Below are 144,179 nucleotides of genomic sequence, written 5' to 3'. Positions count from 1 at the left end.
AAGGCTGTGATATGTCACAAGTGTGCGCCTTCCCTCAAGGGAAGCCCCAGGCTACCAGGCCATGTGGGGGCACTCCCAGCCTGATGCAAAAATGGCTGAATGGGGCATCTCAACACCCCCCCCTTTTCACACAGCTCCACCTTCCCAGCTCCAGGACACCTAGCTGTGGTTGCACCCAAGGCTGCTGTCCACGGCTGATATTGTGGCATGTGTGGGGTTCTATGGGATACACTCCCCATCAGACTGGGTTTCCTGGCATGGCTCTGGGCTGTGGTTATGGCCCTGGGCAGGAGTGTTGCCAGCACACTGGGAAGCCTGCTGCAAGGGTTGCAGTTTCTTTCTCCTTTTGGCTCTCCCCTCTGTCCTTTTGGCCCTGGGACAATCAGCAGCAGGTGTGGGGAGGGCTATCCTCCACCCCAGACACTGAGGCGTTGGCTACAGCCCACTCCTGCAGTGCTTCACTGCGTGGTTCTCACTGCCGTATCTGCAGCCACTCCCGGGCCCCAAACCACAGTGTGACCATGGGACTTTCAGCCAGCTTACTCACTCATTTCAGAATGCAGACCCCTGGTTTCACCAAGTGCACAGTCCGTGTGGACTTAGCAGATCTTGTCCAGCTGGTGCATTGCTGGAAGTTGTATTCTGGATCTGTTTCTGGTTTTTATCTAGTATTTTTCATGGAGGTGTTTTTTTGCCCTGTCTCACCTAGCCGCCATCTTAGGTTCTCAGACATTGACTCTTAAACTTGATTTCCTTTAACTTAAATACTGCAAAATGAACAATACAGCTTATGTCAGATGATGAAGGGATAAGATAGAGAAGAAAACAAAGATATTTGCTTTATGGACAAATACAAACATAGTCATAACAAAACAAGGAGGAAATATTCATGCCATCATAGTTCTCATTTCTATAACTGGTCACATGGTCATAGCTCATATTTATCACTACCTTCTTCCACCACACATTCCATGTTCCCTTTACCCTCAGCAAGCACTTCAGCTGGCTGTAGTTCTTTGCCTGGTGAAGTGACCCAAACCTGAAATTTCTTGGCCATTGGTAGTCCTGTGTGGATTGGGTTGCTGCAGTTTTTCATTGTACTACCATCATAGGGCATGGTAGTACTGAGATGCCTAGGGAATCACCTGTGTTCCAGGAAAACTCTTCTTTACCTTCATTGTGTAGTTGCAGTGCTATTTCCCATCAATAGTCAGGATCAGTCACCCCAGACAGTACAGTAATCCCCTTCCTTGCCTGTTGATTCAGGGGCATAAGAAGCCCAAAGTGGCCAGGTGGCAGTCTTAACTTCCAGTTCAATGGAATTATTGTTGTGTCTCCTGGTGGAATCACTCCTCCTTTTGGAATTAAGACCTGTAGACAAGCAGAGCTTAAGGTTACAGGGACAGGAAGCAAAAATTTTCCTATTGGATCACTAGGAGTGATAGTGATTCGTCCCACTCCTGTTTCCACCCCTTGATTTCTGGAGCTATGAAGCCTGGCTATGGGAGAAACAGCATAGAGTGGATGCTGATTCAGAGCATACACAGCCTCTGTAGAACACTGCCCCAGTCCTGCAAGGTATTGCCACCTAGTTGGCACTGTAATTGAGTCTTCAAAAGGTCATTCCACCATTCTATCAACCCAGCTGCATCTGGATGATGGGGAACATGGTAAGACCAGAGAATTCCATGAGAATGTACTCATTCCCTCACTTCATTTGTTGTGAAGTGGGTTCCTTGGTCAGAAGCAATGCTGTGTGGAATACCGTGATGGCGGATAAGGCATTTCATAAGTCCACAGATGGTAGTTTTGGCAGAAGCATTGCATGTAGGGAAGGCAAACCCATATCCAGAGTATGTGCTTCTTCCAGTGAGAACAAATGCTGTCCCTTCCATGATGGAAAGGGATGGAATGTGCTGGTTTGGATGTATTATGTCCCCCAAAATGACATGTTCTTTGATGCAATCTTGTGGAGGCAGACATATTAGTGTCGATTGGGTTGGAATCTTTCGAGTGTTTCCATGAAGATGTGACTCAATCAACAGTGGGTGAAATGTTTGATTGAATTATTTCCATGGAGAAATGGACCCCACCTATTCAGGGTGGATCTTGATTTAATCACTGGAGTCCTATAAAAGAGCTCACAAATAGAAGGACCTCAGAGCGGCTAAGAGTGACATTTTGGAGAGCAGCTTAGAGAGACATTTTGGAGAAAGCCTTTGAAAGCAGACTTTTGCTGACACTTTGCTCCAGAGAAGCTAAGAGAGGACAAATGTCCCAAGAGCAACATTTTGAAGAATGCACAGGAGCGGAGAGAGGAGCTAGAACACAACTTGGGAACAGCAGATGCCAGTCACATGCGTTCCCAGCTAACAGAGATTTTCTGGATGCCATTGGCCTTCCTTCCATGAAGGTATACTTATGTTGATATCTCAATTTGGACATTTTCATGGCTGTCAGACTGTAAATTTGTAACCACATAAACCCCCTTTATAAAAACCAATCCATTCCTGGTATTTTGCTTAATGGCAGCATTAGCAAACTGGAACAACCTCCAACTCCAAGTCTCTGTTTTCTGTTGTTGTTTTGGGGTTTTTGTTTGTTTGTTTGTTTGTTTGTTTGTTTTTTGCTGTTTGTTATTAGCCGTGCCTCCTCTCTGCTGACTGATTCTTCCCAGTTCCTTTCATACTTGTTCTGGGTTTATCTGTGTTTGGAGCTTTTATTCAGTAGTCAGAATTTGTTAACTTATTCTGCAATTGGGGCCAGGTTTAGCCCCCTTCCTTGCTCCCAGCACAGACTGTTTCTTTTTCCCTCAGGCAACCAGTTCCAAGACAGTCTGCCAGGCTGGGTTGGGGGGGGGGCTGGAGGGGCACCAGTCCCCGACCAGGAAACTTACAGGCATTTGCTGCGATCTCAGCTGTTTCACCCATTTGAGACTGGTGTATGATGTGTGACCAGTCACAGAAGTTCCTGAAACTCCTGTTCCATGCAGTTCCTGGCTACTTACCAGCTGCCCTAGAGGAGTAACTAAATTCCACACCTCAGCACTCTGCCATCTTGCCCCAACCTCTGGAAAAAGAATTGGATTAAAACTATATAAAGAAATGAATTGAGTTGATGAACCATTTTTCAAAGGAGCTGGTGCACTGCAATCCTCTTTCTCAATCCTCACTGAAAAGCCAAACTTCCTTCTAAAGTTAAAAGAGAGCCATACTAAACATTTATTTGATAGTATTGCCTTTTTCAGAAGAAAAATCTTATGAGAACCTTGGCAAGTAAGGATGCCATTCTATAAAGAATTTGGGGGCAGCTGATTGCAGTGAAGAGAAGGACCTCTAGGGGCTATTTGACACTTTGGAAGTGTTGAATCTTTAAAGGATTCTGTGCTTAGTCTCCACAAAAAATAGAGACTTCAGTTATAAAACAGATGCAGTAATAATGACCTGTGCTTCACGTGCAGTGCTATTTTAGGGGACAACAGATTGAAATAAATATCTTCACAGAAATGCCTACTTATGAGAAAGCAGGTATATAGGGGACTTGTTAAAGAAATATCAAACAATTATGTGAAGGGAAGGTATAGAAGATGAATATGAAACATTTGTCCTACCACCAAACACATTATGATATTTGGAATATGTACTTATTTAGATGGAAAATATTGATAAAAAATGGAGGACTTCACCAATGTAACCTCTTTTTTTTATCAACTGATTCAAAGAGTAGTCTAAAGATGGAACTCAGGAGTGGTGATCATATTAATGATGAGAAGATGAGTGAAAGATTTAGTAATTTGAGACTAATGTTAAGAAATCATCAAAAAGCCTCAAAATGTATATTAATTGCTACTTAAATATGTTACATTGATTAAATAGCCAAGAAAATTGTGGCTTATCTTTTTGACTTTGCAAACAGGAGATGGGAAAAAAAATTCCCTTTAAGCCTTCTTTTCCCCATTCATTAATGATAAACCTAGTGATTCAGTAATATTTCCAAAGATAATGATAGTAGATGACAGATCTAAAGATTGTAATGGGATACCATTACAATGAATGGGAGAGTATCCATCAGCTATCCATTCGTAGTCCAAAAAGAATAATCCAACTCACAGCAGAAAGTTGATTTTGTTGAGGAAACAAGGAATGAAATCTCAACTGAGAACATTCAGAAAGTGATAGTAATAGTTACACAGACAGTTAAAGTGGTTTTCCCCAAAGATAGAAACTCTTATTTGTCTTTGATAACACAGGGCCCACACAAAGGTTTGACACTGAATAATCATTCAAAAAAAAATGGCAATTGAATCTTGTTTTCATTTGTCAGAAAAACTTATATTGGTTAATCTAAGTTGTCTTCTATAACTTTATCTTTATGTCATGCCTTTTGTTTTCCAAGACATTTGAGTTTAATTATGAATGTATTCATGTTCTCCAACATAACTAAGCATGTTATTACACATGATCCACTTGGTTTAAATAAGGGCAATAGACATCTCAGCAAAACGACTATATAAATTACATGTGGATAATGACACTGTGGTAATGACACTGCTGTTTAGTAATTTTCAAACACTGACTTTGCTTGGAGTCTGAGTTCTCACTGGTATAAAACTAAATGAATTATTTATCATCTCAGGAAAGTTGAATTGAGAAAGAGAAAGCATATATAATACTATTAAAATAATGAGAAAACCAGAGTTTGGAGTTGAAAGTGTGGTTCACCCTGTGAAATGTGTGACTTTCAGGCCATTGTATTGAGTTTGGAAATTAGTAAACTATTCAGTTGATTTCAAGAGAAAGGGAAGCATTGGGACTGATTCTTTGGGAGATCTTTGGGTTCAGGTTGAATAATTTTTTTCACACTGAAGTATTACCCTATAATTTAAAGCCCAATATATTCCTATGTTAGGAGCTCCATTTTTACATGAATATAAGCTTGTATTTCTTGAGGAGGAGGAAATTTTTCACAGAAGTGGAATGCTGAGTCTGAAAAATGGACACCATTAAATTTGAGGATATTTAGGGTTCAGCTGTTCAGAGGAACCACTCAAAATATATATATATATATATCTATATATATATTTTTAAGTTTCAAGGTACAAAGCAAGCAGTTGGATTACAACAAGAATCTTACTATTCTAACATTAGTAAAGTGGGCAGGAGATAGAAAAAGGGATGCCTAGTAACCTCATGATTATAATGGGAAAAAGAATTTGGATCCACCCAGAAAATCCATGTCCAAACTCAAATTGAGTGTTTACTTAAATCCACACTCCCTTTCACAAAGGACTGATTTCTCTTCTCATGTATTCAAAAAAATCATTATTTCTGTTTGTCTTTGTAAAAGAATTCCATTTTTGGCAAAGAAATAAACCAGCTCTTTATAAATAATTGTTACATAACTGGAATAATTTTAAATTTTGAGGGTGTCAAATTTGGTACAGCAGAACGAAATTATTTTCATACATATTTCTTAAAATGAATTTAAAATGTAGTTTAGATGAATCAGCTAATGGCCAATAGTATAAACTTTCTTTGAGTTTAACCAGAAGTTTTAGTAAATTGGAGGAAGTTAGTAAATCCACCAAATAATAACCTCTTGATGCTCCTGAAAAACCGATGTTAAGAAATCTGACTGGAATCAGCAGAACTTTGCTGAGATTAATTTTCATTCTGAGGTACTTCTGGTAGTCGAAAACATTTCTTTTCAAAGCAAATGGTCCAGGGGCCCCTTTGTAATAGTAATAAGCAGTTTTCAACAAGGGTAGAAGTGAGATGCGGAAAACTCTAGAAAATAGAACTTAATTAAAAGCTAAATGAAAATGAATAAATTTATTTAGTTTAGCAAAATATAACAAAGGAGAAATATAATATTACTTTTTCCTATAGGAAATACAACTAAGTGGTATAACGGAGACTAAAGCTACCGACAGACCATCCATAGAAACAGCTCTTCCCAATCTTTTCTTTGATGTAAGTCATTTCTCTTTGAAAAATAAACAGAATAAGAATAAAAGATATGAGTGGGCTGTCATTGTCATTATTATTTTAAATATGGGTGGGCAGTGTAATAAATGGCTCGTTGGTCTAGGGGTATGATTCTCGCTTCGGGTGCGAGAGGTCCCGGGTTCAAGTCCCGGACGAGCCCCACTCATTTTCCCAAATATTCGCGCCAAGAAAGAACAGTTTCACTATTAAGGGCCTGCTAAAACCGACTGGTGGAGAGCATTCATGCCTTAGTGGTCTTACTTGGAGCGACGCTTCAGTCCCAGTTCTCTCTTCTCCGCAAACCCCAAGAAGGCCAGAGCCTTGGGCAGCCGGTGTGTGCGGGCTGCCGAGGCCTGGAAGGGAAGTCCTAGCTGTGGTCAACGCTTCCTCTCATAAGGACGAGAATTTTAAGGTTTACCTCGAGCTTCTTTCCCTGACTCGCGGCGCTTACTATTCCCTGGATACTGAAAGTTACATTCGAGTCACCTCAGCTGCTGCTGCTGCTGCCGCCGGGCGCTTTCCCTGTGGCCAATTGTTAGGATGTGAGACTTCTGCCTCTTTCCGTCTCTGCGTTTTGCCACAGACCCGCCTTCCCTGGTTAGAGTTCACGCTGGATGCCAGGGATGCAGCGGTGAACGAGGAAGAAATATGGTTTTGATGGAATTTCATATTACAATTATCATGCGTCCTATGGGGAAATAAAGAATTCTATAGAATCATGTAACTCCAGTCAAGGCTCCAGCACCAGGAACAACTAAGGCTGGAAGTTCAGGGTCTTCCTTCACTCCCCGCCCTGGAAACTTGCCAGTACTTTCCCCTCTGCCCCAGGAATACTCTCACTTCGGAGTTATTAAAAATGTTCACGTGAACTGACTAACGCTGAAATTTGAAAGAGGAAAAAAATAATGGAGAGCAAGGTAGCAATAGAATTACTTTGCTCATGCTAGCTAAATTAAGATATTTCGTCAGAAAAACCTTGCACTTGTTTGCTTTCATGGCCAAGACTGAAAGTGGACAGCCTTCTACTCACCGCAAACACGCACTTTATCTTGGCTCAGTGGTATCACCGAGGCTCAACTTGCCACCTGCTCGTCTTGGTTATTCTGAAAGAGTGTGGGTCTTTTCAACATTTTATCTTCTTATCCTTGTTCTGACCATTTTGGGGAGTTCTTTGAGTCTGAAGATGCAGGTTCTTAATCAGAAGCGGAGTGTAATATGTTGTCTCTTTTTAATACATAAACTCTAAATTTATAATTTATTTATATTTTGAAGTACATAGTGTCACTGAACAAGTTTGAAATTCAAAAAGAACTTCCTCCAAGTCCTCTTGCAATCCAGTTCCAGTTCTAGTTCCGGAGGAAAATAAATGAATAAAGCAAAGCAAAACAAAATAAAATCAATAGTTACTACGTGCTTGTATTTTTTCCACATTTGTCTATGAATATGCCATCAAAAACACACACATGCATTTTTTTTCTATTGATTTTCTCACTTAAGTAACCATACCAGATATAAGATTCTGCACTTTTTTCCCCCGCTTAATATATGGCTAGTAAATCATTCCATGTTAGTCCCTAAAGAGCTATCACATACTTTTTACTCTTCCTTATTATTCTATTGTATGTGTCATAATTTATTTCTTTATACCGTATACTTAAAATGGGTTAATTTTATTGCATATAAATTATATTTCAATCAAACTGATTTTTAAAGAATTGGAAACTTTCTTTTCTTTCTTTTGGAAAAGATTAAATCATATTGAATGATTTCTCCTTTTAAATTTGGTAGAATTGTCTTGGAAAAACATCCAGACTTCATTTCTGGGGGATAATGGTGTTGACATAGTAACTTATGTATTTGTTTATGGTAATTATATACATATCCAGGTAGCTGATTCATTCTATTTTTAATTTTGTTATTAACATAGATTTATTGCAGTGTGATTAGAGAATCTTGAAGGTAGTCTAATTTTTAGAAATTTATTGAGGTTTTCTTAAGAGCTTATTTTATTACGGTTTCTATATTCTTATGTATTTTGTCTTTTTTTTGTAGACTAAAGAAATGAATTAACACCTGGTATTTGTGTGTTTTTGTCTTTTCTTGTATCTTTTAAAATGTCTGCTTTAAGAATGTTGATTTAATGTTATTCATTACATAAATGCTCAAAGCATTATATTGTCAGCATGAACTGCATCCATTTTTATTATAAAGTTCCTTCTTTGTCTTATTTCCCTTGATATTAACCTTGCCTGCTGTTCACATTATTCTAAAACTTGTTTGCATGTATTTATATTTTCAACCTATCTTGTAATTCTTATGATCAGAACAGATTGTTGTTTTGTTTTGTTAACCATTCTACAAGACTTTTTAAGTAAGTGTGTTAGTTTCCTGTTGCTAGTGTTAAAAATTACCACAAATTTAGCTGCTTAAAACAATGCAAATTTATTATCCTAACAGTTCTGTAGGTTAGAAGTCTGACACAGGTTTCACTGTGCTAAAATCAAGATTTCGCAAGCCTGTATTCTCCCTGAGAGGCTCTAGAGAGAATCCACTTCCTTGCCTTTTCCCACTTATAGAGGCCACCTACATTCCTTGGCTCCTACGTCATATTCAAGTCAGTATTCTCAAATCTCTCTCTCTCTGACTCTGACCCCAGCTTCCATCGTCACTTCTCCCTCTCTCTGCTTCCAGGGTCACATTGCCATCACTGACTGACTCTTCAGCCTCCCTCTTACAAGGACTTTTGTGATTACATTGGGCCCACCCAGATAATATAGGATAATGTCCCATCTCAAAATCCTTAACTTCATCATGCTCGCAAAGTCCCTTTTGCCATGTACGATAACATATTCACAGATTCCAGGAATTAGAACATGGACATCTTTGGAAGGTCATTATTCAGCCTGCAATAGTAGCTGACTTTCAGGCCATTTATTAACGCAATAGATATGTGAACCCAGAGATATTATGTAATAGTTTTATGTTCTACTTTTTTGTTAATCTTTTGTGTATGTGCAACTTTTATACCTATAACTTTATATAATACAACCTAATCAGTTTTTATATACTTAGTAGTTATGAGAAATGAAAAAAAATAGTACACTTTCTTTTCCTGGTTTTCCACTCCGTCTCCTCACCAAACAAATTTAGTTTATTGTATTCAGTTGTGCTTTTCTTCTTCATTCTAAAATAATCATATTTCTCTATAAGTTAGTAACTATTTTTCATAGATTTTCTAGTAGTCAACTATGTTTACATATAAGATAATTCCACATGGTCATTTTTTAAAATGTGTGGTGGAATCCTCATGACTAATATTTTCAATGGTATTCATCAGTAGAATCTGTCTCTAAATTTTTTTTTGTACTACCCTTTTGGGGTTGTGGTATCACAATGTCCCAAGCTACCAGAATATTTTTTCATGACAAAGAATGTGAGTTTTTTTAGTTATTATTTTTTATTGGTCAACAGAGATAGGAAGCTCCAGGGTTAATCCACATACAAAGTCTGTTTTCTCATCCTTGACATACAAAAGAGGTGCAAATACAGATAATCTTTCACTTTGAAATTCAGTTTCATCTGTTTTTCTTCTTAAGTCAAAATGAGACTAGGAAAGCTTCAGACAGCATCTCATTGCACAATTCCACTATGGGACAACAGAAGGAATTTGGTTTTACCTCTCGAGGTGTGCCCCTGATGCTGGAGAACAGTGTCTTTTCTTCTGTTTTTGAAGTCAACATCATCTCAGTTTCCTCCTCTAAGTCTCCTCTGTTTTTCTTGGTTGAAGTTTTAGATGTCTCCTAGTTTCTTTCTGATGGAATTTGCATTTGTGTTCCTTGTTATTGTTGTTGATTACAAGTGATTTCCAAGTGGAGAGGGGGAAAATCCAACTTTATATTTACTGTCTTCAAAGAGAAAATAAACTCCTTTCTCTTCTATTTTTTTTTTGATAATTTTATTTCTTCCATTTAATCTAGAATACCATTCTGAGATACCTGTTTTGGATTTTCTGGATTAATCCTCTATATCTCTTCTTTTTTATATTTGACATATCTTTTAATTTTATTCCATTTACTAGATTTGTTAAGTGCTTTTTCTTGGTCCTATTATTTTTTAGTTTACCAATGCTAGTTTTTAAGATAAGACCTTTTTCTGTTATACGTTCCTTTAAAAAAATTACTTAAATTCTTTTTCTATGAATGTAATGTTATTTTCACTATTATTCTAATAATATTAATTATGTAGTTTAAAAAATAAGTATACTTATATTCACTAAATCATGTCAGTTACGTCTGAAAGAGTTTCTGAGTTTTCTCAGACTTTTATTTCTATGCAACTAAATCTCCCAGTGGACTTGGTAGTTCCTATTTGCCTTTAAATTTTGAAGAATGGAGGGAGAACCAGGTAGCATATATGGGTTGCAATGATGTTCTCTTTGTAGGTGTTCTGGGTCTATTTTAGAATATTTCCTATACCATTGATCTACATTTTTATTCTTTCATCAATAACAAACCAGTTTAAATGCTCTTTTTCTTAATCAGCTTTATTGAGATATAAATACCTACATTAAAATTCACCTATGTTAATTGTTCAGTTTGATGACTTTTGACAAATGTGTGCAGTCATATAACCACCACCATAATAAGATACAGAATATTTTTATCACCCCAAAAGTTCCTGCATTTTCCTTTGCAGTCAACCAGTCACTCTATCATAACCCGACAACCACATTCATGTCTTGCTTCTTTCACTTCACATAATGCTTTTTATAATCACCCATGTTGTTACCTACAACTGTAGTCCAATCTTCTTCATTAATTCTCAATCACCATATATGTGAGTGAATGAAGGTTTGGATGATTCTAGCCCTTCAGTGGTCAAGTCACCCCAACCCTGCTAGTCTTACTCTCTGAGGCCCCAGACATTGGAGAACAGAGACAAAGAGTCCTGGAATGCCTGAGCAAAATAAAACCATACTTGTTTTATGTGCATAAGTTTGAGGTGATTTTTTACATGGCAATAGTAGTGAGAATAGATTTCTTCAAATTTTTCAATATTTCTTTACTTCATATAGGTTTTGAATCCACCTGTAATTAATTTTTGTGTATGATGTAAGGTAAATAATTTTATTTTCTTTATGAATGATGATTTGACATAGCTCCACTTATTTAACAGTCCATCCTATCTCTACAACATTGTAACACTAAAACTGTAGAATATTAGGTTTCTGTGTATCATTTAGTATGTTTATGGATTCATCCCATTATATTTCATAAAAATATTCATCCCTATGCACCAACACTACACTCTCAAATTATCATAGCTTTATAACAAGATTTGACCTCTGGTAAAGTGAGTACTTCCAACATGCTCTTCTTTTTAAAAACTGTCTGGACACCTTTGAATCTTTTATCTTCTATATACTTTTTAAACTACTTCTCAAACTCAACAAAAATTCTGATTGTATTTTGTTGACATTGAATTTATAGAATAATTTTTGTAAAATTGACCTTTCTACTGTATTCAATCTTATTTTCAATAAACATGGCACATATCTGCAATCATTTAACTATTATAAATTGCTTATCAATAACATTGTGGTGTTCTTCTTAATATTAGTGCACACTTTTCATTATGTTTATTTCTGTTTAACATAATTTATATTGCTATTACAGTTTATTTTCAAACATTTAATTTCTAATATTTAATTATGTTAATAGGAAATCACTTATTTTATCATGATACATATTCGGCAAGCTTATTGAATACTTTTAAAATATTTTATAAAAATAAAAATTATATATCTCTAGAATTTTCTATGTTGTTATATGTCATCTCTGAATAATGTCAATTTGTTTCTTCCTTTCCAATGCTTAATATTATTTCTTTATAAAAATCTCATTGCAATACCTAGGAACCCCAGTAAACTGTTGCATAAATATGATAGCAGGCATCTTTACCTTGGATCTGATTTTAAAGGAATACCTCTAATATTTCACCATTAAGTATGATGTTTTATCAGTGTTTCATAGAAATTTGAGAGATGTTCTATTCTTAGTTTGCCAGTGGTTTTATCTCTTTATTATGAAGAGGCATTAAATTTTTAGCAAGTGTTTCTACAACAATTATTTAGATGATAATGTAGTTTTAAAAATTCTTGATTAGTGTTGTGAAATGTATTAATAGATATTAAGTACTAAACTGTCTTACATGTTTATGACATACCTAATTCGAAGTTAGCATAGCTGGAACATATTTTCACCTTTTTCCATGAGTGAGATTGGCTTATCATTTTCCTTTCTTGTCCTATAAGTGGGTGTTTGGGTACAAATATTATTCTCATTATTTAAAAATTGGGAAATATTCCCACTTGGTTTTAAACAGGATTTTTAGGAAAGTGGTGTTTTTTTCTTCCTTAAATATTTAATAAGTCTTGCCTTACAACCATCTGTCTTTTTTTATAATTCTTCATTGTTTAACATTTTTAATTGTGAAATATATATACATAAAAGGGATAACTTTCAAAGTATGATTTAACAAGAAGTTATAGAGCAAATTTCAAAGAATGTTATGGGTTACAGTTCCACAATTTCAGTTATTTCCTTATTGTGAAATATAATATATATACAGAAATGTGATAACTTTCAAAGTATGATTTAACAAGTAGCTATAGAGCAAATTTCCAAGAATGTTATGGGTTACAGTTCCACAAGTTCAATTATTTCCTTCTAGCTGTTCTACTACCCTAGAGACTAAAAATATATATATTTATATAAAGATTCAGTATTCCTAATCATTTATTAAATTCTATCTTGTCTATTGCTACTCCTTCCTCTTGTTTGATCACTGCCTCAATCTTCAGGGATATCTGAGCAGTGACCACCCTATCTTGTTCATATTGAAAAGGGGTGTTGACATTTTGGTGAAGGGGGATGCATCTGTTTGATGTTCTTGAAGAGGCTGTTGCCTCTGCGTTTGGGGACTTATCTGGCATAGCTATACTCTGAGAAATAAACTTAGTGAGTGCAACTTTTATAGAGTCTCTGATAGGGACCTGGGTATTCTTTAGGATTTTGGAGACTACTTTTCATTTGGGTTTGGCATACTGTGGCCATTTGGAATATCTAGTTGAAACTTGCACAAGAGTAACCTCCAGGATAGCTTCTCTACTCTATTTGAAATCTCTTAGCCACTGAAACCTTATTTTGTTACAATTTTGTTACATTCTTTTCCCCCTTTTGGTGAAGAAGGCACACTCAATCCTTCAAATGCTTGGGAGCTGTGTTCCACATTGCCAGGGAAACTCACTCCCCTGGGGGTCATGTCTGGGTAATGTATTTATTTGAAGAGTTGGGCTTTGAGAGAGAAAGGCCACATATGAGCAACAAAAGAGGTTCTCTGGAAGTGACTCTTTAAGCAAAATTATAGGTAGGCTTAGCCTCCCCTTTACAACCATAATTTTCACAAGAGCAAGCCTCAAGATCGAGGACCTGACTTATGAAATAGGGGGTTCCTAATTTCACATAGCATATATTCTGTCCAAGATAAACAATCAATATCTCACACCATCTTCACTTAGTTGCACAGTCATAATCCCTTTCAATTTTAAACAATTATTTGATTAGTTAGGGTTCTCTAGGGAAACAGAACCAAAAGAGATATCTGTAAATATAAAATTTTATAGAAGTTTCTCACACAACTGTGGGGATGCATAAGTCCATGTTCCATAGGGCAGGATGCAAGAGTCCTGCCCTACGTAGGGCAGGCAGCAAACTGGCAACTCCAATGAAGGTGTTCAATGAACTCCTCAGGAGACTCTGGCTAGCCAAAGAAGTGAAGGTCCTCTCTCTTTCTCCCTTAAAAGTCTTCAACTGATTGGATTAAGTCCAGCTAATTGAATTCTCTCGTTATGGAAGACACACCCTTCATTGATGTAATCAGTTACAGCTGCATCCAATTGACTGATGATTTAATAAACCAGCCTTCTTGTTTATTAAACAGCCATAAATGTCCTTGTAGTAATGATTAGGCCAGTGCTTGCTTGACGAGACACCTGGGCACCATCACCTGGCCAAGTTGACACATGAACAAAACCATCACAATTATACCCCAAAATACCCCAAAGCTCTTGTCACCCCCTAATTATTTATCCCCAGTATTAGTGTGGTATTAGTAAGGTATTTCTATTAAATATAGTCCATAGTGTGCAATAGGTAGTTTTTCCCATATACCACTCTGTTGTTAACTCTTTGTACCAGTGTCATACCTTAGAAGTAGATCCTGCAAGCATTTATTTTTATTTGCAGTACTAATCTGTGGGATACATACCTTTAAACAACCCTTTCAATCAGGTTCACCTTCAGTATGGTGCTGATACTTATAATCCCATTAATGAACCATCATCACCCCTCTCCTTTCCCATATGCTTAGGTTCAATCTTATTAACAGGTATGTGCATATAATCATTCCCCCTTCTTTAGCGTCTGTCTGTCTCTAGGTCTCCTATATTCTATATTAAAGACACTGATTTTACATTATTCAAGGAGTTCATATTAGTGATAACATACAATATCTCTGTTTTTGTGTTTGACTTATTTCACTCAGCATTATGTCCTCAAGTTTCATCCATATTGTCAGATGTTTCAGGACCTCATTCCTTCTTACCATTGCATAGTATTCCATTGTATGTATATATCATATTTGGTTTATCCACTTGTCTGTTGAAGGACACTTGGATTGTTTCCACCTTTTGGCAATTGTGAACAATGATGCTATGAACATTGGTGTGCAAATGTCTGTTCATGTCACTGCTTTCAGATTTTTTGGGTAAATTCTGAGTAGTGGAATTGCCAGGTTGTAGGGTAACTTGATATCTAGTTTTCTGAGGAACTGCCACACTGTCTCCCACAGTGGTTGTACCATTATACATTCCAACCAGCTGTGGATAAGAGTTCCAATGTTTCCACATTCTCTCCAGCATTTGTAGCTTCCTGTTTGTTTAATAACAGTCATTCTTGTTGGTGTGAGATGATATCTCATTGTGGTTTTGATTTGCATTTCCCTAATAGCTAGTGAAGATGAACATTTTTTCATGTGTTTTTTAGCCATGTGTGTTTCCTCTTTGGAAAAAGATCTTTTTGTATCTTTTGCCCATTTTATAATTGGGCTGTGTGTACTATTGTCATTCAGTTGTTGTAGGATTTCTTTATATATGCTGGATAACAGCCCATTATCAGATATATGGTTTCCAAATATTTTCTCACTTTGAGTTGGCTGCCTCTTCACCTTTTTGACAAAGTCCTTTGAGACACAGAAGCTTTTGATTTTGAGGAGTTCCAATTTATCTATTTTTTCTCTCATTGCTTCTGCTTTGGGTGTAAGGTCTAAGAAGCTACCTCCTAATACTAGGTCTTGAAGATGTTTCCCTATATTATTTTCTAGGAATTTTATGGTACTGTCTATTATATTGAGGTCTTTGATCCACTTTGAGCTGAGTTAATTTTTGTATAGGGTGTGAAGTAGGGGTCTTCTTTCATTCTTTTGGATAGGGATATCCAGTTCTCCCAGCTCCATTTGTTGAAGAGACTGTTATGTCCCAGTTCAGTGTACTTGGGGGCCTTGTAAAAAATCAGTTGACCTTAGATCTGGGAGTCTGTGCCAGTTTGGATATATGATGTCCTCCCGAAAGCCATGTTCTTTAATACATTCTTGTGGGGGCAGAATTATTAGTCTTTTGATTAGGACGGAACATTTTGATTGAGCATTTCCATGGAGATGTGACTCACCCAACTGTGAGTGATAGGTGATACTTTTGATTAGATTAGTTTCATGGAGGTGTGGCCTGCACATTCAGGGTGGGTCTTGATTAGTTCACTGGAGTACTTAAGAGAGTTCAGGGGCTGACACAGACCCAGATGCTTGCTGATGCTTGGAGATGCTTGGAGATGCAGTCAGAAGGATGTTTGGAGATGCTGAGCTAAGAGATGAAGCCCAGAGTTTGCCCCAGAGAAAGTAAGAGAGGACCCCTGTATACTTAGAGAGAAATGTCCGGGGAGAAAGAAGCAAGGATTCACAGGAGCTGAGAGAGAAAAGCAAAGACAAACCCAGAGACATTTTGGAGAACACCATTTTGAAATGCAATCCAGGAGCAAAGGAACAGCAGACACCAGCCATATGCCTTCCCAGCTGACAGAAGTGCTCCAGGTGCCATTTGCCATTCTTCAGTGAAGGTATTCTCTTGTTGATGCCTTAGTATGGACACTTTTATGGCCTTATAACTGTAAATTTGTAACCTAATACATTGCCTTTATAAAAGCCAATCCATTTCTGGTATTTTGCATAATGACAGCATTAGCAATCTGGAACAGGTCTATTTACAAACTCTCAATTTGATTCCATTGATCAATATGTCTATCTTTGTGCCAGTACCCTGATGTTTTGATTACTGTGGCTTTATAGTAGGCTTTAAAGTTAGCAAGTGTAAGCCCTCCCACTTCATTCTTCCTTTTTAGAATGTTTTTTCGGCAATTTGAGGTCTCTTTCCTTCCAAATAAATTTGATAACTAGCTTTTCCAAGTCTGCAAAGTAGGTGGTTGGTATTTTGATTAGAATTGCATTGAAACTGTAGATAAATTTGGGTAGAATTGACATCTTAATGACATTTAGCCTTCCTATCCATGAACACAGAATATCTTTCCACCTATTTAGTCCCTCTTTGATTTCTTTTAGTAAAGATTTTTAATTTTCTGTGTACAGATCTTTCACATCCTTGCTTAAGTTTATTCCTAGATACTTGATTATTTTAGTTGCTATTGTGAATGGAATTTTTTCTTAATTGCCTCATCAGTTAGGTTATTACTAGTGTATAGGAACATTACTAATTTTTGCTCATTAAGCTTTCATCTCACCACTTTGCTGAATTTGTTTATTAGCTCAAGTAACTTTGTCATCAATTTCTCAGGATTTTCCAAATATAGGATCATATCATCTGCAAATAATGACAGTTTTACTTCTTCCTTTCCAATTTTGATGCCATTTATTTCTATTTCTTGCCTAATTGCTCTGGCTAGAATTTCTAGCACATGTTGAATAATAGTAGTGACTGTGGAGGAGGGCCTTTGGTCTCTCACCATTGAGTACCATGCTGGCTGTGGGTTTTTCATATATGCCCTTTATCATATTGAGGAAGTTTCCTTCAATTCCTACCTTTTGAAGTGTTTTTATCAAAAAAGGATGCTGAATTTTGTCAAATGTTTTTTCAGTGTCTATCAAGATGATCATTTGATTTTTCCCTTTCAATTTGTTAATGTGTTGTATTATATTGATTTTCTTATGTTGAAACCACCTTGCATGCCTGGAATGAACTCCACTTGGTCGTGGTGTATAATTCTCTTAATATGCCTTTGGATTTGATTTACAAATTTTTTTTGAGAATTTTTGCATCTATATTAGTTAGGAAGACTGGCCTGTAGTTTTCCTTTCTTATAGCTTCTTTTCCCAGTTTTGGTATTAGAGTGATGTTAGCTACATAAATTTAGTTAAGTAATGTTCCTTTTTCTTCCATTTTGGAAAGAGATTGAGCAGGAATGGTGTCAGTTCTTTTTGGAATGTTTGGTAGAATTACCCTCTGAAGCCATCTGGCCCTGGGCTTTTCTTTTTAGGAAGCTTTTTGATGACTGATTGGATCTCTTTACTTGTAATTGGTTTGTTGAGGTCTTCATTTTTTCTTGGGTCAGTCTAGGTTATTCATTTGCTTCCAGGAAATTCTCCATTTTCTCTAAGTTGTCTAGTTTGTTAACACACAATTGCCCATAGTATCCTCTTATGATTTTTAAAATTTATTTGGGAACCATAGTAATTACCTGCCTCTCCTATCTGATTTTGTTTTGAGGGATCTTCTCTCTTTTTTATTTTTTCAGTCTAGCTAAGGCTTTGCCAATCTTGTTGATTGTCTCAAAGAAACAACTTTTAGTTTTATATATTCTCTTTATTGTTTTTTTGTTGTTGTTCTCCAGATCATTTGCTTATGCTTTAATCTTTGTTATTTCTTTTCTTTTACTTGCTTTGAGTTGGTTTCCTATTCATTCTCCAGTTTCTTCAGTTGTTTAGCTTGGTCTCTGGTTTTAGCTCTTTCTTCCTTTGTAATATATGCATTTAGAGATATACATTTCCTTCTCAGCACTGCCTTCACTGTATCCCATAGGTTTTGATGTGTTGTGTTCTTGTTTTCATTCATTTCTAGATATTTACTGATTTCTCTTGCAATTTTTTGTTTGACCCACTGATTGTTTAGGAAAGTGTTGTTTAACCTCCATATATTTGTGAAATTTCTAGCTCTTTGGTGGTTATTCATTTCCAGCTGCATTCCATTTTGATCAAAGAATATGCTTTGAATAATTTTAATCTTTAAAAAAAATTTTGAGACTTGTTTTGTGCCCCAGCATATGACCTATTCTGGAGAATGTTCCATGAGCACTAGAAAAGAATGTGTATCCAGGTAATTTGGGATGCAATGATCTATATATGTATTTTAAGTCTAGTTCATTTATCCCATTGTTTAGGTTCTCAATTTCCTTATTGGTCCTCTGTCTGGTTGTTCTATCTATAGAAGAGGGTGGTGTATTGAAATGTCCCAATATTATTGTAGAAACATTTATTGCTCCCTTCAGTTTTGCCAATGTTTGTCTCATGTACTTTGGAGCTCCTTAACTGGGTGCATAAACATTTATGATTGGTATTTTCTCTTGGTGGATTGTCCCTTTTATTAATATGTTGTGTCTTTATTTGTCTTTTATGACATCTTTACACTTAAAGTCTGTTTTGTCTGATATTAGTATAGCTTCCCCTGCTTTCTTTTGGCTGTAGCTTACATGGAATATTTTTTTCCATCCTTTCACTTTCAATCTCTTTGTGTCACTGGGTCTAAGATGAGTTTCTTGTAAACAGCGTATAGATGGATAATACTTTTTAATCTATTCTGCCAGTTGGTATCTTTTAACTGGGGAGTTTAATCCATTCACATTCAAAGTTATTACTGTAAAGGCAGTTCTTGAACCAACCATCTCATCCTTTGGTTTTTATTAGTCAGATCTATATTTTCCCCTCTCTCTCTTTTTTCCCTTTAAGTTACCCTTACTAATACTCTTCAGTTCTATGCCCTTCTCCAGACCGCTCTCTCCTTTTATTTTTTCTCAGCCAGTAGAACTCCCTTTAGTATTTCTTGTAGGGCAGGTCTCTTGTTAACAAAGTCTCTCAGCATTTGTTTGTATATGAAAATTTTAAAATCTCCCTCACTTTTGAAGGAGAGCTTTGCTGAATAAAGAATTGTTGGCTTGCAATTTTTCTCTTTCAGGATCTTAAATATATCATAGCACTGCCTTCTTGCCTCCATGGTGCCTATTGTGTAGTCAGTGCTTAGTCTTATGTGGTTTCCTTTGTATGTGGTGAATCACTTCTCTTGTGCTGCTATCAGGATTTTCTCCTACTCTTTAGCATTTGACAATCTGATTAGTATATGTCTCAGATTGGGTCAATTTGTATTTTATTGTATTTGGAGTTTGTTGCGCTCCTCTGATTTGCATATGTATGTCTTTTATAAGGGTTGGGAAGTTTTCCCCAACTATTTCCTTGAATATTCTTCCCAGCCCTTCACTCTTCTCTTCTCCTTCTGGAACACCAATAATTCTTATATTTGTGTGTTTCATGTTGTTCATCATTTCCCTGAGATCCATTTCAAATTTTTCAATTTTTTCCTCCATTTGTTCTTTTGGGCATTTGCATTTTATTGCTTTTCCTCTAGTACATTTATTCTTTCTTCTGCTTCTTCAAGTCTTCTACTGTGTGTCTCTAGTATCTTAAATTTGATCTTCAATCTCATTTCCATGAGCTCTGGTATTTTTCTATTTATTCTTACAAATTCTTCTTTATGCTCTTCTATAGTCTTTTTGATGTCCTTTATGTCTTTTGAAACCCATTGAAGTTGTTTCAGAGAGCTGTATGTACTTCTGTAATTGCGCCAATTTCTGTGTCTCCGCTGGCTTTTTAATTTGGTTGTTTGTCTTGTCCATATCTTCTTGGACCTTCATATTTGTGATTTTCTGTTGACTTCTGAGCATATCTTGATAAGGTTATTTGGGGAAATGCAGGATTATTTGGACCTTTATATAAAATTTAGCAGAACCACAGCTTGCTGGAGTGTAATTTCCCTGTCTTCCCAGCAGATGGCACTCTTGAGCCACCTCTTCCCCTCAAGCCCACTTTTCTCTGGCTTCGGCTTTATGCTGGGAGGGGCCCAAACCAGGTGGAGATACAATGAGTGCAGCAGTTCTCCATATGCACTGGGAACTGCCAGGCTGAGGATGGGGGATGGGCCCTGTACAGTTTGACAAAGAGTCCACTCAAGGGCTCAGTGGGTCTGGTGATTCCCAGGCCTCTGAGTGGACCACCCTCAGGCTGTGGGGTTGCGAGTCTCACTCCTTCCAGCCCTCAGTCAACTCAAACATGACTTGCTTCCTATTTAGCCCCCAAGGTCCCTGCCCACCATGCACCTGTGAGCCTCTGGGGTAGAGGAAGGGCTCCTGGTGCTTCTGAGTGACACCCTCACCTCTTGCCTGTGCAAACCACAAGTCTCCATGGAGGAAGAGTAAATGCACTAAGTTTTCTTTGTGCAGTCAACACAGGTCTGCTGGTTCCTGAGTTCTCTCACAGGCCCTCCGGGCCACGGAGCTGAGAAGGGTTATATTCCCAGCTAATTGCTGAGATGGGTGCAGGGGAGTAGAGAGCTCCTCCCTCCGCTATTGCACTGGTCAGCTTGCAGCTGCCAGTGGCAGCAGTTGTCACAGTTGAACAAACTCACTCAGTCCTTTCAGACATAATTTCTCTGTTCTTTCAACCAAGTCCCCACTAGATATTGTAGACGTCCTTCTCTGGCCATTGGTACCCTGGAACTGCTCTTTCAGTGGTTTTCTGCCTTTTTTCTAGTTATTCCACAGGGGAGAAGTTTGCTCTGCCCCTCCTATTTCACCATCTTCCCCTTCTTCATTTATTTTTTAAAGTACCAATTCAGTTTCTTTAATGGACATAGGTTAATTCAGATGTCTTACTTGCTCTTACTCCTCACATGGAGACATGCACACATGTGATGGAAGGGAAGGAATCAAGCAAAGCAACCAGTTTCCTGCCTGAGGAACTAGGTCAATTGTGGTGTTATTCGTGAGTTTGGAAACTAAAGCAGAAATACCTTTTGGGTGGGTGAAGGGAAAATTAAGTCATTCAGTTTTGTACTTGTGTTAATCAGGGTTCTCCAGAGAAACAGAACTGACAGGATATATTTATATATGATTTATTGTAGGAATAGGCTCTTGTGACTCTGGGGATAGGCAGGTCTGAATTCCATAGGGCAGGCCACAAACTGGAAACTACAATAAAGGTTATTCTGAAATCTGGCATGTCTGAATTCCATACAGCAGTTTGCAAGCTGGAAACTCATGAAGGTGAAGTTGAATGCTCCAGGAGAAGCTGGCTAACTGAAGGAGAGGCAGAAATTCTTTCTGACTTCTGGAATCCTCAGTTCTGGCTTTTAAGACCTCCGTCTGATTAGATAAATAGGTTCACCGTGTTGCTGAGTGTAGATGCAATCAGCCATAGATGCAATCAACTGATAATAGATGCAAATCCATCTATGAAATATCTTCACAGAAATAATCAGTCCAGTGCTTGCTTGACCAAACAATTAGACCCATAAGTTAGCTAGGTTGACACATGAAATTGACCATCACAGTACATATTGTGACATGCCTGGGATATTTAGGCAAAAGTTAAACAAGTTTTAGACATATTGGTGCAACCTTAGTACAGACATCTTTGCTGGAGATACCAAAATAAACACATAACCATGAAACTAGAAAACAATAAGTTGAATGCACCCATTCCTGTTAAAAATGTAAAGTGGAGAGAGAGAATTTGAATGAAAATCTAGTTTGCCTCAACACAAATTAATATGTAAATAAATGAAACCTCCTGATTTCGGTCTTTCTGTTAAGGAACAACATAAACGCTACATTTATTTTGGTCTTGTGTCTCCAAAATGTTTAGTATACCATTTTCTATTATTTCTTAATGTGTTTTATTATGGTTATTTCTAGGTATTTTCAGCAGCTTGGATATCCCCATGAACTTGGAACTTGGAAAGAAGAGTTTCTTCAGGGAGTTAAGATGGGAAACAGCACAAAGTGCACCAAAGCACAGATCTGAAACTTCATCCAGTGGAAATGGAATACCTGCCAAGACCACAAGGTGGCAGTCAGACTCATTTATTAACAAAGACTGTCAATCAGAAGCAGGATTGGTTTTTATATAGTTGAATGAGTCAGGGAGGAAAATTCTCACTACTTAGACAGCACCTTCTCAGAAATACTGCTTAAGTATGTGGGCTTCAAGGATGCCAGTCAAATTAGGTAGAGCAACTAGGTACAGGGAATAGGCTTCAACATTTTCAATGCTGGCTCAGGAGCAGTCCAATTAGACAAAGCCTGCTGCCATTAGATCTCATTTCAGGCTGTCATTTGGTCTCAATGCATATGTTTCCCATAAGACAATAATGTCATGCATTGCCTGATAGTAATTTGTCTTTAAAAATAATCATACTTTTTAATATCTGATTGAAAATATAATGCATAGTCTTTATAGAAATTTTAGAAATATGAGTGTGCATATATGCAGAAAATATATAAAAACAACACTAATATGGCCATTACAGATAAACACTGCATCCACTTTTGTATAAATACAATACTTACAATGTATTCAAGCATACATGTAGAGTTTTTCTAGTTTGATTCATTTTAAACCAGCTGTATATTATTTCCATAAAAATATGCATGCTTAATTTAAAACTTCAAGCAGAATATTATGAAATATAAAATAATTCCATTGCCAAGACATAATCACTCTTATTATTTCACAATTTTAATTCCAGGCAACTTTCTGTGCATACATGCAGAGAGAAGGATAGGCAAATTTCTAGACAGAGAAGCAAAGTGAGAGGCCAACAAAATAAATTTGGAAGATGCTTCCAGAACTTCTGTTTCTATATATTAAATTAATTAATACTTGATAGTTTTTCCTGAACTATAACTCTGGATGTTTAATATTTCCAGCACTTAGTTCCAACTTTAAGTAAGAAAAATGTGATATACGGCTAGGGATTATTCACAACCTTAACTGACCTATAAAAATTTCTAAAATGAGTCCATAATCACTTCTTAGCCGGGGCTTATCAGCAAGTTTAGCTACAATGATTACATTAAACTCAGAATGTCTTAAGAATCTTAATGCCTTTTTAGTCAGTGAGTCCCCAATTAAAATGCAGATTCTTAAGGAAAAACCTTGTTTCTTCAATACTCTCCCCACCCAACCTCAATCCTCCTAACAAATATTCTACTTTTAACATTCAATTTACCATTTAGATCACCCCAAAATTTTCCTTTTCCTCCAAAACTTTTCCCAGTTAGACTTTCAGTCTCTCAGTATTTTTGCTTTTTTATCTATTATATCCTGTATGATTTCCTAGCACAGTTCTTTAAAAGGGGGTCTTTAAAAACTATCTTTAGTCCCCCAGAACCAAGCAACACAATCATGTTTGTATGAGAATGGGGAGATAGTTATTTTTCTCAGGCAATAGGCAAATCTCTTGAAATATGTTGCCTTTTTAGGTTACACGACATTCCTTGATGAAGATATTTGCAGTCTCATTGTGTTGGAGTAAAACCTGAGATTTAAATAAATTAAACAGACTACCCACAGTTATGATTAATAGAGTCAAGGTACAAACCCAGGTGTAACCTGCTATATTCTAAATGCATTTTCTTTTGACAACATGATATTGAGATAATTAACCAACTCTGCCTGCATTCTTCACACATGCTCACCCAACATGGAGAGGCCCAGTAGCTAGTTTGCCGGGGAGTGAATACCAAAAAAAAAAAATAATAATAAAATTAAAAAAAACATGGGATTCAGGGAATTCTCAAGAAACCTATGTAAAAGGAAGAAGAGCAATGACAGACCTGACAGGTTTTTACAATACAACAGATTAAGCATGCCTACATGCCAAAAGGAATGGGACCGAAATAAAGAAAAAGCTAAAATGTAGGCAAAAAATGAGAAAATAATAAGGCAAATCTATAAAGAATCCAGAAGGAAAGAGATTCAAACAAGAGTTGCAAGGACTGCCAATGGTCAAAAAGCAAGATGTTTGCCTGAAAGTAATTTTTTAGAAATGGGAAGGTATGACTCTAGCTCTCTAAAATCCTGAAGGAAAATATTCCCCAGCCTAGCATTCAATACCCATCCAGACATTTTAATCAAGTGTTAGAGAAGCATAAAATATATTCTCCAAGTTTTCAAAAAAGTACTCTCCATTGAACTCTTTCTTAAGAAGCTACTGTATGATATGCTCCACCAAAATGAAAAGATAAATTGAGATTTAAAAAACACCTAGGAAAAGGGAAATGAGGCATCCAACACTGACGGCAGGTGAAGAAAACGTCCAGGATAATTGTAGAGGAAGACACAGGACGGAAAATTTGTAGCAAGTATAAAAATCACCCAACTCTGCTTAGAAGCTGAAATCCAAGGAGGACTTCTGCTAAAAGATAATTTATCTGTGCATCTGAATGTTTTGAGGACTTACATGAACAACTGGCAAAGTTTTAGGGTTATTTGTGGTAACTTTTTTAAAGACAATTCTTATGTCCAGAAAAAATATAATACCATGAAAGATTTTACTATGTGACTGATTGAATAATATTTGCCAAACATAATTATATCAACAGTGAATACCAATGCAATGAAAATAATGGGATAACTATATTGAGAAGTATAGTATAATAGGAAGAGTGTCTGTATGTGGTGGTGCTTAAGCTGAGGAATGCAAGGTGAATCTTCTTTTTGCAAAGTGGGAAATCAATGGAAAATGCTAAACTTAAAAAATGTCAATAAGCAGCAATAAAAGTATGTATATTGGTTAGAAAACAATTTTCTCTTCTGCTGTTACCCTCCACCCCAAACAAAAATCCAAAAAACTATAGCTTAAAGGAGATAGACATTTGCTGATCTCTCATGTAGCATTCTGAGAACATAATCAATGCTAGGGTGATACTTTGGCTCCATGGTGCTGGTTACCTCATGGCTTCCTCCTTTCTGTGGTGTTGCCCAATCTTTTTCTTTTTTGTGACTCCTTCATTCCTTTGAAGTGGAGGACATTTCTTTCTTCTAATGGGCATAAAATAATAACACAAACAAAGAGCCAAATAACTGAAAATCTTTGCCTCTACCAGGGGGAATAAGATAGGATGAAGAGGACCACTTTTTGTATATTCATCCTTTGGAAGTACTTGAGGTATTAAATTTTAACAAAAAATGTTTTAATTAAAAAAAAAAAAGCTTTAAACTGACAACCAAAGTATGGATAAATAATTCAGCCAGGTGAGTTGCTAAGCATAAAGCCAGGAAAAGAAATGCTTGGTAAGAACAATGTGCTGGGATGAAGTGATCATGTGATTGAAGTGTTGGGTCATAATGTTGCATCCTGCTGAGGTGGTGAGAGGTTGATAGACTGCTAATACACTGTACTCTGCATGTGTGGATTAGACTCCCACCTGTGGGGTATTTTAGTGAAGAAAAGGAATATTTCAAGAAGTCTCCAGCTAATGTGCCTAGATATGCCCTTAGAAATTCTGCTCAGATACCTGACTCTGTAACTGAGAAGTTAGGATTTAAAGACTGATGATTACTGAATCCTTACATAGATACTTTTTACTTTTTGATATATTAGACAGAGAGAAATATCTGAAACCTGAACTGTAATCCAACTGCTTTGATCTCTGATAACGATTGTATAGCTTTTATCTTGTGCCCTTGTGATTGTAAAAACCTTGTGACTAACCTTCACTTGTACCCATTTATCTAGTTTTTGTACTTCAGAGTCCTACAATCACTAAAGACAGCCCCTATATGTTTATTAATGAAGGGTGTTGGGTCAGCCCAGAACTAACCCACCCCCAAGTCCAAAGTTATCTTGATAACTGAAGCTGGATCGAACCAAAATGGGCCCGCCTGACATGCGCAATGGCTTAGACTATAAGTCACCGTACATTACAATACTAAAAATCATGCCCATCATCATATTAAGGCCACCATTTTCGTACATATGTTCTGTGACTAAGCATGTAATCAATCTGCCCATGCCCAATAATTAGATCACTTCTAATCACATAATCTGGGGCCATTGTATTCATTATCTTAAAATCTATCTTTTGATGCTATAAGAAGAATTACTATAGTTTGGGGAGACAGATTTTGTGCTGAAGGCCATCTGTTCTCCTGCTTCTTGCCTAGCAATAAAACTCTTTCTCTCTTTGAAATCCTGGTGTCTCAGGATTTGGTCATTTGAGCACATTGGGCAAAAGAATCCACTGCCTTGGTCCGGTAACAACTCTTGCCAGGAGGACACTGCCCTCCTTATTCTGCTCCCTTTTCCTGGCTCCCCCAACTATTACTACAGCATCCTCGCATTTGCCCCTTTACAAATGGCAATATTCTTTCCCTTATGGTGGACTAGGTATTGATACTCAGTATTATCCAAGCAGGGTGTTTTATGTGACCAATTTAATACAGTTAAATCTGGTAAACTTCATTCTACTGGAGGAAGTCTGAGAAAGGATGTGTTTTAGTTTCCTAGGCTGCTCAAAGCAGATACCATGAAATGCATTGGCTTTAATAATGAGAATTTATTAGCTTACAAGCTTACAGTTTTAATGCTGAGAAAAATGTCCAAATCAAGGCATCACCAAGGTGGTGCTTTCTTCCTGAAGGCCAGCTACTGGCAATCCTTGGCTCCTCTGCCACATGGCAAGGCACAGGGCAGCATCTGCTGGTCTCTCCCTTCTCTTCTAGGTTTTGTTTATTTCAGCTTCTTGCTTCTGTGGCTTTCTCTCTCTTCTCTGTATTCACCCCATTTATAAAGGACTCCACGAAGAGGATTAAGACCCACTCTGGGACACACCTTAACTGAAGTAACTTCACCAAAAGGTCCTACTTACAATAGGTTTATACCTACAGGAATGGATTAGCTTTAAGAACATAATTTACTGGGGTACATACAGTTCCAAACCACCACAGGGAGCAATGACCCATACAAAGAAAGGGGGTAGAGAACTGTTAGTATACATCTGTTGGATATATATCTAGGAGGTTGCTGGGAGACAAATTATAGGTACATTTAATTTTAGTAAAAAGATAATTTTTTCTAAAATGTTTATGTCCATTTACATTCCACCAGCAGTGAATGGGGTTTTCTATTGTTCCACACCCTCATTTCCATATTGCATTGTCATTCTTCACAATGTTATTAGTCATTTTGGTGGTTGTGTGGTGGTACATTGTTGCACTTGCTTAATTTTCTATGACAGAATTGTCCAACACACACAAAAATAGAATAGTATAAACAACCCATGAATCTCAATGTGCCAGTCACTAGCTTCAGTAATTGATATTTTGTCAATGAAGAAAACCCCAACATCTCATTATTCTGGGAATTATTTGTTGTGTCTCTAATGGATAAGGATATTATGCATGATTACATCTAACATACTTAGCAATAATTCTTCAATGTTTAGTTCAAATTTCCCCCAATTGTTTAAATGTTTTTTACAGAGTATCAATGCCCAATAAAGTCCATACATTGTCACTGATTTGTCTCTTAGATCTACTTAATTCAAAATAATCCTCCATTAATTTTTGCCTCATGCCATTTATTTGTTGATGTAACTAGGGTAATTTGTCTTGTAGGATTCTTCAGATTCTGGATTTGGCTGATGGCCGGTCAAGATGTTCGAACGCTTATGACATCATTGACCATGTTGACAAATCCCTCTTTATTGCTGAAAACTAGCAATTAAATCAAAAGACTTGATGAGATCTAGACTCAGGTGTCTCTCCAAAAACATTTCTCAAGTGGAACTTTGTACCTCCAAGTGCGTCCATAAGAAGGCACATAATGTATATTGATGTTGAGTTTGATCTGAGAATTCATGAATTTATAGCCTAATCTACCCCTTAAAAAGTTCCCCAGCAGTTTGTCACCTAATAGCTACACATCCTTGGGAAACCGCATAATCTTTGCCTGTATCCTTTATTCCATTAAGAACTGAAACACAGTGAATTTCTAACTCCTTCTGCATATAGTAGTAGGAACCCTTCTATAACAATTTTCTTTCATCAAATACCTTGTTAATCTGAAATACATTTTATATGGAAAAAGACAAGACAATTGTTTGTTTCCATTTATTTGCCAATTTTCAGAATAATTCGGTGCCCTACCTTTTTTTTCTTCATTTTATATATTTCAGCATATCATAGTTATTATTCTTTTTGTGATATAACATGATACACAAATTTAAATAAATTATAAGTGTACAGCTTAATGTATTATATCATTATACCTGTTTATCCAAGGCCAAACATTAGACCACTGCTCACACCTCAAAAGCCTCTGTATCCCCTTACCATCACTATCTCACTCCTCCACAAATGCAACATTTGTTCTGATTTCTAACACCATGTTACTTCATGTAATTGAATTTTTTTCATTATATTAATAGCACATTAAAAATAGTTAGTGAATAGGAGAAAATCACAAGCCTCAAATCTTTGAGGTTTTTCTTACTTGCCGTGCAAAATGCATTTACTGTTCTCTTATTTCAGTTGCTCTATTGATAGGTTAATAGCTGCAAATAGAGCTGATAATGAATTTGATTTCACAAAAAAAAATAATAATCAGCAGTTTGCTAAATAACCTGTCTATCCTGCCTAGAAGATTCAGAAATGTAAGGACACAAAATATGTAGGTTGAGATGTCCATCAAGTTGTTCCTTGACAAAGACAGTAATGGTCTTGTCTCTGCACATGAACCAACCATTTTTGACATCTAACACAGAACAGATTACATATAGCCTATTTCTCTAACTCTTTATTATATATTTCTGCACAAATCTTTAAGAACAAATGGCACCTTCACTTGATCAGCCACCTTCTTGCCACTTCAGTGCCTCAACAATAGCAAGAGCAAATTCAAAGCTGGTTTCAGGATCCTGGCTGATAAGAATAAGGCCATCCTTCTCCACATGGTTCTCTGAGTAGCTGTAGTGATTTCCATTCATCATTTTGTCTTTAGCAAGTGGGTGTGTTGTAACTTTGCTTCCAAAACCTGTTTCATGAGCCAATAGAGCCATAGGACCTGCAGAGACGGTGGCTATGAAGCCCTTCCTATTTACTTGTTCTTTCAATCTATCTCTCTCAGCACCAAACTTGGGTAAATCCTGTGCACCAAGATTACCTCCTGGCAGAACCATCACATCATATGGTCCCTCTCTTTTGGCATCTTCAAGACTGGTATCAGGACAAATGACAACATTTCTGCTACACCGTACTGGCTCTTTTTCAGCCAAATCTGCAACGGTGACTTTAATTCCAGCTCATCTCATGACATCCACAAGGTTGACCATCACCATCTCCTCTGCTCTTTTAGCCAGAATAACCAGAACTCTTTTGGAAGTCATTTCATTGTATTTTTTTTAAAGACTGAAGCCTCTTCTCTTCCTAAAGACCCAATGTAACTGAATTTTAAACAAGCATTTCTTGCAGTTAAGTATTTCACGTGTCTGGGATTTGTACAATATTATCTTAGTGAGATAGATCCATGCTGTTATTTATTTTCATCGTGGTGTACTATTCCATGGTTTGGACAGCCACAATTTATTTATATATTCTATTGTTGATGAATATCTTTTCAAATTGGGGCTATCATAAAATACTTAGGAATTTTTTTTACGTATCTTTTAGTGCACATATCGTTTAGCATATATTTACGTTTGACATAGATGGAGAGGTGGAATGTTAAGTCCTAGGAGAAGCATATATTCTACTTTACAGATAATTCTGAAGTTTTCATAAAGATACTATCCACACAACTGAAAGGTATATATAGTTCATTTTGTATATATATAATGAAAGAATTAAACTTGTTCTGAGTTACAAATCCAAAATATCTACTAGAAATGTATAAACATTTAAAACATCTACTTTCAGTAATAACAAACAAAAATAGCTCTATCAAACATTCATCGGAGAATGGGAAAACAGTTTCTTTTCTACGTTAAAATGAGAAAACGAATGCTTTGCAGGAATGTAATATTTTTGGTTCTTCTAATGGTCAATTATAGAAGCCTCTACTTCTCCTGTAGAAATCTGAGATCCCAATCAGGTATTACTTTTTTTCTTGAGTAAAACAGCATCTTTTTTACACTTGAACATATATGTGGTGCTGGGTAATCCACTAATCACAAGATGACTTTCTATCACCAGGAAGGTGATTTTTACAAAAGGAATATATTGTACTGACACTTGGACTTGATTGTTGTAGCTGGAAAATGACCATGATTAGAGCAGAAAAGCAAAAGGAAATGCATAGGATCCTCCAGAAAGCAAAGCTGTGGCTGAAATTCTTGTCCTAGGCACCAGAAAAACAAGTGGCTTTGGCGCTCCTTTGTTCTGACCTGATGTCTTGATTTCCATGTTTTACTCATTCTCCTTTCCATGGTATTTGTCACATACCTGTAATGGAAAGAGATGTAATAAAATTGATGTCTCTCCAGATATTACACATTTGAACAATGGGCAGATCTAGTAAATGAAGGCATATTATGTGCATGCTGCAGCTGCATTGCCTTCCAAGGCTAGCTGATTTCATATTCATCACTCTCCAGAACATTCTCTGTCTGGAAAACGTGTGGCGAGTAGTTTATTGATGTCACTGATTTTCATTCCTGATCTGGTCTTACTTACTGGGAAATAACTACAAGGATGTTAGAGAAGAACAACTGCTGAAAACAAGACTAAGCAGGTCTTCCCTCCACTTTCAGGGGCTGTCCTGCCCCAGCTTTATCAGCCCCAGACCATACCTAAGGGCCCCTAAGCCCCATGGTCCTAGTGGCCACTCTGGGAGATCTACAGGAGAAGGTGTCACCCACATGGATGGTAGGGAAGGAACCCTGATGACTGGCCTCAGGTTAGGTCAGATTTCAATGCAATGGAACTTTCCAACCTGTCATTCACTAATATTTTCTCCTTCCAAATTAAGGAAGAACACAGAATACCTGATGCTATAAAATAACTTAAAAAGAACTTTTTAAATGAAGTGTAATGTAACACTTTTCTTCATGGCTAGGGCTTTCATTTCTCTAAGAAATCCTTCCCTATGCTGAGACCATTATGTTCTAAAAGGTTTTAGAGGTTTTCTTTTTACATATAGGAAATATTTTCTTTACATGTAGATAAACCAACTGCCCTGCTAAATTAATTGAATAGCCTATTGTTTCCTCACTAATCCCACCTCTTACTTCTAAAAGGTCAACAAAAACTTAGATCTGATCCTTGGCTTTCTATCTATTTCAACAGTTTCAGTTATGTCCCTTTCTGTGCCAATATTACCCAATATTATAGCCATGAGTCCTTTTACCACGAAATCTTGTTCTATCTCATATAGAGTTTCTTGGATATTTTTGCTACTTTGACCTTCAAATAAATGTTAGAATTAATTTTTCAAGTTCCAAAAATAACCTGTTAGGATTCTCATTAGAATAATCTTGAATAATGACAACTCTTAGAAGAATTGACATCTTTATAATATTCAGTATTCCTCTCCATAGACATATTATATCTTTCCACTTAATATCTTTAAATAAGACTCTTGTATTATTGGATTCATCTAGGTCCATTTTATTTACTGTGGCTATTATGAAATATATAGATAGATACTTCATATTTAATAACTTTTTAAAATGTTTCTGTTACATAGAAATTGAACTAATTTTTGTAATTTGGGAAATATCCTTTGTAGGCCTTCCCTTTAACTGTCAGATAAACAAAATATACTCTTTTCCACATATTACTTCTTTGTGATGATAACTAAAACAATGATAAATTTTCCACTTTACATAATCCATCTCTCAGTCATACAATTGAATACATACTCTGTCTCTAAGGAGGTATCATGCACAGTTTATTCACTTACAAAAAACGGCTCTTAATCCAGAATCCACTTCTCTTCTACTTCTACTGTGAGGACACCAACATATATACATGAAACATAAAAGGAGAAAATGTGGGTTGACAGGACAATTTTCCACAAGTCAATTATCTAAAAGCCATTCACCAAGTGATCAATTCCTAAGAATTATTTAAACTTTATTCCCATAGTTATAAATTTTACAGTAATTTACACTCAATGATACAGTGTAAACTGTATTTGATGATTTCTGGGACAGTTTAGTTGACCAGTTAACATAGCGTATTTTTTTTAGAGTATTTTAAAGAACACCAAAACTGTCTCTGTCCTAACTCTCTGCCCATCCTCCTACAAAAAGGGGAGACAGAGACTTAAAAGAGAAACAGAAGAGAAAAGAGAGGGAAAACAGAGACAGAAAGAGGAAGACAGAATCAGGGGAGTCCAATGGTCTAAATCCCTTAAGTCAAGTCTTTCCACATAGGTTACAGAATCTAATTAAAATTGCTTTAACTTTATAAATATCAAAATTTAAAAATTTCTGGTAAATCAATAAAATTTAATAGCGTCATCTCTGGTCCACTGGTGGAAGAATCCTTCTTTGGATGCTAAAACTTAAGAACAACAACAAAAACTTGGCAGAGACCTGAGTTGTAAGGATGAAAAGCAAAACATTTTTGAGTTAGTTATTAAGTGTAATATGAGAGCTGCCACTCCATTTCTACCTCTTGGTTCTTTCACCAATATATTTTGGCTATGGGAGAAATTATGCCATGTTTTTGTCACTGTTCAGCAATATACAACATCAAATTGAATAGCACTCCAATAGGGTGAACTCCTGGATGCCAATTTAACATAGTTCTCCAAAGTTGGTAAGGCTGCTGCATCTGAGGGATGTGGCACCCATTAAAACTAGTGAGTCCTATGGCCATCCAGGCATTGCCTTACCTTTTCTCTGTAGTGTATAGATCTGGGTCAAAACAATGTTGTGAGAGATGAGGAATATAAAGTATTCAGTAAGGCCATAGACAAGCATAAGAGAAAGGGAAGTACATACAAATATAGAAAATGTCTATTCCAGTGAAGGCAAATTCCTGCCTCATCCATGACAAAAAGGATCCAAGAATACTTGTCCTTTCATATAGGACACTTAGCAGTTTCAGTATCTGAGTCAGTCTTGGTGAGCTAAGTCTGTACTATAAAGCTCATGCAAAACCTTTTCCACTGCCACCCTGGACACCTTGTTTACAAACTGCTTGGGCAGTAAGTGGGGTGCTTGGAAAAGAGACATAGCGACATCCACATGGTTGATGTTGTATACCTGATTACTGTAGTCTCCTCTGAAGAGTGAGACTTTTGATTAGCATTCACACGGGAAATCATTCTTATACTCCGGGACCATTCTCAAAAGTTCATCCACATCACTCTTCCCCAAAACTTCTTGTCAACAAATCTCCAGTTTTGCCTCCTTGAAAATCCTTGTTCATCCAGACAAATCATTAGCCATGTACATGAATCAGTTTAGATCAATATCTTAGATCATGTCCCCTTTCAGAAAAAGTAAACAATGAGATACAATTCTCTTTCTAATCTACTTTCACGCATACTCCTGAATGGGATAATATTACTGCTTTTGACTACTACTACTATTGGTAGTTGTATTAGCTAGCAAATGTAAATGCTCACTATAGGTAGGACATTGTTTCTAAGCATGGTAAAGTATTTCATGAGAGGAACTACTGTATCCCCATTTTAAAAATGAGAAAAAAGTGAAATTCAAATAAGTTGCCAATGCGCTACAGTAAGTGGCAGAGCCAAGTTTCAAACCTAGATATTTGTTTTCATACAGTAGTTTATAGGAAACTCTCCATGTTATTAAAAAGCAAAAAGCATAACTATATTTCAGAAGTAGAAATAATTGGAGTGTGAGCCATTTGCTCTAGCAGTTATTTTTTTCCTTCAGTACTTGCTCAGGTTGGGTCTTGTATACATCACTTCCACACAATGATCAAATGCAGTTGTACCACTTTCGCAGATATGAAATACCAGAACAGTGGTGGGCATGGACAAACCGTTCATCTGGTTTCCCAATGTCATGCATATAGCACAGTTTCCACAGTAAATGAACATATATATATTTACAAAGACTAAGAAAAATATTAATAATATATTAAGTTCTGCAGGAATCCATAATTTTTTTTTCATTAAAAGTCAAAACTTTTATGTGCAGAATGCATACATACCTTTAGGCAATGCAGACACTAAACAGTGTTGTATATCCAAAATTTGGGAACAATATCAGGAAAAGCAACTCTGAAATTAAAGCTTAAAATAATTTATTCAAATTAATGGATAGTTTGTAAATATTAATTGGATGTTTTCCATATATTGTAAAAAATTGAAAATAAAATTAATGAAAGTTTATATCATGATCAAATTGACTTTAACATGTCAAAGATAAGGCTGTAATTGACAAATGGGTATCTGCATGGTATCTAGATCCAGGGCCACTAACCTTTCAAAAAATTTTGTCAGTTTGATGACAGAATAGTAAGTGATAAAAAAAGTCCCTTAAGAATAGCTGGTTCTAAGTTGATCTAAGATTATGCTCCAGGTATCATTCTGGTTTGTGATTTCTGGGGAAGGCCTGCCAATTAGTTGTAAGTATCTGAGCAACAAGAAACTGCTTATTTTCTGATAAAATATATACGGCAATGTACATTTTAAAAAATAATATGCTGAGCAACAAAAAGCCATTTTGTAATAAAATATATATGGCAATGTACATTTATGATAATATGTTGTTAGTTGAGCTTTGAACCAGTTCTACTGAAACTGATTAACAATGGGTTGAATTGATAGTACTGAGTTTCTCAAACAAAAGATTAAACCTAGCCTTACTTTAAGGGAACTCCACCAATGTGAAATAACACAAAAGATGCAAATTTTATTTATATACCTTTTAGGTAGTTTAATTTTCTAAATAATAGAATTAGCTGAGACCTTTTCAATTTACCTCTGTACAGTTTTCAAAAATTTTAGTTTTTATAAATTTTCACCTAAGGCTGGAGAACATGCCTATGACTCATATCCCAATCCCTCTCCTTTTCCCACAATTTCTGGCTTTTAATTTTGATTCCTATATCCAATAACACAAAGAAACAACAATAAAAATTAATTCAGCTTGGAAGTTATCATCTGATTATTTGCATAAATGAAGGGAATCAGAGACAAGAAATGACATAAAAATAATTTATACTGCTTATTCATAGGACTCAGTTATCATTGGAGCGGAATGGAGAAAGGAAGGTGTCTTAGTTTCCTAGAGCTGCCATAATAAAGTATCTACAAACTGGGTGGCTAAAAAAAAACAACAAAAAATGTATTGTCTCACAATTCTGGGGGCCAGAAGTCCAAAATCTGAAGGATGCTTCCTCTGAAAGCTGTGGCTTGCTAGCAATCCATTAGTGTTCTTCAAATTCTGCCTCTGTCACTTGGCCATCTTCTCTCTCTCTCTTCTCAGTCTGTCTCAAATTTCCTCTCCTAAAGACACCCAACGTTGGATGAGCACCCATCCTAATCCACTTTGGCCTCATTTTAATTAATAATATCTTCAAAGAACCTATCTCCAAATAGGATCACCTTCATTGGACTGGGGGTTGGGACTTGAACATACCTTTTTTGGGGACACAATTTAACCCAGAACAGAAGGAATATTTATCTCTCTTTCATATTGGCTGTACAGTCTCTATGTGGGGAACACGTACAACAAACCCGGAAGAGAGAAATCAAGGAAGATATATAAGAAAGTATGTGCAAGCCCTTTCCGAATGCTGGACAAGTTAAATACGATTGATGTGGGTGTTGAAAGATGGGTAGGATTTGAATTTACAAGGTGGAAGAGCATACTTGAAAGAGGATTTAACAAAGTAGTAATTGTTTCAGATATGATTACCGTGCTAAATTTAGATCCATTTTAGATAAATTAGGTGCTAATTTTCTAGGCAAAATCAAAATCAGAATTTAAAATACCAAGCACAGGAGCTTTAAAATAGACTGATTTTAGTTTCAGAAGAGTCTGGAATAAATGCCCTCAAGATTCTCTGCCTTTATTACAGCTCCAAACTAATATAATACTATTACGGAATTAATATAATACTTTCTATTACGGATTTACGGTAAAAGGGTTTCCTACTGCCACACGATTTTAAAAACAAAGCACTGGTATTTCTCAGGCCGAAAACTACATCCTTCAAATTTCCTTCTCTCTAGTGAAAACAAAAATAGTAAACAAATCTCATTCCCGAAAGGGATAAAATCCTGATTTAAAGAGGGAAGGAAAAAACGGGAGTCACCTTACAGTTTTGCAGAGCTGGAAAGCGTGGATTCCTCGCTCGCGCGCAAACTAAACGTCATTTCGGTGATGTCGGCAGCCAGTCAGGTTGCGTAGTAAAGGCGGACTCTCAGCAAATTCAAACTGCCCGCGCAACCGCTGCCCTGGGCGCGAATCGAACTCTGTACCCCGACAAGAATTCGCTTTCTACTTAATTTCTCTTCCTTCTCGCTACTTAACTCAAAACGGCTAAACATGACTTGGAGAGAGGCCATATTACAAGTCGGAAGCTCTTAAATTGCAAATTTAAAAAGCCAGGGAATTATTTCTAACACGAGTTCCAGGACTTTTGCTAGGTATAGTAACCTCTCAAGTTATGTTGCTATATTGGTCGAGGGCGCTTCCTCGGGTCTTACCTTGACCGCAACGGCTCTATACTTTTGATTGCTTAGTTGGCCCAGCTAGTTAACGCTAACAACGACTCTTGTTTTTCACGTTAGACCGTAAACTGACTCTTGTTTTACGGAAGACCGTAGTTTCACGGAAGACCAGGAAACTGAAAGTAGATAAGCCAGGACGCGAAACAAGCATCAGCTCTGTTTTGAGGATATAGGTGGCTCTTAAAAGAGCCGTTAGAATTGATTTGCAGCCAACGCCAACTCACTTGGCGCTAGTGTACTTTGTGACGGCCTTGGTGCCCTCGGACACGGCGTGCTTGGCCAGCTCCCCGGGCAGCAGCAGGCGCACGGCCGTCTGGATCTCTCTGGAGGTGATGGTGGACCTCTTGTTATAATGCGCCAGGCGCGACGCCTCACCTGCAATTCGCTCAAAAATGTCGTTTACAAAAGAATTCATAATGCCCATGGCCTTGGACGAGATGCCGGTATCAGGATGAACCTGCTTCAGCACCTTGTATACATAGATGGAATAACTTTCTTTGCGGCTGCGCTTGCGCTTCTTCCCATCCTTCTTCTGCGCCTTAGTCACCGCCTTCTTGGAGCCCTTTTTCGGGGCCGGAGCGGACTTAGCAGGATCAGGCATGGTCGGAGAAACGCCTAAACAGACAAAAATAAAATGATATCGCTAAATTCCGATATGTACCCTTTATATAGAAACTCTTATGCAAACGAGGAGAGGACTTGACATCCTAGTTCGGATTGGCGCTTATTCAGGTTAACGTCAGTCGTTATTTTGGCCCAATCAGAATAAACTACTTCCAATGTCGCATTTCCATTGGTCAAAATGCAGCTGCAATTTCAGCCAATGACACATGGCTTTTTCGCGCTCAAAAATTGTTATAAAAAGTGGTACTTTCTCAGAGGAAAGTTTACAGTTTTTTTGCTGACTTTACCATGTCTGGACGCGGCAAACAGGGCGGTAAAGCTCGCGCTAAGGCGAAAACGCGCTCTTCCCGGGCAGGACTGCAGTTTCCTGTTGGCCGAGTACATCGCCTTCTCCGCAAGGGGAATTATGCAGAGCGGGTGGGGGCTGGCGCCCCGGTGTACCTGGCGGCGGTGCTGGAGTACCTAACGGCCGAGATCTTGGAGCTGGCGGGAAACGCGGCCCGCGACAATAAGAAGACCCGCATTATCCCGCGCCACCTGCAACTGGCCATCCGCAATGATGAGGAGCTTAATAAACTACTGGGTAAGGTCACTATAGCGCAGGGCGGTGTCCTGCCCAACATCCAGGCGGTACTGCTGCCTAAGAAGACTGAGAGTCATCATAAGGCCAAGGGCAAATAAAAGTCTGCACTTGGATTAAGGATCAATTTACAGTAACTCTGACAACTCGAAGCCAAAGGCTCTTTTCAGAGCCACCCACGTATTCTAGAAAAGAGCTTAACATTTGTTGTGGGGATGACCCCAACAGTTTTATCATTTCCCTTCCTGATTAAAATAGTTAAAATAGAGTATAGATAATTTGCTGGTAGGTTAAGATGAAATAGGTCAGGGGAGGGAACAACATTAGCATGTTCTAGGTTCTAAAGAGGGAGTTTATTTAAGTAGACCTGTCATTCTATTTGGCTCTTAGTTTAAAACCAATTTGAGTGTACAGTCAGCCGGTAGCTTTCTCAGTTAACAAAGGAGACAGGCACAGAAGCGTCGCCCTGGCTCGTTTATAAGTGCAGCCAGCAGTTGGCTACCCAGGTCGGTCTCGGTACCGTGGCGCTGCGTGAAGTCCGCTCCTACTAGAAGTCTGCCAGTTTCAGTGCTTGGTGCTCAAGATAACGCACCCTTCCGGACCGACCTGAGCCTCCAGAGCTCGGCCGTGATCTTGCTGCAAGAGGCGTGCGAGGCCTACCAGCAGAAGGCTCATCAATGACATCCAACCTGTGCGCCATCCACGCCAAGCGCGTCACCATCATGCCCAAGGATCTGTCCAGCTCGCCTGCAGATCATTGGGTAGAGCTTTGAGATATCTACACCTCCCCAAAAGCTGCCTGTCAGCCAGAACTTTTTTTTTCCCTTTTTTCCTGACAGTAGATAAAGCTCAGTTCTTTGTTTTACCCCGAGTAGCGAGGCACTTCCTCCCCACTCTGTACCTAAATTTACCCTCTTAAAATGAAACGAGTAAAATAATGGGAAGACCACCCTGAGACCAGGCAAAGGCTGAGGAAGATTTGAAATAACCTCTAAAATCTCAAGTGCTGTTGCCTCATGAGAACTTGGCAGAATAGACTAATAAAACCTTAAAACCAAGAAGTTTGAGGAAATGTTTCCCGTAAGTATTGCCTTTCAAATGTAAAGTGTTAAGAAATCGCCCAGTCACCGTGGAGAAGGAAAATAATACAAATAGAGGACTACGGTAGTGTTTGACAAGGGGCTGTTTTATGGGTGTTGTACAGAGTGTTTGCTGGTGCTTCTGACAAACCGAGGTCTCCGGGCTCCTCTGACAGGGTTGTTCACAGAGGAGAGATTGTCTTCCTATTCAGATTCAGACTTTCCTTCACCGCCACTCCACCCCTGCATTTTGTCCTGTGGGGTACCCTTGCTCTAAATTTGACTGGCCTACCTTTCGCCCTAAAGCCTTCTATTCCTGTCTGGAATTTCTTTAGAATACTGGTATCTCAAATATTCACTCCCTTTTATTGTTTCTATTGCTCATATTTTAAAATAGAACTACTTCTAATCCTAGAGTGAATATGATTTCTTAAAAATAAAAAATTAAAAAAAAAGTACCTACAACCATATCTTACAATGATGATAACAGGACAAAAGCAGTGGGTTCTCTGCCCCATGAGCTTAAGAGCCCATCTATGGCAACACGGTTTCAAAGAACAAGAGTTTAATGCTACACACAAAACAGGAGAGCACATAGCCCATGGACCCAAAAATCTGTCTCCTCGAGTCTAAGGAGGGTTTTTATGGATTCAAACAAGGGGGAGGATGGAGTTGTTATCATTACAATAGTAACTACTCACAAGGCTGAGACTAGCCTAGAATAACCCTTATAATAGAACGTATAAACAGCTTTGAGACCAGGTCAGAATAACCATTACAATATTAACTGTAAACAGGGCTGAAGCCATGCCACAACAACCATTACAATAGTAAGTATAAACAGCAGTGAGTCTAGTTGAGTTTCAGTAATTTCAGGTATTCTGCCTATCCTACAACATAGAAAGAAAACATATATATAATGATTCAATAATCATAATCATTTGTTAATTCTTAGTATCTCAGTTACAATGATAGAGACTGAAATGAACCTCCAAGACAGTAGTACAGTATTTGCCTTTTGATAACAATTTTAGAAACTGTATAACCCAAATGATTTTACTGATTATTCAACTGTTCTGTATTTAAATGTCTTCTGATTTACTTAAATTAATTATTAAACAAAAAGTTTCAGTAGTCCTTTCTCCCCCCAAAAAAACCCACAACAAACATATTTTGAAAAATTAGCTAACTCCTGCAAAAAAAAACTAGAAATTAAACTTATGTTTAAGAAAATAACAAGATGTTATTTCTTTTATGATGATGATATCAAAGGCTGCCATTTATACTCCAGGTACATTGAAGGATTCTTTCCCATCATTACTAAAATTTTTCACAGGGACAACAATCTTGCAAACCACATTCACAGTTATTGTCTTTTGCTTTAGTTTACTGAAAATACTGATTTTCAATATACTGCACTATTTTTAAACACCTAATGCTAATATTTTCTTGATGTATACCACTAGGTCTATATTAATAGAAAATCTGAAATCTGTATTATGTTTTTAAGTGATATGTAGAGCGCCTTTCTAAACAAAACCTTAAAACGTATTAAAGCTCTCTCTTTAAAATACTTTAAGGTAATTATTTTTTTCACTTAAAATCCAACATTCTAGGTTATTAGTGAAATTGAGCTTTTTTTAAAAAAAATTTATTTGTAGACATTTGTATTTCCATTAGAGACACTTTGGGCCTCCATTTGTTTCCAGATAAACTTGATGAGAACATTTTATAAAAGTGGGCAGGGACAAAAAAAAAAAAAAAGATAGGTGTAGTAGGGGGATTATAGGAGAAAAGAAAGAGGTAAATGAGGGGAAGACAGGACAATTAGCAGCCCTTCCTTTAGTCTGATCACAGTCTGGTCAGAGCTAAATACTCTGCTGGCTTCTCTTTTCTTCTCCAGAGCCAGTTTATTTCTGAGGGCCTAAACTTGCCCCACCAAGATAATTGATTATGTTTCCTTATCAATTTACATGTGGGCTCCATCCCAAATCAGAGGGGAACATGAGGCCTGATCTTGGTTTTCTCTCCTGCATGTAACAACACCTGAGGGCAAAACGTAGAAGACACGGTTTTTAGAAATAACAAGCAAAAGGAAAACCAAAAACCTGTAGGTCACTTTGCTTCAGTAGTACAGTCACTAATTTGCTGGACTTTTCCACTTGATAAAGAATGAGAAGACCAAATTCCCCATCAAAAATTTGATCAGCTCTGCCTTTAAGAATTTATTCCAAGGAAATATTTCATTTTGTCAGATACACAAAGACGTTTGAGGAGACTGTGACCTTGTTTTCATACTGAATTTCATCAAATCTAAGACACTCATACTCATGTGCCCATACACCAAAGTTGATGCTGCTAATCATATTTATAACATGCCATCAATTTCAAGACACACTCGTATGTAAGAGATGCTAAAATGTGAACATATGTACATTTTAGACAATCAATGAAACATGATATGATCAATTTGGAAACAAATGAATTTCAGTCAAAGAGGGTATTTTTCAACAAATTACAGAATTCCCCCACAACATTTTACCTACTTAAGAAAAATCCTTCATAACTTCAACAAATGTACTATGAGATCTTGAACTAGGAACTGGACATACAAAATGAACAAAATTTCCTTGCCCTCATGGCAGCTATACTCCAGTGAGAAACAAAATTAATTTAAAAATAAAAAATATTGAATTTCAGGTTGTAGTCAGGGCTATAAGGAAAACAAAATCCTTACCAGGAGAGATGTGAGTATTCTTTTTTGGGTGACTGTGGAAGAACTCTAAGGAGACAGTATTTAAGCTGATTTTAATAAACCAGGAAAGAAATTATGTTGCTCTTTTGGGGAAAGTATTCTAAACAAAGAAGGTAATGCAAATACCTGAGGCAGCAGCACACTTGGAATGTTTAAAGAAGATCAAAACGTTTATGGAAGTTGAAGATGAAGTTGAATATCAAGACTTTTTAAGGAAGAGGAACAGGCATCTGGTGGGGTGTTGTTAAAGTTCACAGAAATAAGCAGAGGTCAGTTCATACAGAGCTTTATGTGCTTTAATATGAGGTTTGAAAATGATTCTAAATGTCCATACTACGAGTTTTGAGCAGAGGAATAGCTTAAGCTGAGTTACATTTCTTTGAAAATTCACTAAGGCAAAGTTTGGAAGTAAGGTTATAAGTCAGGAGGCTATTACAGTAATCCTTTTGAGAGATAATGGCAACAGTGGTTAGGTGCAGGGTGTATTTTCCAAGTATGAGCAATAAAGCTTGCAACTGTATTTGATACCAATCAAATGAAGGGTCCTCTGCCTGATGCACATAACAGCCAATCTATGCCATCAGGGTTTCAAAGGGAGAAGAAGTTTATTGCTGCTCTGTGGGCCTAAAATCTGTCTCCCTGAACTGCAGTAACTGATACTTTTTAAAAGATGGGCAGGTTTTAGAATAGTGAGTATAATGGCTGAATATATGGAAGTTATGCACAAATTGATTACATGCTTAATCCAAAAACATGTAAGAAAATGGTGGCCTTGATTTTTGGTGTGATTTTTAGTATGTATCATGATATATAGGTCACTTATAGGTTAGTTTAAGATACTGCACATGTCAGGCAGGACCAGTTTGATTAGATTTAGCTTCATCTACTCAGATACTTTAGGAATTGGGATGGGTTAGTTCTGGGCTGACTCAAGTTCAACATTAGGGGGTTGTCTTTGTGATCATAAGACTAAATTAATAAAGCAGGATGGGGGGGGCTACAAGCAGTGACAGGCATGAGGTTTTTACAATCACAAGATAAAGTTTATATAGTTATACAATCATTATCAAAGATCAAGGATCTGGGTTACAGTTCAGTGTGTTTCAGTAATTTCAGGCATTTCCTTTTGGCCATTCTACAACATACTAGAAAGTAAGAAAAAGGTAATTATATAATCATTCGGTCATCCCAATTATTTGTTAATTCTTAATTTCTCAGTTACATATTTGTGATCTAGTGGAAAAGAATGTGAGATTGCAAGAAAAATACCACGATTTCAAACTGGGTTTACTTTGATATTTTAAGTCAGATAATATGTTGCAAAAGAGCCGGAATAGCATTCTCACATTTTTATAAAATGATTTACTGTATGTATGGTTTATATATGCAAAAACTGTTGAAATCAGATGAGGGAATTTTACTGATTTTTAAAGTAGAGGGAACTCTCTAAAATGTATTCTAGTTAAATAATTGCTTGAATTAACCTATGCTATCTAGTCCTCTATAAAGTATACTGAATTCTGCTTCCACTAGTTGAGTCAGTTTTTTTGTTTTGTTTTCCCAATGGTGTTTGGCAATTTTTCTTCTATTTTATTAAACCTAAGTCCAGAAAATAAAATATTCTAATGAAAAATATGTTTAATTTATTAATTTAATGAGACTTAAATGGAATAAATACTTTGAAATTTACGTAATGCATCATTGTTAAAATCACTCATTGAAATAAAAGACAGCAAAAAATCTGCTGATACTGAAAGAAATTAAAATTTCTAAAACCTTTTGAAAAAAATCATGTACACTCAGAAATGTTTGAAATATACAATCATTCTCTTAAAGGTGTTCTTAAAAAATGTAAAACTCTTTCTTTCCCATTTGAATTTTCTTTTTCATTAATGAAAATTGACGACTTTTGTAATAAATACAAGGTTATTTTTAACTTTTAAAATTATATGTTACTTTTTAAAACTTTCCTGAAATGCATTTGAAGACCTGGATGGATGGAGAGATGCAATATTTCAGGGTAGGAGGACACAATATCTCAAAGATATCAAATTTACCTAATAAATGTTTAGATTTAACAGTTTGAGGCAAAATCTTAGAAGGAATTTCTTTTCTTGGAACTGGATAAAATGGCTTATAATATCATGTGGAGGAATAAGTGGTGATAAGAGTAGGAAATTTTTTTAAAATTTATTAAATGCGAAGAAATAACAGTGCCAAATAAAACTATTTTTCGGTTACATGTAATTAAAATCGTTCAGCTCTACAGTTTGATCTTCAGAAAAACAAACTCCAGGAATAATTTTAAGTAAAATATTAAGTTCATGAGAAATCAAATTTCTTAAATCAGTAGGCAAAATATTTAATATACTATTCTGATTAATCAGCTGGTTAACTTTTTAAAAGTTAAAAAGTTAATTCTGTAAACAAGAAATAAATCTGGATTACTATAGAATTCGGTTTTTAAAAGTGGTTCTAACCATCATTGGCATAACAAATTGTGATAGCTGGATAAGTAGAAAATATTCAATATAATTCTTTAGCTGGAATATGGTTAGTATAGTCTTCAATAGCCAATAGAGGAAAAAAAAAAAAAACTTTATTAAGATCACTTCACTCAAGCAGCTTTGAGTTATTCTGACCATGAAAAGCCCTTGTTAAAATAACTTGCTGTTGCTCTAATCTCAACAACAAAAACTTGTTCTCTGCTCCAGGAACTTTCCCAGCATTGCTTGCAATAAGATGAGGGATGTAACCATATGGTCTCATAATCAGTACCTTGAAAAACAGGCCTGAATGAGGGGAGGACCTGAAAATAACAAAAAGATACTAACCAAACAGCTTTCTCCTATTTTTTTTTCCTTTCTGCTTTCTTCTGGCTTCTAGCCATTTCTTTGCCTGTTTGGGGTTATAAAAGCCCAAATAATTCGTCTCACTCTCTACTGGTCTTGGAAAGCTTTTTTTCCCCTCCAGTTCCTTGTTGATACATCTTCAATAAATTCACCATCTCACCAAAGCAGAGACTTGTTTCTCTGTTTGAAGTGGGATCAGGCAGGCCTATTTAGAACCGTGTTTTCTAATGGTAACAATTGCTGTTAGAGAATTTAGAATACACCTGAAAGATCAAGAAATTGCACAGTTATAGTCCATCTCGTTCTGTTTCTAAGAAATTATTTTAAGGACAGCATTTTCATTATATATGAAAAAAAATGTAGCAAAATAGTATGTAGTCTTATGCAAAGTTAATGAAAATACTTGAAAGAAAATAGACAGCTATAGTAAACGATCGTTTTAGGAATTTTTTTGCTTTCTTATCTACAACTTAAAAGTTTTGTTATGTATGAAGGTGGTGGTGGGGAAAGCACATTAAATGAAAAAAAGACGGAGAATAGCCAAGGCTTGCGGCTAAAAAATTGAAAAAAAAAAAGGAAGCAGCATACCAGGCTTGTTTTCCTTTTAGTCCCTCCCCAAAACCAGAGGAAATTCCCGCCAGTTATTTCGGTTTCAACTCTGGTCCGCAAGGGTTGCCTATAAAAAATTTGCTGTTATAATAAGCATTTCTGGTTTATTCACTTAGCTTAAAATGTCTGGTCGTGGCAAAGGCGGGAAGGGTCTCGGGAAAGGTGGCGCAAAGTGCCACCGTAAGGTGTTGCGCGACAATATCCAAGTCATCACTAAGCCCGCCATCCGTTGCCTGGCCAGGCATGGGGGTATGAAGCGTATCTCTGGCCTCATTTACGAGGAGACTCGCGGGGTACTAAAGGTTTTTCTGGAAAATATGATCCGCGACGCCGTCACCTACACGGAACACGCCAAGCCCAAGACAGTGACTGCCATGGACATTATCTATGCGCTCAAGCGCCAGGGCCGCACCCTATACAGCTTTGGCGGCTAAATGAGCATTTTGGCATCTCTCGTTTTGTAAAAAGGCCCTTTCAAGGGCCCTCCCAGTCTTTCACCAGAGGAGCTTCATTCTTTATTATGTAAGTACACTACCGCATCTGAACGTGTTTCAATATATACACTACCCACTCTGAACATATTTCACTTTTCTCCCTGCCTATATACACTGCGTCCTCCCCAGAGGGGTGCTGCTCGTGTCTCTCCGTCCTTCGCACTGGTCTGACCGAGTTATCCAGTTGCTCAGTGGAACGCACTGCTCGTGAACACCGTAAGAAGTCTTGCAGCTCTAGTATTGACACTCGTAAGTGGCTCTTAAAAGAGCCTTTGGAGTTCAGGGTAAAAAGGCTAACTTGGGAAACTTACTTCGCGCTGGTGTACTTGGTGACAGCCTTGGTACCCTCGGACACGGCGTGCTTGGCCAACTCCCCAGGCAACAGCAGGCGCACAGCGGTCTGGATTTCCCTCGAGGTGATAGTTGAGCGCTTGTTATAATGCGCCAGCCGCGATGCCTCACCCGCAATGCGCTCGAAGATGTCGTTGACAAAGGAGTTCATGATGCCCATGGCCTTAGACGAAATGCCGGTATCAGGGTGGACCTGCTTCAGCACCTTGTACACATAAACTGAGTAGCTCTCCTTGCGGCTGCGCTTGCGCTTTTTGCCATCCTTCTTCTGCGCCTTGGTCACCGCCTTTTTAGAGCCCTTCTTCGGGGCCGGGGCGGATTTGGCGGGCTCAGGCATGATCGCGAAACGGGTTCAAAAACCCACAGGAACAATACATCAAAAACTTTGATGGCGCCTTTATATAGAAGCGCGTATGCAAAGGAAGCGATGAGCTGAAATCCTATCTTGGATTGGTGGTTACTCAGGTAACGTCAGTAGTTAGCTTAGTCCAATCAGAATGAACTAATTCCAACATCGAATTTCCATTGGTTAAGATGCAGCTGTAATTTCAGCCAATGACACATGTGTTTTTTCGCGCGCGATAATGGTTATAAAAAGTGCTTTCTCTCAACTTTTACACAGTTTAGTGTTGCATCATGTCTGGTCGTGGTAAGCAGGGTGGCAAAGCTCGTGCCAAAGCCAAGACCCGCTCTTCTCGGGCCGGCTTACAGTTTCCTGTGGGACGTGTACACCGTCTACTGCGTAAAGGCAATTATGCCGAGAGGGTTGGGGCCGGCGCCCCGGTGTACCTGGCGGCGGTGCTGGAGTACCTAACGGCCGAGATTCTGGAGCTGGCGGGAAACGCGGCCCGCGACAATAAGAAGACCCGCATCATTCCCCGCCACCTGCAATTGGCTATCCGGAACGACGAGGAGCTCAACAAGCTGCTGGGCAAAGTCACCATCGCACAGGGCGGTGTCCTGCCCAACATCCAGGCTGTACTGCTGCCCAAGAAGACTGAGAGTCACCACAAAGCGAAGTAAAGGTCAGAAACGCTGAAAACCAAAGGCTCTTTTCAGAGCCACCTATATTCTCCTAGAGAAAGCTGTCACACCACCTGTGTTTTTACTCTAATAGTAAACATGTTCGATTCTCAGTGAACGTCTCCAAGTTCACCCAGTCACATTCCCCATTTGTAGGAGCTAGAATCTGTATATCTAGAAACGATTTACTTAAATTCAGAACCCACCCATAAGAACCTTCTCAGGGGTGTGTAGAAACTTTGGAATCGTTAAAGAGATGTGGAAAGATGTTAGCAGTATGTCGTCATTGGATTTGCAGTGAAACCAAACGAGTAAAACGACTTCATAGCTCAAGTAGTCATTATAATAGTTTAAAATGAATAGATTCTGGAAATGAGGGTCATTTAGAATATAATAGATACTTTTCCTCGTGTTTCACCCTTCATCTCATCTTCACACTTGTTTTCCAGATGGAGTCGTCATGCATTGTTTGTAGGAAACGATTGTAAAGTGAAGGTCTTTACCCTAAAGTAACTGCATGATATAGATCATTAATAATGACAAAATCTGGGAGATACATGTTATTGTGGATTACAAGGGTATTTCACTAAAGACAGAGAAATACAGTTTTATATTAGGCTGAGACTTAATTGTCATGGGTTCACTTATCAGAGAATTTAGGTTCCATGTGCTTAAGAACTTGGGAGGAGTTATGATTATCTTCAAGGCAGACTGATACCTAGACTCAGATGAGACTATTAGTAAATGATCATGAAATCCCAGATACTTTACTGCTTGTGTAAATTGATAAATGTTAACAGCAGAATTGCTAAACTAATTGCTATTTTTGAAGAGAAATCAGAGATTTCTGGCTGCATGAAAACTTTGAATTGATAGGATTGTCAGACTAGAATTAGAAAGTAGATTGAGGAATTGGCCTGTCTGATTTGATCTAGTACTCATGCTAAATAAACTAGAACCTCTCCTTTGCTTATTCCTAGGCCCAGAGTGCTTGTCTGACCCATCTTTCCCTGAGTAAAATATTCTGCTTCCTAAACTACATTATGCCTTCTGACACATTATGCCTTCTGGTCTCTTGTATTAGACCAGGCCATAGTTTAATTGACTACATGTCAATTACGACATTTTGAAAATATTTTATTTGTATGTACATTTAATGTCTGTAAACTCCACTAGCACATAAGCTAGTTCTGTATGTCAGCCAGACCCCCCACCTTAAAAGGAATGAGAGACTCAAATTGGCAACATTGTGGATTGTTTAATAGAGAGGCTATTTGCAAAGGAGTGAATAAGGTGTTAGGAAACCACAAGGAATAATGCAGTACCCTGGAGTAACCTATCAAATTTAGGCAGTTATCATAGCTAGGCCAAAAAAGAGCAATGGAAAGAAGAGTGCCTTCCTCTCTCTTGTCTGCTGTTACTCCCCATTGGCCAAATCCTACCAGAAGCCCCAGGGCGAGGGAGTGCATTCATATATAGGTCAGTCTCCTGGGGAGAGAAGATGGAAGCAGGGGAAAGTGAATCTGGACTAAGAAAATATACATTGTTGTATTTTTCCTTTTACCAAGCACATTTGCTTCTATGATACTGCCTCCCTCCCCCAATCATGTACATTTACGTAAATATATATCCATAGGTCATAATGTGCTTTGTAGAATTATTCAGGGAGTTTATGTGTTTCTTTTGAACAATTTAGTCCTTTGAACTACATCTTAATAGTTACTGCCCTTACTGGAATATAGAATGTAATAAAATGTTTGTATTGATATTACTATGCTCTGTGGACCGAATTTTTTTCTACTTCTAGAAAGATAATGTGGGGAGCATATGATGACTTTTTAATGCAAGTAATTTGTATCCTGAAACAGATAAAACCCTCAATATGACCCCTAAAAGAGAACTAAACTCCTTTTCCTTCAAAGACATTACATGAATTATATTTCAGTTGCTCAGCACTAAATCTGACATATTACCTTCCTTGAATAAAAGTAATTGTGAAAAAATTAAAAATAAAAATAAGTAAATATCTGGCACATTCCATTCCTTTTGTCCTTTGAAATTTACTCATCATTTTCCCAGACGAAAAGTTTGCATCTCCAACATAGGATACTTGAAATCATACCAAATTGTGGGGTGATACTAGTTTGTTCACAATCCCACATGAAACTTAAAATGTTAGAAGGTACTAGGGTAAAAATTGGGAAAAAATTAGTTAACATACTACAAATCTGCTATGGACTCTGCTTCTGTAGTTGATCATGAGGCTTCAGTTGATAATCATTGCTCCCTTCTTCTAAAACTTCCTGTTACCTGACCTCTGTCAGCACCTTGGCTGGATTCTTTACCTAGTGGTACAATTTACACCTTAATTCCTGTGGGATCTGTGTCTTTAATGGCCTTTACTTTATAACTTTGCCACAATTTTTTTTTGAACAGAAACACTTAGAGGCTTCCATGGGTTCCAATAGTAAAATATTCTGCTTCCTAAACTACATTATGCCTTCTGACACATTATGCCTTCTGGTCTCTTGCATTAGACCAGGCCATAGTTTAATTGACTACATGTCAATTATGACATTTTGAAAATAAATATTTTATTTGTATGTACATTTAATGTCTGTAAACTCCACTAGCACATAAGCTAGTTCTGTATGTCACCCAGACCCCCACCTTAAAAAGAATGAGAGACTCAAATTGGCAATATTGCGGATTGTTTAATAGAGACGCTTCCTTTGAACATGAGAAACCCAAGTGCCCCTGAAAATTGGGATCAATCATCCCAGCAAGAAGAGGGACCCTCTTCTCTGCCTATAGCTTCAGTGGCATGAAAAGACTAAATTGATTAGATGCTGTTCTCAGCTTCCAATTAATTTGTAAGGTGACAGTGTTCCCTGGAGGAAATAGTTCTCTATTGGGCACCAAGACTACTAATCCTTCAGAGCTCGAGGTCACAGGACAGGATACAAAATTCTTCAACTAGATCACTGGGCATAATAATAAGAACCACTTCTAATTCTACCCCTTGATTCCCAGATATGTGCATCCTGGATTAGGGACAGATGGCTATGTATGTATGTATAGGCCACTGCTCTAAGGCATATGCCACATCTTGTAGGACAAAAACATGAAGATGCTTGTCTTCTAGTTGGTGCCATAACTGAGCTTCTGAAAACATTTCACAATTCTATCAAGCCAGCAGTTTCTGGGAGATTAGGCATGTGGTAAGACCAGTGAATCCCATGGGTGTCAGACTGTTGCTGCTCTTCTACTATTGTAATTGTGTGCCTTGCTCAGAGGCAATGTTTGAGATACAATGATGATAGAAAAAATATTCTGTAAGTCCACACATGATGGTGAGAGTTGAAACATGCCAGCAAGAAAATATATCCTTACCTCCAAATATTTGTCTGTCCTTAAAAAGAAAACTAAACACTCTCTCCATGAAAGAAGGGTCCAGTATAATCAACTCATTGACAAGTGGCCAGCTGATACTCCCCTGGGAAATAAAGGGGCTCGGGAATGACCTCTTGTTGTCAGGTAGGACACACAGGAATAGCAGTCACCCAATCAGCTTGGTGTTAACGAGTCAGTGATTTGAATCCTTTCATAGGCTCCATCCCTACCACCATGACCTACTGTGCCGGTTTGGATATATTATGTCCCCCCAAAAGCCATGTTTTAGTCCAATCTTGTGGGATATTTGGATTAGGTTGTTTCCATAGAGATGTGACTTGCCCAACTGCGGGTGATACCTCTTGATTGAATGTTTACATGGAGATTTAACCCCGTCCATTCAGGGTGGGCCTTAATTATATCACTGGAGTCCTATAAGAGAGTTCACAGACAGAAAGATCAGAGAGCAGCTGAGACTTGGAGACAGCTGTTGAAAGCTGATGCTGGCTGACACTTGGAGATGTTTGGAGATGCAGACAGAAGGACCCACAGATGGTTAGAGAGAAACGTCCTGGGAGAATAAGCTAAAGATGCACAGGAGCTGAGAAAGAAGCTGAAACACAACCTGGGACCAAGGGACAGTAGCCACATGCCTTCCCAGCTGACAGAGGTGTTCCTAATGCCATCAGTCTTTCTTCAGTGAAGGTATCTTCTTGTTGATGCCTTAGTTTGGACACTTTTATGGCCATAGAACTATCTCCCTTTATAAAAGCCAATCCATTCCTGGTATTTTCCATAAAGCAGCACTAGCAAACCAGAACACCTACTTTGTACATGGACAATTTTGCAATCACTGGGTTAGCCAGGGAAAGAGACTGAATGACATCCACAGCTTAGGTCATCATTTCCTTCTGATTATTATCAGTGTCCTTCACAGTGGAAGCCCTCTAGTGAGTATTTTTGGGGTATGCAAATATATTTACTATCTGGGTCCACTCTCATAATACACCACGAAACATTCATAATATCAATATTCTAATCTTGTTTTTGAGCAGCTGGCTAAACCTGTTCTAGTTTGCTAATGCTGCTGGAATGCAAAACACCAGAAATGGACTGGCTTTTATAAAGGGGGTTTATTTGGTTACACAGTTACAGTCTTAAGGCCATAAAATGTCCAAGGTAATGCATCAACAATCGGGTACCTTCACTGGAGGATGGCCGATGGCGTCCAGAAAATCTCGGTTAGCTGGGAAGGCACATGGCTGGCATCTGCTCCAAAGTTCTGGTTTCAAAATGGCTTTCTCCCAGGACATTCCTCTCTAGGCCACAGTTCCTCGAAAATGTCACTCTTAGTTGCTCTTATGACGTTTTTCCTCTCTCAGCTTCTCCGGAGCAAAAGTCTGCTTTCAATGGCTGTCTTCAAACTGTCCCATTATCTGCAGCTCCTATCCCAGTTCCTGTGCATTCTTCAAAGTGTCCCTCTTGGCTGTAGCTCCTCTTCAAAATGTCACTCACAGCTGCACTGAGTTCCCTCTTCCCATCAGCTCATTTATATGTCTCCACTGATCAAGGCCCACCCTCAATGGGTGGGGCCATGCCTCCACCGAAATATCTCAGAGTTATCACCTACACTTGGGTGGGGTGCATTTCCATGCAAATCTAATCAGCACCAAAACGTCTGCCCCACGAGACTGCATCAAAGAATATGGCTTTTTCTGGGGGACATAATACATTCAAACCAGCACAAACCCATTAGTCACCATCCAGCAATTAGTAAAAATACATATGGATTTGCTTTTCTTGCCTCCTTCCCTTAAAATGTACCACTCAATATTCCACTCTCAGAGGGAATTTCTCTTCACTACTATTTCTGTCAGGATTCCATCTCTAAGAAGAGTTGTTACATGAAGTGCACCACCATCCAATCCTACCTGGCTCAAAAATGCTCTGCAAAGTTACTCAAAAAACAGACTTATGGTTGTTAATCCTCTTTTAACTGGTATGACAAGTTTCCTGTGAGGTTATGAAAAGGGGTTAAAGAAGAGTTGGCAAAAAGTAGGAACAGGTACCACAGGAATCTGAGCATTACACAAGCTTTCCAGACCACTTCTGGTCTGGTCTTGTTTATAGAACTTCATTTTGAAATGAAATGCTGTTATGCATGCCCACTTTTATAATTCAGTAGGTCATGTAACACCCAGTTGCTAGTGAATATTTTGGGACACATATTCACTTTGTGGCCCATGGTCAGGCATTCAGTAACATTAAAATGGCTCAGTACCCAAAGTAATTTGGACAGAGAATAAAAATATATGTGCAGGGCCTCCCTGAGGATCTGGGGGGAAATGCAGAGGTGTTGGGCTTCCTCACCTGGATTGCTGCTCATGTTCTCACAAACATTGAGGACTGGTGGTTTGATGTGCTGAGCCCTCTACCACAGGATTGCCACTATGAAGCTTGTGAAAAACTGCAAAAGGAGACGATAAACCCACTTATAATTGTGCCTAAGAGTCTCCCCCGAGTACCTCTTTGTTGCTCAGATGTGGCCCTCTCTCTCTCTAGCTAAGCCAACTCAGTGGGTGAATTCACTGCCCTCCCCCCTATGTGGGATCTGACTCCCAGGGGTGTAAATCTCCCTGGCAACGCAGGATATGACTCCCTGGGATGAATCTGGACCCAGCATTGTGGGATTGAGAACATCTTCTTGACCAAAAGGGGGATGCAAAATGAAACGAAATCAAGTTTCAGTGGCTGAGAGATTCCAAATGGAGCTGAGAGGTCACTCTGGTGGGCATTCGTATGCACTATATAGATAACCCTTTTTAGGTTTTAATGCATTGAAATAGCTAGAAGTAAATACCTGAAACTATCAAATTGCAACCCAGTAGCCTTGATTCTTAAAGATGATTGTACAGCAATGTAGCTTACAAAGGGTGACATCATGATTGTGAAAGCCTTGTGGATCACACTCCCTTTATCCAGTGTATGGATGGATGAGTAGAAATACGGGGACAAAAAACTAAATGAAAAATAGGGTGGGGGGGGGAGTGTTTTGAGTGTTCTTCTTTAATTTTTTATTCTTATTTTCACTTTTTCTGGTATAAGGAAAATGTTCAAAAAATAGATTGGGGTGATGAATGCACAACTATATGATGGTACTGTGAACAATTGATTGTACACTTTGGATGATTGTATGGTATGTGAATATATCTCAATAAAATTGAATTTTTAAAAAAATGGCTCAGTAGATGCCAGACTGCTTTTCAAATTAAGAATACTTGTCAGAGTAAAGCCTGACCTTAGGCTAAATCCCCAGTTGTGATACTCTTCATGAGCTTTTTAAGGATCTTAGAGTATTTCTGTCTGCCATGGATAAATTCAGACCTATGTCTCTGCTATGTCATGAGGCTCAAGTGAACCTTCAAACTGGACCTACTACAGAGCCCTTTATTAGTCCGGGCCCCCTTGAAAGCTAGCAGTTTTACAGATTACAGTGTGGGTAGCACATCCAATTTAAAAAAATAAAATAAAAATAGTTTTGAGAGTGGACAAGTCACTGGGATATGGGGAGAAAGTAAAATTTGTCTTTATATTTTTATCTATTTTTCTAATGTCTACTTTTTGTTTTCTAGTATATGTGTTAGCACAGAAGTATGTATACATGATTTCTACATCTCCTTATTGGGGATGAGTACATGATTTTTTTTTTAATCAGTAGGATGCAAAATCAAAGAATTTGAAGGCTAGTGGTTGAAGAGGGCTGAACTGGGGCTGGTTCCCAATCTTGGCAAACTGGGGAGTGAATCCTTTATCTTTCTTTTCATTCTAGCGAAGACACATGAAGTATGAAAGCCAGTCTGCTGGACTGCTCTATTTATTTCAGGTGAAATCAAGTATAGGCACTTGCTTCTTGCTCCATTTCATACCTGCAAATTAGGCCCTTATGGGGCTGGCTTCCAAGCATCTTGCTAACCTACAAAGGCAATATAAAGGTAACTATTCTATTTGGTATAACATTATATCCTTTAGTAAACTGAGGTTATCCAACCCCTGAGAACCAATTAAAGTGTTCTCTCTTAGCCCCAGGAAGCAATTAAACACTAACTAAACATAGCTTAGAAGTTTGGAAAGAATTGTAGCAGATCAGCAAAATCTGTAGTTAAGTTTTTTATAAGGTTTAGAATTCAAAAACTCCAACAATGATTACAATGGATATTTGTTTAAAGTAATAATTTCTAGCCCAAATAGTTCTTGAATTGTACATTTTAGGTTTTACCAACTTCATAAAAATACTTTGGGGACAGCTGCATCCACAGTGGCAATTACATGATTATTTCTTTGCCCATTCTTTTCTCTCCTTTCTTTCCCTAATAACTTCTTTCACCTATGGTTCAAGATACAATTTATCCTCCTTATATTTTGTCCACTGCTCTTTAGGCAAGATTTGCTGCTTCATGGTCAGGTCCAGTGCTCTCTTAATATGAAATACCCTGTCATTATAAAGGTTCTCAGGACGCCTTCTTATGGCTTCCTTTATATCTTCATTCTCAGCTATTGATTCATCTCACAATAACCCCAGTTTTTCAAACCCTGCAGCATTGTAATACCATTTTTGAATACCATCCAGCCACTGCCCTGATGCTGTCACAGCAGCCCAGCTTGCCATTTTGACCCCAGAGCATGGGCTTCCTTCTTAATGTGGAAGTTGTGAAGTAGAACAATCTGTCTCTCACTGTTGAGAGAATATCCTAAAATATTTCAGATCACCAGATCCTTGTGAACTTATCTGAAGCAGGCTCTTGAACTTTCATTTTTTTTAACTCCAAACTCCAGTGTTCACATCTATTACCAAGGCATCTAGTATATTTGTTACTTTCTGCCCACCAGGACCAACTGGCATATTGTTGTCACTGTAACTGGTCCATCAAGATATTCTTCAGGGTATTAAAAATGATCAACGTTCCTCTGGAATGCATTATGATAAAACAATTTTCAGAGACATTTGGCAAACAGTAAAAGCATAATTTTTTTCCATCTGAAGGTAGTTTCTGGTTTTATTTACTAACTAAATTGTTGTTTGTTTTTGTTTTTGTTTTAAATATTCCCTCGGTGCATACCAGGTATTGTCATTTCTTTGACTGCTCAAGCAAATACCATGCAATGGGTCAGCTTAAACAATGTGAATTTATTAGCTCACAATTTTGAGGCTAAGATAAAATTCAAAGCATCATCCAGATGATGCTTTCTTCCCAGTACTGATGTTCTGAGGCTGGCTGCCCACAATCCTTGGTCCTTAGCTTGTCACATGGCAAGGCACATGGCAGCATCTCCTGATCTCTCCCTTCTCTTCTGGATTCCACTGGTGTTCAACTTCTGGCTACTCCCTCTGTCTTTTTCTCTATCTGTCTGAATTTCAATCTGATTATAAAGGACTCCAGTAATGAGGCCACTTTGTTTGTGGCTTTAATGGACTGAGAAAAGAGAAGGAAAATAGGAAATGTGTTAAATGATTTTCAAGTAGCCAGAATATTCAGAAATTGGCCATTTCAAGGGTTTTTGACTTTTCCTCTGAGTGAGATGAGATGGTGCTGGAGGACTTTGAGCTGAAGGATGGAGTGATCTGGCCTTCATTTTAGCAGGATCACTTTGGTTACTGAAATTCACTGAATTGTAACCCAGCTGCCTTGATTTTTTGTTTGTTTGTTTCTTAATGTAATTTCATTTAGATATAATCACACACCATACAATCCTTCCAAAGCATACAATCAATGGTTTACAGTATCATTACATATTTGTGTATTCATCACCATGATCATTTTTAGAACATTTGCATTACTCCAGAAGAAGAAATAAAAAGAAAAAAAGAAGACCCCAAACATCCCATACTCCCTCCCTCCCTCTTTTTTTAAAATTAAATTCAGTTTTATTGAGATATATTCACATACTATACAATCATCCATGGTGTACAATCAACTGTTAGTACCAGCATATAGTTATGCATTCATCACCCCAATCTATTTTTGAACATTTTCCTTACACCAGAAAGAATAAGAATAAAAAATACAAATAAAAAAGAACACCAAAATCATCCTCCCCATCCCACCCTATTTTTCATTTAGTTTTTGTCCCTATTTTTCTACTCATCCATCCATATACTGGATAAAGGGAGTACAAGCCACAGGGTTTTCACAATCACACTGTCACCCATTGTAAGCTGCATTGTTATACAATCGACTTCAAGAGTCAAGGCTACTGGATTGCAGTTTGATAGTTTCAGGTATTTACTTCCAGCTATTTCAATACATTAAATCCTAAAAAGGTTACCTATATAGTACATAAGAGTGTCCACCAGAGTGACCTCTCAACTCCATTTGAAATCTCTCAGCCAGTGAAGCTTTATTTCATTTCATTTCACATCCCCCTTTTGGTCAAGAAGATGTTCTCAATCCCACGATGCCAGGTCCGGATTCATCCCCAGGAAACATATCCTGCATTACCAGGGAGATTTACACCCCAGCTGCCTTGATTTTTGATAATGATTGTATAACTACATAACCTGTATCTTGTGACTGTAAAAACATTGTGACCGGCACCACTTGTATCCCCTTATCCTGTTGTACAACTTCGGGGTCATGACCACAAAGATAGCCCCTAATGTTTATTAATGAAGAAACTGAGGTCACCCCAGAACTAACGCACCCCAATTCCTAAACTATCTTACTGTATGAAGCTATATCTAACCAAAATTGGCCTGCCTGTCATGCCCAGTAGCTTAAACTTTAACCTATAAATGACCTATATCTCATTACAATACTAAAAATCAGGCCCATCTTCACATTAAGGCCGCCATTTTCTTACATGCATTCTGTAGCTAGGCATGCCACAGAATCTGCACATGCTCAAATAATTAGATCATCTCTAACTCCTCATCTCCAGCTTTACACTCATTATCATAAGCCTGCTCTGGTGATACATTATAGAACAAAACAGACAATGCCCCAGAGGAGCATGGGGGTGGGGGAAACTGACATTAATCTAATTAATTAATACATCCTAACAAACCCATATAGGTGTACTGAAGGAAAGATCAAAAGGATCGAGAAACACAGAAGAAAAGAAATTTGACCTGGATTGGGGAAGGTAGTGTGTAGAGAGGGGAGGTCAGGAATTGCTTCCCTGTTGAAGCCAAGCTGAAGCGGAGAGTGAAGGCAGGAATCAAAATTAACCAGGTCAAAAGAGGAAAGGAAATCCACTCCAGAGTGAAGAGCAAGTCCAAGACCCTTCCTCTAGAAGGCACGTTCTCAGAAGAGCAATCGGAGAGTGGGGGCGGGGGAAACTGGGGGAAGAAGGGGTGGGGGGGGAAAGGTGAGGAGAGAGGTCCCCCGGAGCCCTGAGCCACACGTGAAGCAGGTTCTCGTAACCCACTTCTGGCAACCCAGGGAGGAAGGGAGAAAGAAGTTCCAGTGAAATCTGGACGCCCCAAGAAACCGAGCGTTTTTTTCAGGGTTTAGAGTGCGTGGGCCGAGACACCAACTTGCCTCACAGGAGTCTCACAGATATGTGGGTCAGGAAGGAGCCGCATACTTGAAGGGGACCACTGATGTGCTTTCTGACGCTTGTGAAAATGCCAGATTCCAGCCTGACACCTGAAGATTCTGGTAAGTTTGGCTTAAAAGAGGACCCAGAAAAGTCCACTTCGAAGCAGCGCCTTCGCCATTCTGTTACCAGAAGTCAGAGGACCACGCTTTTTTTTTTAACTGGGTAGGAGAAGTGCACGCTTTAGGGGTGAAAGTGAAAGTTATGATGATCTAAGAATCCCAGAGAGTGTTCGGAAAATTCCATACGGGTGAAATTTAATTTTTACTCCCTTTGGTTTGTTTGCCAGAAATAAAATATTTTAAAAATAATAATAGGATAAGGGAATAAACTGCGTAGGCAACCCTAAATAAGGGCGGTTCGTAAGAAAACAACATAGTCGTTTCTGAGAAATAAGAACAGGATGAGCATGGTGACAGGCAGTTCCCTGTGGCGTGCCGTGATCGTATAGTGGTTAGTACTCTGTGTTGTGGCCGCAGGAACCTCGGTTCGAATCCGAGTCACGGCAAGACCGTGGGAGTACTTTGTCCTTTCAGTCTAGTGCAGTGGAGAGTCTAAACACAGAAGACGGTTGTTGATCATCCCTCCGCCCCGCCCCCCGCAACCAGTCAGTCAAACAGTGCCCAGAAGTGTTTATCCTTTTTCTCTCTCCAACCTTTCTCTTCCAAGCCCAACTCAAGTGCTTATCTACACAGTCCTGTTGGCATTGGCTGGACATTCGACAGAAGAGACGGGTAAAAAGGAAAAAAATTCCTTTTATAACAGTGTTGAAAAACACATCCAGATTTATTGTAGTGCTCTTTCCTAGAACACAAAGAACTAATTGTAAGTCACACATTTCTAAGTATCCTGGTTGGGCCAGTGCTGAGTGTTTTGTCTGGGCCCTGAGCCCCTCCCTGTTTTGTAAAATCAGGCTGCAGATCAGACCATGCCTCACAGTTGCTGCCCCCTCCCTTTCCCCATTTTCGCGCCACTTTCTTTGTTCTCGCCCATCACTACCGCCCCTCCCTTTCCCTCACAAATTTATTCCCTCCCTCACCTCTCCAGTTCAAATGCACAAACCAGGCACTGCCAAAGTTACAAGATAAACTATGTGTAACCCCCTATTGGCCAGAGTTCACATACCTTACACCGTGTAACTTCCTGATTGGCAAAAAGCCCTATAAAACGAAATCCCACCACCCGAATTGCGTGCTTTCCCCTTCCAAGCAGACTTTCTGCCTGGCCGGGACCGCTCTGAGGCTTCTCTCAAATAAAACTTCTCCATTACCTGCCCATTTGGCTTCGTTCCTCATCTTTCAAACCAGACTACCTTACACTGAGCAACTTCAGATTTTGATAATCTGGAGAAAATTAGAAGACCCTTTCGGGAAAAGATATCATGACCCAGAAGCATAGCTCCCATCTTTAATTCCTTCAGTTTCTAGGCTGAGTTAGAAGGTGACAAATTGACTGGGTGAGGGGAGTGCTTAGGTGTTGACCTCAGGTAGAGGGGTGGCTGGAAAAGAAAAGCAGTTGGTGCCATGTGGGGTGACTGGAGACCAGCAGATCCCCAGAGGACTTTGCATGAGTCCAGTTCTCCCATCACACAGCAGTGTGACACTTTATCTCTCCCGGTCTTCATGGATTATGAATGCCCCCAAAAAATACTGTTTTCTGTCTTCATTCTCATATTGCAGCTTATCTGAAGTTTCAGTATGAGGTTATCCTTTTCGTGGTCCCAAAGCTTGTGGCTAAAATAGTCCTCGGCCCTTCCCCAGTTGTCCACCTGACGTGGATTCCAAGACTCACCAACAAAGCTTCAGAGGGATTGTAACTCAGCTGAGATGTCTTGTACTTTAGAATGTCTTCCCTCCCACAAGCCCAGGTTCAATGCTGCTCCCCAGTGGTCTAATAGCATTCACAATGCTCATCCTCACTTGTATCACCCGCCACCTAAATTTTCTCTTTTATGTGTGTTTTCTCTACTCACTTTTCCATGGGCAAGAACAGGGATCAAATATGTATTGACCCAGAAAGGCCGGCTCTTGTCAGTTCTTTTGCCACAAGTGAATAAGGAAACTCGGATTTAGGACAAAAGCAAATTTCTTAATCTTGCAACTCTCAAGGACACATTTTCTCCATCTCTTCCTGGCCTGAGTACCAAACCTCCATGGACCATGGCCCAGATGCTACCCCTTATTGAGAGGGCTAGGGCCCTAGATCTGGCACAGAATAAGCTTGTAGTGTCAGGTACGTAATAGGAGCAAAGAAGAAGCATGCTCAGTGATATGCTTAAAAGCAGAGAGCTTGCTTGCCATTCACTTTATGGTATTTGGTATAAAGCATACACTGATATTAGATGTGTCAAGTCTCTGGTTCACAGTACTATTTGCAGCTTTGAGTGAGCCTCTCTAGCAAATTGGTATAAACTAAGCAGAGGAACCATGAAATTAAAAGTTTTCATTTTGCAGTTGTCCTTTAATGAATGCACTAATAGGAGTCAGGGTGCATCTTACAAGACCTGTCAACCACATTTGCAGAAAGAAAAATGGCTAACTTTATGACACGCATGATCTTGAACTGGTTTTTAAACTTCTCTGTGCATCGTCATCCTTATCTCTTAATGGAAGTTAATTATTTTAAAGATTTAAGGGTGTAATATACACAATGAGCCTAGCTCATGAGATACAAACCAAAAACATGATAAATTAGCCAGTGTTGTTATTATTAAATAAATTAATGGCATTGTTACTTAGAGGAAGCCCTTTGTGCAGTAGTAATGCTGTGTGTGCTGATGCCCAACTCAGCATCTATTTAAATTGACTTTTTTGATAGTTATTCGCTAATTCCAGTCAAGACAGAAAGGGTTTTTCTGTCCTCAGGACTGAGGTTTATTTGAAGATTTCAGCTTGACATATATGACTTGTATGACTGATGATGGCTCAAATGTTTGCCATAGTAGGCCATAAATTTGGGGAAGGCATGGAGGCTTGGATCCTAGGAAAAGTGGCCCCAAGAATCAGGGAATCAGGACTAGAAAACTTTACACCAAAGAACTTTTCTTCTAATATCAGCAGAAATCCAGGAGTACTCTAGGTAGGGGTTTGGGAATATTAATTTCTCTCAAGTGTGCAGGCATCTATCTGTGGCCATACTCCCTACTTTATGTTAAAATGCCTGCTTTTATTTTGAAAGGTTTTCCAAAAGGAGAATCAAAGGGCTCTTCTTCCAAGACTTTGGCCTTAGCGAGACTCAAGAAGTGCTTTCCTGACAGTGAAAATCAGAAGTCAGGAAGTAACCGAACCTCCCAAAGAACCTCAGCAGAAAAAAATTACAGATCTTGGCCTTGTGATGAGTCAGGTAGTGAGAGAGGCTCAGGGCCCACATCACTTTGAATAAGGAGTAGAAACTCTCTCTCAACAGGTCTCCAATGACACCCTTATGGTTGCATGCCCTCCAATTTTCAGTCTTTCCTCTACCTAAATATGAGGCCCAGGGGAGGACAGACTCTTATGGACAGATGTTGGAAAAGGAGAGATGCGATAGGAAACTCTTATCAGAGCTGAACTGGTAAAGGCAATCTCAGTGAGAAGACAAAGAAATGATAGCTCACATTGATTCTGCCCCAGGGGTCTTGGATAGACCATTGGCTGAGGAGAGTTTTTAGCAATTTTCCTCCGCTGCTTTCAACTGAAATGCTTTTTGCATTAAGCATGTAATCCAATTGAAATTAATTTTTATGTGTATTTTGAAGTATGGATTTTTTCCAATATGTAAAATTATGTCAGCACTGCTTAATGAATTGTCCATATTTCTCTTCTTATCTGCCCTGCCACCTATGTCAGAGATTAAATTACATTATTTCCTTTGGTCTGTATTTGCACCATCCATTCTGTTCCATTGGTTTATTTATCTATCTCTTTAAAAATGCCATATATATTAATTACTATCCTTCACATCTTATATTTAGAATGACAAGAAACTCTACCATCTTCTTTTTCTTCTTCAAAATAATCTAGGTTGCTAAACTTCATTTGTTCCTCCAAGTATTGGAATCTGTTGGATATTGTGAAACACTATTTTTCAATTTTTTTTAAATGGATATGTATAGTTTTAGAGAGAATTTGCATTCTCATTTTACTGAATTTTTTTCATATACATGATATAGCTCCACATTAAAAAATATATATATTTCAATACTATTGTATAACTTTCCCTGGGTAAGTATTATATATAACTTGTCAGAGTCTTATGTAAGAATTTTTAAACTTTATTTTCTATGTGTTCCTGAATTATTATTAAAATTATCCTTGTCTAGCAAATGGGCTAAACTCATTTATTGATTTTAAACATTTGTTGATTCTCCAAAGTTTTCTCTGTAGATATCATCTGTAAATAACAGTCTTATTTCTTTTTCAAACCTTACACATATTTTCTAGTATTAAACCATCTGAACAAACTAAGATTGCTTCCCACACCTCTACATGGAATAAAGAATTATATTTTATTTGCGTAATTTCCTACAGATCTTATTTTTTCAACCCCAAATCATCCACCATTTATTTAAATCTTTTCTCAGAGTGTTTATCAATTCCAGGGTTCTCTCAACTTAATTTCTTTGAAGAATTCTCCAGATATTTCTGAATTCTTCCAATCTGGTCCACTTTCCCACTGCACTATATGTACACAATATCCCTATCATCCTGGAGTATCCCTTCACTGCTCTCCAGTGCCGTGTTTGCATCTCATTTTTTCTGTATACCCAGTCTTCCTATTTCTTAAGTTCCTTTTTTTCATTTTGATAGAGCATATCCTCTAATAGGATCCAAAGAAAGGGAGTATGGGAGGTAAATTGTGTGAAACAATGTTTATTTGAAAATGCCTGGTTTACCCTCACACCTGATGGATATTCTGGTTAAGTATAGCATTCTAAGATGAATTTTGTCTTCCTTCACATTTGAAGCCACTGGTCTGTTGTCTTCCAGCTTCCAGGGTTGATCTTGAGAAGTCAGGTATTCTGATTACTGGTCCTTGTCCTGTATTGTTTTCTCCATCTGGAATATTTTATGCTCTTCTCTGTTCCCTCAGTAGCAGGGTGTACATGTTTTTAAAATCATTTTTGCTGAATACTCAGTTATCCCTGCCCATATAGAAACGTCTTTAGTGAAAGGTACCTAATGTTTTTGAGGTTTATCTTCCTTCTATTTTCCCTATTCTTTATTTCTGGAAGTAATATTATTTAGATATTGTACATCCTGGACTTTTCCTCTAATAGTCTATATTCATTCTCTCTTTTGTCACTATCGTTTTGCTCTATTTTCTAGGGCATTTTTATGCTTTGTGATCTACTTATGGAATTTTTCATTTTTTATAATGTTTTTTTTTATTTTATGAAAGCCTTTTTCCTCGTGTAAATACACTTATCCTTATTTCAATATCTGATGTTGTATCCCATCTGAGTATACTACTAATATTGGTTTATCGTTTGGAATTGTTTTACCTATGTAGCCTTTGTCCGTTAGTTGCTTTTCCCCCTACTTTTTTTTTATACCTTTCTTTACTACAATTATATTACATAACAATTTCTATTCATGATTAAGAATAGCATATTGGAAAGCCGATTGGAAACTCTGACACTGTGGATGGAGTTTCTCCATTGTGAGTGGACATGGAGTTGAAGAGGGCTGGGAAAGCTCACTGTGTAAGATAAAGGTTTTCATAGATACCTCTTCTTTTTCACATGAAATCGCAATTGTTAAATGAAGGTGACTCGCAGGTCAGAGACCCTCTGTTTCATCCTCCTGAAATAATAAACCTTGAGTCTTTTTCAAGAGAACTCCCAGTCAGGAGCTGGGAGAGCTTGAATTTCTGGGGAAAGTCCGTCCCCGCCCCTCTTTGCTCCCTTCCCGGTGAAAGATTTGAGGATTGCTGGAGGGGTCAGCCTCTCTCCCTGGCTACCCACGACTTTTCTTGGTGTTGCTGCTAACTACAGACCCAGAGCTTCTCCCTTTTGACCTAAAGTCTTATCGTCACCGCCACCCTACGTTTCAGTTTTACAGTTTCGGGAATCCCTGCGGATTAGGCCCTCACTCTGAGTTCCAAGAAAATATTTCAGGTCTGGAGTAACTCACAGAAACTTTCTGTGACAACGTTTCACTCCGCGACGCCCCAAAGCTAAGCAGTCTTCCGTAAGTCAATCTTCCAAAGAAAAGTTTACGGACAATTAACAGTGCTTCCTTTTCACCCAAAACATAAGCCACTGACTCTGCACGAGTTGAAAACACTCACTGTGCAAAAGAGGTGGGATCAGGAGCTGGTTCCACTGGGGATCGAACCCAGGACCTTCTGCGTGTAAAGCAGACGTGATAACCACTACACTATGGAACCAATCGATTTTGGCAGTCCCATGTTTTCTTATAGAAAAGTCTCATTTCAATACATCGGGAAGGACATGTGGTTGTAGATTCAAAAAGATAATTTTGAGGATATGCAGCTTTGGTGCTAAATTACCTTTCCAGTACAACTCACTCTCAAACAAGTTTTAAATATCCTCATACAGAGTCATCTGTGAACGCACTAGAAAAAATACTAAAATGTTTAAAACAGCACCCTTGATATGTGCACTTTCTAACATTTCTAAACCAGTCTATATTCATTCAGTCATACAAAAAAGATTTTTTTTCGCGCCTACCACGTGCAAAGCACTTGCCAAGATGCTGCGGATAAAGCAGTGCAGCAGTTAAAAAAACTTGCATGTGTGGATTCTAGTTCCTACCAAATAACATGCACTAATAAATACTGCTTCTCTTTCCCTCTCCTCCTTCCCCTCCCCCTCTCCCTCTCCCTCTCCCTCCCTCTTTTTCTGTTTAATTGGAGATTTGTCCTAAACTCTCTTTCCTGAGCGCTCTCCTTTTCTGTGACTCAGTACTGATCTGAGAAGTCGTCAAACTTTGGTATAAATCAAGTTAGTTAGCCATCCTTTCCAGAGCCTTAGTGAAGTGTTAGGCAAGTCAAAGCACTGGTGAGAATCACCAGCATGCGGAGGTTGCTTGAGGGCTGCATGATTCTAGTTGTTCCTTTGTGTCGTCCATAGGCAAATGGCTTCTCAGATTTTTCCATAGAACCAAAGTACAGTAGACTTAGAAACGGATGGACTTGGGTTGGTTTTTACCTCTAATCGGTGGCAGAAAAATTCAACTACACGTCTATTAAACCGACTACTAGGACATCTTTTTCAGGCTCTGGAGAAAAGATCCAGGATATAGAGAAAAGAAAAATAATCGTATAGCCCAGGAACAAAGCAGAGATTAGAAAAATTTCTGAAACCAAGACTAGAACTTTCCTGTTCAACAGGGCAACGTGCAGGACTGCTTATCACAAAGCCAGGTTCTAACCCGAAAAGACCTCTATCAGTTAGCTGCTAAATATAAGGCTCTAGCCTCTCAGGTAGCCAAGCACACATGACTATATCTATGTGAAATATTTTCTTGGTCATCTGCCCAGATTTAAAAGTGCATAGACAAATTTTGAAAAGGTTGGTTAACTTAAACAATTATGAACATGTTATTTATGCACTATGACTTGTGCTGAGTGTTAGGGAATGACTGAACTCTCCCTGACCATGCTGACATATTCTAACAGATGAAACATAATTTTATTAAATTCGTAATTACATAAAAATGTGAGGAGTTAAGCTAAAGGAAGCACACCTGGGCTAAATCTCTGGGGATAAAATTTTATCTGATAAAATTGCAATAGAAGTGCGATATTACCTCCCCCCCAACACACAAGACCTCAGTGAATTAAAAAAAAAAAAAAAAAAAATGAATGTAAAGATTGAAACTCTGCATTTCTTAAACCGCTCCTCTCCTCCCAAAACTCACATGGAAGAGTTTGTTACTAACACAGATTCTGGCAATGAGTCTGACTCAGTAGGCCTGGAGCAGGGCCCAGGAATGCATTTTTCTCGAGGGCACCCAGGTAATTGTGATGGCCGCCTTGCTTAGAGAGGGAGTGGGTGGTGATCAGCAAGAAGGAAAAAGGGCCATCTGCCAAGTTTCTGGAGCCAGGCATTCTCAGAGTATTCAGTGGTTCTCAGCATCCCCTGGGGATATTTTTCCAATACACTTATTGTTGTGGACTGAATTGTGTCCCCCCCAAAAAAAGTTTCAAATCCTAACCCCACAATCCTGGAAATATGAATTTCTGTGTAAATAAAAGCTTTGATTCTTAGTTAAGGTGAAGCCAAACTGAATTAGTGTGGTCCCTAATCCAATAAGACTGTCCTTATAAGCAGAGGAAATGTGGACATAGTAAGACAGAGATGAATAGAGAGAGAGAGGTGGCCACGTGACCCAGACAGAGATTGAGTTATGCCACAAGCAAAGGAACATCATGGATTGCCAGCCATCATCTGAACCCTGCAGACTTCAGAGGAATCAAATCCTTGATTTCAGACTTCTACCTTCCAGAATTGTGAGACAATAAATTTCTGTTGTTTGAACCAACTACTGTGCAGTACTTTGTTACAGCAGGCCAGGCAAACTAAGACACTTATCCAGATGAATCAGCAGCCCAAATGTGAAAAAGAAAACCTATATATTAATTTTTTTAATGGACGAGGATGTTTTTTGACCTAATAGGAGGGAAAGACCCTTTAAACATAACTTTAAAAGTACAATAAAAAAAAAGGAGGTAAATTTACCACAAAATCAAAGATCTGCCAAATTTCCAATTAACGAAGTCAATAGAGGGGGAATATAATTATAAACAATATTGTATGGTCTAAAATTCACAGAAGAGTAATAACTAGAATATATAATATACCTCCTGTGCATCAACATGAAAAATATATCAACCTCAATAAGAACATGGGCAAATGATAGGAAAAGTCAATGTACATAAAATACAATTCAAACAGCTAATAGACATAAACAGGTGCTCAAAATCTTTAGAAAATGTGTAAATGCAAATTTTAAAACAATGATGAGATTCATCTTTCTGTACATATAACATTACAAAAGTGAAGGTTGGATAATATTAAGTATTGACAGGAATAAAGGGACATGTAAGTGCTGTTGGGCATGTAGACTGACTGGTGATTAATTAGCCACTCTGTTCCTACATATACATTCCAAAGAAACTCTCACACTGATACTTAAAGGAGCATGGATGTGTAAGTAGTATTATTTCTAGCACTGGGACAATGAAGGCAAACTTTGGGTTCCTCAGTGACACAGAAGATTGGAAAGACATGGTGCATGCCCATGCTCGGACTTACTACAGCAGTTAGAAGAAATGAGTTAGGAATACATAGGGCAACATTGCTGGATTTTAAAGTGATAATGCTTATTAAAAGACATGAGAATATGTAACAGGCCATTTATGTATATTTAAACTATATGCCCACAAAGCAAAAATGTCAATTTTGCAAAAATGCATAGACTCAAAATGATAAACAATAAACAAATCAGAAAGTTGCTTATGTCAGGAGAGAAATGGTACCGAAAATAGGACAAAAAGGAATGAATCTTGAAGTGTTGTGAGAAAGAGAAAATAGATTAGATACAGGCTAGACTTGGGAGGGAGAGCTGAGAAATGACCAGGGGAAACCAGGTCTGCAGAGCATCTATCACAGAGAGAACAACTAAGTGATTTCTCATGTCTCCAGGGGCTTGCCGACAGTGCCTTGCATATGCCTGATTTTTCCCTCTACAGCACTTAAGGCCATTTTTTCAATATTTCAGGATATTTGTTTCATCCACCCTCCCCTCCCAGGCTAAGCTGTATTCAGGTCAAACACACCACACCCCTTCTACATTTCTCAAACCAACACGGAATCTGAGATTCTCACATAGGCTTTAGAGACACTGGTCTCACCTAAAAGGGAGGTTGTGGGACCCTGCTAACGTGCACTCTCCACCATGCCCAAGTTAGAGGCTCAAATAGGATACCGTGGGGTTTATTTATTAAATTGTGCCCTAATTTTCTCTTTTCTTCTCTGACTCCTCCACTCAAGTTTCACAATTTGTAAAGATAGGAATCGAGTCTGTTTTAACCCAGAGGGCCAAGGAGCAAAACATGACTGTGCAGAGGCATAGGTATTCCACCTTGTGGAACTCCAGGTTTCAGCAGCAGCAGTTCTGTTGGAGATAAAGCTATCTTTAAAAGAGCACCTGGTTTGGAAGAGTTGGAAGAGGAGTGGCTGCGGATCTCCTTTGCATGTATGTCCTCTGGCACTGGGGATTGCTTTCTTGCGCAGACTGAGATAGAACAGAAGGAACCATTATGGTTCCACTCAAGTGTGATGTATTAGCTCAGAAGGTAACGCCGTGGGCTCGGCAGTGGTGGAGGTCCGTTCTTGCATCCCTCGACTTTTTATTCTTTTCTTTCCTTTTTTTGCTTGTACCTACAACGTCAAAGTCCTGCTAAAATTTTTCTGGCAGATTTTTGAAAATTGTACTCTTTGTCTCCCTCGAGAATATATCAGGGCATAAAAATTTGTTTTGTTAACTGTTCTAGCTCTAAGACCTGGAAAAGTACCTGAAGCACAGTAGTGGCTCAACATGTGTGCACAACAAAATGAATGAATTTACGGAGAAATAAATTTAAAATATGTTGTAGTATCCAGTATTTTCTCCAGGGGGCGATAGTCACCACAAAATGGAAATTCAGCTCGTTTCCATTTGAAATCATTTAAAAGCCTAGCATGGGAAAATGCACTTGTTTAATGTGGGAGTTTCTGCTTTGGTATGGGTTCAGAAACACAAATGTGTTTTCTTTGTCACGAACTCAAGTAAAAGCTGGCAAATTTTACATTTGACAGAAATGTTATAAATATGATGTAAATTAATACTATTCTAAGATGGGCCCTGTGGCTTAGCTGGTCAAAGCGCCTGTCTAGTAAACAGGAGATCCTGGGTTCGAGTCCCAGCGGGGCCTTTGTCGTTCCGTTTTCTACTCCATGTGTTACCACTAAACAGTTTGAAAATGCGTTGAAGAATTTATAGCTGGTAAAATATGCATTTTGAAGTGTTACCTCATTATCAGATAATTAGATCGCTATATGAGGAGCTGTGAAGAAGAGAATAAGGAACGTAATTTCTGTGGTTAGAAAGCAATTACTGTGCACGGAGTGTTTGAAGGGGGCGGTTGCTAAGAGAAGGAGGCATGAGTTACACAAAAATTTATTTCAGTAAGTATGAAGAGTAACATTTCAAGTTCTGTCCTGGAAGTTCTTAGATCTCTTAACCTGTGGTCCCCAGCATTTTTGGCTAAATGATGTTGAGTTTTGTTGTCAGTGTCAGGAAAAGAATAAATAACAAATGGCATCTGGCTTTGAGTCAGTCTTTTATTTTTTTTTTTATTTTTTATTTTCATTTTTATTGAGATTGTTCAGATACCATACAATTATCCAAAGATCCAAAGTGTACAATCACTTGCCCCTGGGTACCCTCATACAGCTGTGCATCCATCACACTTAATTTTTGTTCAATTTTTAGAAACTTTTCATTACTCCAGACAAGAAAGAAAGTGAAAGATGAAAAAAGAAAAAAAGAAAAGGAAACTCTAATCCTCCCCTATCCCTAACCAACCCCCCTCAATTGTTGACTCCTAGTATTGATATAGTACGTTTGTTACTGTTTATGAAAAAATGTTGAAATACTACTAACTGTAGTATATAGTTTGTAATAGGTATATAGTTCTTTCCTATATGCCCCTCTATTATTAACTTCTAATTGTATTGTCATACATTTGTTCTGGTTCATGAAGTGATTTCTAGTATTTGTACAGTTGATCATGGACATTACCCACCATTAAGAATCAGACAATACCACCAATGTCAAGTGTCTAACATGCCTCTCCTGTCCCCCCCTCTTATCTGCATTTACCTTAGTATATCACCTTTGTTACATTAAAGGAAGCATAATACAATGATTCTATTAGTTACAGTCTCTAGTTTATGCTGATTGCATCCCTCCCCCAATGCCTCCCCATTTTTAACACCTTGCAAGGTTGACATTTGCTTGTTCTCCCTCGTAAAAGAACATAATTGTACATTTTATCACAATTGTTGAATACTCTAGATTTCACCAAGTTACACAGTCCCAGTCATTATCTTTCCTCCTTTCTTGTGGTGTCTCACGTGCTCCCCATCTTCCTCTCTCAACCGTATTCATAGTTACCTTTGTTCAGTGTACTTACATTGTTGTGCTACCATCTCCCAAAATTGTGTTCCAAACCACACACTCCTGTCTTCTATCACCCTGTAGTGCTCCCTTTAGTATTTCCTGTAGGGCAGGTATCTTGTTCACAAAGTCTCTCATTGTCCGTTTGTCAGAAAATATTTTGAGCTCTCCCTCATATTTGAAGGACAGCTTCGCTGGATACAGGATTCTTGGTTGGTGGTTTTTCTCTTTCAGTATCTTAAACATATCACACCACTTCCTTCTTGCCTCCATGGTTTCTACTGAGAGATCCGCACATAGTCTTATTAAGCTTCTTTTGTATGTAATGGATTGCTTTTCTCTTGCTGCTTTCAGGATTCTCTCTTTGTCTTTGACATTTGATAATCTGATTATTAAGTGTCTTGGCGTAGGCCTATTCATATCTCTTCTGTTTGGAGTACGCTGCGCTTCTTGGATCTGTAATTTTATGTCTTTCTTAAGAGATGGGAAATTTTCATGAATTATTTCCTCTATTATTGCTTCTGCCCCCTTTCCCCTCTCTTCTCCTTCTGGGACACCAGTGATACGTACATTATTGTACTTTGTTTCATCTTTGAGTTCCCGGAGACGTTGCTCATATTTTTTCATTCTTTTCTCCATCTGCTCCTTTGTGTGTAGGCTTTCAGGTGTTTTGTTCTCCAGTTCCTGAGTGTTTTCTTCTGCCTCTTGAGATCTGTTGTTGTATGTTTCCATTGTGTCTTTCATCTCTTGTGTTGTGCCTTTCATTTCCATAGATTCTACCAGTAGGTTTTTTGAACTTTTGATTTCTGCCGTATACAGGTCCAGTGCTTCCTTTACAGCCTCTATCTCTTTTGCAATATCTTCTCTAAACTTTTTGAATTGATTTAGCATTAGTTGTTTAAATTCCTGTATCTCAGTTGAAGTGTACGTTTGTTCCTTTGACTGGGCCATAACTTTGTTTTTCTTAGTGTAGGTTGTAATTTTCTGTTGTCTAGTCATGGTTTCCTTGTCTATCCAAATCAGGTTTTCCCAGACCAGAACAGAGGGAAGAAATATTCAGTATCTGGTTTCCCTGCGGGTGTGTCTTAGAAAATTGCTCCACCCTTTGATGCCTCGGGTCACTGTGCTTTTCTGCCCAGCAGGTGACGCCTGTTAGCCTATAATTCTTGACTGGTGTGAGGAGGTGTGGCCGTGTTCCCCCAGGCTCTGGGGTCTGGTTCTGAATGGAAAGGGCCCCACCCCTTTCCTCCTAGAGAAGACAGAGCCCCCAGGTGGAGGTCATCAGCACCTCAACGGTCTCGCTCTCTGCTTGTGGTGTCTCCGCCCTTCCCCGAGTCACAGCCCTGGAAACTTAAAATGACTGGGGCTTTCTCCACCGAGCCCAAAAAGAAACAGACCCAGTCAAGGCGACCCTCCGGCTCTCCCAGGTCAGTCGTCACCCAAAGCCTCTGTCTGTTTTTTGGGGCTGCGTACCTGTAGTGAGCAGTCCACACCCGCCACTCAAAACCCCAGTTGGAGCTCAGCTGAGCTGTATTCGCTTGCTGGGAGAGAGCTTCTCTGTGGCACCACGAGGCTCCGCAGCTCGGGCTATGGGGGAGGGGGTCTCACGACTTGGTTCCACAGGTTTTACTTACAGATTTTATGCTGTGTTCTCGGGCATTCCTCCCAATTCAGGTTGGTGTATGATGAGTGGATGGTCTCGTTTGTCCCCCCGCAGTTATTCTGGATTATTTACTAGTTGTTTCTGGTTTTTTGTAGTTGTTCCAGGGGGACTGCTTAGCTTCCACTCCTCTCTATGCCGCCATCTTGCCTCAGTATTCCCTCTTTTATTTTTGAGAACAAGAAAAAGAGGACTTCTGAAGTTTAGACTCTCCCCGTTTTAGTTTTGTTACAACCCTAAGAATTGTTATATTTGTTTGTGCATCACTGGAACCTACTGAATAGGAGGGAAATAATTGGAGCTCAATGGCATTTTGAGGAAATAAACCAACAAATGGAGGATTACTTTCTTGAATCTTAAGCGACATGGTAGTTCATAAACTAAGTTCTGTGTAGCCTAGGCCTACACATTGGGCCTCCCATTTTTATGTAGAGTCACAGGTTATGATTTGCATTCCATCATAATTGTTCTTTTCACTTTAGTAAAACTAGTGCCACACTCTGCCTAAAACCCCTTTTACACTTCCCAGTAAACCTGGTCTCAGTGCTCCTGTGCTCTTCATAGCAGTTCTCCCCCATTTACTTCCAAAGGAATGTGAGCAAAAGCAATGGTCAAAAGCCTCAATAACTTGAAAGCTACAAAGTGTTTTCTTGGTGTGAACTGAATCCAGTGAAGGCTGAGTCTCTATGTGAACTATATGTGATACATTAAAGTGTCATTCCTGCCCTATCCTTATCAAAAGAGGGACAAATATGTTCTCAGATACATGTCTCAGGTACATGTTAAGTAACACTCCCCCCCCCCAAAAAAAAACACAAAAATAAATCCTTGCCTGTAATATTAAATGGAACATAGCAATCAAAGCCAACTGTCAAAGCCAATTCTGCAAGTGAACCTCACTGCCCTCCCCCGTACATGGGACGTGACTCCCAGGGGTATAAATCTCCCTGGCAACGTGGGACATGACTTCCGGGACTGAGAAAGCCTTCTTGGACCAAAAGGGGGAAGACAAATGAAACAAAGTAAAGTTTCAGTCGCTGAGAGATTTCAAATAGAGTTAAGAGGTCATTCAGGAGGTTATTCTTATGCATTATACAGATATCCCTTTTTAGTTTTTAGTGTTTAGAAGGAAATACCTGAAACTGTTGAACTGTAATCCAGTAGCCTTGATTCTTGAAGATGATTGATTGTATAGCTTTAAGGTGTGACTGTGTAATTGTGAAAACCTTGTGACTGACACTCCCTTTATCCAGTGTATGGACAGATGAGTAAAAAAATAAAGACAAAAGATAAATAAATAATAGGGGGAGATAAAGAGCATGGGATGTTTGGGATATTCTTTTTAATTTTCATTTTTATTCTTATTTCTTTTTTTTGGATTAATGAAAATGTTCAAAAATTGACTGTTCAAAAATGCGCAACTATATGATGATACTGTGAATCATTGATTGTACACTTTGGATAACTATCTTGTATAGAAATATATCTCAATAAAATTGTATTTTAAAAAATCAGGCATGGCCAAAAAAAATAATAATAAAAATCAAAAGCCCAACTGACCACCTAGCACCTGTCAGTTACTCCAGACTCAGACTACACCACTGAAGGGAGATTTCCTCCAGAGGAATAACAGAAGATGAGACAGAATATATAGTGCCAAAGTCGTTTAACATTTTGCAAGGTAACAGGGATTTGGTGAAGATTTTTTGTAAAAAAATGAATTGAAATATGCTTAGAAAGATAATGATTAAAAAGAGTTAAGAAAGTAAAACAGACAAACCTAAACAAACAAATAAAAAGCTTCAAGCAGAAGGGAAAAACAGTCACTAAAAATAGAATATCTGACCATTTACCCACAGTTGCCTTGCATTTAAAAACTGGATTTATAAATCAGACCCTGAAAAATGACTTCCAGTGAAATTTTTTTATTTTTCTGAACTCGGCAGAACATTCCTCAGAGGGTTACATCTCAAGAGCCTTCTGCTCCTTGCTTTTATTCTCCGATGATTCCATTTATTCACTTGGGGCACAGTCATATGTCAGATGATTGGTGTTTAAAGGTCCTTTGAACTGGAATTGCTGAATAAGCAATTAATTAAACTAAGTCTTGTATTAAGGATCTGTTCTAGTTTGCTAATGCTGCTGGAATGCAAAACACCAGAAATGGATTCACTTTTATAAAAGGGGATTTATTTGGTTACACAGTTACAGTCTTAAGGCCATAAAGGGTTGATCAACAAAGTGTACCTTCACCAGAGGATGGCCAATGGCGTCCTGAAAACCACTGTTAGCTGGGAGGGCATGTGGCTGGCATCTACTCCAAGTTCTGGTTCCAAAATGACTTTTTCCCAGGACATTCCTCTCTAGGCCACAGCTCCTATTCAAAATGTCACTCTCGGTTACTCTTGGGGCATTTGTCCTCTCTTAGCTTCTCCAGAGCAAGAGTCTGCTTTCAACGGCCGTCTTCAAAATGTCTCTCACCTGCAGGTCCTGTGATTTCTTCAAAGTGTCCCTCTTGGCTATAGCAGCTTGCACCTTCTGTCTGATCTTACATAGTGCTCCATTAATTTATTTCAGACCCACCCTGAATGTGCGGGCCAACACTTCCATGGAAATTATCCGATCAGAGTCATCACCCACAGCTGGGTGGGGCACATCTCCATGGAAACACTCAAAGAATTACAATCTAATTAACACTGATAGGTCTGCCCACACAAGATTACATGAAAGATAATGGCCTTTGGGGAGACATAATACATTCAGACCAGCACAGGATCTAAAACTACTATCTAGAAATGTTTGTTCCATTAATAAACAATTTTATCACAGATTTTTAAAAGGCTTCCTTAGTTCATTGAAGATAGCAAAGATGAACACTTCTTAGTAATATTATGGAATTAGTTCTGACCTTGTGGACTCCTGAGATCTGTCCTAAAATGAAATGCAGGTTGTTCCAGAACAAGAAAGAGCATGATGATGGACAAATTTTGGAAATGAAATTTATTTGCCTTGTTTTATAATACCTTAGCTTGAAAAACTATGAAATGTGTTTAAATATCAGGAAAGTTTGTTCAATTTTGATAGGCTTATTTCCTTAATTTACTATTTATTGCCTTCAGCTACAATATGAAAGGTTGTGTTTTTTTTTCCCTGTGTTATCTGCTTAAATAGCAGATATTCTGCGTTTTTGCAGATAACATTTTATGGTTTATGTTGACTTTATTATATCCCTAATAGTTAAGAAAACAAAGATTTCTCACTTAGGAATGAGCTAAAGTTCTTTTCAATCATGTAGCCTTCTACATTTATTTTTAAATGTTTTCTTGTCACTTTGAAGCAACAGCTAAGCATTGTTACTTAAGCACACATGATTGATTTCTAGTTTAAGTGTTCAAATCTCCTGACAACTTTTAATTTTCCTTCCCCAAATCAAATCCTAAATGTAAAATAAAACTTTCAGAATATCTTTTGCATCTAAAACTGTCTTTCAGATTTCCCAGAATTCCCTTGAAAATCACAAAGATTTATTGTTTCACCTTATAAAAAGAGGTGATAAAAAATAATTAGGTTTATTTTATGTTAGTGTTTGTTTGCTAATGCTGCCATTATGCAAAATACCAGAAACAGATTAGCTTTTATAAAGGGGGTTTATTTGGTTACAAATTTATAGTTCTGAGGTCTAAAAGTGTCCAAACTAAGGCATCAACAAGAGGATACCTTCACTGAAGAACAGTCGATGGCGTCTGGAAAACCTTGGTTAGCTGGGAAGGCACATGGCTGGCATCTGCTGATACTTTGCTCCTGGATTCTGGTTTCAAAATGGCTTTCTCCAAAATATCTCTGGCTTGTCTGTCTTAGCTTCTCTGGATCAAACACTGGGCTAGCATCTCCAAAACTCTCCAAGCATCTCCAAATGTCAGCTTCAGTGTCAGCTCTTAGCTTCTCTCCAAAACATCCCTCTCAGCTGCTCTGAGCTCCTGTGAGCTCTCTGATAGGACTCTGGTGATTTAATTAAGACCCACCCTGAATGGGCAGGAAATAATTTAATCAAGTGTTTCCACCCTTATCAAGACTAATACAGCTGCCCACACAAGACTGCATTAAAGAACATGGTGCTTTCTGGGTGACATAATATCCAAACCAGCACAGTTAGTATCAGTGAGTTGCGTGTGAAGAATTGATCAAATCTGGAGAGGTGCTTTAAAAAGTAGAAGTAGAAGAAGGACAAGGATGGGGGTAGAAGAATAGGAGTAGTAGGAAGTAGAGAAGGAAGAGGAGGAGGAAGAAGAAAGGAAAGGAAAAGGAGAAGAAAGAGATGCTTAGGTTACATTTGCATGGGTAATATTAATGTAAGTATTTCAGAAATTGCACACTGAATGGGAAGTTCCCAGAGTTTTATTGATGCCCCCACAGTCCATGATATTTTTCTATTTATCAGAGCCCTAATTTTTATATTAGACAAAAGTAGGGTGTTATTAATCATAATTTCAATTATTTTTTTGTGTGTATTAATTTGGTCACAACTTTACTTCTTTAATTTCAATCTAGCCATGTTTTAGGCCAGTGGTTTTCAACTGGGGATTCACATCACTTACCTAAACTATGGAATTTTATTAATATACAAATGTATGAGGCCTATTCCAGCCTTACTAAATCTCTTTACATGATATTCTTAACATATTCATATTGTAGGGTTGGTGTATTTGTGGTATAGTATGTGTATAGGATTATTATATGTTATATCCCAAGATTTTTTTCTCTGTAAAGATCATATTCATCCACTTTTATAAATTAGATGAACTGTTCATATTTCTCTGAAAAGATGGTTAATCATTATGTTTATAGCTGTTTTGTTTAAAACATTTTCTGGATGACTTTAATATACATTGTTTTTTCATGCCACAGAAACAATCAAATTTCCTTGTTGGTGTCATTATTCTTATTAACTGTCAGAGAAAAAATTGCACCACACAATGTTAAACGGGCAAGGATGGCTTTATTCAAGACCATTACAAAAGGGAAAAGAGGCCAGAACTCAACTTCACTGAAACAAAGGGCAGCAGATCTTTCAGTTTCTGGAATGAACTAGTAGAAAAGTACTATATGTTCCATCTGGATTCTGTAAAGGCCAGGGTGAGGGAAGTCAGGGGCTAAGATTTAGGGAGAAGTCTGTATAAAGTTTAGCCAAGCTAAGGGGGAAGTTAATTCCATCTTGGTCAGAACTTGCATCAGATCTTTCACTTTTGAAAATTATCATCAATAAATCAATCGCAGACATTTTAAGTCTTTGTCATCTACATATAGTTATTTTGTTTTACTCTGATGCTTCTCTGGGTACACACTTCTGATGGCATCGCTTAAATGACTTTAAGATCTTACCGTTCCACTGAGTCAGGATTTCCAGATCTTATACGACTGGGCTCATAAGACTTTGCTGGGGAAATAAAACAATGCTGCCAAAAAAAGTACCCTTCCATATCTGTAAAAAAGAGAGAAAGAATGCAATTTATTGAGTATGCATTAGAAGATTTATATGCATATAAGGTAGCATGAAAGTGATGACAAAATTAGGATAATATGTCACATTTAATACAGCAAAGCTGAAGAAGGAACAATAACTTCTCTTATTGCCTTAGATAAGAAACAAAGGGCTGCAGCTCATGACATTCTACAGTATCTCATGAGAGACCCCCTGAGCTAATTCTAATGGTATATTTTTACATATCTAGAGGTTATTTGGTACATGACCTTGGAGATACCTCTCAATTGTAAAAACTGGAGATCGAGCTTAATTCCTAGAAAGATTTGTCTCTATTCAAAGATTAGAGTAAGGACTCAGACTTATTATGTCTGCAAGGACATAGGAAAAAGGAGAGGGGAGAAATGGGCACTTTGCCCTACATGAATGGAGAATATCATTTTCATTTATCCCTACAACTGCTAACCCAGTGCCTTGTGGAACGAGAATTGATTACATAGGACTGAATGAGAACTTTCTACATAGGACTTTTTTATGCTGAAGAATATTGCATTGTATTGATATACCACATTTGCTTATCCATTCATCAGTTGATGGACATTTGGGTTGTTTCCACCTTCTGGCTATTGGGAATAGTGCATCTGTGAACATTCATGTGCTAGTATTTTTTTGGATAACTATTTTCAATTCAGTTGCTGGGTCACATGGTAATTCTGTGTTTAACATTTTGAGGAAATGCCAAACTGTTTTCTACAATGGCTGCACAACTCTTCATACCCACCAGCAATGTATGAAGGTTTCAGTTTCTCTACATCCTCACCAACACGTTATTTCCTCTTTTTAAAAAAATTATACTCATTCTAGTGGATGTGAAGAGGTATCTCATTGTTGTTTTGATTTGCATTTCTCTAATGGCTAATTATGTTGAGCATCTTTCTTTGTGCTTATTGGCCATTTGTATATCTTCTTTGGAGAAATGTCTACTCAAATCCTTTGCCTATTTTTCACTGGTTTGTTTGTCTTTTTGAGGTTGAGTTGTAAGAGTTCTTTATATATTCTGGACTCAAGACCCTAAGCAGACATATAATTTGCAAATATTTTCTCCTATTCTGTAGGTTGTCTTTTCACTTTCTTGATAGTGTCCTTTGATGCACAAAAGTTTTAAATTTTGATGAAGCCCAATTTGTCTATTTTTTTTTCTTTTCTTGCTTACTCTTTTGATGACATAGCTAAGAAGCCATTGCCTAATACAAGGTCATAAAGATTTATTCTTGATTTATTCTAAAAGTTTTACAGTTTTAGGCCTTACATTTAGGACTTTGATTCATTTTGAGTTAGTTTTTTAATATAATGTGAGACAGTGGTCCAAGTTCATTCTTTTGCCTGTGATTATCCAATTGTCACAGCACCGTTTTAAAAGACTATTCTTTTCCCCATTGAATTGTCTTGACAGCCTTATAAAAAATCATTTGACCTTATATGTTTAGGTTTATTTCTGGACTCTCAATCCTATTCCATTTATCTATATGTCTATCCTTATATGAAAACCACAGTGTTTTGATAGTGGTAGCTTTGTAGTAAGTTCTGAAATCAGGAAGTATGAGTCCTCCATCTTTGTTTTTCTTTTTCAAGACTGTTTTGGTTATTCAAGATCCCCTGAAATTGCATATGAATTTTAGAATCAGTTTTTCCATTTCTGTAGAAAAAGTCATTGGGATTTAGATAGGAATTACAAGTATTGTCATCTTAATATTAAATCTTCCAATCCATGAACATGGGGAGTCTTTCCATTTATTTAGGTCTTCTTTAATTTCTTTCAGCAATGTTTTGTATTTTACAGTGTACAAGTCTTGCATCTCTTTGGTTAAATATATTCCTGAATATTTCACTCTTTTTGATCATGTGATTATTTTTATATCTGTATGAAAGTCAGGGTTTTGCCCTTTTCTTAAAATTAGCTAGCTCTTAACAAGTGAATAATTTCATTTGATGGACATCGTGCTTTCAAGCTCAAGTCTAGAACACTTTGAAATAATATACAGCTTCACACAGAAAGGGATCTATTCACATTATAACAGAAAATTAAAGGTGCCCATCTTCCCTCCCTCCCTCTAGTCCTGTTTCTATACTTCCTGCCCTCAGGGTTGGGATGGATTTAAAAGTTCCAGATTCAACTTTGACTTTCTGGACCAGTTCAATTGAAAATAATCTCTGTTTCTGTAAAATATATAATGTTAAATGTGCCCTTTGAAAGTTCGGTAAGTGCTGATATATTAGAGATCTCCTAGATATATCAAGTAAAAAAAGTCAGATGCAAAACAATGTGTATAATGTTACATTTTATGTAACTAGAAAGGAAAATAAAATATGTTCATATTTATATCTATATGCATAAAGAAAATCAGGAATTATATATATGAGATTAAGAATAGTAGTTATATACGACAGGTTGTGTTATGAACTGGCAAAAGAGAGAACTGAGAACTGAGTAGATCAGGATAGAAGGGGGAGGGAAAATCTTCACTGTATACTTTAGTTTTTAGGTCTTAAGCCATGTGACCATATTACCTTATGAAAGAATCCTTAATTTCTAAATGGGTCTTCAAATTGTACTAAACGAAGCTCTTTTATTATCATTATTATTATTGTGTTGATGTTGAAAATTATTCTCCCTTGTTTTATAATAATATTTTCTCTTCTTACATTGTACTGGTGAAAGCAATACAATCCAGGATAAAGTAAGAAGTGTGGGTGGTTTTACAATTTCTTTTTATATTAGCTTTTTATTGCTGCCATAACAAAGTACCACAAACTTAGCAGCATAAAAGATTACCTATTTCTTACCTCACAGTTCTGTGGGTTAGAGTCCAACAGGGGTCTCACCAGACTAATATCAAGGTGTTACCAGGACTGCATTTCTTACTGGAGGCTCCAGAAGAGAACCCAGTTTCAAACTCATTCAGGTTGTTGGCAGAATTCAGTTCCATGCTGTTGCAGGACCAAGGACCTCATTTATTTGTAGACTGTCCGCCAGAGGTTGTTCTCAGCTTCTAGTGGCCCCCTCACCTTCAAAGCCAGTGATGGCCTGTTGAGTCCTTATGCTTTAAATCTTTCAGACCTTCCCATCTGTCTCATCTCTCCTGCCATTTCTCTCACATCTCTCTTCTGCTTGCAGTAGGAGAAAGTTCTCTGCCTTCTAAGGGCCCATGTGATGAGCCTGGACCCACCCTGACAATCAAGGATTATCTCCTCATCCTTAGGTTCATAACCTTAATCACACCTTGTAACATAATATATTCACAGGTTTGGGGGATTAGGGTGTGGATATCTTTGGGGGAACATTATTCTGCCTACCACGCCATGAAAATGATGCAAATAATCATATTCTTTCAGCATGAATCAGCTTCTATTAAAAAGAAATGTGGCCTACTAGGCCTCTTCCCTGCTCATTTGATGCAGTCCAATCATTTTGTGGGTGGGAAGGGTGTGTTTCCAGAGCAAAAAAGGAAAACAATCACCTGGAGAAACACTGCATTGAGATCAGACTGTGGAAAGCCAAGATTAAGGCAGAAAGCCTTAAATTGACCAGCTCACTCCAGATGAGTCCTGGAAGTGGGAGGGGAGGTCCACTGGGAGGGGAAGGCTGACAAAGGCACAAACCCTACTTAATGCCGGGCAATTCAGGGGTTTTCTAAATGCAGAATTTAAGAAACTTACATGTTGTGAGCATTAAACTAAAAAAAAAAAAAAAATTATTGAGAGGAATAATGTAAAAATAAAAGAGATGTCAGAATAGGAGCATGGGTGAAATGTCATTTTACAAAAAAAAAAAAAAAAGAGGTAAGGGAAGAGGGTTGGATTTGTTTATTGTTTGTTTTTCTATCAGTGAGGAAGGGAGGGTGAAAGTCCTGGGATAAAGGTGCAATTCATACTCAGGTGAATAAAATCCATAATTTTGGTTTTCAAGCAGTACAGTGTGTATCTATTATTAGGTGTGATGATTTGAGCACATTACTTAATCTCTCTGTGCATATGTTTCCTCATCTGTAAAATGAGGATAGTAACAGTTAATAAGATAAGCATTTAGAACAATGACTGGCGCATTGTCTGTATGATATAGTCTTTGCTGCTATGTAATTATAAGTTTCATGCTGCAAATATTTATACATCTCCTCCTAGGAATACATTAAAAGAGGTAATAGTTAAAAGAAATAAAACAACATAGCTGTCCCGTGTCCCTTGTCCTAAATGGAAAAAGTACTGACCAGTGAATGTGTAACACATGCTTATATCACATGCAAGAGATACCAGGCAGGTGAAAAGGTTGGTCGCTCTGTGGTCATAGCTGGGTTTCAGTTCATTCACTTGCTGAGCAACCTTAAACAATTTAACATTTTTGAACCCTAGGTGCATCACAAGTAGCATATAAAAGAATGAATACTTTTCATGGAGTTGTTTATGAAAATGATCTTAACAATATTGATGAATTATGAAGTAAGAAAGGACTCCAAGCACAGTGCCAGGAACATAATGGGCGCTCAATAAATCCAAGAAGGCAGGGCCTTCTGATTTGGCCAATGCTGCGTCCTTCACGTCAAGAATAGTGGCTGGCTCAAAGTCTATGCCCGAAAAAAATTAATTTTAGAACGAATTAATAAATGGTACCATTGCATAGTAAGTAATATACTTACAGTTACACATCTATACCTATACTTTTAATCAGGAGAAGGAGTAAAGAAAGAAAAAAAGTTGAGACCCTGATGACACTGCAAGGGGCGAGGAGAGAGAACAAGGTAAAGAGAAAACGCGAGCCACGCACAAGGAAACCCAGTGACTGCATTCTAAGACGAGAGCACATGGGGAGCGAGGCTCTTAGACAAACAGCAGCCCCAGATTTCTCGCCCTCCTAACCCTCACCGCGAAATCCATTTTCGTCATTCAAATCTCAAACCCAGCGTTTTTACAATACATGTTCAAAATGAATTTCATAAAAGTTGGAAACGGCTTGGGAACTGGCAGCGCCAAGGATGACGGTCAAATAGCACAAACGCAAACCACAGGATGTTTCCTAAAAGGAAGAACAAAAGAAAAAACCCTGGCCCGTACGGGGATCGAACCCGCGACCTTGGCGTTATTAGCACCACGCTCTAACCAACTGAGCTAACCGGCCACAATAACTGCTGGAGTTCTCTCTCCTAAACCCCAAAAATATACGAAAACTATGACCAAGCTTTTCCCAAAATGAACCAAGAAATTTGCTAATTTTGATTACTCGATTCCCTAACTGTACCCGCCCTACCTCACGTAACATCTTTTAAAAGCTCTCCATCCTAACTCTCGTATGTTACTTCTTTAAAAATAAATAAATATAAAGCAAAATTCTCTGTTCTAGCGAGTAGAACAGCACTCTTAAACAGTATCACATGCCAGATGTTAGTAGGTGGACACGAAAAGACTCATGGCCCGTACGGGGATCGAACCCGCGACCTTGGCGTTATTAGCACCACGCTCTAACCAACTGAGCTAACCGGCCTTCACAACAGCAGATTTTGCAGTTAAACCTTTAAACTTCATACTCAAGTAATGTCCACGAGTGTTGTTCTTTAAAAAGGGAAAAAATGTTCTTCCTCTTTCCATTTCCCCTTTTTCCTGCCCTGCTTCAGGAAAATAGAAAGGAGAAAACCCAGTCGCCGGTACGAATCAATGTTGCCTTTTCCGGGGAAACTTAGTCTTTCTCAAACTGCCGATTCTGACCGGAGACGACTCAGAAAAACGTCCCCGGAAAGGCCCGGGACGAAAGCGAAACTGCTCCAACCCTGGGATGGTGGCTCGCGGATAACGGAACTGACCACGCAGACTTCGGAGAACTCGGCTCCAGCGTACCGGGTGCGGATTCTCCTCTTCTCCGGGAGACATTCCGAGCAGATCTGTTCTTCCCGGAAGCCTCGGTCCCCGGAAACTTGCACTCTCTCGCCGCCTGGTTTCGGGTAGTTCTGCGGTCAACGCGATTCTAAATTCGCAGCTGGGGAGTCCCGGCCTCTTTCCTCGCCAACTGAAGTCAAGGACTCGTCTGTAGTTCCAGCATAGGACAGTTGAGGACGCCCGAGTACAAGGCTAGATCAAAGGGGAAGAAACGCCTGTGGGAACAACATCTCAAGAGTTCTTGACCCTTTCCGGTCCCAGCAGAACCGAGAGCCTCGTATTAATAACAAGGGAAACCGAGGCCAGGGCCCGTGCTGTCAGGAGCCGAAAGGCGGAGGTGCCAAGACCTCAGTAGGACAACTCAGAGGAAGGAGGCAGGAGCCACCTGCCACTGCGAGTTGCGCTCCTCCCAGCCCAGACTTGATCAGTCTGCTGGCAGATCTCAACCCAGGGAGGGACCGGAAGGGCAACTAATTTCTGATTCACCCTCTGCTTCATCTCTTTGTTCTAAGTTAGATTCTACAACCTTCCTATTTCTTTCCTACTTTTCTACTCATTGCATTGATATTATTTGAAGTTGTTATTTTATGTTATGTGCACATCTATCTCAGTAAGACATGAAGAAGGACTTAGAATGGCTTTCTCCTACGACGTTCCTCTCTAGGTGTCTGCTTGATCCTAGGTTGCGCTCTCCAAAATGTCTGTAAGCTGCAGCTCCTCCAAAATGTCACTCTCAGCTGCTCAGAGTTCCTTCTGTCTGTGAATTCCTTTATATGACTCCAGTGATCCAATTAACACCCACCTGAACGGGCGGGGTAACACCTCCATAGAAATTATCCAATCAAACGTTTCACTCAAGTTGATTGAGTCACATCTCCACGGAAACACTCAAAGGATTCCAATCTAATCAATATTAATAACATCTGCCCCCACAAGATTGCATTAAAGAATATGACTTTTTCTGGAGGACATAATATATATAAACTGGCACACTAATCTTTGCCAGGAGCATAACGGAACTGAAATCACATACAGTTCTTCTCTTGCCCTCCCAGAGTTTAAAATACGATAGCAATCATGACTTTTGATCAACTGTCTAAGTGTAGAGATGGTCTATCCACTTAGGTGGCATCTTCATTCTAACTGAAGAAAGCTCTTCTTTAGTTCTGCTTCTGATGTAGTCTCTGTACGAATGACCAGGACAGATTACCAATACTGTCCACAGACTGCCACAAAGTTTGAAAGCACTTAATACTGTGTGCCATGGAAACTGTCCATATTTGAGCTTCATGGCTTATCTGCGTAATTTTGGAGAGTATGATCACCAGCAAGGTTGGAGAAAGTTTGACAAAATTTATACTGTTTGGGAGGTAAATGATAGCGAAAATCGTGAATACTGGTGTCAGCTAGGAAATTAGGATTCTGTGGTCAGGAGATGACAGTGGAGGTGTTTTGTAAAAGAGTGCTGATAAGGAAACATTGGATATGAAGGTTGCATGAAAAATCACTCCCCATAAGGCATCAAAGGAGTACCTTAAATTCTGTCTTAGAAACTGATGAATGCAAAATTTTCATTCAGTAGCTACCAATATATTGCAGAGAGTAGTGGACTCTGAATGTAGGCACCAGAACAAGCTGAATAGAATGTGGAATGTGGTACTTGGTCTCCATGCATTACCATTCTAGTTTTGTGTCATCTCCTTGACCCTTTTGTGTTTTCTTATCACAGAACACTAACTATACCTCCAACATAGTTGACATTGAACAAATTTTTGAAAATGGAACAATGGTAAATTTCTTCTTTCAATCTCAAGTTAGAAGGTAGAACATATATTCAAATTGGTTTTGTGATGGGTTTCTGGTATACCTTTACTTGGTTTCAGATGTATTAGCTTAAATTCCCACCATTTTAAGCATTAATTTCCATGGAACATGGGGAAAAATAAGAAAAGGTAACAAGTCTGGCATAATTTATATAAATTGACTACTCCTGTTAGGATTCTCTCCTGTAAAATAAATTCTCTGAAGTCCCAGCAGTGTGAAATGCTTGAGTCATTTATAATGGAAGTTGAAAAGTATTATGCTGCTTCCCCTCACTCATCCAAAGATCAGATAAGAATTAGGTAAAAGCATTTCGAACAATAAGTCCAAGAAATCTGTCTCTGAAATTATTATTCAGGAGAGCACATTAGTACTCACATCCTATTTAGTTAGTACCTGATTCTGGTACCTAAATATATAGTTTCATCAGTGATATGATATGGTTCCTTTAAAACAGGGAAAGAGGATTCACAGGTTAATTGTGAATGAAGAGCAGGAAGTCCAGGCTTCACCCGCACCTGAATGAGGGAAGGAAATCAAATGAGGATATCAAGAAGTGAGAGGTAATTGGATGTAACCAGGTTGTGAAAGGTTGTGCATGCTATTGGATTCTGGGCTATTACAGAAAGTCTTGCATAGGGAGTGAACAGATGATATCTTGAAGGGGAAGAGATTATTTGGCAACACTAAACAGGCAAGCTAAATTAGTCAGGGTTCTCTAGGGAAACAGAACCAACAGGAGATGTCTGTAAATAGTATGAGATTTTATAAAAGTGTCTCACGCAACTGTGAAGATGCATGAGTCCAAATTCCATAGGGCAGGCTGCGAGCTAACAACTCCAATGAAGGTGTTTCATGAATTCCCCAAGAAAGACTGACTGGCTGTGATGGTTATGTTCATGTGTCAACTTGGCCAGGTGATAGTACCCAGCTGTCTGGTCAAGCAAACACTGGCCTAACAATTGCTGCAAGGACGTTTGTGGCTGGTTAATAAACCAACAGGCTGGTTTATTTAATCATCAGTCAATTGACTGCAGCTGTGACTGATGACGCACCAAAGGATGTGTCTTCCACAATGAGAGAATGCAATTGGTTGGATTTAATCCAATTAATCAGTTGAAGACTTATAAGCGAGACAGATAGAGGACTTTCACTTCTTCCTTGGCTGCCCAGTGAAGCGTTTCCTGAGGAGTTTGTCGAGGTTGCTGGTTCGTTTCCTGAGGAGTTCATCGGACATCTTCCTTGGAGTTGACAGTTTGCTGACTGCTCTACAGAATTTGGACTTATGCATACCCACAGTTGCATGAGTCACTTTTATAAATTTTATAGTCATAGACACCTCTCATTGATTCTGTTTCCCTAGAGAACCCTAACTAATACACTGGCTGAAGCAGAGATGAAAGTTCTATCTTTTGACTGCTGAAGCCCATCACCTCCACCTTAAAAGCCTTCAACTGATTAGATTAAACATCTCCCACTGCAGAAGACACTCCCCTTAGCCAACTGCAGACATAATCAGCCATAGACGTAATTGACATACTGGTGATTTAAGTCCACAAAATGCCTTTGCAGCAACAGATAGGCCAATGCTTGCTTGGCCAGACAACTGAGCACAATCACCTGGCCAAGCTGACACATGAACCTAACCATCACACAAGCTAAATAAAAAATACACAATAAAAGACCGAGGGCAAAACAAACAACAATATAAAATTTTCTTTGGGATATGAAAGTCATAAATAGCTGGAAAGATACTTGATAAGTTTTTCAAATTAAACGTGTTTTCTTGAGATAATTGAAGATGCAAATGCAGCTGTAAGAAAAATTAAGGAAAGATCCCATGTCCCTTTAGCCAGTTTCACCCAGTGATAACATCTTGCAAAACTGAAGTATGATGTCACAACCATTGCACTGAAGCAGTCAAGATACAGGACGTTTCTATCACAAATATCCCTTATGTTACCCTTTTATAACCATAACTATTTCCATCTCACCCACCCTGAACCTCCCTGTAATCCCTGGCAACCACTAATCTGTTCTCCATTTTATTAATTTTGTCATTTCAAGAATTTATATAATTGGAGTCATACAGTATGTAACCTTTTGAGATTTTTTTTCCACTCAGTAAAATTCTCTGGAGAGTCATCCAGGTTATTGAATGTATCACTAGTAGTTTATTCCTTTTTGGTGCTGAGTCATATTCCATGGTATGGATGGACCCATTTGTTTAACCATTCACTAATTGAAGGATATCTGCATTGTTCCAAGTTTGGTGTTATTATCCATTAAGCTGATATAAACATTCATTTACAGGTATTTATGTGAAGGTAAGTTTTCATTTTTTGGGATAAATGCCCAGGAGGGCAATTGCGTAGTCACGTGGTAATTTCATGTTTCACTTTTTAAAGAAAATGTAAAACTGTTGCCCAAGTAGCTGCAGCATTTTTCATTCCCACCAACAATTTATGAGTAATCCAGTTTCTCTGCATCCTCACCAGCATTTGGCATTATTAGTATGTTCTTATTTTAGCTATTCTGACGTGTGGTGATATCTCCTTGTGGTTTTATTTTGAATTTTCCTAAAGGCTAATGATGTTGACTGTTTTCACTTGCTTATTTGCCACCTGTATATTGTCTTAAGGCCTTTCATATCTTTTGCCAATTTTCTAATTGGATTGTTTGTTTACTGTTTTGAATTTTGAGAGTTCTTAATATATTCTAGATACAAGTCCTTTATCAAATATAAGGTGCAAATGTTTTCTTGCAGTCTGTAGCTCATCTTTTCATTCTTTTAACAGGGTATTTCACAGAGAAAAGGTTTTTAGTTTTGATAGTGTCAAATTTTCCAAGTTTTCCGTTATGGATTATGATTTTAGTCTCCAATCTGATAAATCTGCCCAGCCCTAGGTCATGAAGACTTTCACCTGCTTTTTCTAAACTTTGTATAATTTTACATTTTACATTGGAGGCTGTGATCCACTTTTTAAATTTCAGTTTTGTTGAGATATATTCACATACCATACAATCATCCATGGTGTATAATCAACTGTTCACAGTACCATCATATAGTTGTGCATTCATCACCCCAATCTATTTTTGAATATTTTCCTTAAACCAGAAAGAATCAGAATAAGAATGAAAAGTAAAAATAAAAAAGAACACCCAAATCATCCCCCCCATCCCACCCTATTTTTCATTTAGTTTTTGTCCCATTTTTCTACTCATCCATCCATACACTGGATAAAGGGAGTGCTATCCACAAGATTTTCACAATCACACTGTCACCCCTCGTAATCTACATTGTTATACAATCGTCTTCAAGAGTCAAGGCTACTGGGTTGGAGTCTGGTAGTTTCAGATATTTACATCTAGCTATTCCAATACATTAAAACCTAAAAAGTGTTATCTATATAGTGTGTAAGAATGTCCACCAGAGTGACGTCTCAACTCCATTTGAAATCTCTCAGCCACTGAAGCTTTATTTAGTTTCATTTCGCATCTCCCTTTTGGTCAAGAAGATGTTCTCAATCCCACGATGCCAGGTCCAGATTCATCCCCAGAAGTCATATCCTGCATTGCCAGGGAGATTTACACCCCCTGGGAGTCAGGTCCCATGTAGGGGGGGGAGGGCAGTGCGATCACCTGCCAAGGTGGCTTAGTTAGAGAGAGAGGGCCACATCTGAGCAACAAAGAGGCACTCAGGGGGAGACTCTTAGGCACAATTCTAAGCAGGTTTAGCCTCTCCTTTGCAGTAACAAGCGTCATAGGGGCAAGCCCCAAGACAGAGGGCTCAGCATGTCAAGCCATCAGTCCCCAGTGTTTGTGAGAACATCAGCAACAATCGAGGTGAGGGAGACTAACACCTCCGCAACCTCCCCCAGCATCCTCAGGGGGGCCCCAAATATATATTTTTATTCTCCACCCAAATTACTTTAGGATGTGTTGCTATTTCACTCTAACCTATACAGACCTACCATATCTCACTTCCTGTTCAAAGTTCCATGTGATTGTGGTGTTTGAACAAACTCACTGTGGAAGTTATATTGTTTAGAAAATATAGATCCTATACCAAATAAACATTTCTTCCCTTGGTCTCACATGGAAGTTGAAGTTTTAACACACAATCAGTTTCAACCTTTACCCTTTGACCCGATTTGCCCTAGTCTTAACCAGATCTGCGTCATTCATATGTCTAATTGAAGTCTGGGCTCTTTTTCAGCTTTTTTTTTTTTTTTAACAGTTGCTGTATGCATTAATACTGACATTCATATCTGCCAAGCTCTAGCTGTGAGTTTCAGGTGTCACACAGATATCCAATGTTCCAGAGACCAGTCAGGTTATACACCAAGGAATAAACACGTCAGAGTTTGGAGACAGCCATTACAATTCAGGAATAGATTTGACTGCTGTAAGAGTTTACAATCTAGGGACCATTACAATAATCATTTCCCTGTTAGGCTGTGCTCTAAGATTCAGTTCTAGTTTACACATGGTAGTTAGTCCATATTGGTGAGACATTATAGTGTTTGCTTTGTTTCTGGTGTAGTTCATTCAAAATGCTGTCTACAGGATCCATTCACCTCCTTGTGTGTCTCACAACTTCACTCCTTCTTGTAGTTGCTCAGTATTCCATTGCTTGCATACACCACAGTTTACCATTCTGTTCCTCAGTCAGTGTACCCTTAGGCTACCTCCACCTACTGCAAATCATGAATACTGCCTCCATAAACACCAACGTGTCTATTCATGTCTCTGCTCTCAGATCTTCCAAGTATATACCCCATAATGAGGTTGCAGGACCTTGTGGCCCCCACATACTTAGCTGCTTGTGGGACCACCACAGTGACCTCCAGAAAGGCTACACCATTCTGCCTCCTCATCAACAGTAAATAGGTACATCCCTCTCTGTGATCCATTTTGATGTAACTTTTGTATAAACTGTTAGACTTAGGTCCAGGTTCATTTTTATTCCCACAGATGTCTAATTGTTCCAGCACCATTGAAAAGACTATCATTTCTCCACTGAATTGCTTTTACTGAGGTTTTTATAGGAATTGCATTAAACCTGTATATCAGTTTGGGTAGAATTGACTATGTTGAGTATCCTATACATGTTATGTTAACTTTACACCTATTTTATTTTTAGAAATTTTAATTGATATTGTATTTTTCATTCCAGTGCCCATGTCTTCATTGCTAGTGTACAGAAACACAACTGATTTTTGTATGTTTATCTTGTATCCTGCAACCTTGTTGAACTCACTTATTATTTCTAGGAGCTTTTTTGTAGTTTCCTTGTGATTTTCTACATAGTCAATTATATCATCTGCAAATAGGAACAGTTTTAAATCTTCATTTCTGATCTATATGTCTTTTATTTCTTTTTCTTGCCTTATTGCATTGGTTAGAACTTCTAGCACTGGGTTAAATAAGTGTGGTAGTGGCAGAGATCCTTGCCTTGCTACCATATTAGGGAGAAAGCATTCACTTTTCACCACTAAATATAACAGTAGCTGTAGGTTTTTTGTAGAAATTCTTTAACAAGTTGAGGAAGTTGCATCTTGATGAGAAATATTAGTCCACAGGTTTTTTTTGTTTTTTTTTGTACTGTTTTTGGTTTTGGTATCAGGGTAATTCTAGCTCAATAAAACAAACTGAAAAATGTTCTTTTACTTTCTATAAGAGTGTGTAAAACTAGTGTCAATTCTTCTTTACACATTTGGTAGAATTCTCCAGTAAAACCATCTCAGCCTTGAGATTTCTTTTGTGGGAGTTATTAGGAATCAATAAATTAAAGTTCCTTAACAGTTATGGTGCTATTCAAATTATCTGTTTCATCTCAGTTGGATTGTGGTAGTTGGTGTTTTTTGAGGAATTAGTCTATTTCATCTAAGTTGTCAAATTTGTATGTGTAGTGTTGTTCATAGTATTACCTTTATTACTCTTTAGATGTCTGCAGGGTCTATAGTGATATCTCCTGTTTCATTCCTGATATTGATATTTTGCTTCCTCTTTTTTTTTCCTTTGTCAGTCTTGCTAAAGGTTTGTCAATTTTATTGATCTTTTCAAAGAACCAGCCCTGTGTTTCATTGATTTTCTCTATTGTTTTTCTTTTCAATTTCACTGATTTCTGATCTTATTTTTATTATTTGTTTCCCTTTGCCTGGTTTGGATTATTTGGCTCTTTTTTCCTAGGTTTCTGAAGTGGGAGCTTAGATGATTGTTCTTGTTTGAAACTGTTATGTGCCCCTAGAAAAGGCCATGTTTCTTTAATCCATTCCTGTGGGTGCAGACCTGTTGTGAGTGGGAATTTTTGATTACGTTGTTTCCATTGAGATGTGACCCACCCAATTCAAGGTGAGTCTTAATCCTTTACTGGAGTCCTTTATGAAGATAAAAAAAAACAGAAGAGGCCCAGAGAGCTAAGAAACACCCAGAGATATCTGAGAAAGAAAAGTCCCAGAGAAACTAAAAGAGAACCCACAAGAGCTGAGAGAGAGAAAGCCACTGGGATCAGAAGCTGAAAGCAACAGAACCCAGGAGCAGAGGACCAGCAGATGCTGGCCATGTGCCTTCCCTTGTGACAGAGTGTCCCAGATGTCATCCTGTTGATTCCTTAATTGGGACATTTTCATGGCCTAAGAACTGTAAATTGTAAGTTAATAAATTCCCATTATAAAAGCCAACCCATTTCTGGTATATTGCATTTTGGCAACAAAACAATTATTAATTTGAGACTTTCCCATCTCAGCACTGCTTAGGTGTTACCCACAAATGTTGCTATGCTGTATTTTCATTTTCATTCAGTTAACTGTAGTTTTTATTTCCTTTGAGATGTTTTCATTGGCCCATAGATTACTTTGAAGTTTGTTTCTTTGTTTCCAAGTGTTTGGAAATTCTCCTATCATTCTGTAACTGATTTCTAGTTTGATTCCATTGCAGTCAGAGAACATACCAACTCTTTTTTATTTGTTGAGGTTTACTCCATGGCACAGAAATGGTTCAACTTGGCATATATTTGTTCCATGAGTACTTGAAAAGAATGTGTATTCTGCTTTTGTTGAGTGAAGTGTTCTATGACTGTCAATTAGATCCTTTTGTTGATGGTGTTGCTGAGTTCTTCTATATCTTTGCTGATTTTCTGTCTAGGTTGTTCTATTACTTGTTGAGAGGGGGTGTTGAAGCCTTCCAACTGTAATTTTAGATTGGTTTATTTCTCCTTACATTTTTATCAGTTTTTACTTCATATATTTTGTAGCTCTATTTTTTGATGCTCACACATTTTGGACTGCTTTGTTTCTTGGTGCATTGACACTTTTATCACTATATAATGTCCCTCTCTGTCTCTAGTAATTTTCTTTGTGCTAGAATTAATATAGTCAATTCTAATTTCTTTACATTAATATCTGTATGATATATCTTTTCCATCCCTTTACTTTCAATCTGTCTCCATCATTATATTCAAAGCAAGTTTCTTTTAGACAGCATATTAGTCAGTCATGTTTTTAAATCCATTCTGCCTAGCTCTGTCTTTTAATTGGTGTATTTAGATCATTTACATTTAATGTAATTTTTGACATGTTAGGGCTTGAGTCTGCCTTTTTTAATGCAATTTATTGGGATATGTTCACATACCATGCAATCATCCAAAGGGTACAATCAGTTGTTCACAGTACCATCATATAGTTGTGCATTCATCACCACAATCAATTTTTGAAGATTTTCATTACTCCAAAAAATAAAAATAAAATAAAAGTAAAAAAGAACACCCAAAACATCCTATGCCCTCCCTTCCCCTGCTATTATTCATTTACTTTTTGTCCCCATTTTTCTACTCATCTGTCCATACACTGTGTGCTGGTTTGTATATATTATTTCCCCCAAAATGCCATGTTCTTTAATGCAAGCTTGTGGTGGCAGATGTATTAGTGTTAATGAGGTGGGAATCTTTGGATTAGGTGGTTTCCATGGAGATGGTACCCACCCAACTGTGGGTAATAACTTTGATTACATTATTTCCATGGAAGTGTGGCCCTGTTCATTCAGTGTAGGTCTTGATTTAATCATTGGAGTCATATATAAGAGCTCAGACAGAAGGAGCTCACCGATGCAGCTTAAAGAGACATTTTGAAGACGGCTTTTGAAAGCTGACACTGACATTTTGGAGAACACCATTTTGGCACGTGTGCTTGTTTGGATGTGTTATGTCTCCCAAAACTCCATTTTCTTTGATACAATCTTGTGTGAGCAGATGTATTAGTGTTGATTGGCTTGGAACCTATTGGCTCAGTGTTTCCATGGAGATGTAACTCAATCAACTGTGGGCGAGAACTTTCATTGGATTGTTTCTATGGAGGTATTGCTCCACCCATTCAGGGTGGGTCTTTATTGGATCACTGGTGTACTTTAAAAAGATTCACACAGGCCCAGACACAGGGTAATTGAGAGTGACATTTTGGAGGCACTGCAGCTGAGAGATACATTTTGAAGATGACCGTTAGAAGCTAATACGGACATTTTGGAGAAAGCCATTTTGAAACCAGAACTCCAGAGCAGATGCCAGCCATGTGCCTTCCCAGCTAACGGAGGTTTTCCGGACGTCATTGACCATCCTTCAGTGAAGGTACCCTATTGTTGATGCCTTATGTTGCTCACTTTATGGCCTTAAGACTGTAATTTTGTAACCAAATAACCCCCCTTAATAAAAGCCAATCCATTTCTGGTGTTTTGCAAAATGGCAGCATTACCAAACCAGAACAATACACACCCTGGGAGCAAGCAGACACCAGCCACGTGCCTTCCCAGCTAAAAAAGGTTTTCCAGATGCCAGTGGCCTTTCTGCAGTGAAGGTACCCTATTGTTGATGCCTTGCCTTGGACCCTCTATGCTCTTAAGGCTGTAGCTTTGTAACCAAATAACCCCCTTTATTAATAAATAAATAACCCCCTGTGCCAGTCTGAATTGATTACGTCCCCCAGAAAAGGCCATGTTCTTTGATGCAGTCTTGTGGGGCAGACATTTTAGTGCTGATTAGATTGGAATCCTTTGAGTGTTTCCATGAAGATGTGACCCACCCAAGTGTAGGTGATAACTGATGAAATAATTTCCATGGAGGCGTGGCCCTGCCCATTTAGCTTGGGCCTTGATTACTGGAGCAGTATATAAGCTCAGACAGAAGGAGTAAGCTTGCTACAACCAAGAGGGACACTTTGAAGAATGCATGTAAGTTGAGAGAGGAGCTGAAGCTTACAGAGACATTTTGGAGACGGCCTTTGAAAGCAGACTTTTGCTTTGGAGAAGCTGAGAGGACAAATGCCCCAAGACCAACTGAGAGTGACATTTTGGAGAGAAGCTGAAGCCTAGAGAGGAACGTTCCAAGAGAAAGCCATTTTGAAACCAGAACTCCAGAGCAGATGCCAGCCACGTGCCTTCCCAGCTAACGGAGGTTTTCCAGACGCCACTGGCCATCATCCAGTGAAGGTACCTGATTGTTGATGCATTACCTTGGACACTTTATGGCCTTAAGACTGTAACTGTGTAACCAAATGAACCCCCTTTTATAAAAGCCAATCCATTTCTGGTGTTTTGCATTACAGCAGCATTAGCAAACTAGAACACCCCCCAACCCTTTTCTGGTGTTTTGCAAGATGGCAGCATTAGCAAACCCGAACACACTGGATAAAGGGAGTGTGAGCCACAAGGTTTTCACAATCACACGGTCACACTGTGTAAGCTATATAGTTATACAATCACCTTCAAGATAGTGTGCAATTTTTGTTTGTTTTGTTTGTTCTTGCAGTGCTTTTGTTTTGGTTTTCTTTTCCTGCCTTTCTGTGGGTTACTTCATTTTTAACAATTCCATTTTGATGTATCTATAGTGTTTTTGAGTGTATCTCATAGATTTTTAGTGGTTGCTCTATGTGTTACATTATACATATACAACTTATCACAGTCTATTGGTGACAGCTCAAGTGAAGTGTAGAAATGTTACCTTCTTTTATGTCTCTTTACTCTTCCCCATTTATAATCTAATTGTGTTAAATATTTTCTCCACATATACATATACATATACTCTACATATGCTATAGACATATACATATAGCACATCAGACAATGCTGTAATTTTGGCTTTAACCACCAAACATAACAGACAACTCAAGAGTAGAAGGAAGGTCTATTGTATCTGCTATGCTTTTGTTTATTATGTTCTTTCTTTTTTTCCTGATTATCATCTCCTTTCTTGTTAAATAACTTCCTTTAGCCATTCTTATAGGGTAGCTCTTCTGGTGACAAATTCTTTTAGTTTTCCTTCATCTGAGAATGTCTTGTATTCTCCTTCACTGCTGAAGGATATTTTTGCTTTGTATAGAATTCTGGGTTGACAGTTCTTTACTCTCAGCACCTGAGAAGTATCATGCCTCTCCCTTCTGATCTCCAAGGCTTCTAATGCTAGGCATTCTAATTGTTTTTCCCTGATAGGCAAGTTGTCATTTTTCTCTGGCTGCTTTTAAGATATTTTCTTTGTCTTCCGTTTGCAGAAGTTTAATTACGGTGTGTCTTGGCATGGGTTTCTTTTGATTTATCCCATTTGGGGTTTGCTCAAAGAATCCTGCTAAGAGGCAGTGAGAATTCCAGCTCTCCACGTGGTCTCTACTGACAGTGGGGGAGGGGAGAGGGACTTAGTTGCCACTGGGCAATAGTGAAAGTCCTGACTCTCCACTGGACCTCTTCTGACACCACTCCAGCAGAGAAGGAGAGAGGTGCCTCATTACTGCTGGTGAGGGTGGGTATCCTGGCTCTGTGCTTGGCCTTCCGACACCACACCAGTAGGGGTGCTGGGTCTCCTGGGTACAGCCTCACAAAAGGGGAAGTCTATGCTTCAGACTGGGCCTTTATGGCATGGGTGTTTGGCTGGAGTAAAACAATTACTGTCTAAAACTTTTCTGACTTGAAAAGCTGCCCCTTTTTTTTGGTCTTTTGGGTAGAGAGAGCAAACCTTTCTTGAGGATTTTTTTTTGTATGTACCCATTGGCATTTCAGTTTTCCAGCTTCTTCAGCTCCAACTTTGGATATATGAGGCAAAAAGAAAACTAAGGGAACTAACCACTGTGCCATTCTTACTGTCTCAAGGTCCCTAGCCAGTCTGCCTTCTTCTATCCACTCTTTTCCGAAAAGTCTTCTTATTTTTGTTTTATATACAATGTCTAGAGTTTTTAGTTGCACTTACTGTGAGGAATAGGGGAAAATATTCTATTTAATCTTTCTGGAAACCCTAACACGTTTTTGTATCTATGTTTATTTATATTATCCTGAATACAAACACAAAATTTCTGGAGCAGATATCAGAGTTATTATTACTAGCAGTAGATTTGTTGAAAGGATATTTAGTTTGATGTCATCCCATTGAACTGACACCAAAAATGAGTGTAATAAAGGTTTGCTAAGAAAAGAGATGAAAGTCAAAGTAAATTTTACCTTTCATTGTCTTTGGTTTTACAACTACACAAGAGGAAAAAAAAGATGTCCTAAAGGCTACAGGCATTTCAGAGAAGTATTATTGGAAAAGGAAACAAAGAGTAAAAATATCTTACTATGTCATGGGACAAAAACATTGTTACTTTTTATTAAATATAGGTAATCTGTTTAATCTGTCCTATTGTATTTAAGTTCTACTTTTTAAAGCTCTTAAATTTATGTATCTTAAGAATTCCCAATAATAGAGTCCACAAATTTTAAATATCCAATAGAGTTTTAAAGTTTCTGTATTAGAGGGCAGAAAGAAACATTAAAAAATTGTTATATTTTTCACACATATTTAATTATTACTACTATTAATTACTGCTTATTGCTATTATCTATTCCTATTGCTGTTTTGATTAAATAATAGCATTTATGTAACATAACAGTAACTAGAACACCTTTTTTTCATATTTTTACGTTAAAGTAATAAACATCTGTGTATAATTATTTATTACATATTACATTACTGTTTTGTTCCAGTAGGGCTGAGTCCCAGGTTGGCTCTCTAAAAAGTGGGTCATCCTAATACACTCCCCGGCGTTGAAAATCGAGCAACGAGCACAAATGCCCCCAGAGATCTTGGAGCAAGCTTGTGCCATCCTGACTCTGGGAATAGCTGGGTTCCCTCCCCTCCCCGGGGTGTTGGCTTGCCCGACCCTGCCGAGAATAAGGTGGACACTCACTGTGAGAACCCAGAGCCTTGCCCCGCCCCCTCCCTCATTATGACCTCCACGCACAGCCTACGTGACCTGGAAAAACGTTAACTCCCCTAATCACTGTTAGTTACCAAATCTCACGAGACCCTGCTGCAACTCCGTTGTCACAAACCTTTATAAGCCTCCGGTCCCGCGTTGGCACTCCTCTCTGTCCAGAACGCTGACTTTACCTTGCTAACCGTTAGCTATCAAGAAGAATCTTCTCCTGTTTGTAAGTTCCTAATTAAACTCGTGGGTTATGCTGTGCCAGGAGTGTTCTTTAGTCTTGGGGCTAATCTGGGTTAGGACTCTGAGTCCTGGGAAATGTGGAGATAAGGAACTCCGGGCAGTTTGTCTCCAGGGCCGGGTTTAGGCCTCCTGCAAATTCCCCAACCTGGGCGGGCTCGGCGGGTAACAGAATCGCGCGCAGAGACCGTTGTGGACGCGGGCCTGCGGTGGACCTGCCGGAGCAAGGAGGCCCCCTTGCCGCCGCGTCCCGGGACCACGCTCTGGGCTTCCCCGGGGGTGCGGGGGAGCACCCGGGAAAGGATGCGCCTGGGACACCCGCTGGGCCGCCGCTTCTGTCGGTTCTTGAAGACCCGGCTTTGCATAATTCATCTTCCTGCACCTTCTAACCCACCACGACATTCCCTTCACACGGTGAAGTGGGTCAGTAGATTTTGTTTGTAAAATTTTATCTGGCAAGGGATAAATTGGCGGTGGCGGTTGATGTCCTCGCCCCCATCTCATGGGCGCCTTGTCTTTAGTAGAATTCCAGTTCCGAAGGGAGTCCCCGCGGCGCGGCTCCCTCAGGAATTCTCAGAGCCAGGAAGAATGAAGGCCCAGAAGGGAGAGCTGACTTGAGCCTGCTTTGTTGTTACGTAAATATAAACAATCAGGTTGAGGAATCTGTTTCCACCGAGTTTCGGACCGGAGACCTTAAACATATGAGGCAAACGTGATAAGGACTACACTACGAAAACGGCTTCAAACCTGGTTTGCACCCATGTGAATTATGAGACTTGGCATGCAGTCTCCAGTTCTGTTTGCTACCAGGAACGCAGGAAGCGTTCATAGTCACAGGGCCTTTCTCTCTTAACTATTTATGAAAACAAAAAGTCAACTAAGAACTGACCTATAATTAAGCAAATTCTTCGCCTAAGGCTCCAGTTCTTGACCAAATGCCAGTCCTTAAAAGCTAAGACAGCTCCTGGGGAATACTGCATGATTTCGGGACCTCCCCAATGCTATCTAGGCCGGTTTTTCTGTCTGAGCAACAGACCTCATAGGCGTCTCTTGTTGACTGAGGACCCAAGGCCGGGCCACCACCCTGTCCATTATGAGCTCCACCCAGTCGCTTACATGACCAGGAAAGACATTAACTCCCCTAATCACTGTTAGCAACCAAATCTCAGGAGACTCTGCTGAAACTCCGTTGTCACAAAACTTGATAAGCCCCCGCTCCTGCCTTGACACTCTTCTCTGCACAGAACGCTGACTTGACTTTCCCGTTGGGCAGCCATCAGGAAGAATCTTCTGTTTGTAAGTTCAGGAGACGGTGGGAGGCCACTGGCATTTTCTGCCACAGTCTCACTTGTTACTTCCTTTTGCAGTCAATTGACTACAAGTCTTCTAACTGCCTGCTTCTGGGAATCATAGGGGAGCAGATGAAACTTAGAAAGCACCACTGTCTCTGATGCAGAATGCAAATACAAAAAGATAGAGTCTTTGCCCTTAAGGAACTCAAAAGTCCAGTAATGTCTTCCTCATAGAATTATGATGGCAGCTTTGTTCTGTTGCTTTATTGCCCAAAGCAATAGCTAATGCAGATAAAGCTGATGCAGACAATAAGACAAAATTTTAGGTTATCTCACTCTTATATTTCATGTTATTTTCAACAGGGTTGCACTGTAAACATAATATTTAAAAAATCATTTTTATATAAGGACTATTTGCCACCCAAATTGACAGTATGTGGCAACAGAATGTTACTGGCCACAGTTGCTGCAGATGAGACTCAAGCTGCAAATGTGGCTTTCTATATTTATTGTTAAACAGCAAACTGACTCAGGTTGAAGGTAAATGCCAATCTTGAGGGATGGGTAGGGAGGGGTAAGATAGTAAAAAAAAAAAAAAAAAAAAGGAAGGAAGAATTTGCATTATAATGTAGTATGTGGATCTGTACTTTAAAGATTTTGCTAAAACTTAGGAATATTGATTTTTTTTCTGGAATGAAATAAACTCAGAAGGTGGAAGCTATCACCTCCCTCAACCAAATTTAGGGAAGTATTCTTCATTTTCAGATTATGACCCCTACTGATAACTGGTAGCCACAGGTTTTCTCTGACAAATATTCTGCATGTGAGGTAAATGACTGTGAGGGAGAGACAGTAATATAGAACTCCATCTGGACTTGGAAACTTCAGAGTACAGATTTTTCCAGGAACCAACAAAGACCAATGAGTTATTTCCTCCTGGTCAAAGAGGACAGGAAAGGTCCTACCGATTTTGTAATTGCTCTCAAAATACTTGAAGGATATAATTGGCCTATCATTAGAAATTAGCTGAGAACATGATCTCATATTTGTCTTTTGAGGGAAGAACATGGAAAAAGATAACGGAAACTAGAATTTATTGAGGGTCTTCTGTTTGCATCTTATTTTATCCATGTTACATATTTTAATGTTTATTAAAATGCTTTACATTGCTCTACCTCTAACTGCAACTGTAGCACATCAACTTCTTCAGAGTCATTATTGCCTCCAAGAAGTCTTCATTAGGTCTCTAAATCAAATGCTATTATTTCTTCACACTATGTATCTTTCCTTCCTAACACTTTTACACTTATCTGTGGGATTATTTGATTAATGTCTCTCTTCCTATGAGAATGCACATTCTGTAAGGGCAGGGACAGACTGTTATTGATAAAAAATGAATCTTATGCTTATCACAGTGTCTGATACATAGTAGAAACTCAGTTATATAAGAAATTAATAAAAGCCCACTTAAGCCCCGTGAATTACAGATTATGAGGATGCTGAATCTTTGATAATTAATTTCACCTACTTAAGGTACAAAACTAGTAATTAGATTTGTTAGCATTAAATTACTGGCTTGTCAAATTCCACCCTTGATTGATGTTCATTCTTCTACATCTCACAGGACATTGGGGGTGTTTTTTTTTAAAGTTAACTTTAGGAACCTGAGAATTTTGTTCTTTTTCTTTATAATGTGGTCCACATTACTAAAGTAAAAAACAGGCCCCTTCTGTGTAGGATGTTAATCTATACCCTGCCTGTTCTGGAAACTTTAAAATGTTATCACATTTACTGTTATCTACAAAGCAATCTATAATTGTCTCCCCTGTGCACTTTGACAATAAATTTCCTCCCTGTCACATGACCCTTTGCTGTACCCATGCTCTCACGCTCAATAGAATGTCTTTGTCTTGAGCCTCTATAAGTGGTCCTGTTGATTCCCACTTAATTGCAGAGCACTCCTTCTACACTCTGAACTGCTGCTTTTGGAGCTGTTTGATTTATTCTGTAAGTAAGTTCCCCCAGTAAGTCTCGTATGCAGTCTGTGCCTGGTGGTCTTTCGGCTGGACACACTCCTGCAGGCCAGGACAATTGGCAAGCCAGTCAGGAGAGCAAGGAGACCCCAGCTACTGACTGTATGAATTCTGGGAAGGGAGAGTCTGGGGGAAATCCTGGAATGGCCTACAATATCCATGTGGGGAGGGGTGGCTGCTCTCCTAGATGAATGGGGACCACCAATGGAGTATGGGGATGCCCAGAATACCCCAGCTGGACTGTTAGTTCTGCAGCAGGCTGCAAGACAGTTGGGGTTTCATTAGAAAGAGGAAAGCCATCAGGCCGCTGCAGCCATTGCATGGCCTCTCTTAGGGGCTGTACGTTCAGTTACAGAAGAGGCCCTGGCTGCCAAAGCTACGATTCACGGTCTAGAGGAAGAGCTTAAGCTAAAAAGAGGTATGCGGATAGCCCAAGCAGATTTAAAAGATGCATTAAATGAAAGGCTACACCATGTAGATGAAAATTTAGCAATACTGGCATACCGATATGCTAGAGTAAGAGGGCTCAAATTGCACAAGGGGCAAGTAAGGTGTAGTCTGACTTCCCCTGACTGGGACCCCAAAGTGTGGGACCCTGTTGATTTCTCTTCAGAGGATGATGAACCCCAGTCTGACTGGGAAATTGAAAATGAGGAAAGAAAGCATGTTCGCCCTCTGATCCAACAAAAGGTTAAATCAGAGCAGCCCCAGCTGCTCCCACCAATCAAAAAATATATGTTCCTATGCAAGATTTTACTATCTTTGAATTACTCAAGATTGGAGATCAGTATAGACAAAAACTTAAAGAGCTCCTGTTAAATTGGTTACTACAACTGTGGGACACTGGTGCAGAGGGAATACTGCTTTCGGGGCATGAGATGAGTAAATTGGCTTCTGTCACTACCCATCCTTCCCTCCGCCAATGCATATATTCACTAAATAGCCCAGCTGGAATCAAATTCATTGCTTAATTGGCTCATGACTTAATGTAAAGAAAAGTGGCCCTATGAGGGGGATCTACCCCATGCCACCCCCCATTGGCACATTATTGATGAATTACAAGATATAGCAAGAGAATTGGGCATGAAATGTGCAATCTATGCTCCTAATTTCATTGGGCCCAATTTCGAAACTTTCACTGCAGGAATAAGATTTGCGATTTTACATAATTCCCCCAACTAATGGTACAGAACTTTGGTGCCTGTTCTTATCCCACTAGTAGGAGAGCCCATCTCAAAAATCACTGAAATAATTGCAGACCTAGGAACATCTCAATGCCTGAGGCAAAAAGGAGCTGGAATCAAGGTTATGGGTTGTGCCCTGAAAGGGCATAATGGCCCAAACCATGTCATGCAAACAAATGTGGGCTGACCTAATAGCTGCAGGCACTAAAATTGAAGATATTGTTAGACAGCCAAATGCTGTACTAGTAAGATTATGGAGTAAATTACCCAAAGAGCAAAGATATACTGAACTCGAAACTAAATCAGTGCATGGTGAAAGACTTGGCCCTTACAGTACAAAGAGCCTTCTGCTCCACCCATAGAAGAAGGCTGGCGAGCTCCCTTTCCCCTCTCATAGGAGGCCAGTCAAGATCCCCAAGTAAGAACTTAATAAAGTAACCACTTTGTTTGCAGCCATACCAAATATACGTATTTTATTGTAGGATATAAGTACTCAGTTAGGCCAATTTCACTTTGTGTTAGACCTTGCTAATGCCTTTTTTAGTATTTCTTTAGATCCAGCCAGCCAGCCAGCCTGTGTTCACCTTCATGTGGGAAGGACAACAGTGGACATTTACTGTGCTACTGTAAGGATCCTCCAGAGTCCCACTATTTGCCATAGTTTAGTAGCCCACAATTTAAAAACATGGAAACCCCCAGCAGAGGTCACCCTTTTCCATTACACTGTGATCTTATTCAAACCAGTAACTATCTTGCAGAATTAGAAACCGCCATTAAAGCTGTAGTGACACACCTTGAAAACCAGGGATAGGAAGTGAATCAGGACAAATTACAAGGGCCTGAATGCTCTGTCAAATTCTTGGATGTTTTCTGGTCAGGTAACTCTAAAATTATTCCCTCAGCCATTGTTGGTAAAGTGCAAAGTTATCCCACTCCATGTACTCCTAAACAATTGATCACCTTTCTTTGTTTACCACATTATTGAAGATCATTTATACCCCATCTAGCACAAATCCTAAAACCTGTTTATACCCTGGTTAAAAAAGGAAAAACAAGGGAATAGGATGTTCCACAGCAGGCTGCTTTTGAAAAAGCTAAATAAGCTATTGCATAGGCTGAAGCCCTAAGGGAGGTGGATCAAAATGTCCCTTGTGAATTGGATGTGGCCAATACCAAAATCAGCTTTGGGTGGGGCTGGTGACAAAGGCAACAGGCAAAACAAGTTCCCAGTGATTTTGGGTCTCAACTCTGGAAAGGGGCTGAACTGCAGTATAGCTCTTTAGAAAAACAACTGTGCTGCCTATAATGCATTACTGCAAGTTGAAGGACTAACCCAAAAATGTCCTGTGATGCTATGGACAACCATCCCCATACAAGGGTGGGTGCATGACACCACTACCAAATCCCACTCGGGAAGTGCTCAGCTTTTAACACTGTGACCAAGTGGAAAGCTTATCTGCTGCAACACTGTTTTCAACAGCAGTCCTTTAAGTGCAGACATGCACAATATTCTAGGACCAGTTTCCTATGTGGAAGAGCAATGTTTACACCTCCCCACTGATCTTCCTGAGATGGCTATCTCTGTGCCCACCATTGATGGATGTGGAAGTATACCTGATTCTACCTGGTATACTGATGGATCAGCACATGGGCAATCTGCCACCTGGACAGCAGTACTGTTCAACCAATACTGACACTATATAGTTGGAAACGGACTATGCAGTCAGTGGTTTATGAACCAGGATATGCACTAACCATTTGTACTAACAATTGGGTTGTGTTACTGAGGCTCGATGGTGTGGATGATCACATAGAAACAGGAACAATAGCCCATCACTGACCACCCCTTATAGGGGAAAGAAATGAGGAAAGATGTCTAAACTGCCTGCCATAAGCATAAGGTAACTGTTTTTTACATCTTGACTCATAACACTGACACTTTACCAGGCAACATTGAAGTAGATGCTCTAGCAAAGATTCGCAGCCTAGAGCCAACATCACACAAGGCTGCTGAGTGGTAATACAGAAAAATAGGACACCACAGATACCAAACTCTGTGGAGACTCATGCAACAATTCCAGCTGCCTGTCACAAGACAACAGCTGAAGGACATCCTGCTCCTCCTGCTCACTGAGACAACCAAGGATTGTTGGCCCCATCAGCCATGAGCAGATCTCAGTCACCTGGTGGCAGGTAGACTACATTGGACCCCTTCCTCTATCTGAAGGGGCAATGTATGCCTTTACAGCCATAGACACAGCCACTGACTATTACTGGCCTTCCCAGTGGGGAAAGCTACCAAAGAGCTATAATACATTGCCTAGAAAAATTAAGTGCTTTTTTTGGGATCCCCACACATGTGGACAGTCATAGGGGAACCCCCTTTACCAGACAAGTGACACAAGCCTGGGCCAGTGAACATGACTTTTTATGGGCATTTCCCCTGCCTTAGTTGTGAGGCAGGGGGGTTAATTAAAAGAATGAACGGGCTTTTAAAAGAACAATTAATATGCTAACCAGTCTTTGCAGCAGTGGACCTGGGGACTGTATCCAGCTCTAACCAGTCTCAACTCAAGACCCTGGGCCACTGCCTCTGCTCCCTTTAAATTACTAACAGTGGGTCCCTTGCAGGCCCTATGAATACAGGTAAAGGGACCAGTGAAGCTGCAGTCACAACAAGGTAATGATAATAACTTACTCTTGTCTGTGCCACAAGCATTAAAAACTGGAGAGAATAAAGTCAGTTGACCATGGTTCTGGCCAATGCAGCCCCACTGGTTGGGAATCTTAAGCCCATGGAGTATTGGAATTACACAAAATTTAAACATTATGCCACAGATTACACATAAAATGCCAAAGCTTATTTGTGTCATTAATCCAGGACCTCCCATACCCCAGGGAACAGTATGCATGACTTTGTGGACACTCATTATGCCCAACTGACTGTACATCTGACACCAGAGGGCTTTCTGCAATCTTAGGGGAGGAAATGTGGTATTTAAAACCCCCTCACCTGGAACCCTTTTATCTACAAATGGAAACTTAGCTTGTGTAAGTTTCAAAACCTGCCCCTCATTGTTCCCTATAAACAGCTTTCTTTTCACCCACAGCACTGTAAGAAATATATTTCTACAGTGGGCCTCTGCTGTAACCTATTCCTACAACAGGTCTCAGTGCTGGGTATGCACCAATCTGCCATCATCGGGTGCCTCTGTGCTTCCATGGACTGTTGGCTGCTGCTGGTTGGACAATGGGACAGGATGCTGACATGGAGAACACTGGAAGGACTACTTTTCTTTCTCTTCCTCAAAAAAAACTTTACCTTCTAAGACTAACATATTCATACATATATTCTCTAGTTTGGGAACAAGATAATAAGTCCTGACCATTACTGGGATATTCATTCAGTTTTTGATGGGTTAAGATGGTTACTGCTGAAACTGTAAATGTAGACAAGGTGACTCCAGTGTGCATGGAGTGCATTGAAGGATATAAAGATGTGGGGTGGCTGCCTCCTGAACTCTGCAATGTAACCATCTGTCTGCAGAACAGCAGCCACTTCCAATGGCAAAATGCTACTAATAAAAGTTGGGCCTACCCTTCTCCTAAGGGGTGGCTGTGGATCTTTGAGCAAAACAGCTCGACTTACTTGCCCTATGACTGAATTGGATGATACACATAGGGGTAACCCTATGTGCCAGCTACAATTTATGACTCGACTGCACAAACCCAGCAGTTTGGGAAATGGTAAAAACTAGATATAGAATAAAGTGGACTGCCTGGTGGTGTTACCTGTTAGCTATATATGTTCCAAGAGGAGCCACCATAGTAACTGAAAAACACATGGCTGCTTTAGCTAACTACCCTGCTCACATACTTAATGAATCAAAATTAACTATATCACTATTAGATAAAGAAACTACACAACTTAGAAAGGTATTTTGTATTCTTACAAAATAGAATGGCTCTAGATATCCTCTCTGCCATTCAAGATGGCACCTGTGCTCTAATCAACTTCAATATTGTATGTGTGTGTGTGTATATATATATATATATATATATATATATATATACCTGGTAATTCTAAAAACATCACATAAGTTTTATATCATATGCAAAATTATATACAAAACATTGACTATTTGGCTGATGACCCTTTGTCAAGATGGCTTAATCTTGGCCATGATGCCACTTGTAAATAGGTTTTCCTTCTCTATGTGCTAATTTGCTCATGTTCTGTTGCTTACTGTATTGTTGCTGTGGGCTATGGATGCAATGTGTGACCTATGGTCAATGCAAACTGCTGTGTCAAGGTGGATTGTGGGAGCCCAGAATCCGGGCCTTTCCCTAGGATTCTGTGGAACTCAAGCATTCGGCAGCCTGTGTGACCTAAGACCATTAATCAAAGTTTAACTGACCGCCCTAAGGAGGAAAGAATGTACAGATGGTCAATGTACCCAAGAAAACAGACCCCTTCTGCATAGGATGTTTCTATACCCTCCCTGTTCCTGGAAACTTTAAAATGTTATCATGTTTACTGTTATCTACAAAGCAACGTATAATTTTCTCCCCTGTGCACTTTGACAACAATCTTCTCATCACAAGACCCCTTGCTGTACCCATGTTCTTATACTCAGTAGAATGTCTTTGTCTTGAGCCCCTATAACTGACGCTGTTGATTCCCACTTAATTGCAGAGCATTACTTCTATACTCTGAACTGCTGCCTTTGGAGCTGTTTGATTTCTCCTGTACTAAAGTCCTCCAATAAATTCATGTCTTATTCTGTTCCTGGTGCTTTCTTTGGGATCTTGGCTGGATACCCTCCGGCAGGTCAGGACACATAGTTTCTTTTTCATGCATATACAAGCCAATGCATAGACACTATCTTTTTCCTAGTTTCATTCAAACAAATAGCGGTATACTGTATTGGCAAAGGTCTGAAAAGAAAACAAATGACACACTCAAGTTAGGGAGAGTTTATTACAAAAGCACTATTTTCTAAAGCTTGGATGTAAAAGAACACTAGGTATAGTGTAGTGACCAAGGGCTCAGAGGCAGCTAAAAATTTACAGTCTTATTCCTAAAAGACCGCAGGGATGGCACAGATACTTGAACCTAGTTTGAGCTGGGTGCCTTAGGAGGAAAAGTTATCTTGGTTAAAGGGCCAAAGTCATCTTGCAGAGAACTTAGAGGGAAGGATTCAGGAAAATAAAAACATTGACCTCACATTCCTCCCTCTCTCTGATCTCCTGCTTGGCTCTCCTCTGCATGAACCCAACTTTAATCCAGAGATCATGGCAAGTAGTCGTTGTGATCAGCCTCCTGGGGTAGAAAGGTAAGGAAGAATGCCCAGGATATCTGCTAAATAAAATATGTCAGGAGAAATCGAGGAGCATTCACTCATTCTGCCCCTCAGCATTTACCTCGGTCCTTCGTTAGTGAAAAGTTGATAGAGGGAGGTCATGCAGTTCCATTAAATATTTTTGTCATTGTGGACTGACATCAATCTCATAATACTCCCACCTGAAACCTAAAATGGTATCCCACACTGGTTTTCTTAATGCAAGGTAGAGGGAGGAAAGTGAAGCAAAGTCAAATAACATAAATTATAGCTACCACAGCCTGCTGGTGTAGCTGGCAACAAGGCCTAATGGTTATATCTTTCACCAACCATTCCATTTCTTTAATATTTTCTTCTGAATTCTGAACCAAACAATGTTCTTCACCTGGTAGGAGAAACCCATGCTTCATCCCTGCAGAAAATGAGACCTTGGTGGTCCTATCCTTATAGTGATGCTGCATTTTTCCATAACCTAGAAAATAGGGCAAAAAAGTAATTAGGGGAACAGCAATGATTCCTTGCATTCTAAACACAGTCCTCCTTGGCATCTTTGTGTGTCAGAAAGCAGTTTCTCCATGTGTTCTGAATTAATTACTTCATCCAATGTGACCCAGCTATCTGACAGAGGAATCCCGGATGACAGCAGCCTTCTTTAGAGACGGTATCCTCTTGTTGATGCCTTAATTTGGACATTTTCATATGGCATACATTCTAGGTAATTGGAATATATAAGTACTGAAGTGACAAAATATTCAGCTTTTATAGCCCTTTTGTCCTGGAAGACATTGACAGTTAAACAATTTTTTTTAAAGTCAGTTAGACAGTATGTTAGCAGGTGTTAAGTGAGATGAATGTGATGAAAAAAATGCCATTTGGGAGCCTTCTTGCCTTTTTGTTTCAGGCTTCCAGAGTGACCTCAAATAGTATTTGTACTATTAGCTTCCTGGGCTCTAGGATAGGCCTCTTTCAAAGTTTCAAAGCCCTCAGTATTGCCTAAGTTACAGAAATGGGGCTCCATCATTCCAGGGGAAGAGGACTCTTGTAAGGACAGTGAGTTTTATTTAATTTTTAAATTAAACATCCAAAGTCTAATGAGGCATGCAGTGAACGACTCCCTCTTTCTCTCGAATCCCTTCTCCTCAGTCTCGAGCCCCTCAACTTGTTACTGTTGTCATGAGTTTATTGATTATCCTTCAAGAGATATTCTGTAAAATGCACATACAAACTAATACAGATCTATATTCCATGGTAGCATTTTATGCACATTTGTCTGAATATTGCTGTGCTAGTTGGGATGTAATATGTCCCCCCAAATGCCATTATCTTTGATGCAATCTTGTGGGGACAGATGTATTGGTGTTGACTAGGTTGGAACCTTGTGATTGAGAGTTTCCATGGACATGTGACTCAATCAACTGTGAGTGAAACGTTTGATTTGGATAATTTCCATGGAGGTGTTACCCTGCCCATTCAGGGTGGATGTTAATTGGATCACTGGAGTCCTAAAAAGGAGTTAACAGACAGAGGACCTTAGAGCAACTGAGAGTGACATGTTGGAGGAGCTGCAGCTTACAGAAATATTTTGGGGAACACAACCCAGGAGCAAGCAGACACCAGCCATGTGCCTTCAGAGCTAATAGAGGTTTTCCAGATGCCAATGGCCATCCTTCAGTGAAGGTACCCAATTCTTGATGCCTTACCTTTTACTGTTTATGTGGCCTTTGGACTGTAACTTTGTAACCAAATAAATCCCGGTTATAAAAGCCAATCCATTTCTGGCATTTTACATAACAGTGGCATTAGCAAACCAGAACAATTGCTTTTATTTTTAAGTATATATATGCCTCTTAATGACCTTCCTCATTTTCTTTTAAATATGCAAAGTAGCTTATTGTGTAGATGTGCCATAATTTAATTAAATAATTCTGACAATTAGATTTTTCCCAATCTAGCTATTACAAATAATGTTGGAGAGAATAAGCTTAAGCACAATATAATATCTCACGTATGCAGGTATTTCCACATCCCACTTGCAGAAATGTTGCCTCAAAGTGTATGCACGTTTGAAATATTGGTAGATTCCTCCAAATTGTCCTCCGTTGCAGCGAAGCACAGGTTATTTATCTGTGGACAGCACAACTGAATAGGGTGCTGCAAATACTTAATGCAACTCCTTTCTTCATTACCTGCCACAACTATGAAGCAAAATCCGGCAAACTGTGAAGACTGTAGGAAAATTAAAAATCAGGGATTCTTGTGATGCTGGAATGTTGACTTCTCTCAGAGAGGTGATATTTAGTGGAGTGGGGTGGGAGGGGGTGGAATTGGGTAAGGCTGGGAAGAGGCTGAGTGGAGACGTCTGATGAGAAGGCTTGAGGATAACCCTGACGTATTACTGAAAGTAAACCTGTCCAATAAGGAACAGTAGAAAGAACTCAAGTAGGGCCAGTGAAACTGGAGAATAAAAGTGGGATGTGGAAATGGCAGTGGGACGATGGGACAAGACTATAGCTTTCAGGATCTTGTAAATTTGTATTTTTTAGGGGTAAAATGGTTGCTTGTATCGGGCTGTGATGGCCGAGTGGTTAAGGCGTTGGACTCGAAATCCAATGGGGTTTCCCCGCGCAGGTTCGAATCCTGCTCACAGCGTTACTCCGTAGTTTTTTCAACTGAGCGCACAAAACCCAAACCAACCAAAACCACAAGCAGCGTCCTTTCCTGAGTTCCAGGTTGGCCCGCCCACCTTTACCCCACGCTCTCCTCCTGCTGTGTTCAGGATCTTCCCATACCTAAGCTTGATTTCTCTCTGTGTCCTTCCAAGCCTCGGTTTCTGTGAACCCCGAGCGAGGGGCGGTGCGTCATTCAACACCAAGACCTAAGCTCTCTGGGTGCTCACCGCGATACTTTGTGCTCTCTCGATAGTTCAAAATATTAGAGTGTTAAATCTGAAAGCAGCGGCAGATCCCAAGGGCAAAGAGAAACTGAGGAAAACAGGTTTTTAAAATCTGGGAACAAATATCCCTGTGCTGATAATTAAAATGTGGGCAGCTTCCTTAAAGTGTTCTTTTGTACTTGGGGAAAAAAAAAAGTCATCTTTAGTGTTTATACTGATCCAACAGGCTGGTGGAAACCATAGAGGTCTAGGATCATAAATATCCACTCGTGTGTTTGCCAGGCCTCTTCAAAGCACTGTAGAGAATGGAGGAATTCGAGGCAAAGAGGATTCGCAACTCAGCTAAGGTAGAGAGGAGTCGGAACAAGGGCCCTGCGCACCCGGCTTGGCCCCCACCTACTGCGCTTCTCTCTCTGCGAGGACAGCCCTCGCTAATAAATACTTCTGTATTTTCACTTACCTAGTTCGCTTACATTGCACCTTTAGATAGTATTTAACTCGTTTATCTAAGGATGACTAGCCTGTTGTAATTTTATAATTACATCAACTCCGAGAGTCTAAGTTTCCATGTGAATTTGGTTCTTAGAATGTGTATCGTTACTGAATTCTATTTTACCTGATTTAGCGGATGAGGTTTTGGAATGTTTTTACTTGCTTTATCGAGGCTTATATACTCCTAATCTACTCCATCGAAATTATTTACTCCTCAGTGAGTTATGGATCTTGGGAGAGTGAGGTGGAAAATATATGATTCATACGTTAAGAATGTATTTCATTTCATTATATCAAAATCTAAAATGATATGAATCAGTAATTACTGATCCGCCCGCAACATCATTATCCAATATAAGTATGTAAGAAAATTTTGACATTGTTTGATATATGCACAGATGAACCGACTGCATAAATAAAAAAGCATTCACAATAGAGACAATAGAAATAAGCATACAAACAAATAAAAAAAATAAAAGTAAAAAACCTTTAACGGCTCGATAGTCACTTTATCACATACATAATGTTCCAAAGGAGAACGTTTCTTTATAAATATAAATATTTTGAGGAAATTAAAGTTGACCCCAAAAGAAATCGGTCTGCTTTACCAGAATCCACAGGTTCTTCTGCACATTTCTGTCAACACGATCAGCAATTTTCTCAACGCTCTTTGCAGATTAATATTGAATACTAGATAATCGAAGGTATCGCAGCCGGGAGGGCCAGTGGCGCAATGGATAACGCGTCTGACTACGGATCAGAAGATTCTAGGTTCGACTCCTGGCTGGCTCGAAATCTGACTTTTAAGTAAACGTTCCTCTGTACTTTGTTCAGTCCAGTAACGGAAACAAATTCTAAAAGTCCTTCGGAAGAGAATTGCCCTGACTTGGTGTCCTGAAGTCTGAATGGGTACCGCCCTTTCTGAAGCTTCTTATCTTTTTTGTCCTTCGTTTCTTTCACTGACTTGAGAAAGTCAAAGAAGCATCAGAGGAAAAAAAGAAAGAAATTTTTCTGCCATCGAACCGCGATCTCACTCTTAGTGTTCTCGCTCCTTCTGTCCCCGAGCGCCGCTCCTGGACAAAAGAGAAGGAACATCAACTGGAGGAATATCGAATTAAGAAAAGCGCGACTGTGGACAAAAGTTATCAGCGTTTCTCCCCTCGCGCCTCAGTTAGGTGATCTAGGCGAACGGGATTAAGCCTCGATTTCCCCGCTCAGCCCTGCAATCTCACCAAGAAGAACGCGGCAATTTCACAGAGAAAGACAGAAACCGAGAAACTTTTTAGATTTGAAAGGGAGCCCAAATAAAAGTTAAGCACACAAGAAGAGGACGAGGATGTAAGGAAGAAGTATCAAGTGGCAGCTTTTGAGCGGTATCTCTTTACAGACAGACCTCCTTTTTTTTTTTTTTTTTTTTTTTAATCATCATTTTATTGAGATACATTCACATATCACGCAGTCATACAAAACAAATTGTACTTTCGATTGTTTACAGTACCATTACATAGTTGTACATTCATCACCTAAATCAATCCCTGACACCTTCATTAGCACACACACAAAAATAACAAGAATAATAATTAGAGTGAAAAAGAGCAATTGAAGTAAAAAAGAACACTAGGTACCTTTGTCTGTTTGTTTGCTTCCCCTACTTTTCTACACATCGATCCATAAACTAGACAAAGTGGAGTTTGGTCCTTATGGCATTCCCAATCCCACTGTCACCCCTCATAAGCTACATTTTTATACAACTGTCTTCGAGATTCATGGGTTCTGGGTTGTAGTTTAATAGTTTCAGGTATCCACCACCAGCTACCCCAATTCTTTAGAACCTAAAAAAGGTTGTCTAAAGTGTGCGTAAGAGTGCCCACCAGAGTGATCTCTCGGCTCGTTTTGGAATCTCTCTGCCACTGAAGCTTATTTCATTTCCTTTCACATCCCCCTTTTGGTCAAGAAGATGTTCTCCATCCCACGATGCCGGGTCTACATTCCTCCCCGGGAGTCATATTCCACGTTGCCAGGGAGATTCACTTCCCTGGGTGCAGACAGACCTCCTTTTTACTGTTCCTGAAAAGGACTCTTGACGCTTGGGGGCAGAGTGGAGGAGCTTGGGAAGAAAATCAAGGTGAAGCCGTGGAAAAGGATATAAACAACCAAAAGAGATCTTAATTCGTGGGTATAAACCCTATTTATCTAGTGCGCTATTAAAGGCACTAGGAATTAAAAGAATGAACGCACCACGGAGCCCAAACCTCTTTTGATCCAGGATCTTTTTGGCTGTGAACAGGTTCAAAGGGGAAAAAATATGGACCAAGGGAGATTCGTAAGTAAATGCTTCTCATTTAGCATTTAGCGTGCAGGAGAATCTCATACCTTGGTTCCAGGATGCGACCCACGAATTCTTAGCCAAGTGATGCTGATTCTGCTATTCCGCAGGCCACCTCGAAGTGGCACTGAATTAGTGCCTTATATTTTATTACCAGCGTTTTACAGTTAATTTCAACAAGGAACTTCCACGGGGGAAGGAAAGGAATGGAAGTCTATACTGGGTCAAACCCACGACCTCAGCATTATTACCGTCAAGCTTTAACCAACCGAGGAAACCTACTTTCTACCCTCAAGGGATTTTTTTTTTTTTTGCCTCCTTTATAAAAGTGTAAATTTCATTGAATAGTTGTGTATGAGTGTGTGTGTGTGTGTGAGAGAGAGAGAGAGAGAGAGAGAGAAAGAGAGAGAAAATAGTTTGTTTTAGAGACAATTTAGTTTCTAATTCTCCCTCGGACAAACAAAAGACCTTTGATAAAATAAGTGTACTCACATTCTTCTTGGACCTGCTGGAGAAAACTTAGACTTTTTTAAACCTACTGGTTGAGATTAAAAATAAAATCTACAGGGATTATATAGTGAAGAGTGAATTTTTTCTCTACCCTCAGAATGTTCTAGAGCTGTGCTTTTCAACACAGTAGCTATTAGCACGTTTCAAGGATGTAATACAGAAAACAAAAGAATGTGCAATATCTCAATATTTTTACACTGATTGGATGTTGAAAGGATAATATTTGAAGTTAAAACACTAAAATCAATTTACCTGTTTGTTTTTACTTCTTTAATATGACTACTAGAAAATATATAATTACTCTATATCAATTATATCATATCATATATTGACATATCTTTTTGCAGTGAGTGATGAGGTGACATCATTAAAGTGGATTCAGTTTGTGAGGGACACCATTCTATTCTGAAGACTCAATGGCCATATCATTTGTTTTTTACTTCAAGACAGAGGTATATTCTTCCCCAAAAGCAATTCCTGGTAGATAAAAATGGTAAATTTCTCATACTGCATTTCTTTTACTGCCTTTTGTTTTCCATTCCATAGGATTCCTTGGCTTGGCTGATTAAAGAGCTTTTCTAATAAAGAAAAGATCTTGGATGACAACTTCATAGGGCTTAATTTTGAGCCCTAGTTTTGTTGAAGTCAGATTGAAGAATTTATTCTTGAAGAAACTGGTGTTATTCAAAGGAGTGGAAAACAGATTCTGGTTATTACTTTATCCATGTGGTTTCTGAGGATGGCAAGTGGAAACAATTTAAGGAAGAGAGAAGAGGGAAGACTAGGCGTGCCAGTTTGAATGTATTATGTCCCCCAAATGCCATTATCTTTGATGTAATCTTGTGTGGGCAGACGTTATCAGCATTGATTAGATTGTAATTCTTTGAGTGATTCTGTGGAGATGTGTCCCACCCAGCTGTGGGTGATGACTCTGATTGGATAATTTCCATGGAGATGTTGCTCCACCCATTCAGGGTGGATCTAAGTTGAGTCACTGGAGCCATATAAATGAGCTGAGGGACAGGGGAACTCAGTGCAGCTGTGAGTGACATTTTGAAGAGGAGCTACAGCCAAGAGAGACACTTTGAAGAAAGCACAGGAGCTGCAGATGAGAGATAGTTTGAAGACAGCCATTGAAAGCAGACTCTTGCTCCGGAGAAGCTGAGAGAGGACAAATATCCCAAGTACAACTAAGAGTGACATTTTTGAAGAACTGCAGCCTAGAGAGGAACGTCCTGGGAGAAAGCCATTTTGAAACCAGAACTTTGGAGCAGACACCAGCCACGTGTCTTCCCAGCTAACGGAGGTTTTCTGGCCACCATTGGCCATCCTCCAGTGAAGGTACCCCATTGCTGATGTGTTACTTTGGACAGTTTATGGCCTTAAGACTGTAACTGTGTAACCAAATAAACCCCCTTTTATAAAAGCTGATCCATCCCTGGTGTTTTGCATTCCAGCAGCATTAGCAAACTAGAACACTAGGCTATATGAAAAGTTGCATGAAAAATCACTCCCTGTATGGTATTACTGAAACACCTTAAATTCTTTATTGGATACTGTTCTGGTTTGCTAATGCTGCCATTATACAGAATACCAGAAATGGATTGGCTTTTATAAAAGGGGTTTATTTGTTTACAGAGTTGCAGTCTTAAGGCCATAAAAGTGTCCAAGCTGTGGCAGTAACAATAGGGTCCCTCGACTGAAGGATGGCCAGTGGCAGCCGGAAAACCTCTGTTAGCTTGGAAGGCATGTGGCTGGCGTCTGCTTACTCCCAGGTTGCATTTCAAAATGGTGTTCTCCAAAATGTCAGTGTCAGCTTTCTATAGCCATCTTCAAAATGTGTCTCTCAGCTGTGGCTCCAAAATGTCACTCTCAGTTGCTCTCCAAAATGTTATTCTTAGCTGCTCTGAGTTCCTTCTGTTTGTCAGCTCTTTTATATGGCTCCAGTGATTTAATTCAGACCCACTCTGAATGGGGTGGGGTAATAACTCCATAGAAATTATCCAATCAAAGGTCTTTCTCACAGTTGATTGAGTCACATCTCCATGGAAACACGCAATCAATAGGTTCCAACCTAAACAGCACTAATACATCTGCCCTCACATGATTGCATTAAAAAACATGGCATTTTTGGAGACATAACACAACCAAACCAGCACAGAAACCAAACAATTCCTAATTCTCATCTGATGACACCCCCCCTCCTCTATACCATGAGATGATTAGTAATGTGCTCTGCAATCATTGGGTATTATGTCTTTGATCGTTCTATAACTTTGCCATTTGAAAACTTGCAGTAACTGCTCCAGTAGTTACTAAAAATCATTATTTTTTTATTTTTTATGATCCCCACCACTAGTATTAATTCTTTCTGCATCTGGAGTATTCACTATAATGATACCCAGTAAATATTTGCAAATGTAACAGTGAACATCCAGTGTCTTTTCTCCAGCTTCATGGAAGTCAATATAATGGAGCTGGACACTGGAGAAGCTGGAAAGTCCACAAGTGCTACTGGAACCATATAGCAAAGTTATATTCCTCCTGCAATATCTCTCTGGTACTCCTCTACTAACAAAATATCAGTGCTAGATGGCACAACTAAAAATTATTCCAAAGACTCAGATCCATGTTCACAAAGCAGTCTAAAAGGGTGAATTTGGGGTTGAGAGGTATAATCTGGGGCTGAGATAACTGGCACAAAGGACTATGCAATGACCAAGTTCCCAAGCAGCTCGCTATGAACCACATTCTTCCCACACATAACACACGAAGAACTCTTAAATGGATCACATCATTTATGCACTATGTGTGCTCCTGTCTTTTTCCTCTGTTCTCCGTAAGACACATTAGATATTTATTGGTTCATGATTCCCTCCTTAAAGTCACTTTTTCACACTAAACTATACATAACTCCTTCAAAATTGCCAATATGACTAAATCTAAAATGCCACAGGCAGTTTTCTTACAGTTGATTATCCAACACATCTACTTTGTATTTAAATTACTTTCTACAAACAAAGTTTTGATTTCCAAAGTTTCTTTTATGTTCTATGAAAGTTTTTCTTCATTGAATTATGTATTAGTCAGAGAATTTTCATGTATTTCTCTAGGGAAACAGAACCAACAGAAGATATCTGTAACTATGAGATTTTGTTAAAAAGGTCTCACACAGCTGCAGGGATGCATGAGTCCAAATTCTGTAGAGCAGGCCATGAACAGACAACTCCAATGAAGGTCTTTGATGAACTCCCCAGCAGAGGCTGACTGACTGAAGAAATAAAGTGAAAGTTCTCTCTTCTCCCTTAAAAGTCTTCAACTGATTGGATTAAAGCCAGCTGATTGGATTCTCTCATTGTGGAAGACACGCCCTTAGTTGATCACAGATGCAACCAATTGAGTAATGATTTAATAACCCAGCCCTCTGGTTTATTAACCATCCATGAAATGTCCTTTAACACCATCACCTGGCCAAGTTGACACATGAACCTAACCATCACAAACCCTAGTCCTGGTTATTGGATAAAGTATCATTTCTCTCCACTCCAAAGATATTAGCAATAGATGACATGATGTAAAGTTTTTGCCTGCAACCTCTGTTTCCTTAAAGTTGCTTTCTTTTCATCTACTTGATTTTGTATCCTTCCCTTTTTTTCATATATCTCGTTAATACTTGCACTAGGTACTTATTTAAGAATAGAAGACTAAAATGCTGATTAGGAAAATGGAGTAGATTCACTTCTCCCCATTCTTCCCACTAAGTACAGTTAAAAACCTTTGATCTTATGTATAAACAAACATAAGAAAACTCTGAAAGGTGGAGAATATAAAGTAGACTGGCTAGGACCTTTGGATATGAGGAAAAACACAATGATAATTTTCCTAGATTTTCTTTTTTAATTTATGTATCTTGGACTGAGTGCTAGAGAAGTCAGAAACTCTGAGTGACAACTAGCATGGACTTAAAGCTTAAAGAAAAACCAGCTCTCTCTAGCCAAATGACCAGAGAAAGGGCAGCCTACCAAGACGGAAATCTTTTAGACAATATCCTATTCCAACAAAATACCATAGAAAACACTGTAGCTTCAACACCCCCACTCTCTTAATTTCCCATCTCCCCCATCAGAAAAGGCCAGTGAGGAGCCCAGTCTGCAGCAGGATGGTGTCAGAAAAAGTGTAGTGTGGAGATGAGACTCTCATCCTCACTTAGCAACATCAAGGTCCTTTGCCTGTTAAAGGAAATAATGTGGGGATAGTGGTCTTTTACTTTCACCTGGCAGTAATGAAGTGGAATCCACTCTCTTTCCCCACTGTACAGTCAGAGGAGTCCTATTAAAACAGAAGATTTAAATAAGATCCATAGTCTCATAATATAGTATCCAAAGTGTCCCAAGACAACTGAAAATCATACATCATACCAGGAATCAGGAAAATCTCAACATAAGAAAAGACAACCAATAGATGCCAACACTGAGATGACCCAATGTTGGAATTATCTGACAAGGATTTTAAAGCAACCATCATAAAAATGCTTCAAGGAGCTATCACAAACAACATTCGAAACAAACGAAAAACAGAAAGACTCAGCAAAAGAAATAGAAGATATATAGAAAAACCAAATTGGAAATTAGAGAACTGAAAAATACAATAACTGAAATTTTAAAAAATCATGGGAAGAACTCAACAGGAGAGTGGATAAGAGAGAGGAATACTCAGTGAATCTGAAGATAGAACAATAAAAATCACCAAACTAAACAACAAAGAAAGACTTTTTTTGAAAATGAACAGAGATTATAACAAAAGATCTAACTTTTTTTGTCATAAAAGCCCTGAAAAGAGAAAGAGGGCAGTACTGCAAAAGTATTCAAAGAAATAATAGCTTAAGAACAATACCAAATTTGATAAAAGATGTATGCCTACAGTTTCAAGAAGATGAGTGAGACCCAAACAGGATAAACTCGAATTCAGGACAAGACAAAGTTTAGTCAAACTTCTGAAAACTAAAGACAAAAAAAAATCTTAAAAGAACCAAGCAGAAAATACCTTACCTTATCATGAAGGCCAGAAGGAAGTGGCACAAAATTTTTTTATCAGTGCTGAAAGAAAATAGTTGCAATCTAGAATTTTATACCTAGCAAAAAAATGTCTTTCAGGAATGAAGGGGAAATCAAGACATTCTCAGATGCAGGGAAAACTAAGAATTTGTCATCAACTAATCCTATCCTTCAAAAAATGACTCAAGGTATTTCTTAAAACAAAAAGGAAAAGAAGAAGGTATCATGGAACATCAGGAGGGAAAAAAGAACAACAGAAAGTGTAAAAATATGAGAAAATACAATAGGAATTCTTCTACCTTTTATGTTTTCTAAATTGTTTTGATATTTGAAGTAAAAATTATAGAATTGTTTGATATGGTTCTCAATGTATGTAGGAGGAATATTTAAGACAATTATAAGCCGGAGGGGGTAAGTAAAGTTCTATACTTTACTCACACTAGTAAAACATTAACAGCAGTCACTTGTAATAAATAAATAATATAATATAATAATATAATATAATATAATGTAATACCTCGAGCAACCACTAAAAAAAACTACACAAAGAGATACACTCAAAAACACTATTTGATAAATCAAAATACAGTTTTAAGAAATGCTTAAGTAACTGGAATATAGGAAAAAGAAACCAAATAAGTGAAAAACAAAGAGAAAATGCAGCAAAAATAAAGTGGCAAACTTAAGCCCTAACATATCAATAATTAAATGTAAATGGTCTAAAGTCACCATTTAAAAGAAAGAAATTAGCATAGTGGCTTAAAGGAAAGAAACTGTCATGCAACTCTATGCTGCCTATAAGAAATTCACTTTAAAAATAGCAATATAGGTATGTAGAAAGTTGTAATGAGTTCTAATTGGAGAATTTCAGAGTTGGCCAAGAAAAAGATTTGACCATTAGTAACAGTAACATACAAACTATTTATGGTAGGCAATGCTTCGGCAGGTTTGTGTGCAAGAGGAGAGCCCCCATAGCAGGAAACCTCCCAGAGTTCAGCAGTTGGCCAAGGAGCACCAGAGGGAAACACAACAAGGGGAAACCTCCCAAACCTCTAGGGGAGAAGAAAAAGGAAGGGGAATTTAATTGGGCCATTTTGGTGAGGACAATCTCCAGTGTCAATACCAAAAATTGTTTCTTTATGGGCCAGAAAGATTTCCAGAAATGAATCTTCCACTCAGCTGCAGAAGATTATAGTTCTAGATATAGATTGGAGTCAAGATAAGGTAGAATTCCATTGGCTTTTTGAAAAATATACATCTTTCACATTTGTTGTTTCCCCCCAGGCCAACACCACTCTATTTTACTCTCCTAATGGAATTAGCCTCCAAATATTCTGCCACAATTTGAAGGAGTAATTCCTTCTCTTGAAATTGAAGGAGGGGATTTGTGACTCTAAACTTCTTAAATGTGACATGTATACAAATCCTATTTTCAGCCTCAGTTTCACTAATTCCTTAGATGGGGGGTGGTAGTGGGTAGTTACCACAAGATAAATTATGTTCTTATTCAACTTTCGCCAGTTCTGGCTTAAAACGAAGCTTCCTTATCTTACTAGTCCTTATGCTATTTGGTTTTCAAATTTTTGCTACTGCCCTCTTATTTTCCCATTATTGTCCTTTTGGGTTTATACCTGAAAAACCCTTTGTTGGTTTGAATCTATTATGTACTCCAGAAAAGCCTATGTTCTTTTAATCCAATCTTGTGGTGGCAGACCTATTGTTGGGCGGGACGTTTTAATTAGGTTGTTTCCACGGAGACGCGACCCCACCCATTCAAGGTGGGTCTTAATCTGCCTGCTGGAGTCCTTTAAGGGAGAGACATTTTGGAGAGAGCTCAAAGCGGAGAGAAGCTAAGGGAGAAATACCCAGAGACAGTTTGGAAAGAAGGACCAGCAGATGTCGCTATGTGCCTTCCCATGTGACAGAGGAACCCCAGATGCCAACAGTCTTTCTTCAGAGAAGGTATCTACCACTTGATGCCTTAATTTGGACATTTTCATGGACTTAGAACTGTAAATTTGCAACCTAATAAATCCTTTTTGTAAAAGCCAATCCATTTCTGGTATATTGCATTCTGGCAGCTTCAGCAAACCAAAACACACCCCTTTGTTTTTAGTAGATTTGGGGATTGAGAGACATCAAATGCCTGCCTTTAATATGTCATTATTATAATTAGGTCTACCTCTGACTTATGACTATTTCTTTTTACCCTGGACACACAGAGGATTAGTATAATAGGCAATGACTAGGAAGACATCATTTATTTTTAGATTAAAATTGTAGAGATGACTTCCAACTTCCACCTGGGATTTAGAAAGCTGGAAAGTGGGTTATTTCTAACCTAACAACAGAAAAGTCCAGATCATCTTTAAAAATCATGCCTTTCCTTGAACCCATGGGAGAACTGAGGCCTCATAGCAACCACATAGTCTAAAATCTAAGGAAAAAACAGGTGCTTCCAAGAAGAAATAGAACATGACCTCTGGCTCATGCATAGCATGGAAACAGGGCCTCCATGCAAGAGGATAAGAAAAACCCAACTAAAATGTAGAATTTTGTAATAAATTGTTAAAGCCCAAGGGTGGACCAGCAGGAAAGTATAGAGCCACTGGGATTCACATACTCAAAGCTATGCACACCTTTCAAGTTCCTCTTCACAGACTTCACTAAGTAGTCACAAAAAAAGTCTCATAGTAGGACAAGAGAATAGAGAACTCCTTCTACTGTACAGGCCTAGCGGGGAGGGACTGTGCCCTCAGGAAGGCACAAAATCTTTGTGACCTTGGATTAGCAAAGATTTTTTTGATACTGCCCCCTCCCAAATTGAAATTAGACTTTATTCAAATGAAAAATTTCTTTTCTGCAGAAGTCATCATTAAGAAAATGAAAAGACGAGTTACACACTGAAAGAAATATTTGCAAAAATTCATATCTAATAATTGTGATGCATCTAGAATCTACAAAGAATCAAAAAGTCAATAACAAGAAAACAAATAAAACTGAGCAAATCTTTGAGCAGACACTTAACCAAACAAATGAAAAGATGCTCAACATCTAGTCCTTAGGGAAATGCAAATTAAAACCACAATAATATGCTTCTACACACCCACTAGCAAATTAAAACCACAATAATATGCTACTACACACCCATTAGAATGGATAAAAATTTAAAAGTCAATTGGAAATACCAAGCATATTGGTGATAATGTATAGAAACCTGAATTCTAATACATTGCTGGTAGGAATGTGAAATGGTTCAGCTGCTTTGGAAAACAGTTTGGCTGTTCCCCATAAAACTTGTAATGCAAGAGTAATAACCACTACACTAAGGCCTAATAACACTGTGGAGAAGGGCAGGAGCAGATCCTAAGAACAGTAGGGGGCCAAACAACAATTGGTTACAGCCACCAATTTTAACTGTTCAAGGACAGTCTCATTGCAACCCGATTAAACATTTCTTTCGTGGAAACCATAACCATACCGAGAAGCATTTTCTTTCACCTCCGTTTCTTCAGGATTGGTTAGATATCGTCAATATTGGGCAAGTGGCTGCTGCTCACCATGGTAAATTGAAAAGCTTATTATTTGCTTATTGACAATTTTCTAAAATTTCTTGACTGAGTACTCTACTGTAAAAGACGATTTTCCTCTGACAGTCTCCCTCGTATCTTAGGATGTGTTTAACTACCTGACGCTGGTCTATGGAGGGAACGTCGAGAGATTTACCCTTGCTGAAGAGTTAGGCTAGTCTGAGTCCATCTTTCCCGAAACAGGGCCGGTGACAATGGGATTCACTTCCCTCTGCCGCCCTTAGAAGAGTAAAGGTGCTCACAGTTTCCTTCCTCTTGAAGCTAAATTGCCTGGAGCATTGAAGTCCCTTTACTGTGCTTTTTTTTTTTTTTCCCCTGGTTCCTACAGCCTAAATGCACCGTGAAAGGTTTTTTTTTTCAAGTGTCTATTTAATACTGCTCACCCAAGCACTATTTTACGCTTGAAGACAAACAGGCAGAGCGGTGCTAATACATAGTATAAACATATAGTAATGCAAAGATCCCAGCTCCACAAAAAAAAGCGTCTTTCTCTTCAAGTGAAGATGAGACCGATGAGAATTACTGTACCGGAAGTGGGGTTCGAACCCACGCGGGCATATGCCCATTGGATCTTAAGTCCAACGCCTTAACCACTCGGCCATCCCGGTAACAACTGCAAAATGTGCAGTTATTATTTCCCCTATTATAATTAATGGGATTATTGACAGTCCATGGGAAATTGTGATTAATTTTATAACTTCCGAAACTGGTTCCAGGCTTAAAAGAACTCAGAAAGAAAACCTTTATAGCACTGCTTGGAAAGAAGCTAATAAAAAACGTTTATTTTCAACAAGTATCATCTGATCATTAACTCATGCCAAGCACTATAATGGATGTGCCAGTTTGATATATTGTGTCCCCCAAACGCCATTATCTTTGATGTAATCTTGTATGGGCAGACGTTATCAGTGTTGATTAGATTTCTTTGAGTGTTTCTTTGCAATGTGCCCCACCCAGCTGTGGGCGATGACTCTGATGGGATAATTTCCATGGAGTGTTGGCCAGCCCATTGGCTGGGCCTTCATCAGTGGAGCCATATAAATGGGTTGACCTAACAGAGGGAACTCAGTGCAGCTGTGAGTGATGTTTTGAAGAGGAGCTACAGCCAAGAGGGACACTTTGAAGAAAGCACAAGAGCTGCAGATGAGAGCCAGTTTGAAGATGGTTGTTGAAAGCAGACTCTTGCTCCAGAGATGCTAAGAGAGGACAAATAACCCAAGTGCAACTAAGAGTGACATTTTTGAGGAACTGCAGCCTAGAGAAGTTTTGAAACCAGAACCTGGAGCAGACGCCAGCCACGTGCCCTCCCAGCTAATGGAGGTTTTCCAGACACCATTGGCCATCCTTCAGTGAAAGTATCTGATTGCTGATGACATTTTGGACACTCTATGGCCTTAAAACTGGAACTGTGTAACCAAATAAACCCTCTTTTATAAAAGCCAATCCATCTCTGGTGTTTTGCATTCTGGCAGCATTAGCAAACTAGAACAATGGATTTCAGGGAAAGGGTGAATTATCCTTGAGAAGAAATTAGGAAGATAATGAAAAAATTACAGACCCTCTCCACCCCCTTTTCCTGACCTCCCTCATTTGGTGACCACTTATGCTCAAAAGAAGCCATTTAGTGGATCAAGCGAGAGAAAACAACAGGGGAAAGGAGGTGGAGTAATGGGGTGGGGAGAATTCAGCCATGTGAACCATGTTCAATAACTTCATTCCACCAAAGGAAGTGTACAAATTTTTTATTCCTCATCCAAGAACCCTGTTTTGCCTGATGAATACAAACTCTCACTCCAAACTGGTTGAATCAGATTCGCGAGGTGTGGCCTTCAAGTCTGGGGCTATAGAGTGGTTGGTTGAGACAAGTTTCCCCTGAAGTAAATTTGGAAAATCCTAATGCACGCCCATGGAGTTTGAATCTATGACACTGGTTTTAACAAGAAAACATTTTTTAAGCAAGAGTTTTAACTGTCCACAAATGAAACACATATTTTCTTGTGTACCTACTATACACTAGATGCTCAGCCAAGTGCATAGAAGCTACCAAGGCAGTTGGACACTGTCAGAAACTTCAGGGTTGGGAGGAAAGGGGGGAGGAGGGGGGAGTAAGGGGGTGGTGTTTAAGAACTCATTAAAGCAAGACCCCAGATGAGTATTGGAGGTGTTGGGTTGAAAGTCTATGAAGGTTTCTGGAACAAGAGATTAAATTCAATCCCAAAGTAGGGTTTGGAGTAGATTTCATTTATCAACATCGTGAAACACCTGCTGAGAGCCACCAAAAAAAAACTAAATAAATAAGTGGGTCACTGCTATTTTGGTTACCACAGAAAACAACTACAATAAGAGAGAGTCAAGTCAATTGTACCACACAAGCATAAAAAGTACAAGGACAACTCTCCCAATTTACAGATACAGAAATTGAGGTATAAACTAGTTAAGTAACAGTTCCAAAGTCAAATAAGTAGTAAGAAGTGGAGTCAATACTTACTCCCAGGTGTGTTGAGGCCAAAGCCAATACTAATAACCACTGCATTGCCTTGGAGGAAAGAAAGGTTGGGATAGAGAGACTAGTGTAAAGTGGGTGGAACTAAGCATGCAATATATAATTAACATCATGTGATAGAAACAGAAAGAGAAGTCATGGTATTAAGACAGGAATATACGATTAAATTGAAAAGCCTTTAAAATTCCATTTTTAAATAATGGTATACTGAGATCTAAAGAAGTTATTGATTTCCAAAAGTCACAAATCTGCAAATCAATAAATGTTAATAAAATTGAGATCAGGACTAGAACTGTTTCTATGCTACCAACAATATCATAGCAAGTGTTTATTGACAGAGATGGGGAAGAAACATATTAAACAGGTAGATGAGTTTCTTTTCAAAACAACTAGATGTTTCAGAAGTGCTTGTGTTTTGTAGCTTCCATTTGGGCTTTTCTCACAACTGCCTTTAAGAGCATCAGTCTGTTTTGCACTGGAAGGCATGAATGCCATTTTTTTTTCCCTAAGAGAGAATTCAAATATTCTTTTTAATGAAGTATGCATTTCCCAATTTTCTGCAAAGGAGGAGGGCAAGCCTCAAAGATAATAACCAAGAATGTTATCTTTGGTGGCTCATGATGCCCTCAGAGGTCCTTCCTTAAACCAGGTACCCATTGTCCTCCATCTCCAGGTAACAATTTCCCCTGATTTTTTTCCTTAGACATACCTTCCCAATAGACATGGTAGTGTGGACCCAGGCACACTGCTGAACTAGTTAGTTCCAGGTGTTTTAGTGTGGATTCCATAGAATTTTCTATATACGGAATTTTCTTTAATTTCTCTCAGCAATGTTTTGAAAATTTTAGTGTATGCAACTCAGATGTCTTTTTAAAATTTCTTCCTGACAGTTTAATTCCTTCTTATTCCATTGTGAATGGAATTGTTTTCTTATTTTTTTAATTATAGGATTAGTATATAGAAATACGATTATACGGCTAGTACAGCACTCTTTTCTAGGTCCTGGGAATCCAGGAAAAATAAAGAATTCTGACTCATGGACAGCAAGTTTAGTGGAAGTCAACTGACAATTTTATATATGTATTGTGTCCTATTGTGATTATTTTAACAATAAGAACTACCCATTTCAACAGTTTGGAAAGAGCAGTGTGAAGGGTGAGTTGACAAACAGGTAAAAAGGAAACTCGTGAGACTAACTAGGCTGGACCCTAAAAAAGTGAGAGAGAAGGAAGCTGTCAGATGGACAGTGTCTGTCACTCCAACCCCATGGCACAACTACTACAGTACTCTCATTTTCTTTACTAAAATTGCCTATCTTAAGGATTTATGCCACTTGTTCTAATAGTTACTTCTTTTTCTTTTTTCCCCTTCGAAACCGGGTGGAGGGGAGTAAAGACGGTAGGAGTCAATGCTGAGAATTAGAGAAATGAATTCGATATTTGATACAGATTTTAGGAGGTACAGGTTTGAGGTGACTGCAAAATTAATTTATTAAACAAAAAGTACCGTTCCAGTGGCCCGTACGGGGATCGAACCCGCGACCTTGGCGTTATTAGCACCACGCTCTAACCAACTGAGCTAACCGGCCACGCGACGGATAAAGATGCGGTGGGTGACAGTCATCTTTTATGTTACTAAAGTAATAAGCCCATTGACGTCAATTTAGCAGTCATACGCTAAAATTAAAGGAAATTTATTTTTTCATTTTCCCAACGGAGACTTTAGTCAGGCAATTTTAACTAAACGAAACAGTATCTGTCTTCAAGCCACTTTTCATGTTTTTCATTTCCCCTATCCTCACTCCCGCGAAAAAAAAAAAAAAGGCGAAAACTGCTCTCCAGTGGAAAATAGGACTTTTTCAAATACGCCTATTCCGCCCGGAGTAAACAGAGAAACATTCAAGAGAGTCTTCCTTCATTTTACTCCTGAAGCCTCCGAGAATGATCCAGAGACCCCGAGAAGGATCCAGAACTATAAACTGGTCGTTCCTAGCTTTAGGTCTGAATAGGCAGATTATGAAATTGACTCACCCCCCCGGAACTGCTTGGTGGATTTGGTCCCGGTTCGCGGCGTGAGGATTCATGGCCATACATAAAGGAAAGAAATCCCCAGCCAAACTGCCTTGCCGCTTAATAAGTACTCGGGAAATATACTCCTCTGTGCAACCATGGAAACGTCCTGCTGTGTGTATGTCCGCGGTTCCACTTTGCGATTTTATTCAAATTAACTGTTTTGTCCTTTTTTCCTCTCCGTGAAGGCAAGAGCTTTGTTGTCTTCTTCATTCCTCTGGTACCCCCGTTGCCCGCACAGCATGGAGGGTTGCTCAATAATTTAATGAATGGGGAAAAGGTGTACAGAAGGTCATTTTTGCTGATGATCTGGACTTAGAAAAATAAAGGCTCTAGAATTTGTCAACTGGCAAATACATTCTTTCTCTCAAACATCACCTGCAATATGCCAGCAGTTGTGTTCTAGCTTTTACTAATAGGAGGTCAAAACCCTCACATTATTTCAGAGACGAGAAGCCGCCCTCCCTGTCCCCGGCACCTACTGAAAAATGGACTCTAGTGGACAAGCGGAGACACAACGCTTTTCTCCCAACCGATATGGAAGCTCAACCACCAACTCTCAACCCAGCACAGGGTGTGTGGCGCCGTCCGCGCCAAGTAAGTAAGGGCTTAAGGCGGAACCTGGAAGGAGGCAGCTCGCTTCTAGCTACGCAGGTAAAGAGAAGATGGTGAAAAGGAAGAAAAGAACAAACAAAAGAAAACTATTTTCTCCAGTAAGTCAAATGGACGATGGAAACTGAATAGACACATTCCAAAAAATTAGAAATTTGTGAAGCCGAAAATAAGAATATTCGATTTCCCAGAGATAGACTCTACATAGCTTCTCCCTCCCCCAAAGTATCTGGCCCCGCAGCCTGACTTCACTGGGTCACATCCCGTCAGCAGCCTCATAGCAAGTGCGGGTGGTCTCCAGAGCTCAGTCCTGCAGGTTCCTAAAGGATAATTTTCTGTTACCAAAGAAGCAGAGACAAGACAGAGTGCCAGCATCAGGAGTCTCTTGAAATCAAATCCTCCCTCTCCCTGCACCGGCCTGCCTGTGTCTGTAAAGGAATTGGATCCATAGGCAAATTGGATTTCTAGTAATGGAGTTTAGTTGTTAGTTTTAAGACACGAAGAGTTTGTGCGAAAGAAATTTACCTCCACCGTGACAATTTCCTGAAGGAAAAGACAGCTTAGAGATTATCGAACCTGAGGCATCTAGAAAAACTGTCCTGTAGAGGGGACTCTGTCCTGTAGAGAGGATTTGAGACTGAAGACAAAGTTTATAGTTGTGGTTACCACGTTTGCCCGACGCAGGCAGAAAAACTTTCGAGAGTTAGACTTGACTTAATTTTGCATTGGTGATTCTCTCCCTTGACCGGATATTATAAAGGTGTTTATATTTCGACCAACGCGCGAACATTCTTGCCCTCTCTGAGGTCCCGGGCCTGAAGGCAGGTCATCCTGACCCTGGAGACGCTGACACCGCACTTCTGCCTCGCTCCCAGCGCGTGCCAGCCACTCCCCTTCCCCAGTTCCTTGCGGGAGGAAGTTCCTGAGTAGTGTCAACAAGAGAAGGCGCCCGTCCCATGGATTCCTGCCTGCGTGAAATGGCCTGGCTCTCTTAGGAAGATAGATAGTGGAATTTGCATGTTTTCTGCCAAGTGGGGCTCTCAGATTCCTAAAAGGAAAAGGATTTCGCTTTGAAATCGAGCGGGAGGGCCCTCTGGATGTCAGTCAAATGTGTCCATCAATTTTTCTTCTTTCAGAACATTTTTATCAACAGAAATAAATTGACCTCATTGAGGGAGGGTGGTGATGATACATACAAGGATGAGGAGGAAGATGCCTTAAATAACTAATCGGAGATCTCTGTCTGCCAAAAAAGGATTCCCTTTCCTTCCTATTTCCCGCTTCTTTTGCACCAGGAAGACACGAAGGACTTCCTTTTCAGCCGGGCTTCATCTGTGTGTCTTTCACTCTTCTTTGGGCGCACCTCCCGCTCCCGGCGCTAACTCTCTGAGCCTCTGACAGCTCCTAGGTCTACAAGTTCCACGAATTTAGCGCGCAATTCTTTTTAGACGCCTAACATGCAAGGATGGTGATGCAGCCGGGATAGAGTAGGTTCAGGTGTGCGAGTGTTTGTAGACAGGTGTGGGCTTTACAGCCTTCGCAAGGATATTGGATGGACAGCTCTTCCTCCTGGACAATTTCCCAGGAACTCAGCGTCTAGATGAGCTTGAGGTTAGGGACCACGCAGACCAAAGCTATTTCGAACGGAAGAAGGGATCCCGGCTATTTCTGGAGTGACGAAGGCACCGGCGAGCGCTCAATTTCGAACCACTTTCGAGTTTCTCCGATTTCCATTCTGAGGGCATAAAGGATTATGCTCTGCAGACCGCCATGCCCCTGCTCGGGGACCCCAGCAGCTGCACAAACCTCAGGGCATCCAAGCGCAGGAGGTGTCGGAATCTCTGGTCTGGGTGGGGCCTCTTTATGTTGGGATTGGAAGCTGTTTCCAATGCAAACAAGATACAAGAAAACTCTGAAGAATTAACAAGAGTTTAGTCGTTTTACCTTTAACCACAGACTTCCCAAATTTAAAAAAGTATAACCCCCCTCATTTTTGACAACTGATTTATCATAAGATTGAGCAGTTGCTTTTCTTTGTATTATAATTATTGACATTTACTAAATGAAACTGTTGCATTACTCTTTTAAATACATTGAACAGATTATAACTTCCAAATAGTTGGTGCAACTGTTATTTATGGGAAAATAAATGCAGGAACAAGTATTTCTTTTACAGCCTTTAATGTTATGTCATTAGGTTGTCTTCTTAAGCTTCACTTTCCCACAGATATATATGGTCTGGATGCGGTCTCTTTATGTTGGGATTGGAAGCCATTTCCAATGCAAACAAGATACACACACACGGCTTACTGTGTTTCCAAGGTTAAGATCACCCTGGTTTAATGACTGCTGCTATAGGACACTGGAACCCACCCCCTGAAAAGTAAGTAGAGTAGATATTCACCACTATTATGTGCCCTACTTCCCAAAATAATCTCATTCTGGAAAATGGTTGGGGAGAGACACACAAATATAATCACTATCATGGGTCGACAACAGTAGTTTCAGGAGACGAAGAGTGTCAGAGATTGTGCTATTTTATATGGGTGGTGTGGGTAAAATCTGATAAGATGAAATATGAGTAGAGACCTGTAATGATTGAGAAAACAAGCTTGCAAACATTTAGGGGAAGAGCATCCCAATGACAGTAAAGAATCTGAGGCAGAAGTTGGCTGATATGCCTGTCAACTATAAAGTAACACAGTGTGACTAGAGCCATGAGCCCAGGGGCTAGGGGGAAGACAAAACCATTAAGTAATAGGAGGTCAGAGTATAGGTTCAAAGACCATTTTAAAAATTAGATTTTACTATAAGATGTAGAGCCAGGAAGTGTGCTTTGAACCGAGGAGTGAAGTGATCCAACATGTTTAACAGTATCTTTCTGTTGGCTGAGTGGAGAACAGATCATGTGGTCAGAAGCAGGGAGAGCAGCTAAGAGTCTTCTGCAATATTTCAAGTCAGAGATAATGGTAGCTCAGAAGGTGGTAGCAATGGAGGTGGTAAGGAGTCATCAAGTTTTGGATATATTTTTAAAGTACAGCTGGCAATGCTAATTGATGTTTTTTACTCAACAATTATTTATTGATTTCCCACTATGGAACTATTTTGGGAACTAGGTGTTTAGTAATGGACAAAAAAGGATGAAAATTCCTACTGTCATGGAGTATACCTTATAGTCAGGGAGACAGAAAATAAACTACATAAATAAATTATGTATGATATGATAGTGAACTATTATGAAAAAGAATAAAGACTAAAGAAGGAAGAGGAACAGAGGGAGAGCCACAGGTTTGGCAATTTTTTAAAAAGACAACCATGGAAGACCTTTCTGAACAGAAGACATTTGAGTAAAGATCGCACTGAGGTGAGGGAGAGAGCCATGTGGATTTATGGAGAAATAGCACTCCAGAGAGTGAGAACAAGTACAAGCATTCTGCAGTGGAAGCAAGCCTGGGGTATTCAACAAACCATAAGGAGCCTGAGGACAGTGGTGTGATTGTGGTTCAGAGTGGGGTGTGGTGATGAGGAGAAAAGGACAAAATGGAAAATAGATATGGCAAGGCTGAGGACACTAAGACTGGAGTGGAGAGAGGAATGAAAGAGAGATGACGGGGGTGGGTGGGAATGAGGAACAAACAAACGGGGGGAGAAACAGCATTGGAGCAACTGAGGGGGACTGAAGGGGAAGAGAGAGGAAAACTGAGAGTAAGTGGGCAACTAAGGGTCCAAGAAGAGATACAGAGGTAGAAGGAGGCAGTGACTGAGGACAAAGAGGCGGAGACTACGGTGTAGAGGTTTAAAAAGGGGGGGAATCTGAGAAGAAGAGAGGGAAGACCAAAGGACAGAGAAGAGGAGGCTGGGAGACACTAAAGGGATCCTGAGTGGGAATGGGAAGGGAGAATGAGGGGCAGAGAGGGGAGAATTTGGGGCCAAGAGAAAAGACACTGGATATTTATGTGCAGCATCAGCAGACCTCTACACAGACTCTGGCGTCCCTGCCCTGCTTTAGCGGTTCCCACAGACGCTTGACCTGCCCGGAAGAGGCATCTGAAAAGAAATCTGAGCTCCTGATGAAAGAAGATGAATGTAGAGCCCAGCCCTTGGGGACATAATAAAGGTCCCCAGTAAGTGGGGGTGAACAGCACCCTTGGAGCCCTTGCACAGAGGACTGGACAGTATGGTCTTCAGGCCTGCTCCCTGGTTGGGCTCTCTGCTCCTGGTTTCCCTCTGGGGGCTGTCAGATTCAGGTAGGAGGAGGCTGAGGGATGGGCAGGAGGTTCCAAGGGGCCCTGCCTGACTCCCTCCCCTCTGTGTCCCACAGTCTCCCTACTTAGGCGCCTGCGTGAGCACATTCAGCAGTTTCAGGAGAGCTCTGGCCTAGGCCTGGGCCTGGACCCAGGTGCTGGGGCTCTCCCAAAAGAGGGCTGGCTGGAGCAGCCGCTGGACCCCTTCAATGCATCTGACAGAAGATCATTCCTACAGGTAAGGCCAGGAGGGGGGTAAGTCCACTGCCCTCTCCCAGTCTGGCCATCAGTCTTCTCCTTGCTCTATCCACAATCTCCCCTTTCTCTGTCCCTCAGTCTCTGCTTTTGCTTACGCCATTTTCCCTCACTCACTTCTCCCTTTATATACCTCTCTATACCATCTCTCTGTTCCTCAGAATCATCCTACGTCTGCTGTCAGCATCCCCTTATGGCCCTTTAGTGTAGTCCTTGTGTTTCTTAGATACACCCCCTGCCCCTTAGTTTCCCCTTCCTTTCCTCAGTCACTCTTTTTTTTTTTCCTTTTTTGTCCCTCAGCCTCTGTCCTTCAGTCTCTCATTCTCTGTCCTTCAGATTGGACACTAAATCCACCACCAGGTCTCGATATGTAGCAAACATTTGAACAATCTTTGGAACCAGATCTGAGTTCCATACAAGCCACAATTTTGAGAGGCAGCAGAGGGTAGCAGTTAGCAGCTTGGGCCCGGGAAACCCTCAGCTATGCCACACGCCTGCTGGGTGGCCCTAGGCAAAGGTGTTTATCTCTCTGAGCTACTGGTTCCTCCTCTCTAAAGTGGGATTCCTTGTAGCTACTTCGAATAGTTACTTTGGATATGAAATTATATCTTTCTCAGTAAGTACTAGTTCATTAACTGGTTAGGCAAATATCCATTGCACTTCTACGCCATACTCAGTCCTGTTCTGGTCTCAGTTAGCCAAGACCAAGTCAGATGAGGTCACTCATCACTGCTCTCTCATCATGCTCATGTTGTAGCCACAGACATACCTGTAGATAAAAAGATCAGATCATTTTAAACCATGATAATTCTGACAAGAAATAAAAGACAATACAAGAAATAAACGAGTGAATGGGGATACATTATAATGCTTGGTCAAGGAGGGTTTCTTTAAGAAGTAACGTTTAAGCAATGATCCATATGTTGAGAAGCAACAGCCAGACATTCCCATAGCTGATGGAACAGCTTTCCAAGAGAGGGCACAGTGAGTCCAAAGTCCCAAAGTAGACGCTGCTTGGGGTTCGAAGGACAGAGAGGAGGCCTGATTGGCTGGATCCCAGAGAACTGAGGGCTGGAGAGTTCAGCTGGTGCCAGACCACACAGGGGCTCTTACATCAGAGTTCAGTTCCTCAGGACTTGGTCCTCCCACCCTTGAGTGTTCATTAGTGTTCATTAGTGTAGCTGCCCAGAGAGAGATAAAAATAAATAGAGCACAGTTCTGGGCTTTTAGGTGCCCCCAGTATTCACACACAAATCAGCTCTTTACCCCCTTCACATCCACCCTTCAGATCCCAGCAGCGCCACCCCCCGCCCCAACCCCACTTAAAGGCTTTCCAGGGGACCTGTTGTCCTCAGAATAAAATCTGAACTCCTCAACAGAGCCTACAGAGCCCTCCATGGCACTACTCTGACCACATCCTTCTTCCACATCCCCCAGCTTACTCTGTTCATGTGCACAGACCCATCCCTTCCTGCATCATGCCACGTTTTCCTTCCTCAGAATTTTGCCCAGGATGTCCCTGTGTCTGATGTGCTCTTTAAACAGGAAAGCAATGGACACATAGATAAGCAAGCCCATTAGATACTACTAAGCACATAAAGAAAGATTAGAGACTGGAATGTGGGGGTTGGACTAGAGCCGGACTCTCACAATGCCATCTGTTCTGCCCTCTCTCACCTCTTAGCGGTACTGGGTGAATGATCAACATTGGGCTGGCCAGGATGGACCTGTCTTCCTGCATCTGGGGGGTGAGGGCAGCCTCTGGCCTGGCTCAGTGATGAGAGGTAAGAGGCAAGGGTGGGAAAAGATATGGCTGGGGAAGCTGGGGGATGCCACGGAGGGGTTCTGCATTTTGCAGTGCTGTGAGACCTGAGTTGCAAGAGCTTACACGCCGCTCACATCCTCCCCACCATGCACTCTTCACAGGTCATCCTGCAGCCCTGGCCCCAGTCTTGGGGGCCCTGGTAGTAGGCCTGGAACACAGATTTTATGGCCTGAGTGTACCTGCTGGGGGGCTGGATATGGCTCAGCTCTGCTACTTGTCCAGCCGCCATGCGTGAGTGGAGTAGAGAAAGTCTTTGGGTTCATGGGGGTGAGGATGTCTGAATCTTGGCATCTCTGCATCCATGTATGCTACTTCGAATAGTTACTTTGTCCCTCAGCCTCTGTCCTTCAGTCTCTCATTCTCTGTCCTTCAGATTGGACACTAAATCCACCACCAGGTCTCGATATGTAGCAAACATTTGAACAATCTTTGGAACCAGATCTGAGTTCCATACAAGCCACAATTTTGAGAGGCAGCAGAGGGTAGCAGTTAGCAGCTTGACCTGAAGTCAAGCTCTGGGTTTCTGGTTCCCTGTTTTCTTCTCTGTCTTTCCTAGTGTCTTACTCCTCTTCTCTCTTCCCATCTCTGTGCTCTGTCTCTCTGTCTCTTTCTTTTACAGTATTGTCTGTTTCCATCTCACTGTCTGAAGTAGGCTATGGTCTCTCTGTGGCCCACTGGTCCAAGCCAGCAGCATCTCTTAACTGGGTTATAGCTGCAGCCTCCTCACCAGTCTCTGTTTCTGCCTTTGCTGTCTTTGGTCTTTTCTCCACATGGTAGGAACATCGATTCTGTTAGAGCATAATCTAGATAGATCATGACCCTCCCTCACTCAGAACCCTCATGTGTTTCCATCTCACTCAGAGTCCAGTCTTTATGGCCCTGCAATGTCCAGTGGGCTCTGGCCCCTTAGTTAACTCGCTCACCTCCACCTCTCACACTCACCGCGCTCCAGCCAGATGAGGTCCTTGCTGTTCTCCAGACTTAGAGGCACATTCCTACACCTTGTGCCTTTGAACTGTACCCTTTCCTCTGCAAGGAGTAGGCTTTGACCACATATTTGTATGGTTTCTCCCCCACCTCCTTCAGTGTACCCTACTGGTCCTAACACCCCCCAATGTTTCTTTCCTGTCACTGTGCTTTATTGTTCTGCACAGCACTTACCTTTCCCTCTCCCGCTTGCTGTCTTTATCTGTCAGCCTCAGACTCTGTCTCTGTTTCATTCTTGTCTGCAGTTCTGTGTTTACATCTGTGTCTGTGCCTTTATGTCTTTTTGTGTCTTAATCTTTTTTACAACACTAAACCCATTTCAAACTGGCACTAACTGCAAACCCTTTCAGAAATGGGGAGGAAAGAAAGCTCTTAGGACAGAAAAGAGAATGTTAGCCCTATCCAACATCTCTTTCCGTTTCTCACTATTTGTGTCTTCTCTCTCCCCCAATACCTCCCATCCCATTCAGTTTAGGACCCCTCCTCCTCCAAGAAGCCCTCCTTGACTGCATCCAACCTCTCCCTATATTTGTCAGGTTTCTGTTTTAACTGACCTGAGATTTTTCCTCTCCCATCTAACCCAGAAGGGAAGGAAGGCAGAAATTTCCAGAGGGCAAGACCAGCCTTTCTCTGGCCTAGGCACATGTGGAGATATAGGTAGGGTGGGCATGGGACATCCTCAGAAATATGCCATAAGAAAAGAGCCCTGGCTTCTGGCCAGATTCCCCCCATTCATGTCTCAAGGTCCCAGTTCCCAGTTTCCCTGCCTGTACAGTGGGGGAATCTTCAGAGATTCTCAGCGAAAAGGACCGACTAGGCCTCTCCTCTCTAATCCCAGGCTGGCCGACGTGGCCTCTGCCCGCCTCGCACTTGCCCGCCTCTTCAACGTCTCCTCCTCCAGCCCCTGGATCTGCTTCGGAGGCTCCTATGCAGGCTCCCTGGCCGCCTGGGCCCGGCTGAAGGTCACGGGCCTCCTCTGGGAGGCGTGTGGGGGAGGGAACTCGGACTCTGGGGTCCCCGTCTCGGATACTAGAAATATCGTTCCCCTATGAGCCCTCTCCCCCCGAAAAACTTCCAATATGTTGTCTTCCCAAGAAGCCGGCACGTAGGGTAAGGGCTTGCGGGAGATTACGAGTAAGCAATACAATCCGGATTCCATCCCAGGGTGCCAGAGAGCATAGTGGAGTGGGAGGAGGGGGAGGGGGTCCCAGTCCCCCAGCTCATGGGCTGACGACTTCTTCTTCCTCAGTTTCCCCACCTCATTTTCGCTTCCGTCGCTTCCTCCGCCCCGGTGCGAGCTGTGCTGGACTTTTCCGAGTATAATGAGGTAAGGATGGCAGGTGCGGGAGGAGGAGGGCTTCAGTAGTCTTCGTTCCCTGATACCTTCTCCCGCGGTCCGAACACAGGTGGTGTCCAGAAGCCTCACGAACACGGCAATTGGCGGGTCCCCGGAGGTAGGAGTTGGGGACTAGTCTAAGGAGGGTAGGGGGCCTTCAGGAGGCCTTGGAAGCAGGAGGGCCGGGAAAGGGGAGGGACCTGCGAGAGGGCGAGCCCCGGCGGATGGGCGGGTCTTGGAAGGTGGGATCTGGGAATGGGCGGGGCCTGCGAGGAGGGCGGGGTCTGCGAGGGAGCAGCCAGATAAGAGCTCGGCCTCAGGAGAGATTGGGGTTCTCTGGGCCCTTGGGTGGAGTCAGGGCTCAGTGAAAGTGGGAAGTCCAAGGAGGCGCGGATCCTGGAAAGGGAAAGGCGCCGCGGGAGACTCCAGCCGGCAGAAGCCCGGCCCAGATCTTCGCCGACCCCGCCTGTCGCTTTCCGCAGTGCCGGGCGGTGGCGTCCGCAGCCTTCGCGGAGGTGGAGCGGCGGTTGCTCTCGGGCCCGGCGGCACTGGCAGAATTACGGGCCCAGCTGGGCGCGTGCGGGCCTCTGGGCCGTGTCGAGGACCAGGCGGAGCTGCTGGGGGTGCTGCAGGCCGTGGTGGGAGGCGCAGTGCAGTACGATGGGCAGGCGGGGGCGCCACTGAGTGTGCGGCAGCTCTGCGGACTCCTGCTAGCGGAGCCGACCAACCACAGCCGGCTTGCGCCCTACCACGGGCTTCGTCGGGCTGCGCAGGTGAGGATCCCTGGGCGCGCTCGGGAGGAGCCAGCAGACGAGAATTCCTGCTCCACCTCTGCTGTGTGACCTTGGGCAAGCGAGAGCCGTCTCTGAGCCTCAGTTTTCTCATTTGCAAAAGGGGATGACACCACACAAGGGCCAGCGAGAAGGTGAAATTAGGTAGGACGTGTACGGTGCTCAGCAGAAAGACTGGCATGCTGTATGCAAGAGTTAGCACTATGATTATTTTCCGTTTGGCCTTATTCTCTCTTCTTCTCTGGGTCTGCAGCAGTGCCTGCAACATAGCAAGTGCACAATTAATATTTATAGAATGAATGAAAAATGTAGCCCTGGGGACAGAGTTCGCTTAGCATCTAGTCTTGGAATTCAGGGCTGTAATACAGCTGTCACTTTTCCAGACTTCACTGACGTCTCACAGTAATTCTAGGATATAGACTCTATTATTATCCCCACACACAGATGAAGAAACTGTGGTCCTGGAGACTGTCACTCGCCTTAGGTCTCACAAGTCATGGGGTCCCAGTCATCTAGTACCTTGATTTCTGACTCCCAAGAGAACCAAGGAACCCACCCTTCTGACTTCTGACTTTTGTGAGGACCCAGGCCTCCAGGCCCTGACCTGCTGGGGGTAGGGGGTGGGGTGTATGTATGTAAGTATGTGTGTATTTTGTCCCTAGATTGTCATGCACAGCCTGGGCCAGAGGTGTTTAAGCTTTTCCCGAGCAGAGACAGTGGCACAGCTGAGAAATACCGAACCTTCAGTGTCTGGCGTGGGTGACCGGCAGTGGTTGTACCAGACATGTACTGAGTTTGGCTTCTGTAAGTGACCACCCCACCCCCCACCCCCAAAAAGTGCATCATGTGCTGTGCCCCAAAGAGTCATCTCACAGATGGTCTAGACTCATTTTCATTTTCATAGGGCAATCAGCCTGACTCCTGGGCCTTGTGTAACCTGCAGGTGTAGGGCTGGAGAGTAGATAGACACACTAGTGTGTTCTTGTGCTCAGCCTTCCCACAACTCTTCAGCTACCCGTTTAGGCTTCAACATTCATCTCCCCTTCAACCTACTCTTCTCTCTCTGTCCCCATCCCAGAGATGCCCCCCCCCCCATCACCAGCCTGGAAACCTGGGCATTGTTTTGGGTGTCTCCTTCCCATAACCCCATATTCTGCCCATCACTGAATCATGCCCATTCTGCATACAGAGTAAGTTTCTGGTCTACCCATCCACCTTTCTATTCCCATAGCCACTATGCTAGAGGCCTCTCCTGCCTAGATCCCCAGCCTCTCCTACCTGGATCCCAGCCCCAGCTTCCTCCCTGCTCTCCATGCCTTCACTTCACCCCTCCAATCCACCTTCCACAAGCATCCAAAGAGATATTTCTAAATATGACCTTATCTCTCCTCTGCTCAAAACCCTTCCATGGTTCCTTAGTGACCTCAGGGTAGAGCTGCCAGATAAAATACAAGACACCCAGTTAAATTTGGATTTCTGATAATAAATATTTTATGTAAATATGCCTCAACTATTGCATGGGGCATACTTATACTAAAAATGTTTTTCTTTGTTGTTGTTTATCTGAAATTCAAATTGAACTGGCCATCTTTTATTTTCATTTATTTTTATTTGCTAAATCTGGCCACTCTAACCTAGAGTAAAGTTAAAAATCCTTACCATTTCCTTTAGAGGCAGTGAGGATGGTGGTTTAAAGTTTCAAATTCCAGCTCCATTTCTTAGTCATGTAACTTTGGACTAACTTGGTGTCCTGCCCCGCAGGAGTGTGTCCAGCCAAAACACCAAAGAAAACACCAGGCACAAACTGAGACATGAGCTTTATTGGGGGAACTTATGTACAGGAGAAATCAAACAGCACCGAAGATGGTGGTTCAGACTGCAGAAGTAGTACTCCGCGATTAAGCGGGAATCAACAAGGCCAATTATAGGGGCCTGAGACAAAGACATTCCATTGAGTATGAGAACATGGGTATAGCAAGGAGTCTCATGATAGGGAAGAGGATTGATTAACATCAAAGTGCACTGGGGAGAAAATTATAGGTTGCCTTGTAGATAACAGTACCAGAACATGCAGGCTGTAGATTAACATCCTACACGGAAAGGGTCTGTTTTCTTGTATACATTAACCATCTGTACATTTTTTTCTTACAGAGTTCAGTTAAACTTCGACTAACTGCCTTAGTTCACACAGGCTGCTTGAGTGTGCTTGAATTTCACAGAATCCTAGCGAAAGGCTTGGGCCCTGGGCTCCCACACTTGGGCAAGTGACTTAACCTCTCTGTGACTCAGTTTCTATATCTGTAAAATGAGGATAATAACAGTGCTTGTCTTATAGGATTATTTTGAGGATTAAAGGAGGTAATATATATAACATGCTAAGAATATTGCCCCATAAAGTTCTTGTTATTATTATTATTATTACAAGGCTTTACATATTTAGACCCTTTAATAAGCCATTCTTCTTAATACTTCAGGGACTTTGCACATGCTGTTCCCTTTGCTTGGATTACTCATCTCTCTTCTTGATGCAGTTTACTTATGTTCAAGTCTCAACACAAGATGTCCCCCTCTCAGAAAGCCTTCCCTGATCTCTTACACTAAATCACACACACACCCGCACACACACACACACACACACACACACACACACACACACACACTCTCCAGTAGCTCCAGGTTCTTCTCCTTAGCACTTTCCACAAGCTGTCATCATACATTCTTTATTACCTCTCTCCCCCTCTGGACCCTAAGTCCTGTGACAGCAGAGCCTGCAGCTGTCTTGGTTGCTGCTCTCTGCCCAAGATTGCCCAGTATATAGCTGACCACGTAGTAGGTGCTCAATCAAAGGTGAAGGATGAACTAATGAATGACTAGGTGGCTAAGGAGTTTGGCTTTACTTTGAAAGCATTATGGAGCTATGGATTTTAAGCAGACGAGAAGACATGGTCTGATTTGTGCTTTAAGGACTCCAGGCTCCATCTCACCTCCAGACATTTGCACATACTGTTCCCTCTATATATTTTGCTCTTTCTCGTCTCTCTCTTTGGTTGGCTCACACCAACTAATTTCTTAAAGTCTTATCCTTTGTAGGATGCCCTCCTCAAGCCCCTTATTCTCCCTCTTGGATCCCTGTCCCATGACCTTTCCCCATCACAGCCCTGATGACTCTGGGCTGTAACTGTCTGGAGTGTGTTGGTCTCTCTCACTGGCCTGTGAGCTCATTGCCAGGAGGGTCTGGCTGTCCTGGCCTCACTGGGGAGAGCTCTGTAAATGATTATTAAATGAGTGTGGGGATGGGGGAGAGCTGGCCATATTTCCACATGCTTGTAGATATCTCCCTCTACAGATGTCACCTGTGAGGACCCTGGATGCCCTTTCTCCCAGATCCCAGCACTGCCCTCCCAGCTAGACCTGTGTGAGCAGGTGTTTGGGCTCTCAGCCTCATCTATAGTCCGGGCCGTGGCCCAGACGAACTCCTACTATGGTGGCCAGATCCTTGAAGCCACCCAAGTGCTGTTCGTTAATGGTAAGCATGCCACTAGAACTTGGCTCCCAAGCAGCCAGCCAGCCCCAGCTCAACACATCATCCTCTCCTTTCTTTCCAGGGGATACAGACCCTTGGCATGTGCTAAGTGTCACACAGGCCTTGGGACCCTCAGAGTCAGCCCTTCTCATCCCCAGTGCCTCCCACTGCTTAGATATGGCACCTGAGAGGCCCTCAGACTCTCCAAGCCTCCGCCTAGGGCGCCAGGTGAGAGTAAAAGTTCTGGGTAATTTTCATGCCCCTGTTCTCTTCCTGGTGCTGGGGTCTGACTGAATATTCTCCCTCTCTTCCTACAGAAGATCTTCCAGCAGCTGCAGACCTGGCTCAGGCTGGCAAAGGAGAACCAGGTCAAGGATGGGATCTGAGTCCCATGCCCTCACCACTCCTTGTGTGGCCACCTCAGTCCTGGACATATTCATTCATTGGGAGAAGGAAGCAGCTTATTTGGAAGAAAAAATTCCAAAGAATTGGGTATCAGTACCTGTTCTGCATACAGCTGGACTTATGTCTGCAAACATCCCCACTCCCAATGCTTTGTTATATACAAAGAATTCTGTAAATATAAGTGGATGATTATTCTTATTGTGAATGCTGGTATTTTGAATGTTGAATGACAAATGTCAAAGAAATGTATCTCCTCATGCTGGTGCCATCTCTCTGCTAATCAGATTCCATCTCAAGTGCTGCCATTTCAGCTCTTGGTCTGGGCCCCTTGTGTCTCTCCCTTTTTGGACCTCAAACCCTGACCCTTTCTCTACTTCTCACTATTTCCCTTATTGTGTCCCTCTCCATCAGTTGCTTCCCCCATATCTTATCTCTGCCTCTATTGGTCTCTCTCAATTTCTCTCTCACTCTATCTGTGTGTATATGTCTTAATCTCTCTATTCCTGTCTCCCAGTGTACGGCTCTGTCCCTGTCTCTCAATCGGTGTCTTTATCTCTCTTATTCTCTCCTCTTCTCTCTCCTCCCCTCCTCTCTCTTGCTCTGCCCCTGGCTATCTCCACCACTATGGTAGACTGAATTGTGTATTCCAGTTTAGGCATGGGTCCTGATCCTGATTTGCATTCTGGGGGGTATGGACCCGTTCTAAGTAAGATTTCTTCAAGATGTTACTTCAGTTAATGTGTGGCCCCACAGAATCAGGTTGGGCTTTCATCTGGATTACTGGAGTCTTTTATGGGCAGAGTTAAAGTCAGCTGAAGAAAGAAGCCAAGAGAGGCGGCTGCCATGTGCATTGCCATGTGGCTGAAAAGCCAAAGACCATGCCAGCCCCAGAAATGCCACAGGGGTCTGGGAGAAAGCATCATCTTGCTTATACCTCAATTTTGGACTTCTATCCTCAAAACTGTGAGTCAAAAAATTCCCATTATTAAGCCAACTCATTTTTTGGTATCTGTTTTACCAGCCAGGAAACTAAAACACCATCTCTTTCAACAATCCAATCAGTCACTCCCTGGCACTTCCAGCTTCCAACACTGGTGATGCAGGGTTCTGGCCATGCCTCCTTGATGGGGACACCTCAGATCTGGGAGGGTAGGACCAATCCCAAATTGCCTGCTTAGCCAGCTTCCGCTACCTCTGCAGTGCCATGGTTTACCACTATGAGCAGCAAGTTAGGGAGACTGAGTGCTCTGGGCAGCTGGGAAGTGAGAGGGGAAGTAAAGACAAGTAAGGACAAGGGAGGCTGTAGGAGAAGCCACAAAGCCCATTGTCCTGCCCACTTCCTGTAAGGAAGTCCCTTGCAGCTATTCTTGACTCCTAACCCTGAGAACTAGCATATTTCCCCCCTTCTGATGGCTAGGCTTTGCTCACCAGGGGGCCACCCTTCTCCCCTTATGCTGAAGTCTAGCCTCAATACCTCCCTTTATGAATTTAGCATTTGCCCCAGGTCTGACCCATGGTGGGTGCTCAGCATCTGTTGAGACTTGAAAGAATGAGGTCCAACCTAAACTCTCAGCACACTCTTGGTTTTCTTACTATTTCAAGAGATGCACCATCACAGTCTCTTGCAAAACATCTTTCAACTTGATATCTGAATGGATTTGGGTTGGGCACTAAGCTGCCTTCTCTTCCCAAGCACTCTCAGAGCTTCCCTATTACTGTGCCTGCAGTGCCAGGCCTGGCTTTCAGGTGTGTCAAGATATTGTTTACCTCCTATACCGTGGGTCTGGGGTTGCTTCAGTACCCAGTCTGGTTACACTTGGCTCATCAGTCTCAATTTTTCACCCATTGCTTTACAACTTGTATCACTGTCTGTCTATATACAAAAGGATGGGAAATTCTGAGATACACACTATTCCTGTTTTCCTTGCTCTACCCATGGCCCCTACTGTCTCTTTCCCACCTGTTATCCATAGTGATTCTTTCAAAAGCTAAATCATATCATGATACTTCCCTGCTTAAAACCCTCAAATCATTTCCCACTGCAACTAGAATAGAATCCAAGCTTCTTAACCTGGCTACAAGGCCCTGCATACATTGGCTTTTGAGCTCTTTTCTGACTTTGTCTCCAACGCTCTCTATACTATATGCCAACCAGATAGCCTCCCTTTGGTTACTTAAAATCTGAAGTCAGTTCCTCCCTCTGGGCTTTGACTTAGCTGTTCCCTCTGCCCTGAAGCCTACTCCCTTTAATGACCTCTAAATGGCTGCTTCCTTTCTAACATTCAGGCTTAACATTGGGCACATGTTACCTCCTCAGGGAGGCCTTCCCTGACTGCCTGCGTGCCCCATCACTCCCTGTCATATTACCAGGGTTTTTTTTAATTCATTTTTATTGAGACATATTCACATACCATGCAGTCATACAAAACAAAGCGTACATTCAGTTGTTTACAGTACCATTATATAGCTGTGCATTCATCACCAAAATTAATTTTTGATGTTTTCATTACCACACACACAAAAACAATAATATAAATTAGTGAAAAAGAACACTTAAAGTAAAAAAGAACACTAGGTGCCTTTTTTCTTTTCTTCCCCCATTTTTCTACTCGTCCATCCATAAACTAGACAAAAGGGAGTGTGGTCCATATGGCTTTCCTAATCACATTGTCACCCCTCTTAAGCTACATTTCTTTACAATTGTCTTCAAGATTCATGGGTTCTGGGTTGTAGTTTGATAGTTTCAGGTATTTACTGCTAGCTATTCCAATTCATTAGAACCTAAAAAGTGTTGTCTATATTGTGCCTAAGAGTGCCCACCAGAGTGACCTCTCGGCTCCCTTTGGAATCTCTCTGCCACTGAAGCTTATTTAATTTCCTTTCATATCCCCCTTTTGGTCAAGCAGATGTTCTCCATTCCACAATGTTGGGTCTAGATTCCTCTCCAGGAGTCATATTCCACGTTGCCAGGGTGATTCATTCCCCTGGGTGTCTGATCCCACGTAGGGGGGAGGGCAGTGATTTCACCTTTCAAGTTGGCTTAGCTAGAGAGAGAGGGCCACATCTGAGCAACAAACAGGCATTCGGGAGGAGGCTCTTAGGCACATTTATAGGGAGGCCTAGCCTCTCCTTTGCAGCAACAGTCTTCCCAAGGGCAAGTCC

General features: G+C 39.9%; 6 protein-coding genes, 2 long non-coding RNA genes, 10 other non-coding genes and 2 pseudogenes across 18 annotated transcripts; 10 read left to right on the top strand and 10 right to left on the bottom strand.

The window, feature by feature from the left end:
- The first annotated feature begins 6,075 nt into the window (after window positions 1-6,075).
- On the top strand, window positions 6,076-6,147 carry TRNAP-CGG. Its single transcript has one exon. It is a non-coding gene; the product is annotated as a tRNA-Pro (tRNA).
- A 22,872-nt stretch (window positions 6,148-29,019) lies between these two features.
- Window positions 29,020-29,605, bottom strand: LOC119539082 (annotated as a pseudogene).
- Window positions 29,606-37,057: 7,452 nt separating this feature from the next.
- Window positions 37,058-37,499, bottom strand: LOC119539097 (histone H2B type 1-O). The gene has a single exon (XM_037842246.1). It carries the CDS (start codon window positions 37,481-37,483, stop codon window positions 37,103-37,105), a length of 381 nt encoding a protein of 126 aa, XP_037698174.1. The 5' UTR covers window positions 37,484-37,499; the 3' UTR covers window positions 37,058-37,102.
- Window positions 37,500-37,791: 292 nt separating this feature from the next.
- LOC119539093 (histone H2A type 1) lies at window positions 37,792-39,344 on the top strand. Its single transcript, XM_037842242.1, has one exon. It carries the CDS (start codon window positions 37,795-37,797, stop codon window positions 38,185-38,187), a length of 393 nt encoding a protein of 130 aa, XP_037698170.1. The 5' UTR covers window positions 37,792-37,794; the 3' UTR covers window positions 38,188-39,344.
- A 6,159-nt stretch (window positions 39,345-45,503) lies between these two features.
- LOC119539106 (histone H4-like) lies at window positions 45,504-45,815 on the top strand. Its single transcript, XM_037842255.1, has one exon. The coding sequence runs from the start codon at window positions 45,504-45,506 to the stop codon at window positions 45,813-45,815; it is 312 nt and encodes a 103-aa protein (XP_037698183.1).
- Window positions 45,639-46,583, bottom strand: LOC119539102 (histone H2B type 1-K). The gene has a single exon (XM_037842251.1). The coding sequence runs from the start codon at window positions 46,561-46,563 to the stop codon at window positions 46,183-46,185; it is 381 nt and encodes a 126-aa protein (XP_037698179.1). The 5' UTR covers window positions 46,564-46,583; the 3' UTR covers window positions 45,639-46,182.
- Window positions 46,584-46,862: 279 nt separating this feature from the next.
- On the top strand, window positions 46,863-47,728 carry LOC119539627 (histone H2A type 1-H). Its single transcript, XM_037843293.1, has one exon. The coding sequence runs from the start codon at window positions 46,863-46,865 to the stop codon at window positions 47,247-47,249; it is 387 nt and encodes a 128-aa protein (XP_037699221.1). The 3' UTR covers window positions 47,250-47,728.
- A 7,244-nt stretch (window positions 47,729-54,972) lies between these two features.
- LOC119540412 lies at window positions 54,973-55,308 on the bottom strand (annotated as a pseudogene).
- A 3,366-nt stretch (window positions 55,309-58,674) lies between these two features.
- On the top strand, window positions 58,675-58,746 carry TRNAH-GUG. Its single transcript has one exon. It is a non-coding gene; the product is annotated as a tRNA-His (tRNA).
- Window positions 58,747-64,534: 5,788 nt separating this feature from the next.
- Window positions 64,535-64,607, bottom strand: TRNAV-UAC. The gene has a single exon. It is a non-coding gene; the product is annotated as a tRNA-Val (tRNA).
- A 4,480-nt stretch (window positions 64,608-69,087) lies between these two features.
- On the top strand, window positions 69,088-69,161 carry TRNAT-AGU. Its single transcript has one exon. It is a non-coding gene; the product is annotated as a tRNA-Thr (tRNA).
- Window positions 69,162-77,044: 7,883 nt separating this feature from the next.
- LOC119540048 lies at window positions 77,045-81,227 on the bottom strand. The gene is made up of 2 exons (XR_005218015.1): window positions 80,392-81,227; window positions 77,045-77,547 (listed from the first exon to the last, which is right to left on the bottom strand). It is a non-coding gene; the product is annotated as an uncharacterized LOC119540048 (long non-coding RNA).
- Window positions 81,228-82,643: 1,416 nt separating this feature from the next.
- On the bottom strand, window positions 82,644-82,717 carry TRNAI-AAU. Its single transcript has one exon. It is a non-coding gene; the product is annotated as a tRNA-Ile (tRNA).
- A 289-nt stretch (window positions 82,718-83,006) lies between these two features.
- On the bottom strand, window positions 83,007-83,080 carry TRNAI-AAU. Its single transcript has one exon. It is a non-coding gene; the product is annotated as a tRNA-Ile (tRNA).
- Window positions 83,081-97,699: 14,619 nt separating this feature from the next.
- LOC119539833 lies at window positions 97,700-114,401 on the top strand. The gene is made up of 3 exons (XR_005217951.1): window positions 97,700-97,737; window positions 114,171-114,275; window positions 114,370-114,401. It is a non-coding gene; the product is annotated as an uncharacterized LOC119539833 (long non-coding RNA).
- Window positions 110,170-110,251, top strand: TRNAS-CGA. Its single transcript has one exon. It is a non-coding gene; the product is annotated as a tRNA-Ser (tRNA).
- On the top strand, window positions 111,707-111,779 carry TRNAR-ACG. Its single transcript has one exon. It is a non-coding gene; the product is annotated as a tRNA-Arg (tRNA).
- An 8,591-nt stretch (window positions 114,402-122,992) lies between the features above and the next one.
- TRNAL-UAA lies at window positions 122,993-123,075 on the bottom strand. The gene has a single exon. It is a non-coding gene; the product is annotated as a tRNA-Leu (tRNA).
- A 3,409-nt stretch (window positions 123,076-126,484) lies between these two features.
- On the bottom strand, window positions 126,485-126,558 carry TRNAI-AAU. The gene has a single exon. It is a non-coding gene; the product is annotated as a tRNA-Ile (tRNA).
- A 5,270-nt stretch (window positions 126,559-131,828) lies between these two features.
- On the top strand, window positions 131,829-141,195 carry PRSS16 (serine protease 16). The gene is made up of 12 exons (XM_037844737.1): window positions 131,829-131,898; window positions 131,973-132,133; window positions 133,835-133,934; window positions 134,077-134,206; window positions 135,801-135,924; window positions 136,212-136,289; window positions 136,369-136,416; window positions 136,781-137,071; window positions 137,752-137,893; window positions 140,436-140,615; window positions 140,695-140,840; window positions 140,930-141,195. The coding sequence occupies exons 1-12, from the start codon at window positions 131,829-131,831 to the stop codon at window positions 140,996-140,998; spliced, it is 1,539 nt and encodes a 512-aa protein (XP_037700665.1). The 3' UTR covers window positions 140,999-141,195.
- Window positions 141,196-144,179: the final 2,984 nt, after the last annotated feature.

This window comes from Choloepus didactylus, chromosome 7, assembly GCF_015220235.1.
Source record: "Choloepus didactylus isolate mChoDid1 chromosome 7, mChoDid1.pri, whole genome shotgun sequence".
NCBI lineage: Eukaryota > Metazoa > Chordata > Mammalia > Pilosa > Megalonychidae > Choloepus > Choloepus didactylus.
This window is presented reverse-complemented; position numbering and strand designations above follow the sequence as displayed.

Bases quoted from the DNA above. Each gene is read 5' to 3' on its own strand.
- PRSS16 (XM_037844737.1), top strand. From the start codon at position 131,829: ATGGTCTTCAGGCCTGCTCCCTGGTTGGGCTCTCTGCTCCTGGTTTCC. The intron at 135,925-136,211 runs GTCACGGGCCTC...CTTCTTCCTCAG, and splicing joins CCGCCTGGGCCCGGCTGAAG to TTTCCCCACCTCATTTTCGC. The intron at 136,417-136,780 runs GTAGGAGTTGGG...CGCTTTCCGCAG, and splicing joins CAATTGGCGGGTCCCCGGAG to TGCCGGGCGGTGGCGTCCGC.
- LOC119539102 (XM_037842251.1), bottom strand. From the start codon at position 46,563: ATGCCTGAGCCCGCCAAATCCGCCCCGGCCCCGAAGAAGGGCTCTAAA.
- LOC119539097 (XM_037842246.1), bottom strand. From the start codon at position 37,483: ATGCCTGATCCTGCTAAGTCCGCTCCGGCCCCGAAAAAGGGCTCCAAG.
- LOC119539106 (XM_037842255.1), top strand. From the start codon at position 45,504: ATGTCTGGTCGTGGCAAAGGCGGGAAGGGTCTCGGGAAAGGTGGCGCA.
- LOC119539093 (XM_037842242.1), top strand. From the start codon at position 37,795: ATGTCTGGACGCGGCAAACAGGGCGGTAAAGCTCGCGCTAAGGCGAAA.
- LOC119539627 (XM_037843293.1), top strand. From the start codon at position 46,863: ATGTCTGGTCGTGGTAAGCAGGGTGGCAAAGCTCGTGCCAAAGCCAAG.